The 107,981-nt window shown below is 37.0% G+C and overlaps 4 protein-coding genes across 6 annotated transcripts; 3 read left to right on the top strand and 1 right to left on the bottom strand.

Annotated features, from left to right (window-relative positions):
* Nucleotides 1-9,306: 9,306 nt before the first annotated feature.
* On the top strand, nucleotides 9,307-10,009 carry LOC140858019 (uncharacterized). Its single transcript, XM_073257444.1, has 2 exons — nucleotides 9,307-9,433; nucleotides 9,729-10,009. Exons 1-2 carry the CDS (start codon nucleotides 9,307-9,309, stop codon nucleotides 10,007-10,009), a joined length of 408 nt encoding a protein of 135 aa, XP_073113545.1.
* Nucleotides 10,010-14,627: 4,618 nt separating this feature from the next.
* LOC105045416 (uncharacterized) lies at nucleotides 14,628-20,021 on the top strand. Its single transcript, XM_010923685.4, has 6 exons — nucleotides 14,628-14,959; nucleotides 15,459-15,638; nucleotides 18,198-18,279; nucleotides 18,376-18,483; nucleotides 18,560-18,718; nucleotides 19,657-20,021. Exons 1-6 carry the CDS (start codon nucleotides 14,708-14,710, stop codon nucleotides 19,851-19,853), a joined length of 978 nt encoding a protein of 325 aa, XP_010921987.1. The 5' UTR covers nucleotides 14,628-14,707; the 3' UTR covers nucleotides 19,854-20,021.
* Nucleotides 20,022-20,548: 527 nt separating this feature from the next.
* On the bottom strand, nucleotides 20,549-89,261 carry LOC105045417 (beta-galactosidase 8). 2 transcript variants are annotated; one of them, XM_010923687.3, is made up of 19 exons: nucleotides 88,783-89,256; nucleotides 88,590-88,685; nucleotides 88,379-88,491; nucleotides 88,037-88,103; nucleotides 87,802-87,894; nucleotides 86,262-86,405; nucleotides 84,945-85,033; nucleotides 84,719-84,824; nucleotides 84,533-84,620; nucleotides 83,836-83,954; nucleotides 82,756-82,917; nucleotides 45,117-45,313; nucleotides 38,700-38,791; nucleotides 37,313-37,422; nucleotides 37,126-37,221; nucleotides 28,036-28,146; nucleotides 23,822-24,033; nucleotides 22,274-22,604; nucleotides 20,549-20,858 (listed from the first exon to the last, which is right to left on the bottom strand). In XM_010923687.3, exons 1-19 carry the CDS (start codon nucleotides 88,957-88,959, stop codon nucleotides 20,748-20,750), a joined length of 2,514 nt encoding a protein of 837 aa, XP_010921989.1. In that variant the 5' UTR covers nucleotides 88,960-89,256; the 3' UTR covers nucleotides 20,549-20,747. The 2 variants fall into 2 exon arrangements, with proteins under 2 accessions (XP_010921989.1, XP_073114150.1); XM_073258049.1 differs by lacking the exons at nucleotides 20,549-20,858; nucleotides 22,274-22,604 and having other exon boundaries at nucleotides 23,853-24,014; nucleotides 88,783-89,261.
* A 3,447-nt stretch (nucleotides 89,262-92,708) lies between these two features.
* On the top strand, nucleotides 92,709-96,798 carry LOC105045418 (lysine-specific histone demethylase 1 homolog 2). 2 transcript variants are annotated; one of them, XM_010923690.4, is made up of 3 exons: nucleotides 92,709-94,441; nucleotides 95,190-95,773; nucleotides 96,393-96,798. In XM_010923690.4, the coding sequence occupies exons 1-3, from the start codon at nucleotides 92,902-92,904 to the stop codon at nucleotides 96,438-96,440; spliced, it is 2,172 nt and encodes a 723-aa protein (XP_010921992.1). In that variant the 5' UTR covers nucleotides 92,709-92,901; the 3' UTR covers nucleotides 96,441-96,798. The 2 variants fall into 2 exon arrangements, with proteins under 2 accessions (XP_010921992.1, XP_010921991.1); XM_010923689.4 differs by lacking the exon at nucleotides 96,393-96,798 and having other exon boundaries at nucleotides 95,190-96,190.
* The last annotated feature ends 11,183 nt before the right edge of the window (nucleotides 96,799-107,981 follow it).

Raw genomic sequence — 107,981 nt, 5'->3', positions numbered from 1 at the left:
TAAATATAAAAGATTTAGGTGAAGCTTATCCAAATCATGGTTTGAGGATCATTCAGTCCCCTGATTCTATCTCAATCTCAATCTCACTACACCCAATTGTTGATTGATAAATTCAGTTCTTCCAATGTTTCTCCTATTTTTACTCCTTTTGATCCTTTTGTCTAACTTTTTAAGAAGTTTGATAATCCTACGAATCAAAAAAGATATGCTTAAATCATTGGATCTCTTATGTATCTCTCCAATCATACTAGATCTAACATTGCTCATACTATTTCTAGACTTAGTCGATATACTACTAATCCTAGTAGGGTTCATTAAATTACTTTAGGAAGAGTCTTTAGGTATCTTAAAGGTTCTATTCTATATTATCTTAGATTGTTGGATATCCAGCTGTATTGGAGGGATACAATAATGCAACCTGAATTTCTTATGCATCTGACGTTAAATCCACCATCAGCTATGTATTTCTTCTTGGTGGTAGTGTTGTATCTTGGAAATTAGCCAAACCAACCATACTAACCAGAAGTATAATGAAAGGTGAACTTATTGCTCTTGAATCTACCTACTTTGAAGCTGAATGGCTTAAAGATTTATTGTCTAAAATTCCATTGACTTCATCTCCTATTCCTCCTATTTCGATCCATTGTAATGGTAGAGCTGTAATTGATTTTTGCCTGCAAAAAAGCTTGTAAATTCAAAAATAAATAAACACATAAAGTGAGACAAAAGTCTGTGAGAAAGCAAGAAATTCATGATATTATTTCATTATCTTATGTAAAAACTGATAATAATCTTACTGATTACCTTACTGAAGGCTTAAATAGGACTAAGATTTTAGAGTCCTTGATGGAGATGGAATTTAGCCTATAATGGGTCTTTCAGCAGTCAGAACCTGACTTCTGTGATAGGTGACCTCTTGAAGGAGGTATAATGTGGCCATAACAAGCTAATTGGTTGGTCAGGGGAGCATATGTTTATATATATATATATATATATATATATATATATATAGGAGTTTTTACTCCACCTCATCCCTATGATGATTAGTAATCCTATTTAGATATTAAAGAAGAGCATAGCTCTTAATGAGATCTAAGAAGTATTCTCCTCAAGATGTGACTATGCATACATCCATAGAGGGCTCACCTATATGAGACTTCCATATATGGCCACAGCTAGGGGACATGGGCAAACCTTAAGTGTTCTTACAAACAACAAAATACTTGTGCATGATTAAGAATGTGCAACCCTACAATATATCTTTCTATACTATGTATATAGTAGTTGAAGTCTGGATCAAGAGAATATAATTTAAGACTTGGTTCACTCCAATTCTTTTAGAATAAAACTATATATATTATGTAAGATTAAGACACTTTACCCATTGCATCGTGTAAACACTCAACAGTAAAATTTTGAGTATTTTTATCTCAAATTATTATTATTATTTATTTTAAATTTTGAGTTTTGAGGGGGACTATTAGAATTTTTGGAGGGAAATCTCAAAATCTTTCTTCCCTCCAAAGTTTTCTAAAACCTTTATCATGAGTTTAGACTCACATTGAAAGGGGATAATTATTTCTTGACAATTGTGTTCCATTTTCCTACTTGGGGGCCCTAAGGGGAGTGCATTTTATATTTCACATGCCTGGCTTGGCTCGCATGCATGAACATGATGCGGCATGGTGCATGGGATAATGTTTCATTTTATTTTTCTTTTATCATATTTTATTTTTTTTTCTATTTTATTTTTTATTATAATTTTTGTTCACTAGTCACTTTTCTTTGTGGTCAGAAACTTTCCTTCTTCTTCTTGCTGAGTATTCAAAGAAGTCTATCAATCCTCTCCACAATCATGCCCCAAGAGAAGGCATCTCGATCATATCTTAAGATGGAATTCTTGAATACTGGCACGAGGGTCCTGAATTTGTCTTAAGACAGTACCTAGCGCACTTTCAGATTTCATCTTTCTTGCATCTTAAATTTATGGGCCAAACTTACTGAGCCCTAGGTAAGTCAAATTATTCATTTTCATTCCACCCCATCCTTATGGTGATTAGTGCTCCTATGTAGATGTTAAAGAAGAGCGTAGCTTTGAAAATAGACTCAAGAGGTATTCTTCTCAAGATGTAGATGTAACTATCCACACATCCTTAGAGGACTCACCTATATGAGACTTCTATATACGACAGTGACTAGGAGATACGAGCAAACCTTAGGTGCTCTAACGAGCAAAAAAATACATATGCATAGTGAATAACATGCAACCCTATGATAGATATTTCTATATTATATATATGGTAGGTGAAGTCTAGGTCAAGAGAACGTAGTTCAAGACCGATTCACTCTAATTCCTTTAGATGGAAACTATCTACACTAAGTAAGATTAAGACACTTCACCCATTATATAGTATAAATACTCAACAAAAGAGTTTCGATTATTTTTATCTCAAATAATTATCATTATTTATTTTAAAATTTTAAGTTTTAAAGGGAACTGTTAGAATTTTTGAGAGAAAAACTCAAAATTTTTCTTCCCTCCAAAATTTCCTAAAATCTTTATCATGAGTTTAGTCCCACATTGAAAAAAGATGATTATTTCTTGATATTTATGTACCATTTTCCTTTGCCCACCTTTGCTTGGGGACCTAGGGGGGAAGTAGATTTTATATTTCACACGTGCGTGCCCGCCTCGGCTCGCACACATGAACATAGTGCAACATGGAGCACAGGATAATGTTCCATTTTTTTTTCTTTTATCATATTTTATTTTTTATTTTTATTTTATTTTGATTATAATTTTTTATTAACTAGTCACTTCCCTTCATGGTCAAAAATGTTCCTTCTTCTTGCCGAGTATTAAAAGAAGTCTATCAACTCTCTCCACAATTGTGCTCCAAGAGAGGGCATCTTAGTCGTATCTTGGGATAGAATTTTTGATAAATATTGGCATAAGATGGTACCTAGCACACTTTTAGGTTTATTCTTCCCTGCATCTTAAATCTATGGGCCAATCTAACCAAGCCCTAGGTAAGTCAAATTATTTCTTTTATCATTATCATATAATTCAAACAAATTTGAAGTTTATAAAAACTTTTACTCAGACATTTCTTGGTTTTAAAGAGCTCTTTCTTGACGTGAGTTTTTCCAAAATCATTCTCGATTTGATAAAACTCTCCTTCACAAGGGATTTACCATAACATTATTATTTTTACATTAATTTTAGTTTATCTTGCATTTTATTTACTAATAGGACTCTATTTTGGAAGTAATTTTAACTTAGATCTCTTCATGCTAGGCTATATCCTATCTCAATCCAACTTCTTTCAAATAACCATATGACTATGACAAAAGTCCTTGAAGATCAAGATATATGAACCCACGCTACCCATTCTACTATTGCACCCTCCCTTCAATTACTCTTTTACTGGCTATTCAAATGCTAGTGGTATGCCTGCAAACCTATCTACCCCCTACCATGAGAACTTAACAAACAATTTTTCTAGCAAGTCCATCCCTAAAAGATGAAAAAAAACCATATATCATCCAAATTATTATAAATTATATTAGAGTGGACCTACCTTGTAACCCATGTGGATGGCCTCCATATTGCATGCACTAGGTGCAATTAGACTGTGTCAAATCCCACGGTGGATAACACGCCACGCTACCCCTTATATTTCACCAATTCCCGATTGAGCGCTATCCATCATGCATATGCCCCAAGATTTGCCCTGGTTCACTTGCACCTGGTGCATGCAATAATTTCTCATGTGGATGAAGGTGTATTGGAACCCAAACCTATTTAGCTAATCATGACGAGTATGTGAAGACCCGTGTAAGGAACCTAAATAATATCTTATTGGCCTTTCTTCTTTGGTGGAGAGACAAAAAACAACAAGTTTAAGAACAATGATATTTAGTGTTTATGATCTGATCACTTTTGATAATTTTAATAAGAGGAAACTAAGCAATTTCAAGTGTTGTAGATCTATACTTTGGCCTCGGCCCAAACAACCTTGTCACCGTCGAGCTACTCATAGTCAAGCTACTGGAGATGGCATTTGTTGGGCTAAAGCATAGATGTGATGATCACCTAATATAACCTATCGAGTCAGCAGCAATTTTTATTCCTCAGTGTAATCCCGTTTCACCTCGAAGGATGACCTACTTCATTTTGCCGACCTACTTCGACAAGCAAGAGGGTAAGTATCCATTCCACAGACTCCAGTTCCTCAGCATGGACGACCTACTAGATCGGCTATGGCCGATCTATTCCTTTCACCAACAGATCCGTCCTTCCTCCCAATTGGAAAGTCCAAATAAGGTAGGATTTCTTCGTGATTAAATCTCCCGTAAAAGGAAAGTCCTCCTATAAATCTGTTTGTACGATAAATTTAGAAACTACCAGGACTCCAGGATGGATATGCCTCAAACTCCTCTCCTATAAATTAAAAGCTCCAGGACCCTCCAAGATACGTAATCGACTCCTCACTCTCTTCTCTCCTTGTTCTCCAATCTCCTGACTTGAGCGTCAGAGGATCTATGCCAAAGAACATCACTCCGGTGTGGACTTATTTTGTAGGTATTTGAATGAAGATCCAGTGATGGTTCCACTTAAATGTTTGACCTCAAGCGGAGAGATCGGCAACAATATTTGGCACTAGAGGAAGGAGCCTCTTCGACTAATTTCGAAGTCCTATTCCAAGGCTAGTCCTGAGGTCCTATTTCGAGAGGAGAGACTTCAACACCGATCACCATGAGGATGCACAAAGGAGCATTAACTGCATCACAATGCTCCAATGGTTGGCGAGTCAATAATGTCTAACCAACCAATGCATCACCACCACAAGCACAAGAGAACCCTCTACCAGCAGAACCAGTAGTACCGCGGCACCGGCAATCTCTCATGATCAATATAACAGCCTTGTCTAACAAGTACAAGCACTTTTGACTACGGTGAGGAAGATGCAACAAAATACAGAGCCACACCCTGCTCCAGAAGGTCCACAGTTGGCAAGAGAAAGATCGACAAATCAGCTCCCTCGTAGCCCAACGGCAGGGGCTAGTCATCATAGCCTACCATCCTAAAAGATCTCCTACTCCTATTTCTAGAAGGGATTCAACTCTGGGTCATGCTTCTCCTCGTCGCTGACAAACCAGGGATGACAAGATGGAAGAGAAGCTCTGAGAAATGCAATAATAGTTTGATGTACTTTGAGCATCGAAGCAGCCAAAGGATGATCTGGGATTCAATGTCGACCCACCCTTCACTCAAAGGATAATGGATGAGCTTCTTCCACCTTGACTCAAGATGCCTCAGATGGAGCCTTATGATAGAACTATCGATTCGGTGGACCACCTAGAGAATTTTTGAACTTTGATGGTTCTGCAAAGAGCCGGTGATGTAACTCTCTGTCGTGCTTTTCCTTCAACTCTAAGGAAGGCAACTCGTCATTGGTACTCTAATCTGCAACAGAACTTTGTGGATTCATTCTATCAACTGAGTCAGCTTTTTGTTACATACTTCGTTAGCAGCAAATGATAGTGGCATAATTCGGACTTCCTTGTCAGCATCAAGCAGAGGAAGAATGAATCTTTATGAGACTACATAAGCCGATTCAATGCTGCGACTTTAGAGGTGCGAAATTTGGATCAATATGTGGCGATAACCATGTTTAAGGTAGGGCTTCAGCAGAATGATCTCCTTTACTCACTCAACTTGAATTATCCAAAGGACTTCCTTGAAATGTTAGAGCGGGCTGAGAATTACACCCAGGCCGATAAAGCTTGGGACCAGCAAAGGGAGAACCTTGGTCGAACATTACATCAGAGCTCTGGTCAAAAGAAAAAGAACTCCTGACGAGTGCAGCACCAATGCCAAAACCTAAGCCTCGTCGTTCTTGGACCCCACCTCGAAGCGATCGACCTAGATCTTCTGCACTACCTCACCGATCTAAGTCTCCCCCATGGAAGTTCCATTACTTCACTCCACTCAACACCCCCAACCTCAGATTCTTATGGAGATAAAGCGGCAAGAAGAGTTACCCTGTCCGAGGAAGATGGTCACCTCGGCACACAAGAAAGATTCGAGGAAGTACTGCAGATACCATCATGATTACGGGCATGACACAGAAGAATGTTGGTAGCTCAGGGGGGAAATTAAGGTACTGATCCGATGTGGACGTCTTTGTCGATATGTTGATGAACATTAGATCCTGAGAAATCAACGTGACGAGTCTCCTCGATAGAAAAACCCCCATAGAGACCAACCGGTAGTAGGGGAGATTCATATGATCTCTGGAGGGCAGCTCGATCGGCGCACCTCAGATCCAAGCCGAGCTGAGAATAAGGAGGTGAAAAAGATGAAGATCGATGATGAGGTCACTTTCTCTAAAGCCGACTTAGATGGAATAAAGTGTTCCCATGATGACCTTGTAGTTGTCTCTTTAAATATTACTAATTATGATGTACATCGGGTCTCGATTGATAATAGAAGCTTAGTTGATGTTTTGTTTTACGATGCCTTTGTTCGTATAAACTTAGACTCTAAGTTATTGATGAAGAGGATTACCCCTCTGATCAGATTCTCAAGTACTACGGTCGCAGTGGAAGAAACCATCCCTCTAACCACTATAGCTGGATGAGCTCCAAAATAGGTGATTGTATAAATAAATTACTTCATGGTAAAAAGTCCGTTCATGCACAATGTTATTCTAGGTTAGCCTAGACTCAATACACTTTGAGCTATAGTGTCGACCTATCATCTAATGGTAAAGTTTCCTACCCCGCATGGAGTCAGCGAGCTTTGGGGAAACTAGCAACTTTTAAAAGAGTGCTATATGACGACCCTGCAAAGAGCAACACCTGTGGAACAGTTAATGGATGAGCTAGATGTGCGGGATGAGAAAACTGAGCAAAGAAGACATCCTATGGAAGACCTAATATTTGTATCCATTGGCGAAGATTCGAATAAAGTTATGCAGGTCGGCTCAAATTTATGTGAAGAGGAACGTCAGCACCTCATCTCCTTCCTACAAGCCAATGCTGATGTATTCACTTGGACGGCCTTAAATATACCTAGCATAGATCCAGAGGTAGTGGTCCATCAGCTCAATGTGGATCCAAAGCATCGCCTGGTTGGGCAAAAAAAATATAGTTTTGCTCCTGATTGATAGAAGGCCATATAGGAAGAGATGGACAAACCCTTGAAAGTGGGGTTCGTGTGAGAAGTGTATTACCTAGAATGGTTGGCCAACATCGTCCTAGTCCCTAAAGCCAATGGGAAGCGGCATGCATGCATTGACTACACTGACCTCAACAAGATGTGCCCAAAGGATAGTTATATGTTGCCCCGCATTGATTAGCTGATGGATGTGACTTCAGGACATCACCTCCTATCATTTATGAATGCATTCATTGGATCTAATCAAGTCCGAAAGGCCTCTAAGGATGAGGAGAAAATCTCTTTTGTTATTGATCGAGGTCTTTTTTGCTATAGGTTCATGCCATTCAGCCTTTAGAATAAGGGGGCAACTTATCAACTACTCGTTAACAAGATCTTTAAGAAGCAGATCGATAAAAATATGAAAGTATATGTTGATGATATGCTGGTCAAAAGTCAGATTACTGAGCATCACATTGCCAACTTTGAAGAGTCGTTTGCGGTACTACAGCAATTTTGAATGAAGTTCAACCCCAACAAGTGCGTATTCGATGTCACCTCCAGTAAATTCTTCGACTTCATGGTGTCTCAATGGAGAATCGAGGCAAATTCAAAAAAAATTCAAGCTCTTTGAAAAATGAAGCCGCCAAGGATGATTAAAGAAATGCAGTGCCTGACTGGGAGGATTGCCGCCTTGAATAGATTTCTCTCAAGGTCGATCGAAAGAAGTCTGCCCTTCTTTAAAGCTCTCAAACAGGTGAAGAACTTTTGATGGTCGGAAGAGTGTCAAGTTGCATTTGACGACCTAACGAAATACCTCGACTCACCTCCACTCTTCAACAAGCCAGAATCCAAAGAAGTATTGTACTTATATCTTGCTATTTTCACCTTCGTAATTAGCTCCATCCTCATTTGCCAGAAAGTCAAGGTGCAAAAGCCAATCTACTACGTTAGCCGGATGCTCCATGATGTCGAGATCAGGTACATAAACTTGAGAAGATGGCCTATGCTCTCATGATATCATCTAAAAAATTATGGCCATACTTCCAAGCTCATATCATTGCCGTCCTTATCGATCAACCCATCAGATCGATACTCCATCGATCGGAGACCTCAGGGCGATTAGCCAAGTGAGCCATCAAGCTAGGTGAGTTCGACATTAAATACCTACTACGATAGTCCATCAAAGCTTAGGCATTAGCTGATTTCATTCTGGAATGCACCATCCCAGATGAGGAGTAGAATGCTGAAGAAGTGGTTTTATCAACTAACGAATATTAGGTTCTCCATGTAGATGACTCCTCGAACACCACAGGCTCGAGAGCTGGGTTGATTTTAACCAGCCTAGATGGAGTAGTCATAGAATATGCCCTACACTTTGAGTTCCCCACCTCTAATAATCAAGTCGAATACAAAGCATTGGTGACTGAATTGAGGATGGCAAAGGACCTAGGGGTGAACCACCTCAAAGTTCATAGCGACTCACAGCTCATCGTCGTTCAAGTGCAGGACAAATATGAAACTCAAGAGCCGAACATGATGAAGTACCTATAGAAAGTCAAAGATCTTGCCTCCAACTTTATTACCATGAATATCGTACAGATATCGAGGATAGAAAATGTGTGAACCGACCTACATTCAAAATTAGCAACAGTAGGTACGGTCGACCTAAAAAGGACCTCATATCTTAAAACTCTTGAAAAGTCGAGCATTGAGGAGCCTAAAGTGATGCAAACCAACCCTGAGCCAAGCTGGATAGATCCCATCTTACGTTATTTGCAAGATGAGATGTTGCCTGCTGATCAAGATGAGACTAAGAAGTTGAGATATCTCACCCCTCAATATCTCATCTATGATGGAAGATTATATAAAAGGTCTTTCACTCTACCTCTGCTCTGATGCCTTCGCCCGTTAGAAGCTGAGTACCTTTACTTGAAATTCATGAGAGAATCTATGGTAATCACTTAGGAGGCAAGGCTCTTGCTCATAAGGTGCTACGGTAGGGGTATTACTGGCCAACCATGTAGAAGAATGCTGCCGACTTGGTAAACAAGTGCGATCAATGCTAGAGGACTTTCAAACATTCAGCACCGACCTTCAACCCCTCTGGCTCCAATCACAACCCCATGGTCGTTTGCTCAATGGGGGATGGACATCCTTGGACCTTTTCCAATGGCAGCGGTGCAGAAGAAATCCCTATTCGTCACGATCAACTATTTCATCAAATGGGTAGAAGTAGAAGCACTGGTGACTATCACCTCAGCAAAGGTATGTGACTTTGTATGAAAGTTGATTATCTGTCGATTCGGATTGCCATGAGCAATTATCACCAACAACGGACGGCAGTTTGACAATCTGAAGTTCAAAGGGTTCTGCAATAGACTGGGCATGAACCACAGGCTGACCTTAGTAGCTCATCTTTAGAGCAATGGTGAAGCTGAGGTGATCAACAGAATCTTGTTGCAAGGATTGAAAGCTAGACTTGGCCAAGCAAAATGATTATAGGTCGAAGAGCTATACCATGTGCTCTGGACATATCGAACGACTCAGTAACTTCCAACAGGTGAAACTCCTTTCAAGCTAGCCTTCGGCACTGAAACTGTCATACCAGTAGAGATCAGCTTGCCAACATTGTGCATGGAAGAATTTGATGTAGATAGCAACTCTTTTGGATTAAGAGCAAATTTAGATATGCTGGAGGAAACTCGGGAGCGAGCACGGGTGCAGATGGCTAATTATCAACAAAGGATAGTTCAGTATTACAACTCCCAAGTTAAAGAAAAGTCCTTCTTGATAGGACAGTTAGTTCTTCATCAAGTTGAGGTTTTTCGCCTAATAGAGTGATTAAAGCTTGTGCCAAATTGGGAGGGCCCTTAGCGCATTGCCGAGATAGTTCGATTAAGAGTTTATCGACTCAGTCGACTGGACGGAACTCCAATCTTGAGGACTTGGAATGCCAACAATCTACGTATCTACCACCCTTGAATTATAGTTTTCATTATTATTAAATCGAGTAATAAACTATTTTTATTTTATTGAACTATGTATTCTTTTGAAAAATATGCACCTCATCCATGGACGGAGTATAGAATATGTTTTCCATGTTCTCCTTGCTAATCGTCAAAACACGCGATCCTTGGCTAGATCGAGCAGAACATGTTCTCCACGTCAATCACTAAAACATGCGATCCTCTGCTATGGCTGAGGAGGGGAACGTGTTCTCCATGTCAATCATCAAAATATGCGATCCTCGACTACAATCGAGGAGCAGAACGTCTTCTCCATGCCAATCATCAAAATATGCGATAACGTCATCTTCATGCCAATCGTCAAAACATGCGATCCTTGACTATGGTTGAGGAGTGGAATGTGTTCTCCATACCAATCGCCAAAACATGCGATCCTCGACTATGGTCGAGGAGTGGAACGTGTTCTCCATGCCAATCATCAAAACACGTGATCCTTGACAACAGTCGAGGAGAACCAATCACCAAAATGCACGATCCTTGACTATGACTGAGGAGCGAAACATGTTCTCCATGTCAATCTTCAAAACATGCGCCCCTCGGCAAGGAATGGAACGTGTTCTCCGTGCAAATATTTATGTGGTCCACAATCATGACTGAGGACTGATATATGCCCCTCGTAACTGTGGTTGAGGACCAAGCGATCACACCCCAACCTTTATCTCACCAAGCTATAGTAGCCGTCACCTTAAAAAAAAATCATTTCTGACTCTTCGTCATCAAGAAGATGATCTGCAACTAAAGCATATCCTGTGATATTTGTCAGACCCTGAGCTTAACATTCGACAAGTTGAAGAAGAAAAAAAGAGTACTTTCATGAAAGGAAATTTTTTCTTTACAAGACTTTCGTCGGTCTGATACAAAATACCTCGGTATATACTGAGGTCATCAAAATGAACCAACCGAACATGAAGCTCTGACATGCCCGAGATAAGATACAAAAAGAGAAAAATTTAAGCTCTCTCTGGAGCATGAAGCTCGTCAGCCTCAGCACGATCAAACAGGATGATGACGGCCAAAGGTGGAGCTTGGATCGCCTCCATAGCTGCTAGACCTTCCTGCTCCGGGTTGAAGAGATCCTCAACCTGCAGGCCTTCATCTTCGACCTCACCGACCTCTTCCTCCTTGTCATCTGAATCTAACAGATTGAGGTCAAAATCGGGAGCCATCTTCTTGATCTTCTCTTTGAGGTCGATGGCCCCCTACGTATACGAGGCCACGCCATACTCTGCTTTGATGTCATGGAGTTCAATCGAGGATTTGAAGGCCTCGACTGTAGTAGTCTTGATGGTGTCCAGCTTCTCCTCAAATTTTTTCTTCTCGGCCAACAGTTGAGCTTCACATTCAGTTCGAGCTCTGGAAAGCTCGGACTCTTGTCGATTCAATTCCTCCCTCAGTGACCTAGCCTCTTCCTCGGCCTTAAGCTTTGCTAGTTGGGTGTCATCCACCCTCCTGCTGGCCTGGCCGACCTTCTCTTCAGCTTCCTTCGAAATGCGCCGAGCTTCACGCATCACCTCGATAAAATGGTCTACATGATGGGCGACCTATAAAAAAAAAGAAAAAAAGAGAGTGAGAAGATTGGTAATAAATAATGAGATTGATAATGATCGAGCAATATAAAGAGGTCACCACTTATCTGAAGTACAAAATCATATGAGTCTTGGACTCGGAAGGCACCACCCTCAGAATTAAAGGCCTCGACATCGACCGACAGGAGAATCGACTAAAGAAGAGACTGAGCAACCTGATAGTCATTGACACCTATCCGGGTGTCTGGGATGCCAGCGTCTGATAGAACTTCCATCGGAGGGGAAGTCCTGACCTGTACGTCGGTCAGATGCGATGACATCTTCATAGAGATTCAGGGTCTACCTGAGTTCCTCTGTGATGAGGATACAGAAGGTCGAGGGGCAGGTTCCCCTGGTGCAGCAAATTGTATCGACACCACTACCTTTGTAGATGCCGAAGACTCCCTCCTCGGGGTACTGTTCGGCCCCGAGAAGCCCCCAGCAGCAGGCTGGGCAAGGATGGCCTCAGTGCGGCCGCATTTGGGAGTTGGAGCCCTGCTCACCTTTTTTCTTTTCACAATCTGACGAAGAGCTTCAAGGTCACTGGCATTCATTTCTGCATAGTATACAAGGTTAGTAAAAAAATGAAAAATATGTCGAGCTAAAAAAGATGCATGAAAAGCTACTCACTCTTCGGGTCGGCTAGACTTAACCCAACCCTGAACAAGATATCCGCGGTAAGAAATTGAGTTAGTGAAGGGAGAGTCTGACTGAAGATCTACTTCAATACCTCCTCATCGACGTCAAACAAGATTGGAGCTCTGACCGCCGACCTATGAGGTCTACCCTATGATATGCTGAAGTCTCAGGGTTGCTCGATCGAGACGTAGAAGAAATGCTCCTTCCAGTTATGCACTGAAGTAGGAGCATCTCGAGAGAGACGGTGTCCCCATCGAAGAGAGATGTACCACCACTCGTTCTCTTTAGGATGTTCCTTTAGTATGAATGAGTTCCGAAGAAAATGGAAGGTCGATTCGACCCCAAGGAAAAGGCAATGAGCAAAGAAACCTATAATCTGGCGTCATGAGTTCAGCGTGATACTACAGAACTTATTCTATATAATTTAAGAAATTCCACTATGAGATAGTGAAAAGACAGCTGCACTCCGGCCTTCAAAGCTTCCTCGTACAAACCAACTCAGCCTGCACGAGGAAGAGCTATTCTTTCGCCTGGAATGGCAACCTCCAGTTTAAACTCGACTGGTATTTGGTATTTCAGCCTAATAATCTCCAGGTCCTTGGGGGTAAGGATGGAATCTACTCTATATGGATCGAAGTCCGGGACTTCAGGTCTATCCGAAGGACAAGCAATGTCAGACTTAGGGTCTGCGCTGCTAATGTCATTTTTCGAGCTTAATGACTCGGGGGCTACACTCTTGCCATCATTCCCCAAGCTCAACATCTCGGGGCCCATACTTCTAAAACCATCACCTAAGCTCCAGGTGTCAAGAGACAAGCTAGACTCACTCATGGCTAAGGAGAAAGGAACTGATCTAAGAATGAAGCGGCCGAGCAAACGAAAGACGATGAGCAGAGGTAGCTCAGCTTAATCCGAGCAAGTATGCAGAATTGTAAAGTGCCAGAGCTCCCCCCTCCGAACAGTAGAAGCGGTGAAAAGGAAGTTACTGTGGTCCTAGTTATAGAACTCTAGGACGACTCCGATCTACTGACGATGTACCTCCCCCGATCGATGTTCGACAAGTGGCGGTCTCTAATTAGTCAAGGCAGAGCTCCCACGGGTCTGAGGAATCAACAGCCCAAATATAGTGCCAATTCATTTTAGAGCACCGATCTTCGACACATGTCCATGAAAAACAGCTCGACTATATCAACCTCGACCTCGGACTGGGTACTCTCTTTGACCGACTTATTAGCAGCTCAGTCTTGAGCGTGGGGGGCATCTGTTATAGATCCGTACTTCAGCCTCAGTCCAAACAACCTCATCACCGTCGAGCTACTCACAGCCGAGCTACTGGAGATGGCTTTTGCTGGGCTAAAGTATAGATATGGTGATCACCTAATACGACCTATCGAGTTAGCAGCAATTTTTATTCTTCAATCTAATCCCGTTTCACCTCGAAGGACGACCTTCTTCATTTCGTCGACCTACTTTGACAAGCAAGAGGACAAGTATCCGCTCCATAGACTCCAGTTTTTCGGTATGGATAACCTACTAGATCGGTTATGGCCGATCTATTTCTTCCACCAATAGGCCCATCCTTCCAATTGAAAAAGTGCAAATAAGATAGGATTCCTTCGCGATTAAATCTCCCATAAAAGAAAAGTCCTTCTTTGAATCTATTTATATGACAAATTCGAAAAGCACCAGAACTTTGGAATGGATACGTTTCAAACTCCTCTCCTATAAATTAAAGACTCCAGGACTCTCCAAAGTATACAATCGACTTTTCACTCTCTCCTCTTCTTGTCTCCAATCTCCTGACTTGAGCATCGGATGTCTACGTCGGAGAACACCATTCTGGTGTGGACTTATTTTGTAGGTGTTCGGATGAAGGTCCAGTGGTGATTCTACCTCGGCGTCCGACCTCATATGGGGAGATTGACAGCAACACCAAGAATTTCTGATCGCATGCATCAGTGTTATGAGCACCAACATGAGATAGAAACCTCTGCAGAAAACATGGGACACCTTACTCACTCTCTTGGCCAAGTGTATTCTCAAGGTTCGTGGCTACCTCGGCAATCCTATGTCCCTCTCCACCTTCTTTTCTCTCAGCTCATGTATCTATATATTGTCGTAGAACTGTGACAAATTCTACCAAAAAAAACGAACCGTGACAAATTTGTCATTTGGAATTGCCATTTTCACCCCCTACCCCACTATCGTATTATATTAGCGGCGGTGGATTTCACAGTTCACACCGCTATTCCCTTGACTTATCCAAACAGCCTGTCGCCCCGATCGCTCCGACAGCCGGCGAGAGCGCGATGAAGGCCGTGGTAATCACCAGCCCCGGCAGCCCGGAGGTCCTCCAGGCCCAGGAGGTGGACGACCCCGCCGTTGGCGACGATGAGGTCCTCATCGAGGTCGCCGCCGCCGCCCTTAACCGGGCCGACACCGTTCAGCGCAAGGGCTCCTACCCCCCGCCCAAAGGTGCTAGCCCCTACCCCGGCCTCGAGTGCTCCGGTACCATCATCGCCGTCGGCAAGTACGTTACCCGGTGGAAGGTCGGCGATCAGGTACCTACTACTACTACACCATTCACCCCTCGTCTCTTTCCAAAAAAAAGGTTGGATATTTAAGAAAAATTAGGGTCCGAACAGTGTGGATGTGCAGCGTTTTTGTGAAAAAAAAAAAGTTACGATTTTGCAGAGGAAATCACTCAGATTAGATCTTTCCTCTTGATTAGAGACCCCCCTATCAAAAGAAAAAAAAAAAAAAAAAAAAGACAAAAGCACGGTTTTAAAATGTATGAAAGCTCAACAATTAGGCTCACCCTAGGTTTTTGCAGCTGAGTTAATGTTAGTTCGCTGTAAGTTTTCTATCAGAGTTAGGTTTTGCAGGGTATTTAAATTTCTTTTAAATGGATCACGTACTGTACGCCTTGCTTCTTGATCAGTACTTGGGTTGCAAAAGTTTTACATAATATGAAATTTCATTGATTTGCTCTGAGCTTGAACTGTACTTATTTATTTGTTCATTCTTTGATCCTTGTTCGTGGATTGTCACCTTGTTCAGGTTTGTGCTCTTCTGAGTGGAGGTGGGTATGCGGAGAAGGTGGCAGTGCCGGCCGGGCAAGTCCTTCCTCTCCCACCAGGTGTTTCTTTGAGGGATGCTGCAAGCTTTCCTGAAGTGGCATGCACTGTGTGGTCGACCGTGTTCATGATGAGCAGGCTGTCCCCAGGGGAGTCTTTCCTGGTAAATCTCTTACTTTTTGAACTCTTTTTATATTAACAAACTGTTTGTGGTGTGTGTTAATCAGTCTGTCATGAATATTGCTTATCTACAATGACATGAAAGGCTTATAGCTTGGGAACTTAAAAGTTGTGTTGTTTTATCTCGATCCCTATTACCATTGCAATTAGATATTTTGGACAGATAACATCTTGTTCAGGTCATTCTATTAATTGCGAACTCCCAGGGAACAAGCTCTTAATACCCCACATTATGAGGACCATGTCTATGCCTGTCATCTGTGCTCTATAGTTCCTCTTGTAGTTTTCGACTACCAAAGTCATCTGAAAGAGTAAGATAATATTTGTCTATTCAGCATGAAACTCAGTACAATGCATATTTCATCTTTACTTCTTCATTATCCATGTGGTTGGAGAGCAGTAGGTGAATAAAACATTTGAGAATAATATGCTTGTCTGGTGATGCTATTGGCAGAAAAGGAGTGAACTTGGTTTTTTTTATCTTAACATTGGAGAACTCGAGGCTGTTCTATACAAGAATCTTGAACTATTGTTGTTTTAAATTTGGGACTATATTTGGGCAAGCTAAGAGTAAGGTGAGGGATGGGATTCAACTTTTAAGGTTGGAGATTCTTGTTTATTGTAGCTGGAGTCTGCTTTACACAAGTGAGACAATGGCATGTTTTTTCACTTCCCATTTGCTTTTGGGTTTTCTGCGTGTATACCCTTCTAAACATTCAAATTTGCGTGAATATCCTTTCAAAATTGATATTTGTATGTATACCCCCATAAAATACTTATTTTATATATATATCTTTCTGTTTTCTTTTTTTTTTTTGCATATGTATCTATATCATTTAACGCTATTAAAAAATTAATGGTTAAAATTTAAATGACTAAAATATCCTTATAGGTAGATATGCAAAAAGAAAATTTATAAGGGTATATATACAAATAGCAATTTTATGAGGGTATTCATGCAAATTTGTATGTTTAGAAAGATATACATGCAAAAAATTTTAGTTTAATTTTTATCTATTTCATCTGGATGGATTCAGACCCTCTTACTCGACAAGGTAGTAACATATTACATAATATAACAATACGATAATGATATTATATAATATTTTATATATTAAAATATTATATTATATTTTAATATTATGCAAGATAAGACAATTATGTCCATCTTATAATAACATAATATACCTTATACACTTCACAAAGATATTTTCGATAAAAATTTTTAAAACAAAATATAATAAGATTATAAATTCTTATTGTTACATAATATCCAAATTCATAACTATGTCCATTCTATGCAAATGCACAAGCTATTCATCTAATATCAGATTCAGATATTGTTCTTAGAAGCATATTATTATACATTAGAGGAAAAATGGATGGTTATGATCTGTTTAATTTCTAGATAAAATAATTTTGATCTATCATTTGATAAAAAGATCATTTTATCTATATAAATTAATAAATTAAGTAAATTTATTATTTTAGTTGTATATGTTAATTTTTTTCTATTAGAATAAGGAAAGAATTAACAAACCAAGAGAAGTATATTTATGTTAAGAGTTTGTTGCATGTATACCCTTCTAAATATTCAAATTTGCATGAATACCCTCATAAAATTGCTATTTACATATATATCCTTATAAATTTTTCTTTTTACACATCTATCCATAAGGATATTTTAGACATTTTAATTTTAAACCGTTAATTTTTAACGGTGTTAGATGATATGGGTACATATGCAAAAAAAGGTATTTTATGAGGGTATACATGCAGATATCACTGTTGAAAGGGTATTTATGCAAATTTGAATGTTTGAGAGGATATACATGTAAAAAGCCCTTTGCTTTTCTCGTTCTGTTGTCATTATGGTTCCCTATAAAATGAATTTGATGGGCCACCTCCATCTTTTTCTCAAACAAAAAGGTATATTGAATACTCTCAAAGGGAATTTGTAGAGACACAAGTATACCGGAAACTTATTAGGTGACGAGATTTTTCAGTGAAATAATATCAACATATTACAGCTTTCATATAACAGATCAACTTTAGTATCTTCTTATCAGTGCAATTGGATAATTGTACTGTACCAGAACATCTATAGATGTATTACTATAAAGTATAATAAGAGAAATAATATCTTATACTCTAAATTGTTTTTAAAAAAAAAGTATGTCTTTCAGGCATCTTTGGGTGCCTGATCACTCTATGAATGAAATATCTACTGAAATTGCGACAGTTATTAACAGAGAAAGGTGGGAGAACTCCAGAGTCTTGGTGGTTAATGCAATCCATCTAAAATGGTAAATTCTGGTATTCAAAATACCTTGGCAATGTGAGATCTACCGGTTCTCATGATCCATCAATTTCTTCATCTTTCTGCAGCATTTTCTCACAGCTCTTCAATAATGTGAGGGATAGCTCAAGGATAGGCTATTTGTTTGTCCAATCGGACCTTTTATCACATTTCCAATATAAGCAATTAAAATGAATATGCATTGCTTTGGCTTTTTAAATCCCTGACACTGAATAATTTCAGATTCATGGGGGATCTAGTGGGATTGGCACATTTGCTATCCAGATGGCCAAACATCTTGGAATTCGGGTGTTCGTCACAGCAGGTCTGGTGATGTTAATAGGAAAAAGAAATAGACTTGTTGTGCATACCATGTTAATCGGATTCATGATTAATATGTAGAACTCTGTTCACTTCTTAGGCACTGAAGAAAAACTTGCTGCCTGTAAGCAATTTGGTGCTGACGTCTGCATCAACTATAAGACTGAAGATTTTGTTGCACGTGTGAAAGAAGAAACAGCAGGAAAAGGTATGTTCTATTGTCTTCATCATGCTCAGGCTTAATGGCAATCACAGTCATCTAAGTCCAGGTAATGGTGACACAGGTGTTGATGTTATACTGGATAACATTGGTGCACCATACTTGCAGCGAAATCTTGACAGCTTAAATATCGATGGGAGGATATTTATCATTGGTTTCCAGGGAGGCACTGTCGCACAAGTGAATCTCTCATGTTTGCTTGCTAAGCGTCTTACTCTTCAAGGTACTAAAATTGCATATCTCAAACTTTTTGTTGAAAGTCTTCAGTCTTTCTTTTCCTTTCTATTTTGCACTTGCTTCCTTGATTCTGCATAAACTTGTTTTCCTAAGAAAGGTTCTATCGAATAAAGAGTTCACTGGTAGCAATTTCTTGTCATGGGCGGGCTTTAATAAAGTATAGTTGGCTATTAGAGGCATCTGGTTGCATCTAAGACACTGTAAGTAGTTGTGAACCGCTTAATGCAGGGATAAACTAGCGGAAGTGAAACTCACTATTCGCTTCTTCCTTCCCATAACATGACCTGACCATGATGTGTTTATGTTTAATAGCTTCCAGTTTGATAATTTGGATGCTAATCTTTAGATAATAAAGCAACCCAAAACTAAAACTAACTGGTAGGAAAATTTTCTCGAGTCAGATCCAGAATTATTCATGGTGACCATTTTCCATATCCAGGAGATGAGCTGTTTCTTTTCTTTGGTTCCGCATCTGTTTCATTGAAAATTAAAGCACTTGACTGGCTGCCATGGAGCTTCCCCATTTTTTCAGGGATGAAAGCTTTTAATCATTTCATCTCATCCAATAACTTGCTAGCAGAACCTCAAACACAAGCTTAACCATATTGTGTAGCTTATATGCCTTCATGAAAACACCAATTATTAGGGGTTTGCATATCCGATAAGTTGTTTAATGTTGGTCTCCTGGAAAGTATGTTGTAATCTATTTTATGGTGAAATATATACTGATCATTTCATCTCATCAAAGAACTTGTTAGCAGAACCTCAGCAAAAGCTTAACCATTTTGTGTAGCTTACCTGCCATCATGAAAACACCAAGTATTGGGGGGGTTTGAAATCTGATGAGTTGTTTGATGTTGGTCACGTAGAGAGTTTGTCTTAATCTGTTTTGTGGTGAAATATTTGATAATCATGTGTGTGCAGCTGCTGGACTGCGGAACAGAAGCCCAGAAAATAAAGCAGTGATTGTTGGGGAGGTAGAGAAGCATGTCTGGCCAGCTATTGCAGCTGGAAAGGTTAAGCCTGTAGTTTTCAAGTCCTTTCCCCTGTCTGAAGCAGCCGAAGCTCACAGGCTAATGGAAAGCAGTGCTCATATCGGGAAAATTCTGCTAATTCCATGATCCAAAAGATATTATCTAGGCCCTAAAATAGCTTGAAAGGAATGGGTCTTTCCAGGCTGTTTGCCAGAACACATTGTCTACCTGATAGACAATTTGTATTTAGCTGAATATGCAACGTGTATGGTCTTTCAAGTTTTCTAATAAAGAGGAGCCAATATCCATTTAGTAGTGGAATTTGAGTACAGGTTCAAGCTAAACAGACATGAAGATGTTCCATACCTTTTCATTTCTTGAGTTAGCTAAAACATATCATTTCGTATGAAGGAAACAACTTACGCCAATAGTCATGTGAATGCTTCCAGTGGATCGCAGTTACTTGGTGGTAATGAAAGAGAACCTTGTTCTGGTTCTCAGAAGTTGCATAAAGGGTGGTGGCAATGGTTGTTGTGGCATTGACTAAAGCATCAGATTACTTGCTAAGCCTACACTGGTAAAAATAGACAGCAGATTTTAAAGAAATGAGTGCATTATCATAGTTTCGCTGGTCCTGAATGAACACCTATCGCATATTTACCACAATTTTCAACAATTCTATTTTGAAATTTGTCTTAGTAACTTATCCAATCAAAATTCCTGTAGTTTCCTGCAAAGAATATAAAACACCAGAAAGGTTTCAGGTGTGAGATCCAAAGAGTGATCAGGTGCATCATGCCAATGACGTCCTGCTAGTTCTTCATCCAGTTAATTATCCACCATTAACTCAAAAAGGGTTGAGAAGCTTTACATATTAATTCATAAATAATTTATGTATCAGTTGCACCAAAGGTTTTTCCTATCAGCAACTGTTCAGTTGATCACAATAATGCGTAGCGTTCGGTTGCACATTTACATAAAAGACAAGTGAGGTAAGAGAAGACAGGTGGGAACAAGATGCCTTCATTGCTAGTGTGCAAGTTATTCACTGCAAAGTACTTCCACTGCAAGGCTTTTGGGAACTCCTGGGCATGGATCCCCAAACTCGAGGGTTGACACAGTTACTGAGCAGCTCTCACGACCAATGCATTCCTGGAGCATAATTGAGTACTTAGACAGGGAAAAAAGTGTTGTATAATTTTGATTTGAGTGAACAGCCTGGATGTTGCTGGCTCAGAATCATTCATGAATAGCTCAGAAGAACTTCAAGCTTTAAATGGACAGATAGAGGACTATTTTTAACTTGAGTAAGGGATGTACGTTGCAATTGATTTTTCAAGATGCACCTTCTACCGATCTCATTTTAATGATTCACGTATACCATTCAGCTCTGAATTTCTATAAACCTTTTTCAGATAAAAGGATCAGTACTATTAAAATTGGAGCTACACTAATTCTACAAATATATATTCCAGCAAAAAGAAAGAAAGAGAGAGTGTGTGTTTGATATCACAACAATATCCCTAAACCATGACCAAGAGCACAGAAATGCAGTCTGCAAACACCACCTTTTGGTTTTGATTTTAGAAGACAACTGTGGCAGATACTAGAACAGTTGTTGTTCCTCACACAAGCTGATGCTATCCCAATGCAATTGTAAGGGCTAGTTTTAAATCTGTCTCTTTCTAAATGTTTCAAGCTAACATAAGCTGTGTTCCTGCACACTTGTGTCCAACTTTTGGTAAGAAAGATGGTTTTATTTAGTACCATATAAACTGATCACCAAGTGCAAACAAAAAGTACTTGTACAGCATTCAACATGTCTCCATATACAGTACATGACTGCCAGGCCTACTTCATACTGGACCAGCAAAGCACCTTCTAGATACCATACAATATGTGACTCCTGAGGACATGGAACTGTACATGACTCCCAAAGACCAGTCAACAAAACACCAACAAGATGATGGCAATACTAGTGTCCACCTTGAAGAATTTGTGTTGGATTCATATCCACAAGCCAGGTGTGCGGCAAAGTTTTAGATACTTATCAAATTCTGTCTTTGTTTTCAGAGAAAAATGAAAAGTTGGCATTTCCAACAAATGAGTTCTACCCACATGATGTTTGGAAGTAGAATTTTATTGTTTTAAGAACTTAAGGAAGCAAGTATTTAAATAAGCTTGCAGAATGTCATGTTTTTTCTTATATCCTTGAGGTAATTTTGGAGTTTGGATGCACAAATAATCTATTGACATTTTCTATTTTACATTGTTTAAAAACTGAATATATAATTTAGCTATATTTTTTTTTCTTATGCATCCCCTTATATACTTATTCCCCTTTTGTAGAGTCAGACATTTGTATACACATCTGAATGCTGATCCCATGTCTGTGTCTATGCAACACAGGCCATAGGTGCAGGGTGAAACTAATTACTGCATTGCATGAAATATTAAATAACAACAATATAAGGGGCCTAAATTTACGTAGGGCCTTAAAAATGATCCACGGGAGGGGAAAAAATCCACAATTTGAAACAAGATGATGGTCAAATAAATGATGATACCTTTTGGATGATTGGAAGAACACCATCTGAACTGCAAGTCCCATGACTGAAGAATCCACATTGTCCTTGAGGCATGCCAAAGCTTGCAAAATTTACCAGAACAATATGCCATCCTTGCTCACATGACAACCGAAGCTCAGGGTCCATTGATGTAGCTGTGGAGTTTGGTTTCCAGGAGTCTACAGGTGGAGGATCCAATTCAGATACATGTGCGCATGCTGCTTCTCCTGTTTTGGTCAGTATTGTAATCTTAGTAGGATCACCACCAAGTTCTTCATGCAGAACCAATAGATTTTTGCCAGGATGTACCCAGGATCGCGGAATGTGATACCTAAAATTTTATAGTTTCTCCATATTAGTATTAATAATCTAAGGATATGAAAGTTACATAATGAATTTATCTTGAAAAGAATATCAAATGCTCAAGCTTCATAATCAATGACTAGAATCATTTGTCACCGGAAATGATAAACTAAAATGGTTGACAACCTCAAGAACTTTTTTGTGAAAAGTCAATTTCAACCTTTAGAATTCTGAATAGCACATCATGAATATTTGAGGCAGCAGTAGATGAGTAGGACTTGAAGAATCAATCAAGTTATTTAAAAAAGAAAATGTGAGTTTCTTTTGTAATAGCAGTGGGAAGTAACTTCTCTGATTGATATGAGGACTTCTCCCCACAACAAGCACTAGATATTGGTATCCTGAAAATAAGACTGAAGGGCTATATTAGATCAACTGACCTAATAGAAGCCCATACAGCAACAAATTTTGGGTGGTAACCAAAACCCATGATGCTCTTGATCTTCATCTTCTTTCATATAAATTATGCTCAACCAAGTAGAAATGATAATGTTGAGATGGATTTGAGGTATGACTAGGAGGAAAAGAGTGAGGAACAAGCATACAAGAGGTCTAAAAGTGGTACTGAGGATGAATGACGGCAAGATGGTTGAGATGAAATGAACATATGAAACAATGATATGAGCAGACCCTGACAAATTGAGGTTCTTGAATCTATGCTAAAGGGTCTTGAAAGGAGAGGTTCTTGAATTTAAAAGGTCTAGAAAAATGGATAGGTTGAACCTAATCTGAATGAATGTTGTGAGCAGGAATTAGGAGAAACTTGCAGCAACATGGAGAGTTGTCCTCCATAGAATTTTTGGAAAATAAAGATTCTTCAGGCCAAAACCAAATAATTGGGACAAGCCATTGATGGTTATCGTTTTACAGTTTTTACTAAATGTTCTTGCTGCTAAGATAACATTAAGAATATGCATTGAACTATCATTTACTTTTTTTGCATATACCACTGAATCTGATGTTCCAAACCTCAAACCCAAATTTAAATTGGTCTTCTCCTTCTGTATGTGATAAAAAATTCATTTTTATGCAAGGCTATTGTGTACATTCATTTTAGCAGAGTGCAACAAACACAAGCCAGGGAAGATGTGAATAAATAGTGTCTGTACATTCATTTGGATGACGAAACTGCAACAACATAATTTCTGGACAGTTCATGTAAAAAGACAAGGAAAATAATCTTACAGTATTTGAGCAGGTTGCCCACAGCTCTTTAAGCATTTATTTGAATCATATGGTCCTCGGTAATCGCAACCTTCTGAGCAGCCTGTTGATGGCGACAGATAAGCAGGCCAGTATCGCCCTATACTCTGTCCATTAACCCATGCCTGGCCCTTTCCCATGCTTGAAAGATTTAATGCCAATGGACCATTTCCTTCTGGTGGAGTAAACGATGTCTGAGAATGTCCAAAGATACCCCAGAAAAAAAATTGAGCTTTAAATATATATACAAATCCTCAACAAAAAATTTCCAAGGCAGGTATCTCGTAACTTCAAGGCTAGGTGGATTATCTGAGGTTTTCTATTATGAGAGTCCAACCAGCAGTCATATTCAGTGATTCTAGTAAATAATTAACAACTAACTTGATATACAAGACATTATTTTGAGATAACATGATATTGGTTGAATTGGCCAGGCTTCCGCCCATTCAAGTCCATAAAAGAAGAGAACATGACCATCTGAGACTGTTACATATGGTGCATTACCTACAACTGTAGGTGCACCATTGTAAATTTGTCACTGTAAAACACCAAGTTTTTTAACCAGTAAAAATTTCAACAGTGGGATAGAGTTTCTAAATACCCAAAGGCTGTAGTGAACAATAGGGAAAACATAAAGACCCTAAACAGGTGCCAGCAATTAAAGACAAATGTGTCATCAAAGAGTGACATGTTGTTGCTTGATGAAAACACATGTTTTTACTAAACCAAACATGGACAGTGAGGTTCTTGAAAATGCAATTGGGGCTAAGTTTCAACCATACATAAAAGAAAAAAGAAGCACTAGCAAAATTTTCGGGGCCTAAACGTTCTTTCAGAATGACGAGGACTTGTGAATGAGGTACATCCTAATATTTTGGGAAGCAATAGCGACCACAAAATTAAGTCCACCAAGCTTACCAATAAAGAAGTCGGATTCAACTATGATAAATGAGCCTAACTGATATTTAATCCATTTGTAGTTAAATATGCTCTCAAGAACAAATGGTATAGAGCATCCATTATCATATACACATCAATTGCAATGTTGAAGATGGAAATGACATCAACTTGACCAAAAGCACCTGTGCATATGTCAGGACAAGAATCTTGTGCTATCACAAATTTATCATCATTAATTTTAATTTGATCCAATGTTTTTAAATATAAGGTTTTGCACAACGTTAAATCAGGTATGCATAAGGAAACTGGGATGTGATTAATTGCTATTTCCCTACCAATCTCATAATGTAGGGGTGAAAGTAGTATGGATAATATCCATCCGGATCCATTTTCATATCCGAATCTATCCGGATATAGACAGAAATTTGAGAATCCGACTAACATCCATATCCATATCCATATCCATCAAAGAGAAATGGATATGGATATGGATAGACAATCCGATTCTACCTATAACTCTATATAATTTTATATGTTACTCATTAACTTTTGAGGGAAATATATAACCATATAAACATGCTATTGACTTGACTTATCAACCATTTAGTAATATCTTTGATTCTATAGTCATAAAGCTTAATTATCCAGCTTATATCTATACTTGTATTGATACTTCTAGTAGTCGAATTGTATCTGTATCCATTTAAAATACATACGGATATGAATTTTTGCATCTGACAATATCCATATTTGTATTTGTATTTGTATTTGTTAAATACAATAAATATGGATATGGATATACTGGTATCCGATCCGGTTTCATCCCTATCCATATGCAATCACATGTTGGACTTCCAAGAGCCATAACTTAAAATCCATTAAATCATCTTAACAACACAACTGATGTTTGAGGGACTGTAGATCTAAGATAAATTCTTTATGAGATCTAAGGTAAACATCTACCATTCATTCAAGGTTAGGTCTTGTTATGATGGTGGTTGAATTATTTAGAAACATGCAAGGTAAATGACATGTTGCTTTCATTGAGAAAACATTTTCCCTTTAGGTATAGATTGACACATGGCAAAAACATAAGACTCCATCAACCTCTTGGAGCAGCTCCAATATTACCATGCACATTAGTTTTGAGTTATTACTCATGAAGAATGCTAAGCTCCTTGTACTAATATAAGCTTTTATCTTTGTTTGAAGGAGAGAAAAGTTTTTTTATTTTTGTTTTGATTTAAAACTCATATTCATGATAAGCATCTTATCATGTAAGCTAGCTACCCTTAAAGGGTTCTTTTGCATTTTCCTTTAACAGCTGAAATCATCTACTAGTAACTTGGATGACGCTGAAACCAAACCTAATCAGCCCAACCCACTCAATTGGGTCAGGTTAAGCCGGGATTTATAAACTCGGGTTGGGTTTGGGCACAAAATCTGAGCAAGCCCAAGTTGGGTCATGTTAGGAGTTAAGCATAAAACCAAGGTCTACGGTATTGGAACCAGTCCCCATACTGGTAGACCAATGGATGGTACCATGCCGTGCTATCTTGGTGCACACCAACAAAGGAGAACCAGCAAGGGAGGGAGAGAGGGAGAAGAAGAGAGAGAGGGAGGGAGGGAGGGTGGGATAGAGAGGGAGAGAGTGGGAGAGGGTGGCAAAGAGAGAGAGGGGCAGGGAGGGAGAGAGAAGGAAAGAGACGAAAAAAAGAGAGAGGGAGGGAGGAAAAGGAAGATGGAGAGGGAGAGGGTGATGAAGACTGAGAGAGGTGGATGGTGGGGGCAAAGAGAGCTTTCAAAGCTCTCTCCTCCACAGCTCTGGAATAGGGTGGAGCCCCTGTTTCAAAATGAAACAAGGGCACCATGCCCTTTCTAAATTTTTTTGAAATTTTTTAAGTGAAGTTGACAAACAAAACAGGAAATCCATCCCTTTTTTTATTTGAAATTTTTTAAGTGAAGTTGGCAGCCACCCTCTCGCTCTCTTCTTCTCTTTCCTTCTTCCTCTCCTCCTTCCTTGCCAATTGAATGGAGGGGCGAAATCATGCTGGTTTGCCCTCGATACAGTATGATATGCCAAGTACCACTCAATTTGGGACAGTATGGCATACCTTGCTTAAAACAAAACCCAAATATAACTCAACCCAACCCAACTAAATAATATATATATATATATATAATATTTATGTGCCTTATTTAACTATATCTTTACCCTATTGATTGTAGAATTGCATAAGTGCAACCAAATAACTTCCCAACTAACTAAATACTAAAGTAACAAAAACATCCAAAACATTTCAGCAAACTTAAATTACACATTCAATGTGTCCTAATTTAATCATCCAACCAAATCTGGAGGGATCTGACATTAACCCAACCAAACCCAAAATTAGCTTAAGATGGGGCTGGTTTCGAAGGGTGGAGATATTCCAAATCCAACCAAAGTTTGGGATGGATTGGTAGATCCAACAAATGGGTGTGGATTACATTTAGCTACAACCCACACCAATCTGCACAAGTTGCTGCCCCACCTGCCAAGGGTGGTGCAATTGGTCCAGTATCTTGCTCAAACTCCTGCCTCTTAACAATTCTAACTCCCATACAGTAGATCATCTAATACTGCATCTAACTATTCTAACTCCTCCTATAAGAGACCAGCTTAATTTCATGTGTTATTTTTTTCCTGAATTTCCACAGCGCATTTACTTAAAGAAAATAACCATATTGATATATCTTAGATTCTTAATTATCTTATGTATATTTTATCTCTATTTAGACATTTGCTAGTCCACCCACTTGTTTCACATGCATGCCAATTAGGGTTGTCATACCATGTTTTCTATAGAACAAGAAAAAAAAGGGTTTATTTTAGGATAAAATTTCATCAAATAAAAGGAAAGAAAGATTAAAATGTAGCTAAAAGAACACTATGAAATCTATAAACTTCTTAAATACATAACTATATGGTCTTTAATTTATTAAGGTTGAAGTCAAGTCATATCATGTCTCTGCAATAGAAGAATATGCACTTATTTTTATTTCTTATTTTAGTTTTTTTTTTCATGACTTAAATCTAATGTGGGATAGGATATTTTAAATTATTCACAAACTAAACCTATAATTTTCTTCTACCTTCTACTAAACTAATTTCTTTCAAGTTTCAACATATTTTTTTATAGACTTTCCAAGACTTTCTTTTCATAATCTCCAACATTTTCCTTTCTTGCAAATAAATGGTAAATCATAAAATATTGTTCTCAAACTTCGATTATGAGCATCACACACACACATACCTTGTACCATATCAGACTCTGGTTAGTTGGCAGTAGGTTCCCTGAAGACCAAACTGAACTATTTGCATGGTTCACATTGTCAAGTCCAAGATACTCACCTTCTGTGCCCACCTGATAAGCAAGAATACTTGCAACATAAGAAATTACAAAGCTGGAAACATGATTTAATGCTAGTAAATCCTCGAAAGCAACAACTGATGACATTATATGACACATCAAATAACCATAAGATGTTATTCCATAACATATCTTAATCAGTTACTTCTCTTTATATATAAATTAAATGACTCAAACAATTTTTTCTCCCGCTGCTGTGGAAAAATAAACAGAAGCTTGTTCATAAAAAAATTAGTAACTATGTTTGTTAACAGATCTGTCATATCATTAAGGCCTGATCCATGAATGATGGAACTATGTGATTATGACAAAAATCTAAACAAACTTATATGAAAAGCATCTTCTTCTTTTCTTTTCTTTTCTTTTCTTTTTTTTTTTTTTTTGAGAATAGGATGATGGGAACTCCTCTGGCTTCTTCAAAAGAGGGAAAAACTGAAGCAAAGCCCATAAAAAATGCCTAGTTACAATACAAGAGAGGAAGAACTAGGAGGGAAAGAGGCCGAACAAACAGCAGGACCATCCAAAAAAAACAAAAAACAAAAGGGTATAAAGAAGCCCAAAACTCAGAAATCAGAAAACAAGATAAATAACCAGAACATGGAAAAACTGAACCTCAACCAAGTCTGGATTCTGCTCAGATGAAAAGAAATTATAAATTATTTCCCCTATGGAACCACCTTAACTAACCCCTCCAACAGCGAGGAAAAAATACATATGACTAAGAAAAAACAGCAAGTGTAGAGGATGCACCACTAGTGAAAAAATATGCATATCACTCATGCCATGTATAGCACAAAGCACAGAAATCACTAAATCCTATCCAATTCAATCCTCCATTTTTCTGTTCTTCCTCCATGTTATAATGGGACTTCCATGAGGGTAGCGAACTGATGCAGGCCAAGGTCACATACTATCTCATGACAGAATCAAGCAAGCATTATCTCTTGAGGTCACCAAAATTGGACTTCAAGCAAGCAAGAGCACCTAGATTGACAAGATTGTCGTGGAAGAACAAGAAATCATGCTGGAGCAAGATAGAAGACTGTATTTTCATCCTTCATCGACAAAAATTCCATGAATATGTTGGATTTTGGGGTTTGATGCATGCATATGTGTTTCAAAAACTTTGTTTTCTAAATTCCGCAGCGGAGAATAAGATTAAAATAATTTTAATCTTAATTTTGCATGCATAAAAACATAAAACCACATGATCTATTTCATATGCTGAAATTGATATATGCTGAAATTCAGATTGTGATCAAATCACATACCTGTTTCGCAATCCCTTTCTTCAAAACTGGATCTGGAAGAGAAGAGGCTCTCTCTTAGCCGCACAAGTGTTCGGCCTCTACGAGTATCCACTCGAGATCAGCCTGAAATAATCCTCTTTAATCTGAATTTTGGTTCTCCAAAATTCAGCCTACTGAATCTGAACGAAGCCTGGATCACGATCAACACTTGATCTTTCTCCTTGATCTTCTTCTTCTCCTTTTGTCTCGAGTTTTTCCTTGCTATGTGCTGCTACCAGATGTTAGAAACCAGCAAGGAAGAGGCACCCAAACTCCTTTGGGCATGGAACTCCTTGGGACGCGCGTCCGAAGGAAGGGGTGTATAGAACACCCAAGAGGAGAGAAAAGGAGAGGAAGAGAGGGCGTGGGGAGAGCCTTTGGGTGTGAGGGGCTGCTGGCTTTTATACTCTAGGGACCTTAGGGGAGGTCCCTTTAAATAGATATAAGGATTGAATCATATTCAATCTCATAATGCAAGTCTTACTTACATTAGGATTCCTATTAACTTAAGTTATCCAACTTACATTAGGAAGTCCATTAGGCACCAACAATTGAAGCCCTTGCACCCATAATTAGACACCCCAAAACACACCCAAGAGATGCCCTATATGAAAACAAAAGACCCTCTAATCAATAGACACGCCCAAATTGATCAAATCAAGGTGGCGCCCCATAATAACTATCAAGGAGATTCATAAGGGACTTGCACCCTTAATTTATTTGATCCATAACTTTAGACACCCAATAATTGAAGTCTCGTGAATCTTATTCATGTAAGTTATTAGTAGGTAATTAAGTTAGAATTAACTTATCAAATAAGTAATCCCAATGGAAAGAGAAATTGGGTCCAACCATGTACTAGCAAGGTTACCATGAATCCAATGGGTTTCTCTAAACCCAATTGACACTTCATAAGCTCAATTACTTATTTCAGACTTAATCCTTTTGTTGTGTGACCTTATAGGTTCAATTCTATCTAATAATGAGACATACAATAATCTATATCATTGTATCATTGAAACTCTTTTCAATGGGTCGGAATAATTTCACTCTAACTCAACAAGGATTGTCGATCCAGAACAACCCTAGTGAGCTCTCACAATCCACTAGTGATACCTAGCAGTATGTAATGGCAATCCAGTAGAACTGAAATGAATCTTGGGTGTGAGGGGAGAGCCTTTGGGTGTGAGGGGCTGCTGGTTTTTATGCTCTAGGGACCTTAGGGGAGGTCCCTTTAAATAGGCATAAGGATTGAATTCTATTCAATCTCATAATACAAGTCCTACTTGCATTAGGATTCCTATTAACTTAAGTTATCCAACTTACATTAGGAAACCCATTAGGCACCAACAATTGGAGCCCTTGCACCCATAATTAGACACCCCAAAACACACCTAAGAGATGCCCTACATGAAAACAAAAAGTCCTCTAATCAATGGACACGCCCAAATTAATCAAATCAAGATGGCGCCACATAATAACTATCAAGAAGATTCATAAAGGACTTGCACCCTTAATTTATGTGATCCATAACCTTAGACACCCAATAATTGAAGTCTCATGAATCTTATTCATGTAGGTTATTAGCAGGTAATTAAGTTAGAATTAACTTATCAAATAAGTAATTCCAACGGAAAGAGGAATTGGATCCAACCATGTGCTAGCAAGGTTACCATGAACCCAATAGATTTTTCTAAACCCAACTGACACTTCATAAGCTCAATTACTTATTCCAGACCTAATCTCTTTATTGTGTGATCTTATAGGTTCAATTCTATCTGATAGTGAGACATACAATGATCTCTATTATTGTATCATTGAAACTCTTTTTAATGGATCGAAATAATTTCACTCTAACTCAACAAAGATTGTCGATTCAGAATAACCTTAGTGAGCTCTCACAATCCACTAGTCACACCTAACAGTATGTAGTGGCAACCCAATAGAACTGACATAAACCTATGGGTGTGAGGGGCTGCTGATTTTTATGCTCTAGGGATTTTAGGGGAGGTCCCTTTAAATAGGCATAAGGATTGAATTATATTTAATCTCATAATACAAGTCCTACTTGCATTAGGATTCCTATTAACTTAAGTTATCCAACTTATATTAGGAAGCCCATTAGGCGCCAACAATTGAAGCCCTTGCACCCATAATTAAACACCCCAAAACACACCCAGAAGATGCCCTATATGAAAACAAAAGATCCTCTAATCAATGGACATGCCCAAATTGATCAAATCAAGGTGGCACCCCATAATAACTATCAAGGAGATTCATAAGGAATTTGCACCCTTAATTTATGTGATCCATAACCTTAGACACCCAATAATTGAAGTCTCATAAATCTTATTCATATAGGTTATTAGCAGATAATTAAATTAGAATTAACTTATCAAATAAGTAATCCCAACGGAAAGAGAAATTGGGTCCAACCATATGCTAGCAAGGTTACTATAAACCCAATAGATTTCTCTAAACCCAATTGACACTTCATAAGCTCAATTACTTATTTCAGACCTAATCCCTTTGTTGAGTGACCTCATAGGTTCAATTATATCTGATAGTGAAACATACAATGATCTCTATCATTGTATCATTAAAATTTTTTTCAATGGGTCAGAATAATTTCACTCTAACTCAACAAAGATTGTCGATCTAGAACAACCCTAGTGAGCTCTCACAATCCACTAGTGACACCTAGCAGTATGTAATGGCAACCCAATAGAACTGAAATGAATCTCTAGATGTAGTTAACGTGTGATTCAGTCCCTCTATCGTGAGTCCCGACTCGATGGCAGGCATGGAGAAATCGTCAAACCTCAACATCGATCATATAATAGATTCAATCAGCTTAAGTCTATATGTGATTCTATGAAAATTTTTTTCCATCAATCACACTGCTATGGCCATAGACTTAAGGACTCAGCCTCTTAAATCCCATAAGACTACTCCCTTCTGCTAGGATCGATAGATTCTATCTTGATGCACACTCCACTCCTATAGTGGACCAACTATCGCCAACATCCACTACAAGGGCTCCTTGAGACCCATGTTGATGTGTCAGTCAAATTTCAGCAGCCTCACTACGAGCAGTAGTGTCATCTCAGATCAAAAGACTAGTCATACAACTGCAGCATCGAGAAAGTCACTAACGAGTGAGCAGACATCCATGTGACTTCTCGTGTTGGTCACGCTCAGTACTAGTTATTCTCTAACAACTACCTGCACTCTCGCTCCAGTATTTCTACACTACAAACTCGAGACCCATTTGTCCGAAGGAAGCGATCCGTGCACTGGTATATCCAAATCAATCACCATCCTCATGATGATCCTATGACCAGGAGTAATTTAGGAATCAACCATCAATGACATATGCCTCAAATTCTCAACTCTTTGAGAATATGTGTCATCATCTTGTTAATCCCTTGAATGATTCATGGACACATAAACATGAATGGTAATATAACTGCCCAATAAGTACAAAATCATGTCCTAAAGATATGAAATGTGTCAGCCCAAATTGGCTTCTAGGACATACATCCAACAGAACAAACATCAAACCCCTTATACATCCATTAAAGGGAGAACACAAGGTGATGCTTGACTTACACATGTCCAAAGGACTTAAATTTTGAAGTTTATGTAAAAATTGGATCAAGTGTCATCAAGAGAATAGGCCAAGTAAAATTTTCAGATGAAACATCTTTGTCATGTCCATCAACCATCATCATGTTTAGTTTCCATCACAACATGAATGACCCTAACCGGAGCCCTGATGATGAACCCATGGTCAAAACCAAGGTCTCTGATACCTTTGGAATGGCAAGGTATGAAAGGTGCCATCCCGGAAGGTTTCTGGCACTAGTACATAGTTTGCGATTGGGAACACAAACCCATGCTATGTCTCATTACTCATTTGCTCACTGATTTGGCAAAAACCGGTACAAGATTTGGTGCTGGTATTTGAATTGCGGGTCAAAATAATGAAGTTATGATAGTGTTGAATACCGATGTTTGTACTATTGGCGTTAGTATATAATCTACAGCCAAAAAACTATCATCATATCAAACTCTGATGTCAATCCACCAATTGTCAGATCCAAACATGTCCAGTTAAACTTGGAATAGGTCTAGACAACCAACAACACCATAATTGTCATCCAATAGTGTTCCAACGGCATCCTGAGTACTACCAGATAGGTCAAGACTTGAGAGTCCTAGTTTTCACCCTAAAGGCAAGATTTTTGTTCTAGAAGCCTTGCAAAACAAGTAGTACTTGTTTGACCTAAGTTCAAAGCAACTCCAACGAATGTTTGTGAATGCATGGGCTCTAGAACCTATAAATACCTCTCCATTTTTTCACACTTTTCATCATTGAAGTCAATAAAATTCCTTTCCTAAGATTTTTGTCAATTTTCTTGTGTGGTGGGATGCTGCTCAAGAACATGGGGTGCAATGTTATGGTTTAGGGGAGGTACTGTTATGAAGATAGGATTCCTCAACTCAGACTGTATGAAGACAGGAGGTCGAAGGCTGAAGGTTCAGGAGGAAGACAAGATTCTAGGGCTTTCTACTTATGCATAGATTAGATTGGTTAATTTGCCTTCTAGTTCTAGTTCTAGGTTTCTTTTTCAGCTTTATTTTTCTTCGGCTTCACTAATTTGATCTCATGTGGCTAAGGTGCGTTGCTGGACTCTTTGCTTGCATTAGGAGCCACTAACTTGTGCTTAACATGCAATTAGAGGCCTCTTACAAACTGGCACCTTAAAAATGATTAGTTAATTCTGAGCCTTCCAGTTCTAATTCTACATTAGTTTCTCTTCTAGCTTTACTTTGTTTTTGCTTCACTAGTTTGATCTCATGTGGGCTAAGGTGATCTCGAGGACTGCTTACTTGCATCGGGAGCCACTAACTTCTGCTTAACATGCATTTAGAGCCCAAATACAAAGTAGCACCTTAAAAGTAAATGCTCCAAAAATTATTGTTGGTTATGACAGAAAATAATTTCCATGACCTCCCTAACTCAAATGCAAGCCATCCATCATAAGAAGTTCATTCTTTAGAACAAGCTGTAAGAAGATCTTCACCTTGAAAGGCTTCTCTTCCCAAATTTGTAAGAAAAAGGTGATAGAACCCTCCATTGTTTGGGATTCAAAAGATACTCCACATGGAATAAACTTGTTTTGAATCTTGTCTTCAAATCCATTTGACTTTTTCATTGTGCAACAGGAACTGGCGGAGTAGGTTTGTCAAATCTGTGAGTGCTGTCATGTTATAAGCATAGATGAGGCAAGGGAATTTGGAGACCAAATACTTTCACCATGGATGATGTCAGGTCGGGATGCAGCATTTGCATCTCCATCCCAAGCTCGATGTTAAAGTTGACAAAAAATTTCCACGAGAGTTAGTGGTTTAGCCATCTATCAGTTTGAAACTTCACATCCAAACCACTGAAGCCTTGGTTGCAAGTCCACAGGTGAAATCTTTCCTGATTCTTAAGACACTGCCAAATGGAGATTTGATGTTGGGGAAGTAGAAATCAAGACACCCCATCATTAAAAGTAGACACTCAAGATGCAGCCACTCCAAATGCCTCCCTCTTCTTGCAAAAGTCTTCGAAACCACTTACATCACAAAGAGAGTAGATATCTTAAGTCTTAACCATTAAGAACTCCATGACCCCCAACTAGGTTTACATCTAAAATTTACACAGTATCCCCCAACTAGGTTTATATCTGAAATTTTACTCCAGTTGTCTCCATATGAAACTCCGCAGTCCTCACGTTGCCTAACCCCTTAAGGACCCACATTGGGATTTAGAAGATCGAGAAGAAAAATCAGAGTAAAAGTATTATACAGTCCCCCTAAGAACGCAAACCACTTTTCTGACCTGCAAAGAGAGCACATTACTCTTCCAACCTTAGAATACAAATGAATAAACCACAGACATTTTAATCTCTAGCCACTCGAAGGTCTGTTCACTTCACTAAAAACTGGTCCAACTCCAGAAAGTGACCACAGTCATTTACCAGTGTCCAATAAAGTAAGGGCAATCTCTTTAGATGGATCAAAAGAGGCATATCAGCAACTTTGCTACAGCCCTCCCAAGAAAGGATTATCATCTAAAGGATAACCCAAAATCACCAAAAGAGTTGAACCCCCAGTCGATGCTTCTAAGGTATGTACTTCAAGGCAAACTCAATCTATAATGCCATATCAGGGAGTTTAATACCACCAACTTCCAATTATCCTCCCAACTACAGGAGAGACACTCCTTGATCAATGAAATGGAGTTGTCCCAACATAAAGTAGCCACTGCAAAGCATCCGAACCACCTAAAATGTCATGTCCAGTAAAATAGGAGTTCAAATAGAAATTTCTAGCCACCAAGAATAAAGCATCTAAGTCTAAGCCCTTCCTAAATAACAAAGCAAAGCTCATTTCTGCAGCCATCAGCTCAAGGTTCGTAGACTCGATACCCAAATCCGTGCCGGTTGTCGGTCGATACAATACCATACCATACCGTACCGTATCATACCGATAATAAAAAAAATCAAAAAAAAAACCCATCCAATAGCACAAAAAAAAAATCGAGCCGAACCAGACCAAACCGGTCGATATCGGACGGTTTGGGCCGATACCATACCAAACCGATCGGTTCAGTCTGTTTCATGCCATTTTTCAAAAATCCGATCTGAACCAGACCGGTTCCCCGTCGGTATGGTACAATATGGGATGTACCGACCGGTCGGGCCAATACGGAATACCATGCATGAGCTAGATGATTTTTCACAACATTGATAAAATATTGGCCCCTCCAAGGATCGCCATCTCAATAGTGGATTCTATACCAGTATCATCCTAGTATAATGTTAGTACACCTCATGTGGGGGCTGGTTCAACATATCGATTGTTGTTATATCCCGATACCGCATATCAGTATAGTACAGTATGCATTGATACCAACCGATATGCAAACCTTGGTCCCCTCCAAACTCCTTATCAAGAGGAGCCTTCCTTTAGGAGGGAAGTTCCTAAACCACATCTCAAATAAACTTGCCCTCAAGAATCAACCACCAGGGCAGTAAGGCTGATCACCACTTAGGTCGCCTTAGGATGCTCTGATGAGTCCGGAGGGGCGCCTTGGATACCTTTAGGCCCTAAAGCCCCAACATTCACCTTGAATGTCATCTCTCTCATATCCTAGTTAGTACCATAAAATAAAACTAACAACAGCACCTACACAAGGTTCTTTAAATAAAGATCTGACGTATATCCAAGACATGGTAGAGAAAAGGAGCACATCTAACTAAAATATAAAGTCACATTATTTACCTAATAAAGTAATAACAATCAAATTCTTATTATGATCCGAAGAATAAATTCTGATTTTCATCCTCCTATGAGTTGTCCCTCTAAAAACTTTAATTTCAGAAAATTCAGCTTAAATCAGCTTGTCAATTACACATCACTTCATCAGTCAAGGCCAAGTCTAGGATTATAAACATGAGTTAAAACCACTCTAAATTTCGTTAAAGTTGCAACTCTGTTTCATATAAATCATCTAGTAGCTTAACCTGCAATTTATCTTGATTTTTCCTTTGCACATTGTTATTCACAGAATGACATATGACGTATACTTCTGACATTACTTTAACAAACATTGAAGGAGGGAATAAACCTGATAGGTCCATTCTCTAACAGAAAGATCCTCCACAGCATCAAGTGTCACTAAGTAGATACCAGCACCAGCAATATCAAACCAAGGTCCATAGTTCTAGAAACAAAGAATAATATCCGTATCAAGACAATGCTTAGAAGAGCCAGAAAGACACAAAATTTACTTCAAGATAAGAAAATATGTGCACCTGTAGCCCGACCATCATACTTAACAACTCTAGTGAATTATTCCCTTGATTGAGCTTAATTTGCTTGTCAATTGTGAAATTTGCATCATCATGGTCGCCATATCCAAATCCTAAAAGTGTTTCCAGATTTAAAATAAATAATGAATTTTATACAACAGAAAAGCGTATTACAAGTCCATATTTAAGATTGGACTTTGACATTCATAAAGACTTGTAGTATAGCTAAAATTAATGGGAAAGAAAGATAAAAAATTCTGTTACTGTAAGAGATGAGTACTCTGTAGAATTCTAGTCCAAATATTAAATTTTTTTCTGCTTTTTTGGGTCACAACCAAAAAAGATAAGTAATTATGGTATAATAAGGTATAAGATTAGTTCATAAATAGGAACCAGTAAACACCAAAAGCTCTCAGAGCACATTAAAAAGGTGAAAGCTGGAATTGGAAGTAGTGGTAGATGCACCATTCATGTAGGCAGAAGAAAGAGTCATCTCCCTAAAGAAAAATGTTACAGATGATCAGACACCAAACAGGAAAGTTATTACTAGGTCTAAAAATGTGGGTGAATGCTTCAGCAAAGCATTCCATTTCTGGGTGTCTTTACTTGGCAGTTGGCAGTACTTCAAATGAAGGTTATTTAGACTTTTAAGTGTTCATTTTCAAAGTATCAGTTGGGTTTCTTCTAGACTGGCTGAAACTGAAGCTGGCAAGATAGGAAAGGCATGCCAACAGTTTTGTCTAACACGTATCAAATTTTATGACCCAAGTTGACAAAACAAAGGAACCAAAACTAGAGCCTGGATTGATGTAATTGCTAGGCAATGCAGCTATATAAGTCGGGATAGAGTTTACTTTCCCAGATATCTACGCCACTCCTAGTTAAAAAGTATATAGGAAGTGGCTATATGCATACACAGACATATATAGATACATTTATACACACACATATCCAAACTCTTCTTTCATTAAGCCAAAATACATAAATCTATATATACATATATATAGACTTTTTCATGAAGCCAAAATGTTGGGGCCATTGCTCTTCTATCACTTAACTAAAGCTCACTAGTGCAAGTATAAAGCCAAACTAGTATTCGTAAGGTTCTTTTGATGATGTTACATGACAAGAATGGTCAAAGTAATGGCTTAGGATCATCTAGTTTTAATGAATAACGGGAAGATGCCTTGCAAAAGGCACCCAAAGCTTATTAGATTATGTGTGCCTTTGGATGGCTACATCTTAAACCAATGCTGGTATTGGATAACTAGAGTAACATTGTGAAAAATATAATCACTTGAAGAAATAATGGAATATTTACATTATAGACAAAAGCTTCTGAAGTCAAAAAAATAATAATAATAATAACAATGTAAAAGCTGCTCATAACCTTCAAGTCTTTTATTTATGAAGAGTAGTGCTGCATGTCCCAAACTCCCAATATGAAGAAATACTTCTTTTGCCTCTTCATTCACATTTATACTGCCAAAATTATGCACCATATTAAAAAATCAATACTGATGCAATGATCACTATAACAGATATGCATGAACCATCCATTTTTTACTTTAAAGGAACACTAGAATTTTAGAAGATAAAATGTAGATATAGAAAAAGGTTATTTGATTGCTTGTAATTCTAATTGCATGACGTAGGAATTGCTTTTGCTTGGTTACATGTGATTGACAATAACTAGTGTTTACAGTTGTTTGGTTGTATCATGATAAAAGAAGTGTGATAACTTGCAAATGAATAGGTAAAGTAACCCCCTCAGAAACAATGTGCTGTTTATTTTTATTACATTTTACTAATAGGTGACCAACCATTGACCTTTTTTTATGCAGTATACAATAATATTATATTATTATAATCAATTGTATTTAAAATAATTATATCCTATTATAGTAGTATTAACTATTTATTGCAATAAATATTATAATAATGCATAATAAATTGTAATTATATAATGATATTGCATAAATACATTTTAGCACTATATAAATATTACAATGATAAAAGAGAAATATAATAATAATATAATTAATAGTTTAATACAACCACCGTACTAATTATTGTATTATTACAATATTTTTCAATATTATAATTATAATTTATTATATAAAACTACAATAACAAAATAATGGTAATTGTTATAATGATGGATTACAACAATTAAAATAACAACCACTACAATATAGTTATAAAGTTATGATTATGATAGTATTATTTCATATTGTAATACTTATATAATTATGGGGAATTTGACCCCTAGTCCTTCCATGGACTAGGCTATAATCTTTAATCCTTGGCACCAGAAATATAACACCCGATCCAAATTATATAGTTTTTATAAGTTATAACTCTCAGTATCTGCTCACTATCTCTCATTTTAAAATGACCAATAAATCCCTTTCCACTTAATTTCCTCACCCTCTTCCATGTCTTATTCAATCTTCCCATCCTGATGAGACCTACCACCTCATCAGGATCCGCTTCTCCATTCGTGGCTCCCCAAACCCATTGCAGTCCCTATAGCCTCTCTATTAACATGTTCTGGCATGTCACAGCATGAGGCTTTGCCACCCACTGCGAGTGTTTGAGTGTCACATAGGCATTGTGGTGGTGGGGGATTCTTTGATTACATCACATTTTTCTATTGCACTTAAGAGAGGTTTCCTGCATTGGGATATGTCATGCTCTTCCTATGGCTCGTGGCCCTTGGCTTATGGCCCGATTTTATATGTTGGGCAACATTGTCACTGATTACTTCTTCTCTAGTCTTGCAGAACTTTCAAGTTTGTTAAGTCAAGCTAGTTTGGTCTGGTTTAGTTATTATGAATGAGTTGATTTGGCAATGTTGACAAAGCAGTCAGTCTACATAAAATGGCTTCTAATCTTTTCAGAGACATCAAGTACATTGAATGCCTTGTATATTTGACATAATCATATACTTTCCTGGATTTGTTGCAACCACATAAGATTTTATTCCCTTTCTTTCTTCTATTTACGTGCATATATTAATTATCTTAACCTATAGCTCTATTATGATGGCACTCTATGTGGAGTTGGACAAACTCAATTGCCAGTTCGAGCCCTCACAGCTAGTTATCCTGGCAAACTATAAAATGTGGTATGCCTTTCTATCATTTGGCTTCCTAGTCTAGGATAGCTTTTTGGTCAATTGCTTTAGCAAGTTGCAATAGGGGCTCTCTCACACCATTCTTTGTAATTTTTGCTAGTCAGCTTAGCTTTAATTTATCTGTTTATGACTTTCTTTTACAGAAGATACTGATCGAGTTAGTTGACAATATTCCCTTCATCTCCTGATGGTATGTGATAAGGTGGTTGTGGTTAATTTGTCATTGTACAAATCTTGAGTGGTACTCCAAGTTATGCTCATTGTTGCAACATATGTATAGATATTTCTATTTCAAAAATAAAAAACATCAATGTGAAAATCTACATGTAGTTACATGCTGAATCTCTCCCTGTTTTTCCCCCTTCCCTCCATCTGAACCTCTAGGTAGACCTTGGGTACAGGTTAACATCATTCATGATCTTTGCAAACAATTTGCCATCGGCATTGTGGATAAGGTTACCTTCCTTGATGATATTGAAGTGGAAAAGCTCAAAAAGATGCTCAGAAGGACCGGGCAAGGAAAGAGTTTGCCAGCCAAGAGCTGATTTAATAGGGGCTGGGGTTCTTTGAGGATTTTGAGTGTATTGAGTGTTTGATGTATGAAGTCCTGCTTCAGATGTGGCCTTATGAGGTGATCAAATCTAATTTTATTAGACCTGGATGTAGGATTTGTTGAAATTAAGAGATGAGATCTTTTGTGATTAACTAAAAAAATTTTATTTTCGACTGTGTTCAACTAATAAATTTAGTGACTGAATTATATAATAAAATAGTAATTCATCATTTTTTTTCTTGTTTGATTTAACGTGATACCTAATATAAAGCCCATGCAATAGATAAAAAATGTATTAGGTGCTATTAATTATTATTCTCTTGGCTTGGTTCTGTGGAGAATCTGGATAGCAGCATAAGGAGGGGGTTTTTATAAGTTAAGGATGTGGAATGGGCTTTTTGGGTTGGTGATCCATGGCAAAGTGTAAGAGGTTGTGGTTGTCTAACCTTCTTCTCAATTTTATTTTAGTATCTGGGAAGTTAGATCTATTATTGGTGGGAAAGTTTAGGGAGTTAGCTAGAAGCGACCACTAGGTGCACGATGCTGTGTTTGATTGGAGGGGAACATAGGGAAAATAGGAAACTTGGGAACTAATCATATCAATTTTTAAGCCATTACTCCTTGGAGCATAGTTTACATAATACTATTAGTCTCTTGTAATGGTTCATGTAGGTCTAGAAACCATAACTTTCACATTATTAGCATACAAATTCTAACCAGCTAAGCCAATAGGCTAGAAGTAGTGTTCTTAGCTCTGTGTTAGGGTGAATTAGGTGGTAGGGACAAATATTTTGCTTCCTTTAAGAAGAACAAGACATTGGCCATGGATCCCAAACACTTTGCAAGTTTTATGTTGATAAACGATTCAAGGTGTTATTAACTATCGTGCAATCCTCTTGAATTATTGTTGTGCAGAGAGAGCTTAACCATATGCATAGAGATTTTAATTGTGTGCAAGGAGACCTAAACTATGTGTAGGGGATATCAACCGTGTGCAGGAAAATACTGTGTTTAGAAATCTTAACTATATAAAAAGAGACCTTAATAGTATGCACAGAGATCTTAAACTGTGTGCAGGAAGACTTTAATTGTGTGCAAAGGGATATTAACTGTGCCCAGGGGTATTAACTAGATGCATAGAGATTTTAACTTTGTGCATAGAAATCATTACTATATGCATGGAGACCTTAATTATGTGCAAGGGATATTAAGTATATCTGGGGGATATGAACCATGTACATAAAGATCTTAACCGTATGCACAGAGACCATCACTGTGTGTAGAAAGACGGTAACTATGTGCAGGGGCATATCAACCATGTCTAGGAGGATACTGTGTGCATAAAGATCTTAATTATGAGTGGGAAGATCTTAATTGTGTGCACAGAGATATTAAGCGCCTATAACTCTACCTATTAATTAAGCGCCTATGGTATTCTGGTCCAGCCACAAGGTATAAGTGTGGCCATAGTTAAAGGCTGATGAGTTGAGTGAAATTTATTTTGAAACAGATTTTTGAATATCATTAGTTTCAAAATCAGATATATGATAATATTTATGAATATTTGAAAGATACTGATATTACTGAATTCATGTTTTAAAAATGAATTTGATTATGTTTGTACACTGATTAATGATAAATCATACTTTAATTATTGCAACCCATATTATCACATGAATTATCTAGTCAAGGTATTCATTGCTTACTAGGCTGTCTAGCTCATTACTCTATATTTTACTATTTTGACAAATTTAGAGGATTAGTTTGACTTGGAGATTCGAAATGAAAGAATAAATTAGAGGCAGACTTTGATATTTGTATTTTAAATTAGGATTTATTGAAATTTGATGCAAGACCATGGAAAATTATTTTATAAGATATTTGATTTAGTTATTTGAACCAAAATTGAACGTTAATTATTTGAATTTTGTTTTGCTGCTTTATAATATCATGATGAGATGCTTTGCATGCTTGTGGAGAGAGTTCTCCATGAGTATACGACAATTGCCGTGATCCTTTGACTCTCGATCTCGAGTCAGGGGCATGACATATCTATTAAGGACCAAGGGATATGAATAAGCTAAATAATAGTTAATATTATATAATAATAACAATTTGTCCCTTCTAATGATGGATAATAGTTCAAAAATGTGTATATATATATGTATTTGTATATTTGTACATCTGATAATTTTTGAGGGGCTCATTATTAGGGTTATATATTATTAAAATTAGGCATTGCTGGGGTGGAAGACCAGGATGAGGCGGAGTTCTCTTGGCCTGTGAACCACGCCTGAAGTCATGTCATGTTACTAGTTGATCTCATTGATCAATAGCCTATTCTAATCAAAGATGCTTTGGACCAAGATAAAGCTCTTCTGGAATGTCTGGAGAACTTCGTTATCCAATTTAGGCTTTTTTTAGCATGTGCCAGGGTGGGTGGGAAAGGGCAGTGTTGGGATTTCTATGTGGTGAGGGATGGGATAGGGACCAGCAATTAGAGCAGTACTTGCCCTCTAGATCGACAATTTAATTGTCAGTCAACTGGGACTTTTCATCATAACAGAGTGTACGGAGGGATCAGCAATTAAATTGCGACATATATTCTTATTATAATAGATATATAATTATGAAATAAAGTATTATAATAATTTATAGTTTATATATACTATAAATTTATGATTTAAGTTAGACAAGTGAGAAAGTCAGAAGATACAAGACAAATGGCACAGAATAGGAATTGGAGGACTAGAAATTGGTGGGTGAATTATTGGGCACTAGTGAGTATTTTTTGTTCTATTTCAAAGCATATTTGTTGAGGACCAAGCGATATGGATGAGTTAATTAATAATATATAATAATGATAATTTTTCCTTATAATGATGGATAATAGTTCAAAAATGAGTATGTATGTAGGAATGTATGTATGCATATATATATACAACCTGACACTTTTTGAGGCCTTGTTATTGGGGTTATATATTACAGAAGTTTGGTGTTGTTAAGGTGGAAGACCAGAAGTGAGGTGGAGTCTTCCTAGCCTACGAACCACAAGCGAAGTCATGTCACATTAGTAGTTGATCTCATTGATCAACAGCCTATCCTGATCCAAGATGTTCTGGACCTAGATAAAGCTCTTCTAGAAAGATTGGAGAACTTCGTTGTCAACTTTAGGCTATTTTTTCAGCACATGCAGGGATGGACGGGGAAGGGTGGGGGGAAGGACAGTGTTGGGATTTCTATGTTGGGAGGGATCGGATGGGGACCGGCAAGTAAAGCAATACTTGCCCTTTGGACCGACAATTTTACAGCCGGTCAATAGGGAATTTTCATCATACTTAGAGTATATGGAGGGACCGGCAATTAAATTGCTGTATATATTATTATCATAATAGATAAATAATTACAAAATATAGCATTATAATAATTTAGAGTTTATATATAGTATAAATTTGTAATTTATGTTGGACAAGTGCGAGGGGGTGAGAAGATACAAGGCAGGTGGCATAGGATTTGAGACTTAATTTGCAATTGGTATTGTGATCATTCTTGACCGCAATACTAAATGCAACTTTTGGGGCTTTTTTCTCACAAATCCTATTGCAAGTTGCAACTAAATTGCAAGTAACCAAAGAACTAAAGATGGTCGCCAGCAACACTAGTTGTTACTATTAGATTTACAACCTGCTCCATTGCAGTCAACCAAACAGCTCCTAGATGCATTCAAGTTGTAAAGAAGTTCGCAAATCAAGATTGGTAAAAGCATGCATGGTGGCATATTCCAAATAGAGTAAGAATAGACATACTTCATGGTGAAAACTAATAACTGATCATATAAGAAATTTTTTTAAAAAATCTTGAAGAAAAAAATACCACATTATGAAGCAATATGATAGATCAGCAGTGGCAACTTTTCATTTTTCATTCTTTTAAAAATAGTATATGCATTTGATAATCCATATTTCCATATAAACACCAAAGATAAGTGGGGAAGAATGTTTCTTTGCTTCTAACCTATCATTCATTAATTTTTCACTTTCTTTTATTTTTTGATGTTAAAGGCACCTGAAGCTAGACAGCCATGAAAAATGCTTGAAATTGACATAAACAATTACCTAATTGAATACCATAAATAGTCGCTAATGTCCCTTGTGGTATTAATCTGTTCCAAAAGACCTGGTGCAACAAATGAGTTGTTATACTGAGTTCCCACTTGTTCTTTATACCACTGCCATGCTGAGGATTCTAGAAAGTACTCCTTGTTGACTTTATGTTGATGTGATGAACCAGCAGTAGATTTTTGTGAAACAACCTTCAATCAATATGGAACATACAAGCCGTAAGCAAAGTGTCAATAGGAAGGCAACCAGAAATTATGTAATAGTTATAGTGAAAGCTACACCACATCTAAATCACAACCCCGGATCATTAACTTAGAAGTTGTTCCAAGAAAATAAGCAATCAAAATGGAAACCAAAAACATAGTTTTGTTAGAAACTTTAGCTATTTTATATCTCACATTTCTATGTTCGTGAGAAAGATCAGCTTAAGGAAAACATTCAGACCACCTCTCTTTTGTACAAACCCTCATAAACCCACCTCTGCCCGCATTTCAATCTGCCTGGAGGCCCTGGACACTGAACCACAAGTTAGCCCACACTGTCTCTTCCATTTGAAAAGTTTTGATTTTAAAATGAAGATCACATGAACCTAATCTCTGCCTGTTGGAAGGAAACTCAACCCCGATCCTATCTAGCCATGACTATTATGTGAAAGCTAAGTCACCATAGAGCCAAAATAAACGTTTGATGCATGAGCAACATCACAAACATCATTATGGGATTTAAGCTCTTATTGGACAAGATAAATGCTCTCAATCTAATCGAGTAATCCAGTTCTTTGACAACCTTTGAAGCATATCAAAGACCTGCTCTTGAATCCCAATTGGATAATTTTGCTCTCCAACAAGAGGTACTGTGGTGACATCAATTGAGAATAAACTGGCTAACAAAAGGTGACCATAATACAACTTTTTCCATATATTTCCATGCTAGACTTAGGCATAACCATATCACCAGCCTCTCCATGGCCAATGAGATGCCGCGTGCAAAGAGAGCATTTCCAATGAGCTTCAGCCTTTCTATTCTCAACTCTTCATAAACCAACCTTTTCCTTTGTCGGCCTCCACTAGAATGTCATTGTACCCCTTAAAAATTCTAACCTTTACTCTTCACCTCCCTTTTAGTGCAGGTGAACTCAAAGAGGTGATTCTTAGCCTATCTAATGAGAGTCCCAAGCTCAGAGAGATCTCCAATCTTCTTCAAAAATATTTGGGCAATTGTCAAGCAGAATTTCCTAAATTTTTTTAGAACATCATCTACAAAAAGCATGTGTCAGCAGACTTATCTACAAACACATCACCTTGATCCCAAAGAAAGAGGAGACTCAATTGTAAAGGACTTGTGGACATCGACCTTCCTAATGAACTCTCAAAATCTTCTCCAAAAGAAGCCGATCCTCCTAAATCTGATTGGCATTTTGAAGTCTGCTTTCCTCCAAGGAAAATCTACTGTTGACAGTTATGCCTAAGCTGTTGAAATCGTCTTGTGCTACCACTCCATGCCAAGAAAAGGTGTTATGATCAAACTTGATTTTGAAAAGGTATTTGATTTCATCATGTGCAATTATTTACATAATTTGCTGCTAGCTGGTTTTCTTTGATTAGAAACTATGGAGTTGTCTATACCTATCTAATAGCAAATTTGTTATCTGTCTTAATGGATCTCCAACAGGGTGATTTAGCCTTTTCTTTTCATCTTGGTTGCAGATATCCTTTTTAGAATTGTGATATATGGCATGCATCACCATGATGTTTTTACTAGACTTTGTCTAACCCTTGATGGCTTCATTACCACCCTCCTCCAATTCAGCAATGGTACTATCCTGTTATAGGAAAGAGATCCTTAATTTAGCTTGACAACAACCCAAGCACTAGTTTTGAGCTCTTGATTTCCTTCCTATCAAATATCTTGGTCTCCTCCTTAATCTTGGTCCACATAGGAAGTCTAGCTGGGGGACCCTCATCAATACTATCAAAGCCAACTCTCAACCTAGAAGGGGAACTCTCCTTCAGAGGCTGACTAAGCCTAATAAGTTCAATTTTATCTTCACTTAAAACTTTATGTAGTTTCTCCTTCTAGTTAATTGGATGGCTCAAAGTATTGATAGAATTATATGAGTTTTCTTTTGGTGCAGTGAGAAGTCTATTCCGGGTGGATTCTGTCTTGTTAGTTGGAAATCTTGCTGCAAGAGCAAAGCTTAGGGAAGACCAGGCATCAAAGACCTTCATTTAATGAACCTTGACCTCATGAAGATATTGAAATGATATCCTTCACCACCTCATGACCATTGAAATTCTATGTTAAGAGCAACAAACTAGACAACATGTAGATTATTTTGGCTCAACTAGAGTGAATCCAACTACACTTCCTCCTTTTGGAAAGGGGTACTTGACACTGAGGAGGTCCATCCCATAACTTAAAGTTCACTCTAGGGAATGAGTGAACTATTAGATTTTGGACAGACAGGCAGGCCAATGAACTATCATTTGCATCCCTCTTAAGCTGTTCAAACTTCATGACAATGAAGATCTTGTTATGGACACCTCATTATATAAGTTGATAAAACCTTGTGGCATCCCATCTTCCGCAAGGTGATTTGCTGTAGAACTTCAAGATCACGGTTATCTGTTGCTTGCTATTATCCATCTCTCCTAATCCTAACGCAAACATTTCTTAAGGGAGTTAGGAAAGTTTGGCTTTTTCACAATCCATTGCTATCATTCTTTCCTTAAAACCAATGATATCAATGATATATCCTCCACTTCCCCCACTTTAGAAATCTTTGGGCCCATCAAAAAACTAAAATCTTCTTATGTGTTGCTACTGAAAGCAAAATACTAAATGAAGACAACATATGAAGAAAGAATTGAGCCTCTACTAATAGATGTGTACTTCACTACTTTGCACAAACATTCATTAAAGTTCTAATGACCTCTTTCACTGCCATCTATCCAAAAAAATTTGGGTACAACTCAAATTGAAATGTGGCATAAAAAGGCATCTAAGTTCCTTTTCTCCCTTTAGACTACCTAGAGAATTAAGCACACAAAGAAGTTCAAGTCAGTTTAGGACTCTCTTGTGGTCTTATCTCTTAGAATATATTTTGCTTAAACAAAGAAATAGAATTTTTCTTTTTTTTTTTATGACAATCATGGTGCATTGACTATGGATGCAGAGGCATTACTACTTGCTCAAAATTTACTCCAAATTTGTGGTTAAGATGGACAATGTGGCGACAAGCTATTTTCAGACCTTGGAGAAGTTATTACCTAAGCAAGCTTGTTGCAAGATTTCCTAGAAAAATTTGAGATGAGCATGGAGTACAAGTTGAATAGGGAAAACCAACACCCTTAGGGCTTGTTTGGATAATCCAGTGCAATTCAACAGGATTCACAAGAACACAAGCTAAGTAAGGCCCATATTCATAGTATTCATAGGAATTTTTCAGAGTGGGCCAGCCCGAATCCGATAAGGAGGAAAAATGACCTCACCAAAACTTTTTTTTCCATAAAGGAATGAACTAGAAAAAGTCCAGTGACATCAGCTAAGCAAGATCTTATATTCTATAATACTAGAAATCCTATTTCCAATGTTGAGTATTGGTGTATATATGTAGTGAGGCTATTTATAGTCTTGTCTATATTTAGAGTTATGCTATTGTTGGTGTATATATGTAGTGAGGCTATTTATAGTCTTGTCTATATTTAGAGTTATGCTATTTTTAGTTGTCTATATTTGTATAGTCATGTGCACGTCACATGTACCCTTGTATTCTTGTATATATAAAGAGATTTTACATGAGCACTCCTCACGACTTATTCTCCAGATTCTTTCTTTCTCTTTTGCTCTCTCTACATGGTATCAGAGCCAAAGGAGAAGGAGAAACCTTAGCCGCCATCCTTTGTCCTGCAACAGTCCTCACCGCCATCCAGTCACTATCCGGTTGGCCCCTTTGTCTTCTTTGTCTACTACAGCAGTCCTTATCGTTGCTCTTTTCTATTCAACACTACTGTTTGTTCAAATCAACAGCCACAAATTTCTGATCTTTTCTATCCGCTGCTATCTTCCAAGTCGCAAGCAGCAGATGAAAAGATCGTCAGTTCCTTCATCGCGTGTCCAGTATATCCACAGAGGCTTATCGCCGTCACTGCCCTAGTGTCCAGCAGCAGCAGACGCCGGCCAGACTCAGTCCCTCCAACCCTTCCAATCTGTCTAGATCTTGTTTTCTCTGCAAAAAATCTGTTCTAAATAGCAACAGCCGCTATTCTTCTTATCCAGATTTTCCTGCTGCCCTTGATTGGATCTCTCTTCAATCCAAAATCATTGTCCAATGGCTTCTACTTCAGACATTACAGCCACATCCACCACATCCACCTTAAGGGTGAATACACCTGTCCTCACCGGATCCGCTATGAACACTGCTGACAAGTTGAATGGTAAAAATTATTCGTCGTAAGCTGTATCTATGGAGTTATGGTGCAAAGGTCAGGGCGTTTCTGACCATCTTACATCCTCTATTGATTAGATCTCTGTTGCTAGTCGAGACCAGTGGAAAAGAGTCGATGCTCAGATTCTTGGTTTGATTTGGTAGACCATCGACTCTGACCTATTTTCTATCTTCAGACCGATCCATACATGTTATGGTACCTGGGTCCATGCTCGAGAATTGTACTCGAGCAATTTTACACACTTGTACGATGTGATTGGTTCTCTTTTTCATTTTCAGTAGGGAGATTCTGAATGCGGTCTTATCTGCGGCGCCATCAGTCACTTGCTACTGAGTTACATGAGCTATTATCATTTTCTCCTGATATTCAAGTCCAGCAGGTTCAATGGGATCATCTGATTACTGTCTTATGTCTCCATGAGATTCGTCCAAAGTTAGAGGGTGTTCGCATTCAGATCCTTAGTTTAGATCCTATACCCTCTCCTACAAATGTTTACTCACGTTTACTCCAAGCATCCATAGGGGTAAACCGTCCTGATACAACTTCATCCTCCAACCACTCTGCTTTGTCCACTAAATTCTCAAGAGATTCAAGTTTTAGAGGTGGACGAGGTGGTCGTCGAGATCGTGGTGGTAGAGGTGGTCGTGGTGGTGGTTGTCCCTGGTGCATCCACTGTAATCGTCATGGGTGCACCCGGGACATCTGTTACACTTTTCATGGATTTTCACAGTGGACTGCACATAATGTGCAAACTCAGTCAGCAAAGGACAACTCGGTAGTGTCTGCCTCGGCTTCTGACAGTGTTACAATCTCTGAAGAGGAGTATACATGGTTTCTTCAATTCCAAGCATCACAGCAAACTTCCTTATCCATCACTGCTTTACCACAATATGGTAATCCGACTATCTATATAAGGTAACCTTGTTCCTTGGATTTTTGATTCTGATGCCTCTGATCACATGTCTGTGCACAAACATAGTTTTGCCCATATCATTGAGTCACAAACCTTACCACATGTTACTTTGGCTAATGGGCCCACTACTCTAGTTTGGGGTAGGAAAACTATTTTTCTTCATCCTAATTTGCCCTTATCTTCTGTTTTATATATTTCTGATTTTCCTATTAATTTAACATCCATTAGCTAATTTACTAAATAATTGCATTGCTCAGTTACCTTTTCTTCTGATTCTGTGGTGGTGCAAGACTTAAAGACAGAGAGGATGATTGGTTCCGATTTTGAGTCCCGTGATTTGTATCGGTTGTCTAGACCACTAATGTGTGTAGTTGCTGCTACGTCTCTTCAAATTTACAGCCAGTTAGGTCATCCTCATCTCCAGAATCTCCAAAAGATGATGTCTAGTGTGTCTGGTGTCCGTGAGTTAAATTGTGTGTCGTGTCAGTTAGGAAAGCAGAGTCGTAGTCTTTTTTCTAGTCGGTCAAATAAACATGCTTTAGCACCCTTTAGTCTTGTTCATCTGATATTTGGGGACCTAGTAAAATTATTTTTTCTATGAAATTTAACTATTTTGTCACTTTTATTGATGATTATTCTTGCATGACTTGGGTGTATTTATTACGTAATCGTTCTGAATTATTTTCAATTTTTACTGCATTTTATACTGGAGTTAAAAATCAGTTTTATACATCCATTAAAATTTTTCGAAGTGATAATGCTCGTGAGTACTTATCTACTAATTATGACTACTCATAGAATTCTTCATCAGACATCTTTCGCTAATACGCCTCAACAAAATAGGGTAGCAGAGCGCAAAAATCATCATCTTATTGACACAGTATGGACAATTCTCATACATATGCATGTGCCTATTCATTTTTTAGATGTCGCTGTTCTTACTGCATGTTATCTCATAAATCGTATGCCTTCATCCATGTTGCATGATCAAATTCTCTTTTCGATTTTATTTCCTAGAAACTCCCTGTATGTCTTACCTCCTAGGATCTTTGGATGCACCTATTTTGTCCATTAGTCTGGTCCTAGTCATGATAAGTTGTCCCCGAGATCCTTAAAATGTATCTTTCTCGGATATTTTCGATCCCAAAAGGGATATAGGTGCTACTCTCCTATTTTTCATCGTATCTTTATATCATCTAACATCACGTTCTTTGAGTTCATTCCTTATTTTTCTCCTGGGTCTAAGTCTATTATCTCTCATGAGGAGACTGTTTCTATTGGGTTGCCTGTATCTCTTCCCTCTGGTGACACATCCTTGTCATCTATGCCCATTCCTCCTCTATCTCGATCTAGATTTGATCGGCCAAATTTTCAGACATCAGTGTTGTGCACCACCTGGGATCCCTTCTGCTGAGCCCACGGATTCAACACCGGCACCACTCGCTTCTCTGCCAGATAGTCCTACTACACTAGCTCCTTCTGACCTGGATGTTTCTATTGCTCTGCGCAAAGATAATCGAACAAAATATCTCATTGATTGTTTTGTTAGTTATCTATCTTTATCTCTCAGATATGCTACTTTTATTTCCTTGCTTGCTTCGATCTCCATTCCTTGTACTGTTATAGAGGCACTTGCTCATTCCGACTGAAAGGAGGAGATGGATGATGAGATGTCTGCACTGCATGCTTTGGATACTTGGGGACTTGTTCCACTTTCTCCAGGTAAGTCCATTGTTGGTTGTCGCTGGGTTTATACTGTTAAGTATTCTTCTGATGGGCAGGTTAACAGATTGAAGGCTCGATTGGTTACAAAGGATTTTACTCAGGTGTTTGGCCAAGATTATCTTGATACGTTCTCACCTGTGGCTAAACTCACATTTGTTCGTCTTCTCTTGAGTTTAGCTGCTATCTTTCACTGGCCTCTTCATCAGCTGGATATTAAGAATGCGTTTCTGCATAGTGATCTTCACGAGGAGGTTTATATGGAGCAACCTCCTGGGTATGTTGCTCAAGGGGAGTACATATGTCGGTTGAAGAAGTCATTATATGGCCTGAAGCAGTCTCCCCGGCCTGATTTGGGAAGTCCAGCTCTGTTATTCTTCAATTCGACCATCTTAAAAGTACTTCTGATCATTCGATTTTTTATAGGCATTCGGAGCCAGGCAAGCGCATTCTTTTGATTGTCTATGTGGATGACATTGCTATTACTGGTGATGATATTGATGGCATTACTGCTCTAAAGGATTATTTACATCAGCAATTTCAGACCAAAGATCTGGGAGAGTTACGATACTTTTTTGGTATTGAGATTGCTCGATCTCATCAGGGTATAGTTGTGAATCAGAGGAAGTATGTCCTTGACATGTTGGAGGAGACAAGTATGTTAGGATCTCGTCTTGTTGATACTCCTATGGATCCTAATGTACGACTTGTTCCTGGCAAGGGGGAGCCTTTGTCAGATCCTGAAAGATATCGGAGATTAGTCGGGAACCTGAATTATCTTGCAGTCACCAGGCTAGATATTCTTTTGTTGTTAGTGTTGCCAGTCAGTTTCTCGACTCTCCTACTGTTTGTCATTGGGAGGCTGTTGTTCGCATTCTTAGATATCTAAAGAGTGCATCAGGCAAAGAGTTATTTTATCAGGATCATGGTCATAGCCAGGTAGTTGGCTATACAAATGCAGATTGGCCAGGATCTCCCTTAAATAAACAATCTACCTCTAGGTATTATGTCTTTCTTGGTGGTAATCTTATCTCATGGAAGAGCAAGAAGCAGGGAGTTGTTGCTCGTTCTAGTGCTGAGGTGGAATATGAATATCGTGCTATGCTTTAACCCGAAAATCATTAGACCCGAAAATATGACTTCATAGACATTCGAATGCTTCCCCACCAAAAAAATATATGATATTAGGCTCATAATTCAATGCATGAACCACTAGAAACCTTTCCTAATTTGATCTAAACTCCATCTTAATATCCATGGGAACTTTAAGCCTAGTCTGTTACCATATAACAACAAAAGTAGCTAATGCTCAACATTATACAAGAAAATTTATGTTTCAATACAAGTCTCACATGCCTTATGCAGTCTTCTATAACTCGAACTGTTTGGTTGGAAAGGCATTGAAGTCTTTAGATCCAAAAATAGACTAAATAAGGATTCACAATATAAAACCTAATTTCAAGATCCACAATCTTTACTAGGAACTGCGCCAGTCAACTACCAGTATGGTACCAATCCAAACCATACCTACACTCTCCACATTGATGCATACAATTGGGTATCGATTGAATTTTTTGTTATTTTATTTTTTATTTTTTAATTTAATATTAATTTAAGGTTTATGGATCTCTCAATTACTAGTTATAAGCATATTTTTTAATATTATTTTACTTCTATACATGGTATTTCATACCGATCAGAACCAGCTGGTACATCTCGTACCATACCATACCGACAAAGAAACGGTCCGACTTAAATCAGATTTTCGAAAAATGGCCTGAACTGGACAAAATTGGTCAATTTGATATGGTATCGGCCCAAACCATCTGATACTGGATGGTTTGATTCGGTTTGGTACGATTCGAGGCCAATTCGGTCCTATTCAACCCGATTTCTTTTTCTTTTTTTTATGCTATTGGATGGGTTTTTTTTTGATTTTTTATATCCGATATGGTACGGTACAGTATGGTACCGATCGATAATCGGAATGGGTTCCAATACCAAGTCCGCAAACCTTGCTTCTATATTGGTCCCATGTGACTATGACTGCTTAATAGATACAACCATGGTTTGTTGAACTGACCACACCGAACCGAACTGACATGGAAATATGATAGTTTGGCCCTAATTTTTGAAACAAGGCTTAAACCAGCCTGAACCACTCTAAACTGAGCAAAACCGCCTGGTTCGGTATGGTTCGAGGTGAACCAACCTGTTCCCTCTTTTTTTTTTGTGGTGCTATAGCATTTTTGTTTGTTTTTTAGTGGTGCTACAGTGTCGGTGGAGGGTGGCTTTAAACAAAGTTGAAAATCAAAAGCTCGGTACCTCCTTGTCAAAATCCATTTTCCTTCCCTATCTATAATGCAAATGACAAGCAAAACGAGGAGAACTCATCAATTAGAGGTATGTAATCTTATCTTATCTTTCATTTCTCCTCTTCCTTTTTTTAAAAAAAAATTAAAAGCCATGAAAATTGAAAAAATAAGGGAAAATCATGTCAAAATTTTTAATGTTGGTATAATTTCATTATATATTGTAGATCTATAGATGATCTACACAATGACATTGAAATTATTAATTTTTATTAAGATTGTCTCCCTCTAATATAATATTATGTTAGATTTAGATCCATATCACACGCTTAATCGTGGGTGTATCAGAGTGATACAAACATCAAATAAGATCAAGAAACAATAATTTGGACTTAAAATCATTCAAGAAATAACAAAAAATTAGACATCTTAGAAGTCAAAAAAAAGAAAACAAAACAAAAAAAAGGATGTGCCAACTTGAACGGCATGCCATGCATACTGACACTCGATATGGTACCAAACTAGCATCGTACCATACCAACTGATGATCGGTTCGCCGTCCGATGCTAGTTCAACCTTCCTTGGATACAACTGTAATAATTAAACATAGATTTGTAGCTCAGCCATCAGATGCATATCATTGTGTGCCCTAGTTTTCATCATCTCCATCTTTCTTTCAAATGTTACCTTCATCTGGAACTCTTGCTTTGAACTTTATCATCCTCCCCTTATTTGTAAATCCACCATTTCTACCTTCATTTTATACATTTACATAGGCCACATTATCCTGATATAATGGTGGTTATGACACCTAAAGATCCTGTTATTATCTTGCTCCTAGCCTTCTGGTTTCACCTCTTTGTATTTCTCTCTAATTGTCACTATATGATTTACAATCAACATCTACTGGAGAGGCATTGGTCTAACAAAACAGCCTTAGAATTTTCCTAAGCTTTCATTTTTCTTTATGCAACCATTAGTTCCCACCAAGAGTGAAAAAAAAATTATAGCAGGATTTGTTACTCCAAGAATTGATTTTGATGATCACAAACCATTTGAGGGGACTACTAATGTGTTTCTTATCTTTGGAGATTATTTTTGTGATGTTTCAAGTAGTCCAAGAGATTGGATTTGAAAAGCTTTATCAAGTGTGCCAAAAGTTAAAGTTTCAGCAAGTTGGAGAAGTTTTTGAAGACTTTTGAGAGTGTCCAAATTGATTTGAATCCACTTGAGAGCGTTTGAAAGTGTTCTAGTAAGTTTCGGACCATAAATGCATGAAAAATTGGGTTGGAACAAAATGGGATGACCCATCTGGGTCATCCCCTTTCGTTGGGCAGCCGGCACGCTTCATTTTGGCTCATGGCACGCAGTGGGACGACCCACCTGGGACGACCCATCTGGGACGACCCCTGAGACCCCGAGACCAAAACAGAAAGCTGAACTTTCTGTCTGGCCTATTGGGACGCCCCATGGGACATCCCAATGCCAGTGGGGTGCCCCATGAGACGTCCCATTCTAGGCGAGCTGCGTAATGACTAGTTTTCAGCCTATTTTTGGTGTATTTAATGCGCATTAAATACTCTCCAATGGCTCAAAACCAACTCTAAGACATTCTCAAGGGTAGATAGTGATTATAAAAGCTCTTTTGAAGAGAAAAATCAGAAGTTTTGCTAGCATTCAAAGCTCACATCCGTGAAAAGCTCATTCAGCCCTAAAAGAGAGAAAAGAAACATTCAATCACTTCACCAACCACTCTCCAGCAACAATCAAGTATGGAATTCATTGAGGGTGTTCAGCAAAAGCTTCTTCCCCTTGAGTATTGTATTTATTTTGCATTCATTGTATCTATTTAAGGGGATTGTGTGCTGAATTTTTTGTACTCTGTTTTTCTGAAATTGTATTTGGGTTTTTGAGTTTTGGGAGGTTTCAAAACTCGTTTGGATTGATCCGAACCCTGAATCGAATTATTGAGGGTTGGCTTGTACCTGAAAAATAAGTGTTCTTGCTTGGATAGCAAGGGTCAGAGTGTCCGACGTGTTGTAACTTTGAATCCATTTAGTGGATTAAATTATCAAGTAGAGACTTGGGGAGTGGATGTAGGTACAAGGTTGACACCGAACCACTATAAATTCTTATTTTTACTGTGTTTACTTCTCTTTACTTGTTCTTTGTGCCATTTACTTACATTCCTTTTTTTGTGTTTGAATTTATTTTTATTGAATATCAACCTACTTCACTCGATCTCTTTAGCACATTGTTTTAGTGCACTAATCTTTTAAAATTTTAAAAAGACCCAATTCACCCCCCCTCTTGGGCTCCATTTCTGAGCAACAAATGATATCAGAGCCTGATGCTCTAGTCCTTGCTTGATTTAACCATCAAGAGCTAAAGGTCTATAGCAGCCCAATTTGGCACATCTCTAGTCGAGGGGCAATCCACAAATCGACATCTACTTTTCAATGGGTCAAACTACACCTATTAGAAAGTTCGAATGAGAATTTTCATACAAACACTTGACTATGACATGTGGAGTGTCATAGTAAATGGACCACACACACCCACTAAATTAATTGATAGTGTGTCTCCCTAAGCCGAAAGGTGAATGGGATGAAATTGATAAGAAAATGGCTCAGCTCAATACTAAAGTCATGAATGTTTTATATTATACTTTGGATGCTAATGAATTTAATCGCATTTCCACATGCAATTCAGCTAAAAAAATTTGAGATAGCTTAGAAGTCACACATGAAGGCACAAACCAAGTAAAAGAATCTAAGATCAATATGTTTGTGCACAACTACGAACTATTTAAAATGGAACCTGAAGAATCAATAACTCAAATGTTCACTCGTTTCACTAACATCATAAATGGTTTAAAAAGTCTTGGCAAATGTTATGCTAACAGTGATCTTGTGAGAAAAGTGCTCAGGTCCTTACCAAGATCATGGGAGGCAAAAGTCACTGCAATCTAAGAGGCCAAGGATTTGAATACTCTACCATTGGAGGAGCTGCTTGGATCCCTCATGACTCACGAACTGACCATGAAGCAACACACTGAAGAGGAAACCAGAAGAAAGAGGACCATAGCCCTCAAGTCGACAGCTCAGGAAGAAGAAGACACAGAAAAATCAAACAATAGCAAAGAAGATAAGGACTTGGCCCTGATCACCAGAAAGTTTAGACACTTCATGAGAAGAAAAAGACACGGGACAAGGAGAAGACCACTAGTCAAAGAGGAGCCAAGCAAAGAAAAGGAAAAGAAATAGCCCATCATCTGCTATGAATGCAAGAAGCCGGGCCATTTCAGATCAGAATGCCCCCAGCTCAAGAAAGACCAAAAGAAGTTCAAGAAGAAGAAGGCCATGATGGCTACATGGAGTGACAGTGATGACTCCACCACTGACAAAGAATCTTATAAAGAAGCCAACCTATGCCTTATGGTATATAAAACTGAGGTATCATCCCAAACTCAACCTGAATTTACTTATGATGAACTGTTAGAAGCTTTTCATGAACTTTTAAATGACCTAAAAGAATTAGGTACTAAAAATAAAAATCTGAAATCAAGAAACCATGTATTAACTAGGGAAAATGAAGAAGTTGATAAGAAAAATAAAGAATTAGAACTAAAGAATCAGTCTCTAATAAAAGAAAAGGATAAACTTTCTAGTCAAAATGAAACTCTTGTAAAAGAAAATCAAGATCTAAAGGAAGAGGTAACCAAGTTGAAACCTATAGTTGATAGATTAACACTAAGTTCAAACAAACTTCAAATGATTATTGATAGTCAAAAAGCTGTATATGATAAAGCCGGACTTGGCTATAACACTCAAAGAAAACAAAAGTTTTTGAAAAATATTTTTTGTCAATGCATCAAAATTGTCAAATATCACTTATTTTAAATGTGGCAAGGTAGGGCACAAAGCTTATACATGTTTATCAAATAAATTTGATGATAAAAATGTTAAGAAAATATGGGTTCCAATAGAAACCATTGTGATTAACCCCAAAGGACCCAAGTTAGCTTGGATATCTAAGGTTAAAACTTGATTTCATATATGCAGGTGTGTCTTGCATCCCAAGCAACAAAACGAAAGTGGTATCTTGATAGTGGATGCTCAAGACACATGACTGGTGATGAATCTCAATTCATCACATTGGAAGCCAAAAATGGAGGGATGGTCACCTTTGAAGATAATGGTAAAGGAAAGATCATCGGCATTGGTAACATTGGTATCACTCCCTCCACTTGCATTGAAAATATTTTACTTGTAGATAGTCTTAAGCATAACCTTTTAAGTATTAGTCAATTATGTGATAAAGGTTACAAAGTAGTTTTTGAATCATCTATGTGCATTATAACTAGTCCTTTTGATGATAGCACTAGATTCATTAGGCATAGGTGTTGCTTCATGAATTGATTTTGATGATTACAATACATTTGAGGGGGTTACTAATGATTTTGGCTTGAAAAAAGATTTATTGTATTTTAGGGGCAAAACCGTAATTTTATCAAATTCTGATTCGAGAGCCTCAAAAGCAAGAACAGAAGATTTGTGATCTATTGGAGATAATTTCATATTTTTTGGATATATATTTTGAGAGAAAATCAAGTTTAAAGAAAAGAGTCGACCCTATGAGTCGACTCCTGTCAAAAGGGGCTGAAGGGCACGCTATTTTTGGCTGGCACATCCAAAGGGGACGACCATATGAGTCAACCTCTGTTACTGTGCAGGCCAAAGATACAAAACGGTGATTTTCTGTTCTGCGCCACAGAGGTCGACCTTATGAGTCGACCTCTGCGATGGAAAATCTCTGTAACGGCTAGTTTTTCAGCTCATTTTTGCCACATTTAATGCTCATTTAATGCACTCTAACGGCTCTATTTCAGCCCAGATTTGTCTCTAGCATCTATTGAAGATATAAAGGCACTTGAAGGAGGGAAAAACACAAGGGTTTTAAAAGGTTTTCAAGGTTTTTCAAGCATTCATTTCTGCCTTAAGTAAAAAGCCCTCTTTAACCAAAAGAAGCTTTCATTTCAAGTTCACCAACCCCTCAAGAGCTCATTCTAATCTTCAACAACCTTAAGAAAAATCAGAAAAGCTTCTTCCTTATTGTGTAAAGTGTATTTAAGGTTTTATTTGCTCATTAAAGAAGCTAAACTTGTATTTCCTTGTCATTAACTCTTATACTCTGTTTTTGTCTTGATTTTTTGTTTTGGAAAGATTCCAAAACTTGGATAGGTTGATCCGAACCTTGAATCAGATTGTATTAGATTGGCTTATATCCGAAAAATAAGTGTTCTAGCTTGGGATAGCTAGAGTCGGAGGTACCGACGTTGTATTCTTGTTGAATACGATTTAGTGGATTTAAATTCTCAAGTAGGAGCTTGAGAAGTAGATGTAGGTGCAAGGTTGGCACCGAACCACTATAAATCTTATTTGTTTAAGATGTGTATACTTGCTCTCTATCTAAATTTTCTTATTTTCTTATATTCTTGCATCTCATTTCTACACTTAGCTTAAATCACTTACTACACATAACTTGCTTATTATTACTTAATCCTTGTGGTTCTAAATTAACTTTAAAATTTCAAAAATCCAATTCACCCCCCCTCTTGGGTTGCATAGCTGGGCAACAAGTAGTATCAGAGCTCGGTGCTCTAGCTCTACTTTGATTTAACCATCAAAGAGTTAAAGATCTATGGCAACTCAAGTTGGTGCTTCACTAGACGAGGGGCAGTCCATAAACCGACCTCCACTTTTCAATGGGTCAAACTACACCTATTGGAAAGCTCGGATAAAAATTTTTATTCAAGTACTTGACTATGATATGTGGAGTATCATAGTTAATGGACCACATACACCCACTAAGATAATTGATGGGATAGAATCAACCAAATCCGAAAGAGAATGGGATGAGGTTGACAAGAAAATAGCTCAACTCAATGCTAAAGCCATGAATGTTTTATATTGTGCTTTAGATGCTAATGAGTTTAATTGCATTTCAACATGCATGTCGACTAAGAAAATATAGGATAGATAAGAAGTAACACATGAAGGCACTAATCAAGTTAAGGAATCAAAAATCAACATGCTTGTGCACAAATATGAACTCTTTAAAATGGAGCATGATGAATCAATAACTGAAATATTTACTCGCTTTACGGATATTATTAATGGTCTAAAAAGTCTTGGTTAGTCTTACTCTAACAGTGATCTTGTGAGAAAGATTCTTAGGTCTTTACCAAGGACTTGGGAGGCTAAAGTGACTGCAATCCAAGAAGCCAAAGATCTGAATGTCTTACCCTTGGAGGAGCTTCTAGGATCGCTAATGACACACGAGCTAAGCATTAAACAACATCAAGAAGAAGATGTCAAGAAAAAGAGGACAATCGTCCTCAAATCCACTGCTCAACTCGATGAGAAATCCGATGAAACAGAAAATGAAAAGCAAGATGAAGAAATAGCCCTCATCATTAGAAAGTTTAAAAGATTTATGAAGAAAAAAAAATAAGGGATGAGGAAGAGGCCACCTACAAAAGGGGAGCATAGCAAGGAGAAGGATAAGAAGCAGTCCCTTATTTGTTATGAATGTAAAAAGCCGGGGCACTTTAGGTCTGAATGTCCACAACTTAAGAATGGCCCCAAGAAGTACAAGAAAAAGGCTATGGTAGCTACATAGAGTGATAGTGATGGATCAAGCTCCGAAGAAGAAGATTCACATGAACAAGCCAACTTGTGCCTTATGGCACATGAAAATGAGGTAAACGCCGAAACTCATAGTAACTTTACCTTTGAAGAACTTCAAGAAGCATTTTATGATCTAGTTGATGATCTAAAGAAGTTAGGGGTAAAGAACAAAGAATTAAAATCAAAGAATCAATCTTTACTAAAAGAAAATGAGATTATTTCAAATGAAAAATTGATTTTGACACAAGAAAATCTGAATTTGAAAAATGAAATTGCTAAGTTAAAACCTATGATAGAAAAGTTCACTCTAAGTTCAAATAAACTTCAAATGATACTTGATAATCAAAAAACCGTTGATGATAAAGCCGGTCTTGGATACAACCCTTTAAAGAAATAAAAATTTCTGAAAAATATCTTTGTGAACTCATCAAGCAACAAGTTTTCAAATATTACTTGCTTTAAATGTAGTAAAGTATGACACAAATCCTATACATGCTTCTCTAGCAAATCAAAAAATTCTAATGTGAAAAAAATATGGGTTCGAAAAGGAACCATTGTGACTAACCAAAGAGGACCCAAGAAAACTTGGGTACCTAAAGTGAAAACTTGATTTTTGCATGTAGGTGTGTCTTGCATCCCAAGGAACAAATCGAAAATGGTATCTTGATAGCGGATGCTCAAGACACATGACCGGTGATGAATCTCAATTCATCACACTTGATGCAAAAGATGGAGGGATGGTCACCTTTGGAGATAATAGCAAAGAAAAGATCATCGGTATAGGTAACATTGATATCACTCCCTCTAAGTATATTGAAAATATTTTATTAGTAGATGGTTTGAAATATAATCTATTAAGCATTAGTCAATTCTGTGACAAAGGATATAAAATTATTTTTGAATCTTCATTATGCATAGTAACTAGTCCCAATGATGAAGGCATTAAATTTGTTGGGCATAGATATGATAATATTTATATGGTAGATTTGAATGATCTTTTCAAGATAAACATGCAATGCCTAGTAGCCTTGAATGCCAAAATTAATGAGACTAGTTGGTTTTGGCACCGTAGGCTTGCACATATTAGCATGCATTCACTTTCAAAATTTATTAAAAAGGAATTGGTTACCGGTTTACCTGAATTGAATTTTGAAAAGGATAGAATTTATGATGTATGCCAACTAGGTAAACAAACAAAAATTTCATTCAAATCTAAAAATATTGTTTCAACTTCTAGGCCATTAGAATTATTGCACATGGATTTATTTGGATCCACTAGAACTGCTAGTTTAGGTGGAAAACGATGTGGCTTTGTAATTATTGATGATTTCTCTCATTTTACATGGGTTTTCTTTTTGGCACATAAGGATGAAACTTTTCCTGTGTTCTCAAAATTTTATCGAAGAGTTACTAATGAAAAAAGTTTTTCAATTCAAAATATTCGAAGTGATCATGGAACCGAATTTGAAAATCAAGATTTTGAAAAATTTTGTGATGAAAAAAGTATTGACCACAACTTTTCAGCACCTAGGACACCCCAACAAAATGGAATAGTAGAAGAAAAAATAGAACCCTTGAAGAAATGGCCCGTACCATACTATGTGAAAGCAACCTCCCAAGATACTTTTGGGCAGAAGCAATTAACACGGCATGTTACATTTTAAACCGTGCTTTAATTAGACCAATTCTAAAGAAAACACTCTATAAGCTTTGGAAAGGAAGAAAACTAAACATTGCATTTTTTCATATTTTTGGTTGCCGATGTTTTGTTTTGAACAATGGTAAAGAGAAAATAGAAAATTTGATACAAAATCTGATGAAGCTATTTTTCTTGGTTACTCCTCTTCTAGCAAAGCATTTAGAGTTTTCAACAAAAGAACTTTAGTAATAGAGGAGTCAATACATGTTATTTTTGATGAGACTAATGATCTTCCTTTAAAGAAGAGTGAAGATATTGATGATGTAGATCCTCTTATAGAAGGGATGAAGGAGCTCACCCTAAAAGACTCAACAATTCAAAATGAAGAAGAACATGATAACAAACAAGAGGATGAAGGTGAAGAACAACAAGAACAACCTCAAGGTACAAATGATCTATCCAAAAAATGGAGGTATGATCACAATCACCCTAAAGAATTAATCATTGGTGATCCTACACATGGAGTAAGAACTCGTTCTTCACTTAGAGATGCATACAATCATTTTGCATTTGTTTCTCATTTTGAACCTAAAATCATAGATGAAGCTGAAAAAGATTATAATTGGATAAATGCAATACAAGAGGAACTTAATCAATTCGAAAGAAATAATGTATGGACTTTCGTATCAAGACCTAAAATTTTTCAATAATTGGTACAAAATGGGTATATAGGAATAAATTGGATGAACATGAAAATGTAATCAGGAATAAAGCAAGATTGGTTGCAAAGGGTTATAATCAAGAAGAGAGAATTGATTTTGATGAGACCTTTGCACCGGTTGCTAGATTAGAAGCAATTAGGCTTTTACTTGCATATGCATGCTTTATAAATTTTAAGTTATTCCAAATGGATGTCAAAAGTGCTTTTCTAAATGGTTATATTGCCGAAGAAATTTATGTAGAACAACCTCCCAGTTTTGAAAATCATGTTTTACCTAATCATGTTTTCAAATTAAACAAAGCATTATATGGCTTAAAACAAGCACCTAGGGCTTGGTATGAAAGGTTAAGTAAATTCTTGCTTGATAATAATTTTTTAAGAGGAAATGTAGACACAACCCTTTTCATTAAAAGAAATAATGATGATATCTTAGTTATACAAATATACGTTGATGACATTATATTTGGATCTACTAATGGAACTCTTTGTCAAGATTTTACTAAGCTCATGAAGGAGGAGTTCGAGATGAGTATGATGGGAGAACTTACATTCTTCCCCGGACTCCAAATCAAACAAACAAAAGAAGGGATCTCTATCATCCAAAGCAAGTACACAAGAGAACTACTCAAAAGATTTGGAATGGAGGGGTCCAAAGTAATTGGTACCCCCATGAGCCCATCATGTAAGCTTGACAAGGATGATGGAGATAAAAATATAGACTCAAAACTTTATAGAGGCATGATTGGTTCTTTATTGTATTTAACTGCTAGTAGACCAGATATTATGTTTAGTGTTTGTCTATGTGCAAGCTTTCAATCAAATCCAAAAGAATCACATTTAAATGCAGTTAAAAGAATTCTTAGATATTTAAAAGGTACACAAACTCTAAGATTATGATATTTTAAGGTCTCATCAATTGACTTAATAGGATATTCAGATGCCGATTTTGCTGGATGTAAATTAGATAGAAAAAGTACTAGTGGAATTTGCCAATTTCTTGGAGTTAACTTAATCTCTTGGTTTAGCAAGAAGTAAAATTCGGTGGCACTGTCTACGACCGAGACCGAATACATTGCAGCCGGAAGTTGCTATGCTCAAATTTTGTGAATTAAGCAACAACTTGAGGACTTTGGCATCAAACTCAATGAAACTTCCATAAGATATGATAACACTAGTGCTATTAATCTAACTAAAAAAATCCAATTCAGCATTCTAGATTAAAGCATATTAAAATTAGACATCATTTCATAAGAGAACATGTCCAAAATAATAATATAATTCTTGATTATGTTTGTACTGAAAAATAATTAGCTGACATCTTTACCAAGGCCTTAAGTGAAGATAGAATTTGTGAAATTAGGAGAGAATTAGGAATTCTTGATCCATCAGCTTAAGTATCTTTCTGATTCCAAGTTCTTTTTGCTAAAAATTTATTGAATCAAATTTTGAGCTCAATTCTCTTCTCTCCTTTCTTAAAAGCTCAAAACTATCCTTCATATGATCAATCTCTTAAATAGACACCCTTCTCTTAAGTTTCAAATTTTTTTGAAATTTTTTCATCATTTTTTTTGAATTTTTCTAGTTATAAGTCGAACCATAGGGTCGACCACAGGGTAAACTTGTAATTTTCATTAAAACTCATCGGGCGCTCAGTTTTATTAGAAATCTCCTTTTGTAAATGAGCCGACCCTTTGCCTTTCGTCTTCCTCATCTCACCGAACAAAAATCTCCTCTCTCTCTCCACTCTCTCAACCGCAAAAATCTCTTAAAATCCCTCTTCCCACCGGTTTTCCCTGTTCAAATCGCCCTCTTAGAAACTAAATCCCTTTTTCTTCTCTTCCTCATTTGGGCGAATCAAGCTTACCCTAGCTTCAAACCCTCATCTCCAAACCGACGGTTCATCTCCCTAAAAATCCTTGTCTTTCCTCTAAAATCCTTTCCACTCTACCTCTCATTAGGTCTCCTAAGCTGTTTGCAAGTCTCTGTTGTCCGAAATGGCTCCTAAACTGAAGCTACCGCAGAGAAGAAAGTCTGTTCGTGGGTTAGAGGAGAATGTGCGCAGAAAAAGAATGGCAGCCGAGCCCTCTCCTGCTCCAACCTCAGTTCCAGATCCTGCTCCAGCTTCTTCACTATCCCCACTCAGTCCAAGCAAGGTACCTCTCTCAAATCAAAGAGTAGAACCCGGGAAGAACATAGATTTTAAGTTTTTTGAAAAAAAAGGGTTCTCTATTGGATCAAAAATTAAAAGTCAAGAATGAAAGTTTTACTGTCTTTTGAAGGAAAATACTTATGTTGATTTGGTCAGAGAATTCTATTTAAATTTAAGTTATTGCAATGGAACAGTAAAATCTTTAGTGAAAGGTGTTAACATTGTTCTTGATCCATTGCATTTGGGACAAATCTTGCACTTGCCTTGTGAAGGTTATACTCATGTGAAGCTCCTAATCAAAGAAGAAGGAATAAGTGTTATTTTAGGGAGAATTTTTACTGAAAATTTAAATAAATTAGAAACAAGGATTCTTTCAGTAGAGATGAGACTTTTGTATCACATGGTTACCAAACTTTTTGTCCCTAGGAGTGGCAATCATGACCTCTTATCTGGTAGGGATATTTGCATCATGTACCATGTGATCACCAAGACCCCCTTGAACCTTCCTGCTTTGATGTTTGAGGCTATGAGGGAGACCTTGAATAGGTCTAAGGCTCACTTGCCTTATGGTATGGCACTCACCCTGGTCTTTAGGAGGTTCGAAGTCTTTTTTGAGGGGGAGGCAGTCACCAGATTGTCACATTCTAACACCATCAACCGCCACACACTGCATCGCATGGATTTTTCAAAGACTGATGGCGGTTGGTCGAAGGGTGTTGAGGAGAGAGCATAAGAGAGAGTAGAGAAGAGAGTAGAGGAGGAGGGACCATCTTCACCTCCTCGTGATCACAGAGCATCTCCTAATATTCAGTTCGTATCTGATCACGAGGCTGGTCCCTCAGATTCAGTGAGGAGGCATGTTTCTGTCCCATAGTCTGGGAGCAGAGTAGATCCTTCAGAGGTCAGACTTACAGACGATCAGATTGAGTTGATGTCCCAGTGGGTTGCCTCCATTTTATCCCAGCAATTTGCCACCTCAAGTTTTACTCAGAGAACGACATCTCACGCTGTTTCAGACCAAACCTTGATCTCTCGTATCTCTACTGTCTTTCAGATGCTTACAACTCAGTCCGCACGAATTGAGGAGCTTGAGGGATGTATTCTGAGACTGACGGGCAGAATTTTAGATTTGCAGAGGCAGGTATTAGCCTTAGCCCTTCCCCAGCCGCAAGAGAACATCATAGAGGTCTCCGACCTATCTGCAGAGGTGGCTAGGCTTCGAGGTGTTTTGCAGAGTGGCTTTGATTTTTTGAGGAGGGAGATCAAGGGCTCTAGTAAGACTGTCTCTATTCAGATTGGTACCCTGATGCAGTCCTTGACGAGAGCTTTGGAACAATTGGACACCATCAGACTTTCTCTTCTAGCACAATCCATAGCTTCCCAGGCTCCAGGACCTTCTCGCTCTTCTGCTCGTGCCAGTACTTCTACTCGTGGCCGAGACAGACGTGGTCGAGGACATGCCCGTGGCTTTGATCTTGAGACTCCTCATCATATCTCTGACTCTTTTGATTCTGATCCCTCTAGCCATGATATCTATTAGATCTAGTATAGTTAGTCTTTTATGTTTAGGATCTAGCTTATGGCCTTTGTATTTGTTGGCTGATTAACCAATAGAAAGCTGTATTGTGACTTGACTCTTATGTAATGTGACACTTATGTCATTTTGGATATATATATATATGCTTTTAACTTCTATGAATGTGGTATCATTTGGATTGATTTTTATGAATTGCATCAATTGAAATGTCTTAATTTTGTGATATGAAAAATGCCTCATATATGTACTATGAAATATTATGAATGGCAAGATCTTCTATATGAGCAAATTGAAATATCTTTTATGATTGCCATAGTGAGGGGGAGTCTTTTTCATTTTTCTTTAGAAAGGAGAGTAGTGATCTTAATTGATGTTGTCAAAAAGGAGTAGAGAAATAAAATCGAGCAATAATCAAATTTGTCAAAAGAAAATAATCTTATAAGCTATTTATAAGCAAATTTGTCAAAAGAAAATAATCTTATAAGCTATTTTAAAAATTAATCTGCAAACTACTCATTATGCATTTTATTCAAACAATTGACTATAACGTTTAAGTGATGCATCTTCATAAATTTGAAATTCTTAATCAATGCTTTATATATGTTATATTTTACTTTTGCTCAAGTATTTTGTCATCATCAAAAAAGGGGAGATTGTTGCTCCATTAATTGATTTTGATGATTACAATATATTTGAGGGGGTTACTAATGATTTTGGCTTGAAAAAAAATATTGTATTTCAGGGACAAAATCGTAATTTTACCAAGTTCTGATTCGAGAGCCTCAAAAACAAGAATAGAAGATTTATGATCTATTGGAGATAATTTCATATTTTTTGGATATATATTTTGAGAGAAAATCAAGTTTAAAGAAAAGAATCGACCCTATGAGTCGACTCCTGTCAAAAGGGGCTGAACGGCACGCTATTTTTGACTGGCACATCCAAAAAGGACAACCCTATGAGTCGATCTCTGTTGCTGTGCAGGTCAAAGATACAGAACAGTGATTTTCTATTCTGCACCATAGAGGTCGATCCTATGAGTCGACCCCTGTACAAAGATCGACCCTATTAGTCGACCCCTGCGACGGAAAATCTCCATAACGGGTAGTTTTTCAGCTCATTTTGACCGCATTTAATATTCATTTAATGCACTCCAACGTCTCTATTTCAGTTCAGATTTGTCTCTAGCATCCATTGAAGATATAAAGGCACTTGAAGGAGGGAAAAACACAAAGGTTTTAAAAGGTTTTCAAGGTTTTTCAAGCATTCATTTTAGCCCTAAGCAAAAAGCCCTCTTTAACCAAAAGAAGCTTTCATTTCAAGTTCACCAACCCCTCAAGAGCTCATTCAAGTCTTCAACAACCTTGAGGAAAATCAGAAAAGCTTCTTTCTTGTTGTGTAAAGTGTATTTAAGGTTTTATTTGCTCATTAAAGGAGCTAAACTTGTATTTCCTTGTCATTAACTCTTATATTCTGTTTTTGTCTTGATTTTTTGTTTTGGAAAGGTTTCAAAACTTAGATAGGTTGATCCGAACCTCGAATCGAATTGTATTGGGTTGGTTTGTATCCGAAAAACAAGTGTTCTAACTTGGGATAGCTAGAGTCGGAGGTACCGACGTTGTATTCTTGTTAAATACGATTTAGTGGATTTAAATTCTCAAATAGGAGCTTGGGGAGTGGATGTAGGTGCAAGGTTGGCACCGAACCACTATAAATCTTGTTTGTTTGAGATGTGCATACTTGCTCTCTATCTAAATTTCCTTATTTCCTTGTATTCTTGCATCTCATTTCTACACTTAGCTTAAATCACTTACTACACATAACTTGCTTATTATTACTTAATCCTTGTGGTTCTAAATTAACTTTAAAATTTCAAAAATCTAATTCACCCCCCCTCTTGGGTTGCATAGCTGGACAACAATAGGCATGGCAATATTTACATGGTTGATTTGAATAATCTTTCCATGCATGTAATGTCTTGTAGCCATAAATGCTAAAATCAATGAGACTAGTTGGCTTGGCACCGTAGGCTTGCATATATTAGTATGCACACACTTTCTAAAATCATTAAAAAGGATTTAGTTGTTGGTTTGCCAAAAATTAATTTTGATAAAGACAAAATTTGTGATGCATGTCAATTAGATAAACAAACAAGAGTTACCTTTAAATCTAAAAATATTGTTTCAACTTCTAAACCACTAGTGCATATGGATTTATTTGATCCTACAAGGACAACTAGTCTTGGAGAAAAAAGATATGGTTTTGTAATCATTGATAATTTTTCGCATTTTACTTGGGTTTTGTTTTTAGCTTCTAAGGATAAAGCATTTTCAGTATTTTTCAAGTTTTGTCGAAAAGTTTCAAATGAAAAAGATTTGCCAATTATTTCTATTCAAAATGACCATGGCACTAAATTTGAAAATAAAGATTTTGAAAAATTTTGTGACGAAAAAGGCATAGATCATAACTTTTCAGCACCTAGAACACCTCAACAAAATGGAGTTATTGAAAGAAAAAATAGAACCCTAGAAGAGATGGTTCGTACCATGCTATGTAAAAGCAAGCTCCCAAAGTACCTTTGGGTAGAAGCAATTAACACAGCATGTTACATTCTAAACCGTGCCTTAATAAGATCAATTTTAAAGAAAACACCTTATAAATTATGGAAGGGTAGAAAACCTAATATAGGTTACTTTCATATTTTTGATTGCCGATGTTTTGTTTTGAATAATAGCAAAGATAGCCTAGATAAATTTGATGCTAAATCTGATGAAGCTATCTTTCTTGACTACTTCACTTCTAGCAAAGCCTTTAGAGTATTTAATAAAAGAACACTAGTAGTAGAAGAGTCAATTCATGTTGTCTTTGATGAAACTAATGATCTTCCATCAAGAAAGAGAGAGGGTGCTGATGATGCAGGTATCATAGAAGATGGAATGAAAGAGCTCACCCTCAATGATTCAAATGAACAAAACAAAGATCAGATGGATGAAAAATAAGAGGATGAAAGAATTAATGATCAGAACATTCAAGAACAACCTCCAGACAGGTAATCTCCCAAGGGAATGGAGGTATGTCCATAATCACCCTAGAGAATTAATAATTGGTAATCCGGCACAAGGAGTAAGAATTAGATCCTCACTTAGAGATGTTTGCAACTATGTAGCTTTTGTTTCACATCTAGAACCTAAAACAAAAGATGAAGCTGAAAAAGATCATAACTGGATAATGGCCATGCAAGAAGAGTTAAATCAATTTGAAAGAAATAATGTATGGACACTAGTTGCTAGATCTAAAAATCACCCTATAATAGGAACTAAATGGGTATATAAAAATAAATTAGATGAAGATGGAAATGTAATAAGAAATAAAGCAAGATTAGTTGCTAAAGGATATAATCAACAAGAAAGAATTGATTTTGATGAAATATTTGCTCCTGTTGCTAGATTAGAAGCCATAAGAATGCTACTTGTTTTTACTTACTTTATGAATTTTAAATTGTTTCAAATGGATGTCAAGAGTGCTTTTCTAAATGGATATATTGCTGAAGAAGTATATGTAGAACAATCTCCTGATTTTGAAAATCATAAACTTTCAGATCATGTATTTAGGTTAAACAAAGCTTTATATGGGTTAAAACAAGCTCCTAGAGCTTGGTATGAAAGATTAAGTAAGTTTTTATTAGAAAATGAATTTTCAAGAGGAAAGGTTGATACTATTCTTTTTATAAAAAGAAAGAACAAAGAAATTCTTGTTATACAAATATATATTGATGACATTATATTTGGGTCTACTAATGAAGATCTGTGCCAAGAGTTTGCCAAGCTCATGCAGGGAGAGTTCGAGATGAGCATGATGGGAGAACTCAATTTCTTCCTCGGACTCCAGATTAAACAAATGAAGAAAGGGATCTCCATCACCCAAAGTAAGTACACAAGAGAATTATTAAAGAAATTTGGAATGGAGAGCTTAAAAATTGTAAGTACACCTATGACCCCTTTCTGTAAATTAGAAAAAGATGAGCATAGTAAAAATGTTGATTCAAAGCTCTATAGAGGCATGATAGGCTCTTTATTATATCTAACTGCTAGTAGATCTGATATAATGTTTAGTGTATACATGTGTGCTAGATATCAATCAAATCCTAAGGAATCTCACTTAAATGCTGTTAAAAGAATCTTTAGATACTTAAAAGGAATACAAAACCTAGGTCTTTGATTTTCAAAATAATCTTCCATAGACTTAATAGGTTACTCAGATGCAGACTTTGCTGGATGCAAATTTGATAGAAAAAATACTGGTAGAACTTGCCAATTTCTAGGAGTAAACTTAATCTCCTGGTTTAACAAGAAGCAAAATTCAGTGGCTTTGTCTATGGCCGAGGTCGAATACATTGCAGCTGGAAGTTGCTATGCTCAAATCCTGTGAATTAAGCAACAGCTCATAGATTTTGGTATTGAACTTAAAAATATCCCCATAAAATGTGATAATACTAGTGCCATCAATTTGACCAAAAATCTGATTCAACACTCTAGGTCAAAACATATTGAAATTAGACATCATTTTATAAGAGAACATGTTCAAAATAATGACCTAACACTTGAATACATAAACACTGAAAATCAATTAGCTGATATTTTCATCAAAGCACTTAATGAAAGTAAATTTTATGAAATTAGAAGAGAATTGGGCATCTTAGACCCTTCTGCTTGAATTTCAATCATAATTTTACTCTCAAAATTTATTTAAAATTTTTTGACTTCATTATTTTAATTTTGGGAGTCATCTATCATTTTTTGAGAATTTTTCAAGATAATTAAAAATCATCAATGCTATTCAGATACCTTATTCGAATTTTTTTCATTGAAATATTCAATCAAAAATCATATCAAAATTTATCTAGACTCCTAATGACCCTCTCAACTTGATATGACCAATTTCAAATTTTTTAGTTTGAATTTTCTCTCTTTTTTAAATAATTTTTCCATCGCCTAATGCAACCCTGGATGGGGCGTCCCATTCGTGCGGGTAGGCTCTCTTTAAGTGAGCCGACCCAAACCCTGTTCCATTAAAAAGGGATTCCGAGACATCTCAAATCCAAAGACTCTTCTTCTCCCTCTCATTCCAACCTAGGAACCTCATCCTAGATCTCCCAAAAATCCCAAAATCTCTCAAAATCGAGATCTACTCTCCCCAAATTTACTGCTCTCACAACTCATTTTTTTGATTTTTCCAAATTCCAAATCCTAACCCTCAAATCCATGAGAAACCTTCCAAAAATCGTCTTCTCCACTTAGTTTCACTTCAATCTGCATCCTTCTCCACCCTCTTGACCATTATCTACCCTCTTCTTGGGACATGGCCCCCAAAATGAAAATGCCACAAAGAAAGAAGTCGGTGTGATCTGTGGAAGCAGAAGAAAGGAGGAAGAAGGTAGCATACAAGCCGACCCAAGCATCCCTTCCAGTAACTCCAAGTAAGATTCCATTATCTGCAAGGAAGGTTGCTTTGGATAGAAATGTAGACTTCAAATTTTCGAGACATGATGGTTTTTCAATTGGAGATAAACTAGTAAAGCAAGGGTGGAAATATTTTCTAAGTTTGTCTGAACCAGTTTATATTGATTTGGTGAAAGAGTTCTACTCAAATTTGGTTTTCACTGAGGATGTTTTGAGGTCTACTGTAAAGAGAGTCCAAATTATTTTAAATGCACCTAGACTAAGTAGACTGCTTCAGATGCCTTGTGAGGGTAGTTGTTTAGATGAATTGCCTAAGAAGGAGATTGGACTTAGGACCATACAAGGGAGAGATGATGTGGAAGGGCTTTTGAAGATTGAGGCCAAAGATCTTAGTGTGGAGATGAGGCTACTCCACCACATGGTGTCTAGGATTTTCTTCTCCAGAGGGGGAAGATATGATCTGATGACGGAGAGAGACATTTGTCTGATGCACCATGTAGTTTCAAAGACTCCCCTGAACCTTCCCTTCCTGATGATAGATGCCATGAGAGAAGCCTTGAACAGGTCCAAGGCTCCCTTGCCTTATGGTATGGCCCTCATTGTTATTTTCAGAGAGTCAAGAGTCAGTTTTGAGAGAGAGGTTGTTTATAGATTGTCATATACTAACACCTACAACAACCACTCTCTTAGGCGCATGGGTTTTGTGAGAGTTGATGGCCGATGGGCTAAGGGTCGAGCTGCAGCTGTTGAGAAGGAGAGTGATGAGGAGGAGGAGCATGCTGAGGGGGAGGGTCCATCTTCTCCCTTGCCCAGGCTGAGTTCAGCTGATCACCATGTTTCAGAGCCTGAGGTAGGACCCTCAATCAGAGTCCCCCCATCTAGTCGTACCATGCCTACTTTTAGCTTGGGAGATGTTGATATGGGACAGCTTGCTGAGAGGGTAATAGGGATCTTATCAGTCCAGCAGCAGCAGTTTCAAGATCAGATTCTGCAGTAGCTCCATCAGTTTTAGCTGTACCAGGAGCAGATTCTACAGCAGGTACAGCAGCAGCCATAGCAGTTTCACCCTGCCTCTTCGAGTGCCTTCTCTACTCCATTGGATTCATCCATTGTGCCACATATTTCCTCGTTGATGGAGCTTCTATCAGACTTAAGTATCAGATTGGAGGGTGTGGAGAGCTCCCTTCTGAGATTCAATGGCAGGATCTTTGATTTGGAGAGAGAGATCAGACAGATAGTAGATTCTTTCTCTACTGGCGTGGGCACATCGACTTCTTCTGCACCACAGATGGATGACCTGGCTCGAGAGATAGACAAACTTCACTCACAACTTCGCTCTTCTCTCGAGGTGATTAGGACAGATATCAGAGACTCCAAAGATTTTGTGACAGCTGATCTGAATGGACTCAGACTTATTGTGAGGGGTATCCTGTCCTAGTTAGATAGTATTAGGACTCAGCTTCAGTCTAGGTCCTCTACATCTACTGAGCCTGCGTTTGTACAGCCCATTGCTTTTCATTCTCCTGCTTCTTCATCTCGGACCAGACCCTTCGGTCGAGGATAAGGCTGATCCTGTATTATCTATCTTGATTCCGTGCTCGATGCCCAATCTCTCTGACTTTATCATTTTGTATTAGATTACTTAGTTATATTTTGTAGATTGGATGTATGAGAGCTTTATGCTCATTATGACTCTTGTAACCTCTCTTTTGGTGTAAATGAATGAGGTTGTTTCCATTTGACTCATTTCTCTTTGGATTAATGAATGTTTATTATCATGTCTCTTTGGATGAATGAATGTTTATTATCATATCTTTTTGGATGAATGAATGTCTATTATCATTTCTTTTGTGGATGGATGAATGGTTGCTTTATTTCCTTGATACTTGACCTAACACCATGAAAATCTTTTTCTCCTAGTTATTCTTTTTGATGATGTCAAAAAGGAAGAGAAAAAATGGTGAAAGTGGTGTATTTGTTATAAAAAGAGAGAGAAATAATGGTAAATAAAAATAATAATGGTAAAGGGGGAGAAATAATGGTAAATGGTGAAAATGGTGTAGTTGTTAAAATCTTTTGCTCTTTTTAATTTTTTTTAAAAAAAAAGCTTTTTGCTCTCATGCAGTACTCTATACTGATTCGTCCATTTTTTTTTAACTCTGATACATCATTTTTTTTACCTTCATGTTGATAATATTTGAAAAATTGCTCTAATCAACCTATTTTTTTCTTAAATGCTCTACTAATCTTATTTTTGCACTGATACCAAATTGATTCGATACATCCATTTTTGATTCTTGCTCAATTTGTCTCATTCTTGCCTTAATATCAAAACAAGACAAAAAGAAAGAAATATTCTCTTTCATATCTATTGCTCCGATACAAGAATCAAGGAAGAAAAGAACAAAATTCCTTTATGGACCATCTTTACTTTAATAAGAAATTTTTTTTTAAATGGAACACTTTTTATATAAGAAAGGGGAGATTTATTTTCAAATGATCAAAATAATCTAATTCATACAAGAAAAAAGAGGATTTTGATCGAATAAGAACAATTCTTAGAAATTCTCTAATTCCTTTACAAATAGTTTTCGCTAAATGAATTAAATCATTAAAGTTTGCTGAAAACATGTATATCATGATCCTCTATGTTGAATCCTTGGCATAACTCTTCTAGTGCTTCACAAACCCAAATTCTTTGAGCTTTAAAGATATTTTTTATGTATACTCAAATATTTTGTCATCATCAAAAAGAGAAAGATTGTTGCTCCAAAAATTGATTTTGATGATCACAAACCATTTGAGGGGACTACTAATGTGTTTTCTATCTTTAAAGATTATTTTTGTGATGTTTCACGTAGTCCAAGAGATTGGGTTTGAAAAACTTTATCAAGTATGCCAAAAGTTGAAGTTTCAGCAAGTTGGAAAAATTTTTGAAGACTTTTGAGAGTGTCCAAATTGATTTGAATCCACTTGAGAGCGTTTGAAAGTGTTCTAGTAATTTTCAGACCTTAAATGCATGAAAAATTGAGTTGGAACAAAATGGGATGACCCATCTGGGTCATCCCCTTTCGTTGGGCAGGCGGCACGCTTCATTTTGGCTCATGGCACGCAGTGGGATGACCCATCTGAGACGACCCATGTGATTAGGACGACCCACCTGGGACGAATCCTGAGACCCTAAGACCAAAATAGAAAGTTGAACTTTCTGTCTGGCCTATTGGGACGTCTCAATGCCAGTGGAGCGCCCCATGGGACATCCCATTCTGGGCGAGCTGCGTAACGGCTAGTTTTCAGCCCATTTTTGATGCATTTAATGTGCATTAAACACTCTCCAATGGCTCAAAACCAACTCTAAGACATTCTCAAGGGTATATAGTGATTATAAAAGCTCTCTTGAAGAGGAAAATCATAAGTTTTGCTAGCATTCAAAGCTCACATTTGTGGAAAGCTCATTCAGCCCTAAAAGAGAGAAAAGAAACATTCAATCACTTCACCAATCACTCTCCAGCAGCAATCAAGTGTGGAATTCATTGAGGGTGTTCAGCAAAAGCTTCTTCCCCTTAAGTATTATATTTATTTTGCATTCATTGTATCTATCTAAAGAGATTGTGTGCTGAATTTCCTATACTCTGTTTTTCTGAAATTGTATTTGGGTTTTTGAGTTTTGGGAGGTTCCAAAACTCATTTGGGTTGATCTGAACCCTGAATCGGATTGTTGAGGGTTGGCTTGTATCCGAAAAATAAGTGTTCTTTCTTGGATCGCAAGGGTCAGAGTGTCCAACGTGTTGTAACTTTGAATCCATTTAGTGGATTGAATTCCCAAGTAGGGACTTGGAGAGTGGATGTAGGTGCAAGGTTGGCACCGAACCACTATAAATTTTTGTGTTTGCTGTACTTACTTCTCTTTACTTATTCTTTATGCCATTTACTTGCATTCCTTCTTTTGTGTTTGAATTTATTTTTATTGAATATCAACCCACTTCACTCGATCTCTTTAGCACATTGTTTTAGTGCACTAATCTTTTAAAATTTAAAAAGACCCAATTTACCCCACCTCTTGGGCTCCATTTCTGGGCAACAGGATTCTAAGGTTCCTAAATGACAAAAAGGTATGGTTAAGGTGCATTTTTTCATGATATACTAATTTGTGAGAGCTTGACTTCTACAATCACTGTTCATGGAGAGTGTATTTATTTGTTGATGGTTCAATTAAGCAACACAACTTGGATGGTAGTGTATTATTTTACTTAAGGGCATGGCATAGGTTATGAAAAAGGTTATTAATGGTGGGAAATATTTTTATTCAAATGCTAAATATTGTGGTTCCATGTATTCAATAGTCTCTCCTAAATGAATTGAATAGAGCCTCTTTCATGGGGATCCATATGAGATCTACATGCCTTAGCCTTTATCATTCTCTATAGATTTGGAAACTGAATATGCTAACTAGCTCCATTCAATGCCTTTTAGTTAGGGTAGGGATTTTAAATTTTTATTACAAACCTAATCTTGTGGTGCTAGGACCGGTTGGAAGCCTTACAAACCCACCCTTCTTAATGCAGCACAAGGTGTAAGCAGCAATTATAATGACCAATTGAACCTGCCAAACTTTGCAGAAGCCAGCAGATTCATGGGTAAAGATTTCAACAAGCAAATATTTGATTTTGTTTTCATTCCTTAAGCAAGCATGCAAGCAAAAGGGATTCAATATTTTCCTTAACTTTTCCTATAAATTTTCTATTGAAGACAGTATCAGCCAGGTTTCTATATTTATAATTGAATAATTCTAGCATGTTTCCTTATTATTGGGTCCTATTTCTAGTATGATTTTGTTGCTAGTTGAATGCATGAATTATTATGTCCTTTATATGCTTCCAATGCATTGTACGAAGGGTCGCTTTTGATATATTAATAGAAAAATTCTTGGAAGAACTTCCTCTATCAAAAGAAAGTTTCTTCAAGTGTGCCTACAATTGGTGTGTTGATTTTCGAAATTTAATTCACGCATTCCCTTCACAATTTTGAAGAAAAGATGAGAATGGCATTCTATGGATTTTTCCTCTCTTTTTGATCACGGGATGGTTTTAACTTTCAACCACTCCAAACCAAGCGGAATCGAGTGATTCAGCTCAAGTCAGAGTGGTTCGGGTTGGCTCGCACTAGTTCCTGAATCGAGAGGCCAAATGTACTCGGTTCTACACCAATTCAGATCAACATGGTTAATTTCTGAATTGAGAGACCATGCCTAATTTAGTCACTAAAAAAAATGGGGTGATAAATCTTGAATAAAAATGGATGAGTTTCAAAGTATGGTTAATTTCTTCATAATAAATCCCATAAAAATTGGTTCAAAGAGAACTAACTATTTTTATACTTGTCCTACACCAAGCTAAAGGCAAGAAACTTTCAAAAGACTCCATAATTATGCTATATCAAATAGCTTAAAATTATTTTTGAGAGAATTTCCTTCACCAAGTGAAGGATTCTTCAATCCAATTTATTTCTATTTGCATGTCGATATTTGAAGTGTAACCTCATCGATCAAATCACCTCTTCTTCCTTTTCCACTGTGTCAAATAGACTATATAGAAATTGTAAGTTGTTTTCTATTGAAAACACAACTCAAACTAGAACATAAAAATGGTGAGAAAGGAGAGGTGGAGAAAATTTATGGAGTGGTCATTTAAAAAATTGTAGTTAATTCTACCAGTGATAATCTCCTCAAAAAGGGGAGCAAATTTTGTCAGCAATGATACTCTTTCTTTTCTAATTACAAAGATTTATTGTGGAACAAGGAGTTGTTTATTTTGATCATAACTTTCTCCTGTAATTCACAGGAAAAAGAGATAAAGGGAAGAATACTAAAGTATACTCAGAAGAAATAAATAAATATAGAGGGAAATAGAACCAAAACCCTTGCACTAAATCTCTCTGAATCTTGAGGATGTAAAGGAAGAGATTTTTTTGGTTTAAGGGTAATTGAAACAAAATCCAACGAGGACCATGATTTGGAGCCCTCAAAACAAATTAGTAGAGAATCACTAGAGGCAGGAGGTCTCAAGGAGATTTAGAGGCCCAAATGAAAGATTCTTGCTACTCATCTTTTTCCTTGTTTGATGATGTGGCATTTAGCTAATATGGAGGACTACCATGAGGCAAATTTTTAATAAACTCAAACCCCACAATCCACCAAATCTCACTTAAACAAACCCAGCATGTCACACTTCTATAATTAAAATTGAACAACTATTTTTCAAACACTAATGGTAACATTGTAGGATAGTGTAGGATCAAAGCTTAGATGGGCAAACCTGAATGGCTGAACCTAATCAAAGCCTAACCCGAACATTGGCCAAGTTGGGTTGGTCCAGCCCAAGCTTAGATTAAGGTTTTGTTGACAAAGCTCGGCCTGGTTTAAGTTCAAATCATGCCACCATCTAACTCTCTCCACCTTCCAGCATCATCATGCCCATCTCCTCCAATTCTCCCATTGGTTGTTGTCTACTTATTACTCGGCCCACCACCAACATGGTTTCTCATAGATAAGCTCCTTATCTTTTAACCTTCTCATCTCTATCTATATGTGATATTTAATGCTTTCCTAAGACCTGTTGGTTCAAAATTAAAAATTTAGGGTGTATATATGGTTTTTAATGCTCTCCCAAGACTATCGGTTCATTAATTAGGCCATCCATTGGTCTAAAATGATTCCCAATGGTGGGGATACTTGGTTTCTCTATGCATCCCACAATGCCATTATTTGTTATTGTTCATTGCCTCTTATCCACTGGCTTGATCCAACACAAGCCAAGCAAACCCGAATTTGAACCTGAGCACTAATAATGAGCTTAAGGTGAGGATTCAGATCCTGTGGAATGGGGTGCTCCCTACCTTTCCATGGAACGTACCCATTGCATCCAATCTCATCTCGATACTCAAGCTTGTGGAATGTCCTGGCACTTTCTTGGGACTGGCTCCTCCATAACATGATAAGCTGCCCATGTAAATGTGATCGCCTTGCTACACTGAAGCCATCGCTTGTTTTGAACTGAGAGTACCTAAACTGCCCTTTTTGCCTCATGATCTCATCATACTACCACTGCTCCTCTAGATTAACCCACATGGCCTCTCACATCCAAGTTTCCATCATGTCATCTGGGTTAGAATGTTGATCATCATTTGAGTCTTTGAGAACAGGTTTCTCAAATTTTCAATAATTAATCACATTCCTCTGAGCCATCTTGGCCTCTCTCAGTCTATGTAGATGGTCCATCATCACTCAAACCTCTACAATTTCTAAACATCCTTGAAGATACCCACCAGGTACTGCTTCAATCAAGTTCTCTCTGCTAATGATGCCACCCAGTACTTGGTTCTATCTACTTATTACTATCAAGCTCCATCCAGTCTAGCTAAGATAAGTGCTTCTTGCAGTGTCAATAATAAATTATCGAGCATACACTTTAATTTACTCAAAATATTTGCTCTTCAATTTATCATTGCTTATTTTTAAAACATAATTTTCTAAATTATTTAGTCAATTAATGAACATTTAAGAAAAAGGCATGTCTATTACAAAAAAAAAAAGTAAGGTCTGTGTTTGCTGCATCGACCATCATGTGCGTCTAAATTATGTGGGATGTATCTTCATTTTCCTCAACTAAAATAAATTTCCAACACTTGTTCTAAATTCTTTTTACATTCAATCTTTTCAAAATTTTAAAATAATCTTTTATTTAAAAATTAAACTATAAATCACAAAAATCTTAAAATGAATTTGTTTAAAATAAATGCTATTATTGAAGTTAGGAAAACATATAGTACATATGGATGGCATTAAGAGGTTAACCCATGACAACTTGAGGTGCATAATCCCAAGCTTGTGGTGCAGAACTAACCAAGACTGTGCTTACCTCAATATTTCAAAAGCTGCCTATATTGACTGTGTAATAGTCTATACATAGTTGCATACCATATTAGCTAAGAGATAGTTTTTGCAAGATCGATACACCCTAGGTTCAAGCGAACCAAATCCAGACCACCCATGTTAATCTTGAACCAGGCAAATCATGGTAGAACAGGACCTAACCAACCTATACCAAGGCCAAAACAAGGGAAAATAAGCAGCATTAGTCGATATTGCTTGAGATGGGGTTTGGATGCCTTTTTAAGCTTGTTCTCCACCATTTTCAAAGTGAAAACAATCAAAATGAGTAGCCAACAACCATCGAAGGGCAAGTTTCACAAGATTAAGGCAAGTAAGAGCTTTTAGGCTAGAAAAATGTTCTAGCCTCATGAATCTCTCTCCACCTCTCTCTTTCTAAATTGAAAAATCTGAGAATTGTCTATTGTTTAATTAAAAATTAATGCTAGCATTAGAATATTCATTTTTAATATTGGTAATCTTCAATATCATTCATTAATTCAATAATTTCCAGAATGTTTAATTGCATTCCAATTGTGAAATTTAATGCATGTTTCTATGTACTTCTGATTGCAAGTTATTTGATGTTATGTAATAAAGTAGGAAAACAAAATCTTTAACATGCATTGAGAACCACAACTCGAACACCTAAATTGACTGTCCTACCATATTTATGGCAAAAATATGGCATTAAGATGATAAAATATAAGAAAATAATGCAAAAGAGCAATTTTAGAGGCCAAAACAGGCCATACTAGGGCGTACGAGCCATGTCAAAAAGTATCAGTTGCTTTGTTGACACAGTGCCTGATACAATGGCAGTCATACCTGTTCTTGGCTGATTTTAATACTTAATATTTAGATCTTTAATCTACCACTTATCTGCTGATTAACAAAGTATTTCAGTATCACCTGCCATTACAGATTGTGTTTTAAAAATTTCAATACACTAAAATGGACCCATCTTTTGCTTTACTGTTTTATCACCTTCAGTTACAATAAGGTAGGTGCATTAGTCCTCCAACTAGCCTTATAGCTTTCATGGAAGGACCCTTCCTTGCCCAAAATTGCCTTGATCAAGAATCAGACACCAATTTACTGGGTTGATGGCAAATCAGAGAGAGTAGCAGAACATTAGTGTCATCTGTATGAACTACCAGAGTTGGACAATAGTCTGGTAAAACTGGTCATCTCACATAATTTAGTGAAAGCTTTTAAAATCCTTCACACAATGTCTTGAACCTTCACATAGTCAACACAAAGTCGATCATGGTTTTTGATTTCATGGGATGAGAAATTATTGGAAATAATGCATCATGTCACTAGGGAATAAGCAATACATATACAATTAGGACTCCATAACACATAATCCATCTATAAATTTTCTAAAAGAGTGAAACTGCATATGGTAAACATAAATTCATATAGGATATGCATCGGTTACTGAACTAGCTTTTGTGACAGACAATAGCAGTTTCACCACCCATGGTGAGTATATATTAGCACATTGATTGAATAGCATGTACGAACTATGAACAAGAAAATCATGTCTATAAACGTTAAGACCAATATCCAAAAATAACAAAAGCTACATCTGTGGGAATTGTTCTCTACACATGTATTGGATTCATTGAATGATATTATCTAGGGGAAAATAGTAACCTCTCTTGATAAGTTAGCTCTCGATGGTCAACATCTATTGATTTCTCAGTGAGTAATAGGCCTAACTGCCTAAGTCTGTTCATAGAAGTTGCAAGGTACCTTACCATTCATTGAGCTTGGCATAATTTCCTGATTCTACACATATGCTTTAGTTATCATTTATACTTGGGTGAAACTCTACATTGAGCAGCTTTGTACCAGATGTTGACGGGAATAGCTTTGACAATTGAAAAAGTGATACATGTGCTGAATATAGTAGCAACTTTGGCACTCATTGAGTTTTGTGTCATTTACTGATTGTACACATATACTTTTCTCTTTTCTACTTGGTTAAACTCTATAGCAAGCAACTTTGTACCATATGGAGATGGGGATAGCCTTGTCAAATGAAAAACTCATATATGTATTGAATATAGTAAGTAAAACGGGAACATATAATCACTATACCATACCTTTGCAGTGTTAAAAATGACATTTTTGCAGTCTGGAAGAATGCTAACAGACCAAGCAGGAAGAGTATATAAGTTTCCATTGAATGACACATTTGCATCTAAACTATGGTCAATGTTAGCAAGAAATGCAGCACATCCTGCTGTTCCATTGTAGATATGTGCCTAGCATGCCAGAATAGGAAAAGGTTATCATTATTTCATTTGAGAAAAGGCAGGAAAACAAATCATAAAGAAAGTATTGATAGTTTGATACTAAAAATGTTCAAAAAGAACTATTTTACATAGTAATGTAGCAAGATAAAAATAATGAACTGCTTTCAGGAATATAAGGAAAGTGATTCAAAAAAATGGCATAAATGATTCATTAATGCATGATCCAGTTTCTTTTACTATTCGAAATGATACTAGTAGAGTGAGAACTATAAAGATACAGTGTCAACAAAAAGGCATAAAAGAAGAAAAGTCTTCACAACATGCATTTCATAGAATTGTTAATAACAAGAAATGGATAATTTTAATGCTTTTGGGAAACTGAACAAAAGAAATTTAGGATTTAGAACAACATTGCTAATAATTACAATCATGGAATACAATTACAAGACCAGTGAGATAGGTATGCTGCAAGGCTTCTGCATCTAAGGCTGCACCACTAACAGATAAACATGAAGTTAATCAAAAGAGTATGACTAGCATAACAACAAGAATAGGAAATCCACTTAGGAGAGAATCCAGAAAGATAGGAAAGGGAGATCACAGAAATTGATTGAAACTGTGATAAAAGGAATAAAAAAAATTATGTGGTAATTGAGCATGTGCAATGGAAATCAGATGTTTAGAAGGATTCAAATATGACATAGTGAGATTACAGTACTACTAGTGCATATTAAGTCATGCACTTTATTTGATTACCTGTTATCTTGAAATTTCTTCAGGTTCAGACATTGGATAAAAATCAGTAAGATTACAGTACTACTAATTTTTCTTAGACATGTAAAGTTAAAAGGGCTTTCATAGAATCAAATGAGAGAAAGATATTCTTTAATAATGGTAATGCTCAAAATATTTGATTAGCATGGTTACCTCTAAATTTGAACCAATTGACATGTAAGTCGGATCTAAATTAACCAAATAATCTTCACAAATCTTTATGGCCTTGTGCAGATCTCGTAGGTGGCTCCACTTTGGCTGCCTAAGAAAACCTGCAAGATATTCTCTCTTGTAAGATTAAGTAGCATTGAGCTTTAACTTTACAGCACAATAAGATCAGTAAACTGTGATCAATGCACAAACCATGTTATGAGCATGTGCATTTGTGTGTACGTATTTATGCATATTTGCTTGAATATATACATGCATATACATGTATATATTTTCCTTTATATAAATGATCTTGGAATTATTGACATCCATGCTGTGCATAATACTTATTACAGTTAGTAACTGTCATTAGATAGTATTTTCTCTTAAAGCTGTCATTAGCTAGAAGTGTACATCATACCGTATGCATGTATATAGAATGAAATGGATTTTAATTACATTAGCATTAAGGATTTTCATATGCTGACCAGAAATTTAGAACCAAGCCATGGAGGCCTATTGTGAGCCTAATCAGTTTTCGTCAGATGTTCTTATTTATAGTTGGTCATACCATGATCTATAATGCTCAAATAAGGTTGAGCAAAATTGACACTAAGTTTCTTCTGAAAATTCAGAAAATACAAAAAAAAAAAAAAAGGGAAGCTATGGAGCATATCAGATATTAATAGTTGGATAGTACCATATTCATCAATTGGAGCATCATAGTCATAACTTGTTGCAACCAAAGGACCTCCAGCTGTCCGTCCAAAATTTGTTCCTCCAAAATACTGCAATTAGCAACTTCAACTATGTATGAGCTGTCATGTATAATCCTTTCAAGCATATTGTCTAGAAACTGTATGTCATGATCTGGTCATGGTTTTACCATGTAATAGTTTTGGAAAGTGCCTCCTGTTTCGAAAAAACGAGCAACTGAAAAAGCAAGGTCCTCTACAGGTCTATAAGGAATTGCATAGCCAAAAGATAGGAACCTGCAACAACATGAATAAGCAAAAATTTAATAATAACTCTTTTAGAACTGCTTTTTGTCCTTTTTTCGCAATCTCTTTGAATTATTTTACAACTACTAAGAGCTAGGTGTAAAATGTTACCATCCACTATAGCTCTCTGTCCACATCTTTGGCTTTGAAGCAGAATTTGGTGTAAATCTATCACAGTAAAAACCATTGCATGTATTTATCTGCACCATGAATACATAGCTTTTAATAAAAAGGAAGAAAGTCAATTCATTATCTAGCGACTATGAAATCCATAGCGACTTCATTGCACAGCCACAATGGATGAAATGTAGCAAATGAATCTGATCAATACTAGAAATGGACTATAACATTACATATATCAAATGGAACAGATGCATCCATCCTGAATTACAGAAGAATTAATATATCCAGATCTTGAAATGTATTTTGCACCACAAAAGCTTTAAAAGGAAGAATAATACAAATGCTCAAGGCTTCTCCATTGCTAAATTGCTAATTATCAAGTCTGTTCCATTTGTAAGGCAAAAACTAGGAGAGTAAATAGGTAAAAGTGGAACCACTGCTCTAACTCTAGGACAACACATGACAAACAGGTTGACAATTATCAAAAGTTGATTTCAAAATCAATAGATTAATAAATGTCATATTTAATTGTTCTCTGAAGAAAAAGATAGACATCCTTGATTCTTAATATACATTTTCATTAGTGAACTAATAGAATTAGAGAAATGAAAAAAAAAAAATGTTGTATGCCCCCGCTAATCATGTTGCATGCCCTGCTAGTCACATTTTTATGGGTGAGGAAACAATGTTATAGAAGACAATGAACTCCATCAATATAATGCAAAATGTCTTCCTTAGTGAATCTCCAGTCAGTTTCTAATGCTATAAGAATCTAATAATGCCATTCTTTCTGCACCAGCCAATTCACTGGGCTTGACTGTTCATGCAATGTTGGGACCCTAGAAGCTGGAACTGGGAAGTAGAGTAGGAGCAAGATAGCAAATGAACATTAGAAAAACCATAAATCTTTTGTTATCCTTTATTCAAGTTAGCCAAGAGCATTGAAACAGAAGTGGGAAGGCAGAGAGCTTGACAATATATTTTACTTATCACTGGGGTATAGGTTAGGAATAAGAAGTTATTCATTCATTAAATACCACATTTATTTAGTAAGGTGGACAGTACATCTGCATGATTATACAGAAATTTTATCGTTTTGTTTAATGTCTGATGCAACATACTTTAGAAGAAAGCCTTAGAAAAGAACTCATGAACTGAGTCATACATGAGGTTACAAGGTTCCCATCATCTCAAACAAATAATTTACTCTGTTACCTAAAAATTGGGCTGTTACAAACAAAGAAAAGCATCGTATCTCTGGGATAACACTTAACATTCTAACAGTAAAAAGGACACCATGCTTACAATTGGGTCTGGTGCATCTTCTTGCTGGCACATGACCCAAGGAACAGTGGTATTAAGAGCAACAGCGGTAGATGCAGCCCACTGCACATACAAAGCTCCACCAATCCCATATGCCCATTCAACATTACCATATTCATTTTCAACCTGTTAAACAAACACCAACAGAATTCCATCAGTAAATAATTTAAGAAATGAATAATAAGTTTGCCCTCTACATAAATAAGCTAGAGGCCAATAACAATTTTTAAAAAAAAAAAGAAAGAAAGAAAAATGCATAGGACATCTATTTTTATAACAAAATCAATCAGAAAGATTTATGTAGCTATATGTCCATGAAGAACTACAATGGAGGATGACTGGCCAGATGAAATATAATCTCATTATAAAATATTAACCAAATGAAGAAAGACTCAAATTTATATATCAAATAAATGAAATCTAATCATGAGAATATTCAATAGAATCATTTAGAACATATAATATTGTCTTCTACACATCCTCTGAGCTTTGAAAATAAAAGTTCAAAAACTAGATGCAACTAATTGCATCTAGCATGGGCCTCTGGAGTACAAAATTTCGCTCATCCTTTCTAACAACCTAGTTGAGGCATCTAACCTTACAAAAAGCAGTCAGCATGTCACTTTGCTTTAGAATTTCAATAAATCACTATGACTAGAAAATGTGGAAATGACAATATAAACTACTAAAATATGTCGTACAATCTCTATGTAAACTTTGCACTAGATACTAATTAAATTTGAAGGTGAAAACATTTAGAATTGCATTCAGAAGAATAATAGTTATTGTTGGAACCAACAAGTATGAATCTTGTGAATCCAAATATTGTGTTCGCTTTTATACATAGTAATATCCTCCATCCCTATAAGCTGCCACTGATTCTACACGGCAACTTTAATTGAAATTTTGCTGAGTGATATCCCAATAATCTTCAGACCACTCAATGCAAAACCAAACATCTCAAAAGTTCTATCTCTTTCATTCATTGCATATTATCAAATCGACTTGACCAGTTCCCTTCTCTTTAACTTCTATAAATGTAAAGCATTAGGCTCTCATAGTTTTACCACATATCTACCTCAATATCTTCATATTTCTATTCCTAAATTATGTACATGGTGTCTGGGCTCTCCAGTTCTCTAATGTTGGTCTTGTGACTTATCTCTAATTAAAAAAATGCTAATTTATATCCTGTTGTTAGTGCTCCAACTATTTAAAGTTCCACACAACTTTCCTCTCTACATTGAGGCCTGCCAGTTGATTAGTCATCAACAGCCTGGTACAGCTAAAGCTTGCAGCAATTAAATCCAACCTAGAAAATCATCAGCTTAATGCAACAGGGATGTTTCTAAAATTATGTCACTTCTGGAAACAAGTCAGCATTACTTGACAAAGAGGCAGAAGTAGCAAAAAACGAATCCCCAACTGATAGCATAATCTCAGCTTCAACAAACTATATCTCCAAACACATACTGTTTAACTGTTTTAAGTGGTTGTGATGTTATGGACAGGATTGGCTCACCTGTGAAAGAATGATAGGCCCACCTTGTGATGCAAACAAGTTTTGCTCTTTCATAAGAGTCACGATCTTTACAAGAAACCGCTCCATCTCGTTCTGTTACCAATACCACAGGACTCTTATCAGTCGGTGGAAGGAAAGAGAGCTTTTGCAAAACAGGCTTCCATGATGAAAGCGTATTTTAGCATATTGACATATTTTGAAAAGGGAGGCAAATAGTATTAAGACGAAAATATACCTTAAATAGTGAGTTAGTGGTCCGAAATTGAATCCCAGGAATGAAGTGCAGCCACATAGGGAAGCCCCTGAAATGACATTAAAATTGCAACCGTACTGAATGCAGCAATGCAGTGCTTGAATCATTGGGCTATATACATTGTTATCCTCCCTTTCTTTCAAAATAAAAAATAAATAAATAAATTGTTACCACTGCAATTATTCATCACAGAATTCTGTGATAACTACATATAAATGTAGTTAAGTGAATACCTCTGCTGCCAGAACACTTTTTACACCTCTGAACAAGTACAGAATGCTACATAGCTGTCCTACATAGAAAAAGAAATCACAAGGTACAAACCCATAATTCCATTCAGCACAAGCATATGGGCCAATCCTCAGATGCACAAAAAGTCCTGCCTCCTGGACCATCTTCACAAACTTCACCAAATCAAACCTTCCTTCAAAATAATACTGTAAGCGTTTACCAAAAATAAGCAGTCAGACTCAAGATAAATAAGCATTTCAAAAGGAGAAAAATGCATAAAAGCAACATCTTCAACATTCTAAACCTGTCCTCGCACGGGTTCATGGTAGTTCCAGAAGACATAACTTTCGATTACGTCGAGTCCCCCTTCCTTGGATTTCCTGATAAGTTCTGGCCACACCTAAACCATCACCAACCCACCAAAAACCTTAAGAACATATTAGTAGGATATCGGCAGTAAAGCAATACTATTGGAAAACAATGGGAACTAAGATTACCTCAGGTGTGCTCCGAGGGTAGTGAATCGAGCCTGAAAACAGTAACCTCCTCTTGCCATCGATTACAAGTGCTTTGCTATCATATGTGACCGTTGTTGCTGATCCTCCCTCGAAGTAGTGACCACCAAAGATTAAAATCGAGGAAAAAATTAAAAAGACAGAACATAATCTTCCCATTTCACTCAAACTTCGAGGTGGCAAAACAGAAAAAACCAAAGCACACACAAGCAGGCACCCAATAACTAAAAACTCAAATTCCTTTTAGCTTAAAATGAAGCCAACACTGAGGAATTTGAATCAGTCATAAAAGTGATTGCATTACTATGCTTTCAAATTAAAGTTCAAATTTCAATAGAAGTCCGACAAGTAGAGCAAAAAGACCGAGTTGTTCCCAAAAATCCCAATTGCAATTATCAGCTGCAAGCAGAAGGGCATGAGAACAAGAACAGATATGTAGGGATTGAGATTATAGAAAAGACAAGGAGAAGAACCTTTTTTTAATAGGATTGATGGCTTCAAGCTCCAAAAAAAAAAGATCGGATTCTTTGCATGATAGAAGGGTTAGGCCTAGAGTTAAAATTACGGTCATCAAGCGTAGAGGACAAGCAGTGAGGAAGACAAATGGAGGGTGCGGAGACGCAAAGTTGAGACGGTTCCCGCGGATTCTTCTTTACGGAACGTTCAAATGATTTTTTTTTTTTTTTTTTACCCAGTTTTCTACATCAGCCTTGTCTTCTTACAAAATTACAAAATTCCAATTCGTCGCTTATCGTTGAATCTACCTCAACAAAATTCGCACACTCTTTATAAAATGTTCAAATAAGCCAGTGTATATGTATTGATGGTTCCATTTAGTCAACACTAAACCCAATCCAAGTTGTCAGATGAGTTTCTCCGCCAATGAAATTGGAACAGTAATAAATTAGAATGGAAGTCAGAATAATCATATCCTTAAATATATTTAATTTATAAATAAAAATTAGCATTGAATTGATGTTTAAATATCAAAAAAATTTAGAGATTGAGTTTTGGAGAACTAGAGCATTCCCATTATCTTTTAAAATTACAATAGAAATGAGACTTTCTCCAATCAAACAACTGGAAAGAAGTTACTCATTCTCATTTTCATTCTCATTTCAAAATATAATTCCTCCCTACCAAACATGCCCTAAGTCTATAGTCTGCATGCTTGAAGGATCTGCTTAGAAGTAAGTTATTTTATGGATCATGGATGAATCTGTCACTCTTCATCCTTGTCTTTATGACATCAAGCTTTTGGTGATGTTACTTTTGATTTTGACTTCAACTACATAAACATGAGGAAAATCAACTTTTAAATTTTCTAGCAAGCTATACTTACGTTGACTTAGAGCCTTAGGTTTAATCATCCAACTTTTATCTAAAGCTTATCCTTTTTGCAATTGCTAATGCTCATATTATAGATCTTCTAGAAGGTAAAAGAGGATCATATGTATCTACCAAAGAAAGCATTTAAATTACATTAAATTCCTAAAAGTGCTCTTTTTACATAGAACTCTATCTGCTCCTTTGTAATTCTCTAATATGCCATACCTATCTAAATTTGATGCATTCTCTGCTTTAGCAATTTCAAAGTTATGTTCTCCTCTATCATAACAATCAAAATTTCTCTCTTTTTCTAATAGCAGTTAGTTATCTTCTTCAATTCCTACATGGTTAATCTATTTGATCAATCTTCTTGAAATCCTCTTCTTTATCCTCATTTCCAAGTCCCACATCTTCTCCAAATTTTCTTTCCTCCATCTTCAAATCCATCTTGTCATCTCTACTGTACTCAATCCTAGATGCTCCTTCCACACCTCTACATTATCATATATTAGATTAAAAAATATCCAACTATACATACAAAGAGGTGTAGTAGATGGAACCTTTTTTATATAATATGTTTAATAATCTCAGTTCTTTATTTGCAGTTAATTAATCCACCAAAACAGTTGCTACATTTGAAAATGTCATGATTTAATTTATTTCGTTACCTCTTTAATGGATAAGTTTCATACTTGGATTGATCTTAGACATGAAACTTATCTTTTTTTAGCGTCATCGAGTCTCTACTTCCATTCTTTGATGTGTCTTGGTGTTTTTGCAAATATTATGAGATTCTTAGCTCCTGATCATGTCCAGATTGTAGGAAGCACAATAACACTACGGGGCTTGAACAATATAAATCTAATTTACCAATGAATACAAACAAGTAGACAATTCTAAATGGCAAAAGAGGCTGATGGATTTAATGGAAAATTGGTGATGAAGAACTTGAAATCAAATGAGTCAAGCATTTGACAAGCCAATAAGAAAAAGTTTGAATAGGCAAATATTAATGGTGACATCTCAACTCCAAGAAAAACTTTAAAAAGCCTTAAGAAAATTATATTTTCATTGCTCATGTAAAACATATAAAGCTTAGCACTATCACTTTGAGAGTCTAATGACCTTGATAATTGATAGACATCATAAAACGCTAATCTTTGTTTACTTGGTAAAATAAAAAACAGAGCTAATAAGCACACACATACATATATAAAATCTTAACAAAGTTATATTTTCATTGTGCACATAAAACAAACAAAGCTTAGCACTATCACTCTTAGAATCTAATGGCTTGACAACAAATTGATAGGCATCAAAAAAGTTATCTGTGTACTTGATAAAACAAAAGATAGAACTAATAAGCATACACATGCACATACAAAATAATGGTTTATTAATCAGATTTGGCGATATCGATATACATTTAATTTTTTGTTTATAAAGATACATATAAAAGTATAATAAGAATCACCAACTAGATAAACCAAAAAAATCACATGAAGAAAATTGATGGAAGCTTATTGTGACCTTTCTTTACTATTAATCTCTAGTGCTGATTTTCTAAATTAATATATAGAAGAGGTTCTCACCTGGGAGTGATGGAACTTACTGCCAAATGATGATTAGGGGATTATGCAGCAGTATCTGATAGAGGCCCAAGACTAATTCAAAGTCAAAATCCACTTCAATTGAGGGTAAGGACTAAGGACAATTTAGATATTTTGATGCCATCCAATGAAAGGCAAAAAAACATGAGAGAGGCTTTATGATTAACTAATTCAATACTAAAAAATGTTCAATGGTAGTCTAGATGTTTTAGTATCATCCAATAGAATATTTTTTTTAAAAAAATTTATTTTTTAATTTTTTTTATCGAAAAGAGAAAAAAAATTTTTTTTTTCAAAAAGAGATGTCCATTTCAGACTTGACAATTAAATTGGTGCTAAGATGACTATAACAAAAATTTTACCCTATATCCATAAAGATGTATTGTATGTGTATTAACATACATTATGTATACATCAAACTGCCTTCTCATTTATGACAAAGAAAGATTTAACAGACATTGTTGTCAAATATTTATAAAAGAAATAAAAAGTGGATTGATTTTTTGAAATTATTTATACTTGAATGGGATTTTGCAGATAATACCACATCTGTATTATTAAATTTACAAAAAAAGAGCTAGCCATATCTGTATTTTGTGGAAAAGGTCCATGTTGAATTTTGTCATATTATTATTAAAAAAAAAATACCACATCAGTAATATCCCTATGCTGTCAAGTATTTATAAGAATACTTGCATGCTACCACCAACTTGTATATCTGTAGTACATCTATCTATTTTAATATATATTAAGCTAAATATTTATATTTATTTGTTCCCAGGGGCATCACAATTGAACGAAGTCCAAAATAGATTCTTTTGCTAAAAAAAAAGGAAAAAAACGTAAAAGTTAAAAGAGGAACATTTCTGCATAATTCGCGATTCTACGTCCATGCAATTTTGAGATAAATCCATGGTTATCACGTGAAAACCATTTTTCTTCTTCTTGAGCCTCTCTTTCTTCCTCTCCGTGCATTCTTTCTTGCAGGGAAGTATGAACTTATCCAGTATGAGCTGAAAGAGAACTTGTTCACCCCGTAGCCTTACGCTCACCTTCCGGTGAGCGCAACCGCCCCCTTCCGCCCTCCTCTTCGAATGCTGTCCTCCTCGCCTCCCAAATTCCCCTCCCAATCCCACCAAGATCCCACCCATCCCCGCCGCCGATGGACCCCCCGCCACCCCCTTCCGCCCCCCGCCGCCCGCCGCGGCGGCGCTCGGTGAAGCCGACCAACTACGATGAGTCCCGCCTCGACGCCCTCCTCCACGACCAACTCGGCGGTCCCCTCCCCTCGCGGAAGCGCAACAAGACCCTCGAGGAGCGCCAGCGCGAGACCGAGACCGAGGCCATGATCGCCCTCTCCCTCGGTTTCCCCATCGACGCCCTCCTCGACTCCGAGCTCGCCGCCGGGGTCGCCGCCCCCTCCTCCGCCGAGCAGAACGACTACATCGTCGTCCGCAACCACATCCTCGCCCGTTGGCGCGCCAACGTCCGCTCCTTCCTCTCCAAGTCCCAGATCCGCGAGACCGTCAGCAGCGACTACGACCACCTCATCTCCCGCGCCTACGACTTCCTCTCCGAGCGGGGTTACATCAACTTCGGCGTGTCGCCCGCCATCCAGGCGCAGTTCCACGAGGAGCACGATAAGGGGTCGGTCGTCGTCGTGGGGGCGGGCCTCGCCGGACTGGCAGCGGCGCGGCAGCTTCTCGGGTTTGGCTTCAAAGTCTTGGTTTTGGAAGGCAGGGACCGGCCCGGCGGCAGAGTTTACACCATGAAGATGGGTAAGAAAGGGAACTTTGCTGCCGTTGATCTCGGCGGTAGTGTCATCACCGGCATTCATGCGAACCCGCTTGGTGTCCTGGCTAGGCAGCTCGGCGTTCCGCTCCACAAGATCAGGGACAGGTGCCCTCTGTTCTGGCCGGACGGGAGAGATGTCGATGAAAAATTGGATCTTGAGGTAGATTTCGTGTTCAACAAGCTCCTCGACAAGGCTACTCAGCTGAGAGAGGTTCTGGGAGAGTTTGCCAGTGGCATTTCATTGGGTTCGGCAATCGAAAGGCTTTGGAAGTTGTATGGTGTGGCGAGGAGCGGCGAAGAGAGGGAGCTTCTTGATTGGCACCTCGCGAATTTGGAGTACGCGAATGCTGGGTGCCTCACGGAGCTCTCGCTGGCCTACTGGGATCAGGATGATCCCTATGAGATGGGTGGAGATCACTGCTTCCTTGCTGGAGGCAATTGGAGATTGATCAGTGCACTGTGTGAGGATGTACCCATATTGTATGGAAAGACGGTAACAAGGATAGAGTATGGAGAAGGGGGAGTGGAGGTGGTTGCTGCTGGTGGACAAGTGTTTCAGGCCGATATGGTGCTCTGCACTGTGCCACTTGGTGTCTTGAAAAGTGAGAATATCCAGTTTCATCCTGAATTGCCATCTCGGAAGCTGGAGGCTATTAAGAGATTAGGTTTTGGGTTGCTGAACAAAGTGGTCATGGTCTTTCCTTATGCCTTTTGGAGCGAGGAACTTGATACATTTGGTTGTCTTAACAAGGATCGACGCAAGCGTGGTGAATTCTTCCTGTTCTATAGTTATCATACTGTTTCTGGAGGTCCAGTGCTTATTGCATTGGTGGCAGGAGAAGCTGCATTGACTTTTGAATCCACTGATCCGGTCATTTTGCTTCACCGAGTTCTTGGGATTCTTAGAGGTATTAATTCTAAAGCATCCTTTTGTCTGACTTCGCTTTGATCGTTTATTTTTCAGAATTGAGCATAATTTTTCTGAACCATTTACTAAGTTCTTATTGAAAGTAAAAAACACTGAAATTTCTTGAATTTAACATCAAAACTCGTAACAAACTGATCCTTAATCTAATTTACCCATCTCCAAATTCCTTGCATTTTTTCATTTGCACATTGTTCTCTGAGCGTTAAGGACTGATATGGTTCACGGGAATAGGATGGGCAAAGGTGTGGTCAATAGAAAAATGAAGGAACCTCTCTTATTTGATTGGAGTCTTCAAAGGAGCGAGATTGAAAAGTGGTATTCCTATGGGAATAAACTTCCCATCTTTCATGGAAAAGAAAAATCCATGTAGGACATAGGTTTTTGGCTTTCCCATGAGAAGAGAATTTGGAATTTTTTTTCGAAAGTGCTCCTAAAGCTATAAATAGAATGAGGTAAGAATTTTCCTTTATTAAGGATATAATAAGTATTTTATACAGCTTTCCTAAAAAAAATAGATGCTCAACCAAATATAAGGCACTCTGGAATATGTGAAACTTTCTTATAGTCAACCAAATATGGCAAAACTACTTTTCCAAACATCATATCCTTAGGAATCAACTTCCTGAGAAAAACATTCCAATGGAGGCATTTTCTTCTCACAAACCAAACGAGCCCTAAATGTTAGTGTTTTTGTACTCATCTCCAGTCTTGGCTCCATGACAATGCAGGTATATATGGTCCAAGAGGTATTCAAGTTCCTGATCCAATTCAAACAGTTTGTACAAGATGGGGCAGCGATCCTCTTTGTCATGGTTCATACTCCCATGTCAGAGTTGGGTCATCTGGTAGTGATTATGATATTCTCGCTGAGAATGTTGGGGGACGACTCTTTTTTGCGGGGGAAGCAACAACTAGAGAATATCCAGCTACAATGCACGGAGCTTTCTTGAGTGGATTAAGAGAAGCATCATGTATTCTTCATGCCTCAAGAAGTAGAACTAATGGGAGTGCTGATCCTAAGAAGTGCTTGCAGAAGAACTTGAGATTTTGCAGTGACATTCTCTTGGATCTATTTAAGGAGCCAGATTTGGCATTTGGGAACTTTTCTTTTGTGTTTGATACTATCACAATGGAGGATCCTAAGGCAATGGGACTTATGAGGGTCACCTTTGGAACAACCAGAAATGAAGCTTGCGGGAACTGTATCTCGGAAGAAGAGTCAGAGGAACAAAGGCAGTTGACAGATTCGCAGTTTCAAGCTTTGCATCTGTATGCTATTTTGTCCCGGGAGCAAGCACTCCACATACAACTGGTAAGTGGGGATGATAAGGGTAGATTAATGTTTCTATGCAAAAAATTTGGCCTAAAACTCATGGGATGTAAAAGTACATGTGCTCTTGGTAGTTCCTTGATTACTAGCATTTCTAGTGCACGAAGAGGCCGGAATAGGCGACACCGGCCCATGCATTACAAAGTACGGTTTTAGAATTTACAATTCTTGTACTCTAATACCATTTTTTTTGCACCGAAATGCCTCAAGAAACATGCCCCATGATGAAGTATGCCCAACTGTACACACACTATAAAGTGGGCAGAGAGGCCTTTTGTAATTTTGTTTTGCTTACCTGAACTCCATTCTTTTGAATTGATAAAAAGATTTTTTTTTTTTTTTTTGTGTGTGTTTATACATGCTAGATGAACTGTTGCACTGTCATAGATTCATTCCTGCCATCTTAAACTTTCTCACCTAGGCACTGTACGCAAGTAGTTTCACTTGATTGTCTAGACTGAACTTTTCTATTAGCAACTGCCCATGGATGCATAATAGATTATAGCATCTATTATTTTCTGCTAATTCCCTTGATGAAGCAATATACATTATATTATGACTTGTGAAGGTCATATAAACTGCAGTTATTTTAAACTTGTAGGTGACATTATGGAGATTTTGGGGTGGCTCATGCAACAAATATATATAGACAAGTTTCTAGACTAAATATGTGGGGGGAAAGCCAACCATCATTACTTGCTCAAGAAATTGATGGATGTAGAGAAGGTGAATAACTTACAAGGGGTTTCTATCAACGTACAGAATGTGTATGATAAACACGATATGATCTGATATGCTGAGCATCGAGGAAGAAGCATCCCAATTGGATATGTTGGTCAAATGAAGTGCAAGAATTTTAATGCACAGATTACTCACTGAATGTCAATATCCACTAGCCACTGCTGTTGGTGTACATTTTTTTGCAGAAATATTGTTTATTGTTTTGAGACGTAAATAAGGCTGAAATCTGAATGCAATATTGGAGGATAATTGGATTTTGCTTTTCCTATGCTGGCTCTATATTAAAGAATAATTTGGAAGATATATGAGGTTGCTTTTGATTAAAAAAAAAATCCCAAATCTTTCATTCAAAAGAACAATATCACCGAATTGGTATGTTTGTTCTTCTTCAATTTGGAGGGCTGGACTAGAAATAGCTTTGAGCATGGTTCAAAGGATATGGCATGAGAGAAAGATGATATGTTTGGTTGGCATAAGGATTTTTAAGGGGGAAGATGGCTTACATGGTTAGCTTGCTATGGGATGGGAATTTTGTAAAAACGAAAATTGTGCAGTAACTGAAGAAATATTGTGGTATCCAACTCTAAAGATGTATATGCTGTGCAAGCTTGAACTAGCTATCATGAAAATAATTATAGTATAGATGATATATACATACACATACATATATTCATGGAATGGGTCGCTCCGCTATCTCGTCCCAACAACTGTTCTATGTTGACAACCATCCGATAAAAAATTCTGATAGATATTCTCTATCTCTCTTTTCTTTTTTTTCCTTTCTTTCTTTTCCTTTTTCTTTCTTTTCTTTGGTTTTCTTCTACCATCTTTTCTTTTCTTTTCTTCTTTCTGTTTGTCATCCTTTTCTTCTTTTTTTTTTTCCCTTTTTCTTCATCTTTCTCTTTTCTCCCTTCCCTTTTTTCTTTCAATTTTCTTTTTCCTTTCTTTCATTTTTTTTCTTTTTTTTCATCTTCTTTTTTTTCTTTCCTCTTTCTTCTACTTTCTCTATATGGATGGATTTCGGAGTCTCCACCCCAATCTAATCTTGTTTTCTTATAGAAACAGAATGGAAGATCTGGATGCCCCCCATTTTGTCGGGACATAAAATCTTGCACGCGCACGCACGCGCGCGCCCACACACACACATATGGAAAATTGGTTCACTTCTAAAGATCAAATTTGGTCTTATGCCATAAAGACCAACAAAGAAGATTATTTTCTTCACTTCTAGAGATCAAATTTGGTGTTAGATGGAGATCATAAAAGAGAAGCACATTGATCATTGATATTAGGCCCATATATTTTTGCGCTTATCATAGATGAATAGACTATGGGTAGCTTTTGATTGAAGGGATAAGTGCAAAGAATAAGTGCTTGCATTTAGTATGCACCGGATTTCATGATGATTTGGATTTTATGAGAAGGTTGAATTTGCCCTCCTACATTTTATATGTTTAGAGAGTGGATAAAGGCAAAAAATTAGAGGAGATAACTTTCTCCTATTTTGTGATATGTTTATTCCACCAACTTGGTGGAATAGAATTAAACTGCCCTTTCTCTCCCCTATGTATCCCTCCTTGGGGTATAAGGCTATTCCACTGGTCAAAACATGGTGTCCAGCTATCTAACCAAAGAATAAGTTCTTTCACACTGCCTTACCATTTAGGGATAGCTAGAGTAAAGTTGATGAATCTAAATTGGAACTATGAAGAAATGTTTAGAGGATCGTGCTCTAATAGTTGGCAAAGCTAAAACAAACTTTAGGCCTTGCCATTATTTTGGAATAACAATGAAAATGAGGCCTAAGTCAAAATTGGATATGAGATAAGAAAAGGATCCCATATCTCCTTATAGGAGCAATGATAGTAATATGGTGCATTGTATTCTTGTTGGCCACGTTTTGGCTTTTATAGGCTTGCATGTTATTTCATGTTGACACTTGGCATTTTGACACAAAGATAAGCAAGTTCTAAAACAGCAATTGACATTTAAGATGAATCATTTTCTTGACTTATTGTATAAGTAACCATTTTTCTTCTTTATATTAGTCATAGTCATGTGTTAATTGGATAAACATTTGTTAATTAACACATAATTTTCAATTACCTTAAAAATATCTAGATTATAAATCACCCTTAATATCTATATTTGTTGTTTTTAACATATGCATGGATTGTTTTATCTAACTTCTAGAGAAACATTACGCTACGACCATTAGTGATAAATCTTGGTGGTCCTAGAATTTTCTTGATAGAAGGTTTAAGGGTAGATATAGAGAAGCTTAGAAATATGGTTCATCGTATTGTCTCGAATTGACTAGTTTAGTACATATTGGATGAACCAACGGCGAACTGAGATGGTTCGCCCAATCGGTTTGGAATAGAGGTTAAACCATGTGGCTTATATCAGTTTAGCTTAGTCTCGTGACAAGCTGCACATCACCACCCCCGCACCACACACCCCTCCTCCATGCCTGGGCAGCCTCTTTCACTTCCATAATAGAGGAGGAAGATTAAGATGGCCTTCCGCGTCTTCTCAGCCCTTTTTTTGGAAAAAATGAAAACTAAGGAGAAAGGGCCGGATTTTTCAAAATTTAATCTGGATCGAAGGTAATGAAAAGGTAATGGCCCTCTCCTATTCCTCTCTTTTGTTTCTTTTCTTTATTTTTGAAGTTGAAAATTAATAATAAATGGAAAATAGGAGGAGGTTACAACCAAAATTTTTGATTTTAGCATAATTCCATTGTATCTTATAGATTTATGGATGATCTATGCCATACCGCCAAAATGATATTTTTTTCATTATTTTTAAATTAAAAATATATTTTTTGATTCAAAATTTAAAAAATATAAAATAATTGGCAAAATTTTTTTATAAAATTAGTAGCATAATTATGATTATGTATCAATTTATTTAAATTTGGGCATGATCATGCGTATCGTGGCATAGACTCAAATTTGAATAAATTTTTGAAAATAAGTGGCGTCTTGTGCATGCCCAAGGATTGAGAAAAATATTTATAGCATCCTTGATAGGGTGCTACTCTGATCCAAAGTCAAATTAATTTTTTAAATATTTTATATTTAAGTATTATTTTTAAATAAAATAATAAAAATATTTAAATAATAAAAATATAATTTTCTATATCATAGCAAAAGTTCACTATTTTTAAAAATAATTAAGCAATGTTATTTCGAGATAAAAATAAATATACCATCCCTATTAGAGTTATATTCTATTCTAATGTTAATTTTTATCACAAAAAATTTATTAAAATTATTTAACTAACTGTAAAAATTAGAATGATTCATATTACATGTAGATGATGTATAATTATTTTTTTCCATTAATTTGGCAAGCTTTTAATTATAATGTAATTTCACCAATTTTTAAATAATTAATTATCTAAATATCAATTGAAGTAAAGATATTTGATATGTGCTCGATAAACTTGCAGGAGTAGATCCACCTAATGAGGACCCATAATATGATATTAGTTGGAATCATGGGCAGATCTTAGGCTGCACCATTAGAGATGTAGGTGGTGCAATACAAAGTTCAAGATGATGGGTGATTAGATTGAAATAGCATCTTGCATATGATTATCTTGATGTGCATTAGTATCGAAAATAACTATAAGTGGTTGACAGCTTATGCAAAAGTACTTTATCGATTTCAAGATGGTGAAGCAAAAGACTGTTGAGAATAGGATATTGGTGGAACATCGGACAGCAAAACCACCATCATATCACTTCAGAGATTTGGTGCAGACCTCTATTCCAGATATTTAGGAGTAGATTTAGGATTCCATTGAGGCGAGCCTAGATGATCAATGGCAGATAGAGGAGATTGCCAAGCGTAGGGCTCATTTTGGGCTCTCATACTGTAAGTTGGGCTTTATTTCTAGGGCCACCAAGGCAGATTTGGAGTTTAGGAGGATGTCCTCAATAAGGAGGTTGTTGGTAGAGGTGGAACGTGGTCAGCATCTATGCTTGGGGCTTTTATCAGTAGGAAAGAAAAAAAATCCTCTAGGGAGATTCTACCAAGGGCCATCATTCATGATGTAGGTCCACATATCTTTCCCAATCAAAGATTTGAAGCAGTAGAGGATAGACACCATGCTCGTCAAGGACAAGAAGGATATGTTGAGAGCCATTCATCATGGTTACACTTCAGCCATATCTCGGTAAATGGGATAGACAACATGCATTATCTATTTGTCATCGCCTCCATCCAGGGAGTTAGATAAGGTGTAGATCTATCAAGATTGAAGGATATCAACAGTGATCTTCTAGAAAACAATAAGAAGTTGTAGAATTGGGTAGTATCTGAAGGAAAAGAAACTTGTTTCTTTAGGTGAATGAAGCGGATAGCCAGGGTGCATCTAAAAAAATTTCTATAACAACTTAACAAAAATTAGATCTTTACTTGATACACAGTGGAATAGGGATCAAATCCTAAAAGATTCTGAATTCAAAGCCTCATGTAGGTCTGAATCTATAAACCCTTTACTTCGCACGCATGCCAAACTTGTAGGAAAGCAGGATGAAGCCTCGAATTGAAGTACCTTGGCAAGGCAACAAGGGAGGGGAGAGAGTCTCTGATGTGACGCATCACACTAGCAAGAGAGGACGCCCAATATGCCTTCACGCCAAGGAGAAGATGGGACGCCTAAAGGGAACACGCCAAGGGTAGGGTGATGCCTACTCCTTCATGCCTCCTCTCTCTCTTTCTCACCTTGGCACACAATCTAATTGTTAAACTATGATAGTTAGAGGTCCTTCTTATTTATAGATAATTTTTTATGATTGATAAGACTAAGATTTCTAATTCAAATAGGTTTTAAATTAATCTATAACTTATCAAAGGAGTCCTAAAGGAGAAAGAATTGTCGCCTAACTAGGCGCCCTCATGCACCCACGCCTACACCCAAGTGAGAGATGACACCGTGCAGCATGCCACCACCTCTTGGTCAGTCATGAGGAGAGAGAGTCTCAGTAAAAGTAGACTTTAAGGATCCAATCCAAATATGAGTTAATTCGAATCCAATTCGAACCTGATTCGAACCAATTTTGAATAGGCTGTCAATCCCAAACTGTTTAGGATTTAAGATTAAGTCTAACTTAAATTTGTGAACTCAATTAAGTCTAATTAAATCAGATCTAATCTAAAATTAATTAGCACTTAAATTCAATCTCTCATAGACTCCTTGGATCAAAGATCAAATCTTATTTATCCTCAAAATTGAACCTGAACCTCATGTCTAGTGCTAGCTAGGTATAGTCAATTGTTTAATCTCGTATAACCCATAACTTAATTCTCAATCAAGCTAATCTATTTGTTCAATCAAGTCATGTATTTCTAAATTGAATATATAGACTTAGGTCAATTCTTTCTTACGTCACTTGACTTTGTGTGGGACTCCATAGGTTCGAACACTAAGTCGGTAGTACAGGAATCATTTTCTATACTAATCGAAGTTACCGTCTAGCAATGGTTTCTAACGTCCAGATCGGTCGAATAATTGCAAAGCAATATTCAAGAATCTATGTATATGGTTACCGCATAATTCATTCTTTTGATCTTGAATGCTCTAGGACAGTCTAGAGTTAAACTGTCAACCCTGAAAGATCATCTACATTGTATTCCAACCGTTCAAATCCATCATATGGATTATCCTGATTAAGATTTTACTAAATTAAAATACAGTGATACATCAGCTCCTATAATCCAAAAGGATCAATTCCATCTTGATCCACACATAGACTTCGTAAGTACTTGACTGTTCCCAGTAGCCTTCCATCACTGCATTAGAAATGTAAATAGTTCGGTACCAAAGCATAGTAAGTTGTTTACAAGTCACTATGGTGATCTTAGGTCTGAGGGACACTTATACCTATAAGCTTCGTGAGCTACTCTTGATAGCAGAGTGCTTAGCAGATAAGTTACTTGTTCAGTGACGATGTACTTCTACATCTCATCTATATGCTATACCAGTGTCTCCACACTCTTTGATTAAGAGGACAACCAACCTATATAGTACACAATGATCTTCAATCAATAAACATCATCATTTTTTAATGATATATCATTTGGTCGCAAACATATTTAAGAACTATATGATAAATCCTCTTTTATCGATTACTTTATAGTTCTAAGGACTTCATCACAACATAAGAGTTCTAGCAAGGAAGATGTAACTTTGTGATGAATGATATCAAAATAATTTTTATTCATTGATTAATAATTCATATACATATTACAAAATGAGCACAATCGTTCATACGATTGGCTTGAGGACACATTTTCTAACAACTCCTACTTGAACTAAAATCAATCAAGACAGTATCTTATATCCATCTTCTACTTATGATCATCGAACTCTTTGATCTTGAGAGCTTTAGTGAAGGGATCGGCTATATTCTCCTTTCCGTCGATCTTTTGAAACTCGATGTCACATCGATCTACAATCTCTCATACAAGGTGATAGCGACACAAAGTATACTTGGTACGTTGGTGTGACTTTGATTCTTTTGCTTGAGCTGTGGCTCTAGTACTGTCACAATACAGCAAAATATGACTATCAACAGAGAGTGTTAACTCCAAGCTCGATAACGAACTTTCACAACTACACCGCTTTCTTTGCAGCATCGGATACAGCAATGTATTCTGTTTCGCATATAAAATCAATCACAGTGTGTTGCTTGAAACTTTTCCAGCAAATTGCTTCTCCATTTAAGGTAAATACGTAGCTCAATACGCTTCTGCTGTCATCATGGTCTGATTGAAAACTGAAATCAGTATATCTCACAAATTTCAAATCAATGTCCTCATAGATAAGCCATTGGTCCTTAGTATTTTTCAAATACTTAAGGATTGTCTTCACAATTTTCTAATGATTTTCATCCGAATCAGACTGATACCTACTCACTATCCCTAGTAAATATGTCATATCCAATCTCATACACATCATGACATATATGATAGACTCCACTATCGAAATATATAGGATCCTACTCATACGCTCTCTCTCTTGAGGGATTGTCAGATAATCCTTCTTGGAGAAAGTAATCCCATGGCCTATCGGAACATAGTCTTTTTTTTAAATTTTTTATGTTGAATCATTTTAATATGGTATCGATGTATGTGGATTGGGACAATTCAAGTAACCTTCTAGATCTATCTCTATAGATCTTCATCCTTAGGATGTAGGATGTTTCTTCCAAATCCTTCATGGAGAACTATGATGAGAGCCACAGTTTTACACTCTGCAAAGTTGGAATATCATTTCCTATTAACAGTATGTCATCTACATACAGTACAAGAAAGATGACTATAGAATCGTTAGTTCATTTGTAGATGCAAGGCTCTTCTCCATTCCTAACGAAGCCATACGTTTTGATCACTTTATCAAAATGCATGTTTCAACTCCTAGATGTCTATTTCAGTCCATAGTGGACTTATTTAGTTTGCACATCTTAGATTCGTCTGTAGATGTGAACTCTTCAGATTGTATCATATACACTTCTTCTTCCAGCTTTCCATTTAGGAAAGCGGTTTTGACATCCATTTGTCAGATCTCATAATCTAAGTGTGCTGCTATTGCAAGAATAATCCGGATGGACTTGAGCATTGCTACAAGTGAGAACGTCTCATTATAGTTAATACCATATGCCGACGGTAATCTTTGACAACTAGATGGATTTTATAGATCTTTACCTTTCCGTTCGCTCTTCTTTTTCTTTTGAAAATCTACTTATACCCTATGGGTTTTATTCCTTCGGATGGATTAACTAGTGTTCATACACTTGATCTTCATAGATTCCATCTCAAATTTCATGGCCTCAAGCTACTTCTAGGAGTCGGGCCTTTGCATGGCTTCCATATAGGTGAGCGGATCCTCATCATTCTCATCTAGTTCGATAGGATCATTATTTTAAATCAAAAAATTATAGTATCTGTCTGGTTGATACGATACTCTATCGGATCTCCTTAATAGTGCCTCTACAAGCTCCGGATTCAATTTTTCAATCAAATCCGATTCTATGTATGTCGGTTCTTCTACCTTATGAACTTTATCAAGTTCAATTTTGCTGGCATTAGTTTCTTTTTCAAGAAACTCTTTTTTCAAAAAGACTGTCTTGTTGCTGACGAACACCATTTGTTCTTCAGTGAGGTAGAACTAATACCCTTTAGTTTTCTTTGGGTACCCTACGAACAAGCATTATCGGATTTTGATTCAAACTTATCTGTCTTTAAATACTTGACATAAGCTGGACACCCCCAAATCCGAAGGTGTGAGAGCATCGGCTAACGTTCTATCCACATATCATATAGAGTTTTATCGATAGACTTGCTTGAAATCTTGTTAAGAATATAGCAGGCAGTTTCAAGAGTGTATCTCCATAAAGAGAGTGACAGATTAGCAAACCCCATCTTGAATCGAACCATATCTAACAGGGTTCGATTCCTCCTTTCAGACACTCCATTATATTGTATTCTAGTAGGGATCTATTGAGAGAGAATTTCATTCTCCTCTAGATATGTCAGAAAATTACTGGTGAGGTATTCACCTTCTTGGTCTGATCGAAGAGTTTTAATATTCTTCTCAGTCTGTTTTTCTACTTTACTATAGAATTATTTGAATATTTTAAATGATTCAGATTTATGCTTCATAAGGTAGACATATCCATACCTCGATAGGTCATCTATAAATGTAATAAAGTAATAATATCCTCCTCTGGCAGCTATGTTCATGGGTCCACATACATCATTATGTATTAGATCTAAAATATCACTAGTTCGTTCACTTTTTTCTTTAAAAGATAACTTGATCATCTTACCAAGTAGACAGGATTCACAGGTCGGTAATGATTCACAATCATTAATTTTAAGGACATCCTCTTTGATTAACCTGTCTATTCTGTTCTTGTTCACATGACCTAGCCTACAATGCCAAAGATAGGAATCGCTGACATTATCTATCCTAAGGTGTTTGTTCGATGTATACATTACACCAATAAGCTGTAATAATATATATATGCCATGTCTTAATTGTTCATGCATAATTAAGTATCATTCATAATGATATCACAAAAATCATCCTTTATTAAAAATTTAAAATCAAGTTTGGCCAAAAAGCCTACAAAGATGATATTCATAAAAAAGAAAAGACAATAATGACACTCATCTAACATAATACTATTAGACTCGAAAACAAGTTGCATAGTTCCTAAAGCTAGAACTGAAACAAAGCTTTCATCTCCAACATTCAAGAACCGCTCGTCTTCTCTAAATTTTTTATTGACCTACAGTTTCTGCAACGAATTATAAATATTAATCGGACTTTCGATATCCAATATCCAAGTAGCAGTATCACAAACAGAAAAATTACAAGGAGTTATCATATAAGTATCTTGCGAAGCAATTGATTGCTTATTTCTCTTATTCTTTGGCTTGTTTGGATCAATGGAAGCTATATAAGCTAGATAATTTCTTTTTCAATGATCCAGTTTCTTACAAAAGAAGCATTCTATCTGGCTCTTGTCGACTTTCGACTTTTTACTCTGCTTTGGCTTGGGATTGACGGCATGATTTTTCTGCATCTTCTTCTTTCCTCTCTTAGAGGATCGACGACCTGCAGATGAACCTCCCACTATATGCATCGGCTCTTTCTAGAGCTGATGGTTCTTCTCGAACGTCTGCATCAATTCTAGCAAATCATGGTAGTTCACTACAAGCTTGATCATTCTATAATGACTTAAGAAGGATAGATAGAATTTTGGTAGTAAATTGAGGATAGCATCTTTGCCTAACTGTTCATATAACGGAAAGTCAAGTTTGCTTAAGTGTTCAATCTACTCAATCATGTATAATACATGATCAGTGATTGACATTCCCTCTTGCATACAGGCATTGAACATAGCGTAGGAGATTTTATATCTCTCCGTATCTTTGGGGTTGCCGAAGGACTTATTCAACATTTGAATCATATCCTCTAGTTGTACATCCTCGAAATTATGGCTAAGTTCATTATTCATTGCTACCCTCATAATGCAACGCACTATCGTGCGGTCACTGAGCCACTTCAAATAAGTATCTCTCGCAGCACGGGGTGCATTAGCGGCAGATTCTTCAGGTGGTGGATCCGTAAGCATGTACAAGATCCTCTCATGCTCCAGGACGATCTTCAACTTCTGATACCAGCTATCGAAGTGGGGTTCGGTAAGCTTGTCACTGTCCAATAATGAATGGAGCGATAGTGTGTTGGCCATAGCTGAAAAAAGAAACATAAACCTATTAGTATATGAATTATTTTAATCCTAAAGATATGGACTTTAGTCTAAAAGTTCTTCCACTATTTTATACGAATTGGTAGCCTCTATTTTCAATTCGAAGAATTACATTAATTTTTTAGCAGGTACTAGAATCCATACAGACTGCATTCGGGTCCGAGTATGGCTCGACAAACTCTAATGCATCCATGGGTAGGTTCATAACCAATTATTTCTCTAAACAACTTTTAGCAATTAGATTTTGTCCCAAGTATTTCTTCAGCAGGCATGTGGTGTCTCCACTGAAAATCTTGATTAGGTCCAACCATTAACATGACTACACCAATCGCATCCAACAAATGAATGTTCAGGTTCGAGTGTGGCTCGACTAACCTGAGCATTGATCTGAAGGGCATAATAAGATCGTCATATGATGAATGATAATTTCAATACCCAATAGACATCAAATGTGCAGCACCTCCAATACCTATTTGGAATATTGGACTTATTATCACGCATCTTAATGGGAGGCTATAAATAAGTTATCTCTATAACTGTATCATTTTAAGGATCTAATAATTTAGATGATTTGATTTTATTGATTTGAGAATAAGAGAAGAAATTGATCTATAAGTCGTAAATTCTTCCACTGACTTCATCAAGTCATTTAGAAGATTAGACACAAGCTGGTTTAAAGACACATGAATTAGTCATACTGATTTATCTTAATGGCACGAGTCAGCTCGAATCGACTAATGATCTAATCAAAACATAATCTACCATGTTGGCCAGGTAAGTGAGATCAGTGGGAGGGATATGCCATTAACTCGCCGTAGACGCCATCTAGGTGAGTAGCTCCCAATTAATAACCACTTGATCAAAACTGTCAAACGTATCTTAGACATCAACTGGTTAATTAGTTTCAATTTGATCCACCAGAAGGTTTGGGTTCAACCACTAAGCCATGATCATGATCCATTTAGTAAGATCAAAAATATGGATTTGATCAAGTTTCAACTATTGAGATTGATCTAGAGAAATTCTGATCTAATCTAATTTAACTCTTGATTAGAATTAATCAATTTCTCAATTCAGTCTATATTTGCTTCTAACCCTAGGTCTAACCCAATAGAAGGACTTAATTCATGCTAACCCATTGTCCATCGATTTATGTA

Source organism: Elaeis guineensis, chromosome 5 (genome assembly GCF_000442705.2).
Source record: "Elaeis guineensis isolate ETL-2024a chromosome 5, EG11, whole genome shotgun sequence".
Classification (NCBI taxonomy): Eukaryota; Viridiplantae; Streptophyta; class Magnoliopsida; order Arecales; family Arecaceae; genus Elaeis; species Elaeis guineensis.
This window is presented reverse-complemented; position numbering and strand designations above follow the sequence as displayed.

Coding starts and splice junctions, on each gene's coding strand:
- LOC105045417 (XM_010923687.3), bottom strand. CDS start 88,959: ATGGGAAGATTATGTTCTGTCTTTTTAATTTTTTCCTCGATTTTAATC. Junction 88,492..88,589: donor ATGAACCCGTGCGAGGACAG/GTTTAGAATGTT, acceptor AAACGCTTACAG/TATTATTTTGAAGGAAGGTT. Junction 83,955..84,532: donor TGCTCCAATTGATGAATATG/GTACTATCCAAC, acceptor AATATCTTGCAG/GTTTTCTTAGGCAGCCAAAG.
- LOC105045418 (XM_010923689.4), top strand. CDS start 92,902: ATGGACCCCCCGCCACCCCCTTCCGCCCCCCGCCGCCCGCCGCGGCGG. Junction 94,442..95,189: donor AGTTCTTGGGATTCTTAGAG/GTATTAATTCTA, acceptor ATGACAATGCAG/GTATATATGGTCCAAGAGGT.
- LOC105045416 (XM_010923685.4), top strand. CDS start 14,708: ATGAAGGCCGTGGTAATCACCAGCCCCGGCAGCCCGGAGGTCCTCCAG. Junction 14,960..15,458: donor GGTGGAAGGTCGGCGATCAG/GTACCTACTACT, acceptor CACCTTGTTCAG/GTTTGTGCTCTTCTGAGTGG. Junction 18,484..18,559: donor AGAAGAAACAGCAGGAAAAG/GTATGTTCTATT, acceptor ATGGTGACACAG/GTGTTGATGTTATACTGGAT.
- LOC140858019 (XM_073257444.1), top strand. CDS start 9,307: ATGGGGGATGGACATCCTTGGACCTTTTCCAATGGCAGCGGTGCAGAA. Junction 9,434..9,728: donor TGACTATCACCTCAGCAAAG/GTATGTGACTTT, acceptor AACTTCCAACAG/GTGAAACTCCTTTCAAGCTA.